The sequence below is a fragment of the Macaca mulatta genome, chromosome 12 (assembly GCF_049350105.2).
Source record: "Macaca mulatta isolate MMU2019108-1 chromosome 12, T2T-MMU8v2.0, whole genome shotgun sequence".
Taxonomy (NCBI): Eukaryota; Metazoa; Chordata; class Mammalia; order Primates; family Cercopithecidae; genus Macaca; species Macaca mulatta.
Window position 1 is genome coordinate 17,843,476 of NC_133417.1, and position 142,906 is coordinate 17,986,381.

The window sequence follows — 142,906 nt, forward strand, 5'->3', positions numbered from 1 at the left end:
AAAGCACAGGTGATACTCTGTTAAACATTATTTGGAAGTCGATTTGGTGGGACACAGGTTACAACTTGGGAGGCAGGAGAGGCCTTTCTTGTGGCATCCACCAGGTGGCACCAGATCCCCAACACAGTCAATACAATCTTTCCACGGGGCCACAACCTTTTCAACGTGTGTAGAGCAGAGAACTAAGAGAAACCGACTGTTGCATTTATAGGTGGGGAAACTGAAATGGACATACGAGAAACCTGGCAGACACCACTTTAGCCAAGCAACCAAGGTAAACCTCACCAGTAAGAAGACATGGGAACAGGCTCAAAGTCTGGAGCCAGAAAGTTCACACCAAGCCTGGAGCCAGAAAGTTCACACCAACAATGCAATGTGGGGCAAGAAAGGGAGACTGGGTAGGTGGAATTAGCCAGGGATTCATTAGCTGTTGGTTGGGTGTTGATGAACGAAGCAATGTATACAGCGTGGTGTTAAACATGGATGCTGAGGGAAGCAATTCCTTGAACAAACTGCCTGGGCCCTTCCTCTCCACAGATGCAGGGACTAAGTAGGCCTTGCCTCAGAGGTCAGTACAGGGGCCAAGGGGCAGGGGCGTGGGGAAACCTTAGGTGAGAAGGACACTAAGCAAGAAGGTGGTGGGGTCATAGGGAATAGCATGTGCGGAGGCCCGGGGGTGCGGATGAGTGGGTTATGCTTCAGAAGCTGCTGGTAGGTCAGGTCAGTGACTGGTTCCTGTGGAGGAGGAATGCAGAGGAGCACATGGGAGCCCTCAGGAGCCTTAAAAATTACCCACAAGAAGGATAAACCAGAAACTAAAGAGATGGTTGCCCACAGGAGGAGGGGTGGGTACCCATGGGGCAGCAAGATGGCGGAATGGAGACGGATTGGGAATGGGAAGGAATGATACTTCTCTGAGTATCTTTGTATTTAGAGCCATTGTAATGTTCCACATACCCTGAAATACATAATTAAACCCAACGAGGGTGCAGGGGAACCCAAGATGGAGTACAAACAGTAATACATGAACCTAACCCATATGAAAACACAACCACACTGATGGGAGTAGGAGACAAAGCAAGCAACGGAAACAGCCCAGGCAACTTGGGAACCAGTATTTTAACTGGACTCTATAAAGCTAAAGTAAAAATGACACTAATACTGTAATGCAGTTAGTAAATGTGTTTCTCGCAAGGAGATGTGTTAGCAAATGGGATGTTACTTTCTGGATACACCAATATTGAACACATAAGGTAATACATTGTAGATGATGGGAGCTAAGCTGCTCACTGAAGGGGAAAGAAGTTATAAGTAAGGAAAGCAGGAAGGCCAAAACAAACCCCAGGTGTTGGACTGGAATCAGAAGCATTGGTATCAATTTTTTTTTTTTGAGACAGGGTCTCATTCTGTCACCTGGACCAGAGTGCAGTGGCGTGATCATGGCTCACTGCAGCCTCGACTTCCTGGGCTCAGGTGATCTTTCCACCTCAGCCTCCCATGTAGCTGGGACTACATGTGTTTGCCACCATGCCTGGCTATATTTTTTGTATTTTTGTGTTTTTAGTAGAGATGAGGTTTTGCCATGTTGCCCAGGCTGGTCTCAAACTCCCAGGCTCAAGCGATCTGCTCACCTTGGCCTCCCAAAGTGCTGGCATTACAGGTGTGAGCCACCACTCCTGGCCATAATTCATGTTTTTTGATATATATACAAGACATAAAGATAGAGAGACGAAAATGTGTGTGTGTGTGTGCGTGTTGAGGGGGACTCAGTATAAATACTTGTATTTTCTAGCTGTGGCCACTGAGAGGGCTCAGAAGCAATTGGATTACAGTAGCAACAAGTACCAGTTTCTGTAGCAGGTCTTGATTTCTAAATGCCATTCTCCAGTGAAAGGAACTAGGGCTACTTGGAGAAATGGTTGATTCCAGGACTGACGTGGGAAAGATACAGATGAGTCTGGAATATCCTGTGATGCTGGAAAGTAAAGATGTGCTTAGCAAAGGTCGAGGACGCACTGAAAGGTCAGCGGCATAACCTGAGGGGCTCCCAATGGCCAGAGCTGGAACAATTTGAGTAACAAAATAAACAACGGTAGTGCTGGATTATAACCTGTATAATAAAATAAATGTCCATGATTCCATGCTGATATAAAAATCTACTGAATAAAGAAGTAACTAAATGAGGGTGAGGGACAGCTCATGGACATTATCATTAAGCAGACATCATGGTAATGGCTGTGGCAGACCAAACCCACTCACTGATGGATGCTAAAGTGGGAATTCATATACACATAGGTAGATACAGAGTGGGAAAAAAGCTGAGGAGAAACAGGATGTTTGCATAATCTCAAAGTCTCTCCCCATGATTATATTAATGTTCCAGTGGAGAAACCTGGCAGACACCACTTTAGCCAAGCAACCAAGGTAAACATCACCAGTAAGAAGACATATCGACGTCACAAGCCCCTTGGTAAGATGCACCAAGAAGAACATATGGCTTCTGCGGAATTCTTGCAAAAATGCATAATCTCACCCTAGTCTTGGGAAAGCATTAGACACACATACACTCTAAGGGCCAGTCTACAAAACAACTGTCAAAGGTGTCAAGGTCACAAATGATGAGAAAAGACTGAGGAACTGTCACAGATGAGGAGAAGAAGGGGACACGTTGACCAACTGCAGTGTGGACTCCCGGAACACTGAAGGGACATTACTCAGTAAAGGTGTATCAATTGTAATTTCCTGTTTCTGGTCATTTGTCGTGCAGGAGATGTTAATGTTAGAGGAATCTGAGTAAAATATAGATGGCAACTTTCTGTATCATTTTTGCAGGTTTTCCTTTAGTTTAAAATTATTCCTAAATAAAAAGTTTTTTAAAAATGACTGCTGCTTAGGTCCTGCCCTGTGAGCGAAGGGAAACTCACGTGTTTGAGCTCTTGTTTTATGCCAGGTATGCTCTGCACATTTCCTGATTGAATCCTCACAACCCCATGTGAGGTGAGCACTTGTCTTTGCGCGAGGGGAAAGTGAAGTTCGGAAATGTTAAGAAGGCTACATAGTGAGCAAGAGCAGGACTGGGATTCAGAGGCAACCAGTCGGGCTCCAAAGTCAGGCGCTCACCAGTTTCCTACACGGACAGAAGAGGTTGCAGATGAAAAGTGGAGGGGAACATGGAGAAGCAAGGGCCCGCAGGGCCACGGAAGGAATCTGGACTTTACCTTAGAGGCCATGGCCCAACCCTGGCTGCACATCAGATCCATGTGCGGGGCCTTGAACACCATTATTGCCTGGGCCCCACCCCAGCAGGCCTGATCCAGGTGGTCTGGGGCACAGCTTGGGCGGGGTATACCTACGAAGCTGTGCAGAGTGGCTCCAATGTGCCGCTGGGTTGAGGCTTCTCATGGCCAAGCCCTAGAGCATGGCCCTTCCCTGTAGACGCCTGGTGCAGGGGAGTGGAAGGGCCTCTTCTCTTCACCCTGTCCCACGGTTCCAGCCTGGAGCACCCACTTTTATTTTCTTCCATGGGTGTGACAAGATGTCCGACCTTGAGGTGAGCCTGTCCAGTTTATCCTCGGAAAAAGCCTTGGTGCCAGACAGCAGGAGCTGTGATGAGCATTCCAGAGCCAGACCCCTGCCGCGGCCCCTAGACGGCCTCCTTTATTGCACCCCTACTCCCCGCAGTCAATTCTGCACACAAACTTGAAAAATCTGCTTAAAACAGAAAACAGCTCATGTTACTCCCCTGCTCAGTCCCTGTAAAAGCTCCCCCTCTCACTGAGCATGAAATCCCAAATCCAAAGTCTGTTCTCTGGCTGCAAGAGGCCACGCGGCCTGGCCCCTGGCTACCTCTGTGTCCGTTCCCGGCCATGCTTCCCTCAGCTCCCCAGGCCTTCTTCCCACTCCCTCAGCACGCCAGGCACAGCTCCTTGGAGGGCCTTTGCAGGTGCTGTCCCTGGGCTTGAAAGCTCCATTCCCAAATGACCGCATGGCTTTCTCCTTCACTTCAGTCACACATCCACTCAATGACAGCTCCTCTGAGGGGCCTCTGGTGGCCACTCCCTATTCCTTGCCATACTCCAGCATTCTCCAGCAGCAGTGCTCACAACCCGACATTACACTACACGCGCGTAAGTCTGTTTCCTGTTGATGGTGTGTCTGCTGTGCCATGAGGCCGACTTGGGGTAGTGGCCCCTCTGAGACTTGGATCTGTGCCTGGCTCCTGGATGGTACTCAGCAACTCTTATGAATTTCTCTTATGAATTTTGTGTGCATGTGTGTGCATATGTGTGTGTGTGCATGTGTGGGTGTATGCACATATGCCACCTCCTAGGCCTGCATCAGCATGGAGTGGTGGCTCCTCCCCTCTGCACCACCGTCCAGCCAGCCATGGTGGCATGAGCCTCAATCCCCACAGCGAGCAGATGCCCATCAGGTGCCGGCCTGCAGGGACACTACTGTGCCGGGGCAGCAACTGCAGCCAAAGGCCCAGGGCTCCTTCGTGGTCAACGGAACCAGCCTCTTGGGACAAGTGAGACAAGTAAGTGCCTGGACTTATCCCAGAAGGAAAAGCAACTTCTGGAAGGTAAGCATGCTATTTTTGTCAAAAGTGGGATGAGAAACAGAAATTGTGAACTTTGAGTAGTAAAGTTAATGCAACCTCATTTTATCCCCAAAGCTGATGACATGGGCAAATTGGTAGTTCAGAAAAGAAAGACAAGGGGAAGGAGAAGGAGGAGCAGGAAGAGGAGGGAAGGAGGAGGAAGGTGGGAAGCAGAGAAAGAAAGCACAGAGGCCATTGTGGATGACTCTGGAATGAGCACTCTGCTGTCCTCAGGCTGTAGCAGGCAGTGTCCCTGTCACCAGCCCAGGTCCATTTGCCCATCACGGTCAACCAGCTCTGTGTCCCGGGAGTCCAGAGTCCCTCTGATTCTTCCCAGGCCTTGAAGTCACACAAGCGATAGGGTCTTCGCCCGCTCCGGGAGTCACATAACTTCTATCCCTGGGGTGTCTGCTGTGGAGCAGGACCCACAGTGTTTCTTTCAGGGGAGGGCAAGAAGACTGGAGGAGCGGCCCCCACTCTAGTCCGCAGAGGGTCTGCTACACGGTAGACTCCAGGGAAAACAAACCATGCTCCCAGTGGTCAGCAAGCCTGCCCCATGCCTCACCCACAAATCTTGTGTTAACTGCGACCTTATTCCAGCATTCCAGCATCCCATCATTCATTCACACGTTGTCTCTCAAACACCACTGAGTGTCAAGCAGGGTTACCAGATTCAGCCAATGAAGATATAGGATGCCCAGTCCAATGTGAATTTCAGAGAAGCAATGACTAAGTTTTTAGTGGCATATGTTCCAAGTAGTACATATACTATTGGGACATACAGGAACACGTTATTTGCTGCGTATCTGAAATTCCTCTTTAACTGGGCATCCTGTGCTTTATTTGGCGACCCAGTGGCCACCAGGCTCTGCTCCTGCTGTTGGTGTCCCCCTTCCCCCACCCCAGGACATTTCCCAGAGACTCGGTGCATAACTGAGTCATGAAAACTTCTCTTCTGCACCTAGACTAGGAGCTGTTCAAGACAAACACTGTAAAAACGGGTTTCACAGACCCAGGCTCACTTCTTTACCTATTGTGTTGCATGACAAGGAAACCGTCTTTAACATTTACTTGTTTAAAGTATGTGAAGACCTATCTCAAATAGGCTTTCTTGTCCCTAAAGAGTTTAGATTTTATGATGAAATAACGAATTCTAGAAAAATGTCAGAATCAATAAGTCAATGAAGACTACACACATACAGTCTGATACCAGCCATTTAAATGTATTCATAGAAAAATCAGTGGAGGGAATACATGCAAATATATCTGGATAATTATGGGTTATTATAACACAACCCACATGTCATCAGCCTTCCCGGCCTGTGCATGTGAAGACAGTCATGTTCACAAACACAATACTGAGGCCTGGTTTTTACTGACACGTGTTCACTGGAACTCCTGGCTCCTCCTGCTCCAGGTGCTTCCGTGAGTTCCCAGGAGGATGCTTTCCTCCTGGGAAACTGGTCTGCAAGCTCTAGTCACCTCACAGTGTCCTCTCCAGGTCCAGGCCCCCTGCCAGTGTCTGCCACCTGTACAGCTACATGGGGAGCCAACATTCATACCAGTATTGCTCTTTCAAAGCCAAATCTAGTGATGCCCAGGGGATGGAGGGGGCTATTTCGCAGAGATGGGAGAGTATCCCCTCCTCAAAGCCACTCTCCCACCACCGCACACCTCCAAAAGACCCTCAGAAACAGCTGCCAGTGCCCGGCTCTTAGCCTCTCATCACCCGTTGCTCAGAAGCATTCCAGCACTAAACCCCAAACCAAGAAGCTAACAATGCTGTCATCATCCTAACGCCATTTTATTTTTAAATATAAGATTTATAATTATCACTTAAAAGATATATACATCCTCTACATTTCATTGTTTTCTCCAGAAACTTTAATTGCAGAGATGGCTGGCATGTAAATGGATGCAAGGGGCCACAGTGGCCTGCAGAAAGCAAATGGAAGGGACTGACCTACTGGCGACTTTCATTCTAGAATCAGGTATGTGTTGAGAGCTTTGCCCCGCAGGTTCCTCATCTCCTCGAGTAGCTTCTCTCCCGCCTTCTCTGCTGGCTGTGCTTGATCTTTCACTTCTCTGAGAATCAAAAAACCCAACAAGGAAACATGAGGACACTTAATAATACCGTGCAAGTCGCCCCACCCCCAGCACTGCTGGTGAAGGTTGGAGGAGCATTTCATTTAATATACAAAGAAGGTTTTCACCATAGTTAGTGATAGTTTAGTTACCAGTGAAAACACTCAGCTTATGAATGGTTCACACCTGGCTTCTGGTCTCAGCTGCATCAGTTTCTGAGCATGGGCAAGTTACCTAAGCATCCAGAGCCCCTGTTTCCTGCTGTACGAATGGTGTAATTCCCATCTCCCAGCACGGTAGCGAAGGTAAAATGAGATCTTAGTCACAGAGATCCTGGTGTGAGGTCTTCTGAGTGCTCAGTCAACGCTGGCTGCTTTTCCATCTTTATGAATGAGGTAGACACACACTATTTCTGATTCTGGCAATGGCTCCAGAAGAGTGAGCACCTCAGGGAGGGTTGTGCACCTGGACCAAGTAGTGACTGACGTGGAGCCAAGGCTGATGCTGGTGTGGCGAGGGTTGCAGGATAGAACTTTGACTGGACGTAGTGTAAAATGAGGCCATCAATTGAGGGATGCAGTGGGAGTAGACAAAGTGCTGAGAGATGGGGAGGACCTGGGCTTCTTACAAGCCAACTTGCCTCTTGGTGGGCTGGGGCCAAGGGTTAAGATGGAGACTCCGCTCAGAGACTGTCATGGTGCTCACCAGCATCCAGATATGCGGGAGGAAATGATGAGGGTTTCGGTTAAAAGGACCTATGTCTTGTTCAAAGACTGTGAACTCAGCTATATAATCTGCTTGGGCAATATAAATCCAATATAAAATAAAGTGCTTCCGAGACATTTCTAAAGAGGGTGACATGTTTGGCAAATGGCTGACAGTTCTGGAAAACCAGAAATACCTGAAAAATGGAGAATTAATATATTCCCTAATGCACATAATTAAAGAAATTCATTGGTATCATTTTATGGAATCATGTCTAAAAATATAAAGATCCTGTCTCCCCTGAGAGATAATAACGATTGAGTAATACTGTGTTGATCTAAGGAGTGCTGAAAGATGTGTCAGCAACTAAAGTCACAGTCTCCCAGTTCTTTGAACATTTTATGCGGAATATGATGCTCCCGTGGGTCTTGAAAGGGCCAAGACCGCTGTCCAGGCAGCAAAGCATCTTTCTGGTTAATTTCAGCCATTGAGGGAGAGCAGATGATTCGTTGCATCCATGAAAATAAATGTTTGCCAGAAACCAAATAAAGAACAGTCCTCAGGGGGAAATGGGACGCTGCTGATGTGTTTTTTTTTGTTCCATCCCTGTCTGCCCAGGCTCTGGGTATCTGGCAGGGAGGACTCTGTTGACTTCTGGCTGAGAGAAGGAGGTGAGGAGGAGGAAAAAGTAAGAACAGAGAGGAAAAAACAGAGCACAGGATTAGGCTTGATGTGAGCTGAGGAGAGTTTCTGAACCAAATCACTTTTGAAAATGGTCCGCGGGATAGCAACTTGCTGAAATACTATGCAGCCAATAAAATGATAATTATGTTGACAATTTTGATGCACAAAAAATGTACATAAAATAATTTTACCTACCAAAGAGGTAAATTAAAAATGTCATGGAAATGTTTATTGCAAATGTGTCAAATGTATATATATATTTTGAAAAAATTAGAAGTTGACTTGGTGTGCAGAAAATGTTTACAGATCATTGTTAGTTTTTATTTTTTTTGTAAAGTACTAAAAGTATGTAAAAAATGATAAACCACTTTGGGTGAATATGTAAAGTAATAAATTCTATTTCGTTTAATAATTTGATAACCAATAACCAAACGCCATTCAACGTTAGCTCCATGGTATAAAGAGTGAAGACTCATGCAAAAGAGCAAGTGAGGCCGGGCGCAGTGGCTCACGCCTGTAATCCCAGCACTTTGGGAGGCCGAGACGGGCAGATCACGAGGTCAGCAGATCGAGACCACCCTGGCTAACACGGTGAAACCCCGTCTCTACTAAAAAATACAAAAAACTAGCCGGGCGAGGTGGCGGCGCCTGTAATCCCAGCTACTCGGGAGGCTGAGGCAGGAGAATGGCGTGAACCCGGGAGGCGGAGCTTGCAGTGAGTTGAGATCCGGCCACTGCACTCCAGCCTGGGTGACAGAGCGAGACTCCGTCTCCAAAAAAAAAAAAAACAAAAAAAAAAAAAACAAAAAAACAAAAAAACAAAAAACTAGCCGGGCGAGGTGGCGGGCGCCTGTAGTCCCAGCTACTCGGGAGACTGAGGCAGGAGAATGGCGTGAACCTGGGAGGCGGAGCTTGCAGTGAGCGGAGATCCGGCCACTGCACTCCAGCCTGGGCGACACAGCGAGACTCTGCCTCAAAAAAAAAAAAAAAAAAAAAAAAAAAAAAAAAAAAAAAAGAGCAAGTGAATAGATAGGTATTGAATATTACCCTGCTCCTGGGGCAAGTCATTCTATGTCCAGAGGTAATATTTGAAATAGAAAAAAAAAGGTTTTCATTTAAAACCCTTTGTCAGTTTTTTGAAACTTGAAGCAAAACACAAAGTGCATCTGTGTGTTGAGGTGCAAGAGGTTTTATGTGCTGGGTTGGAGAACACAATAGTCTATTAATTAACTAATTAATTAACTGATCAAAACAGATGCTTACTGAAATTCTATTTAAAATGTTGTTTCCTACATTTTCTTTTACCAGAAACTGCCAATCTATTTTCTGAGCAGTGTTGGCTGCCGCAGGTCTCTGAAACTATCACAAAAAAAAGAGAGACCTCATACTGCTCTAAGAAATGTAAGCATTCCTTTCAGAAAAGGCAGGCCCCGCACAACAAAGTAGAAGACAAACTGAGAAAACAAATTTGCAGCATATATAAGAAAGGGTAATAATCCTTAATAAATGACGGACTCTTGCAAATAAGGCAGAAATATAGGCAAAATAGGCAAAACAAGTCTCTCATAAAAGAAGAGAAATGGTTGAAAGGCACAGACACATTTTTAGTTAACTTGTAAACAAAGAAATTAAAATTAAAATGAGATGGTCTTTAAAAAAGTTCTGTCTCATTGATAAAGATGAAAAAAAAAAAAAAGATGACACTATTCCTCATCATCCAGGGCATTCGAATGCAGGCAGTTCTAACCTCTGCCAGTAGGAGAGATGGTAACACATTGTCTGGATGGTCATTAAGCAATATCTATTAAAACCTTAAAATACGCATTGTTCTGGAATTTACCCTAAGAAAACAGTCTGATAAGTTTGAAAGGAATTATGGCACAGGATGTTTGTGGCAGCACTACTGATAACAGAAAACACTGCAAAGAGTTTACACATTCATTGGCAGATTGTTGGTTAAATAAATTATGGTACATCTACTTGGAAATATAATAATTCATATGGATATTTATAAATATATGCTTATGTTGTGAAATAAAAGTGCAGAAGATAAAACAATATGTATAATATGACTGAATTTTGTTAAAACCATATGTATTTATATTTTATTTATTTATTTTTTTGAGATGGAGTTTTGCTCATCTCCCAGCCAGAGTGCAATGACGTGATCTCAGCTCACCGCAACCTCTGCCTCCCAGGTTCAAGCGATTCTCCTGCCTCAGCCTCCCGAATACCTGGGATTATAGGCACCTGCCATCACACCCAGCTAATTTTTGTATTTTCAGTAGAGACGGGGTTTCACCATTTTGGCCAGGCTGTTCTCTAACTGCTGACCTCAAGTGATCCACCTGCCTCAGCCTCCTAAAGTGCTGAGATTACAAGCATGAGCCACCGCGCCCTGTATTTATATTTTAAACCATGTATGATGATTTCCATATATATGGAAAAAATATTATTAACTATATATATTTATATATATTTCACCATATATTTAAACCATATACATGGTTCAAAATATAAATACATATATAACTCTATAATATAAATATATAAATATAAATATCTATATTTTTGGAAGACCATACATCAAAATGTATGTTACTATCTTTGGGTGGTAGAATTATTGTTTCTATCATATTTACAATTTTTTATATTTTCTAATTTAAAAAATAATATAAAGGCATTTTTCAAAGAAAAAGAATAAAAATAAAGTGTACACATGGAATTTCAAACTTAAAAAGCGTATGAACTATAGGCGGTTTACATTAAAAAGTATTCTTCAAAATTTTTGTTTTAATTTGTATTTCTTTCATTACAATGAGGAGGAACACGTTTGATATGTTTATTACTGTGTTTTTGAAACCAGTTTTTCAAAGGATGATGCTTGCTTGGCTAGTTAGCTCCTGAAGGAGAGGAGGAGAGAACATTTACTGAGCTCTGGTTCACATCAGGCAACTGGCCAGGTGCTCCCATCGCTGGCATCTCATTTAATCCCTATATTTGCCCTGTGACAGGGAGATTTTATTTTCTGCACGCTACAGATGAGGAAACTGAGGCCCAGAGTTGATAAGGACAATAACTTGGTTTGAGATTTTCTATGTATAAATGGTGCAGCTCCAGATGGTCTGGCTCCAGAGCCAGTTCCTTATACAGAATGAAACTCAATCAGCTATTAATAAGAAACAAATACATCCTGAAATTGATTGATAAGCACATGGAAAATTGATTTCAGTTTTAAAAGGCTTACTTGATAACAAGATTTCAGGGAGTATAATTGTGCCTAAAATAAAGTACCCATCTAAATTCTTGAAGCACCAGAAATGTGTCTTTTTCAAAGACTGAGCTATTTAGACTCAGACAACAGGACAATATTGTACTTTATGCAGAACAAATTTCACCCAAGATTACCTTTTAATAAGGCATAAAAGCATCCACTTACTTCTCCTTCTTGATGTCCTTGTAGTTCAACATAGGGAATTCCACTTTGATCATTTCTGGAGTCAATATAACTTCTACATTCTGCTCACAGAGCTCACTGCAAAGTGATAAGATGTTTAGTGGGAACTGCTTTTCCTTCCCAATGTAAAAATAGAATGAAATATTGTGATCATTTAGGAGTTATGCAATTCTTGTGGTATTCAACTTTAGTTCCATCTACTTTTGTTGTTTACATTAAAAGAAGCATAAGGCTGATAAATTGCTTTCCACCAACAAACAATGGTAGGCATAATGGTAGTTATTTATAACCAGAGAAGAAAAAGCAATTTTAAAAAATGGGGGTTACAGAATTCATATTCTTTTCCAGTGTACATGGAGCATTTACCAAACTGACCGTATATTGGGCTATAAAGAAAGCCTGAAAGATTTCAAAAGACTAAAATTGGTCAGAATATGTTCTCTGACTACAATGGAATTAGAATAGAAATCAATAGCAAAGAAGATAACTAGAAAGTCCACAATGGCTTTAAAATTCAACAATATATTTCTAAATAGTCTAGTTCTTTTTTTTTTCAATCTTTTTGTGGTCTGCTATCCCTTACAGCAGGGGTCAGTAAACTTTTCCTCTAGAGCCTTAATGGGTCATATGGTCTTTGTTACAACTACACAACTTTTTGTTTCTTGCTGTTGTAGCAAGAGAGAAATCATAGAAAAATACATAACTGAATGGCTGTGGTTGTGTTGCAATAATACTTTATTTACAAACATAGGTGGTGGGCCACATCTGGTTCAGAGCTACAGTTTGCTGACCTCTGGCCTAGAGCTTTGTTGTTTGATGGTTCAAGCTGGGCCACTGCATGTTTGGGTTTCGGCTGAAGCAAAGCAGGGAGGGAGGGTGTGCAGGAGACACACTCACTCTGTTAAGAGTTGACCTCGGCTGGGCGCGGTGGCTCAAGCCTGTAATCCCAGCACTTTGGGAGGCCGAGACGGGCGGATCACTAGGTCAGGAGATCGAGACCATCCTGGTTAACACGGTGAAACCCCGTCTCTACTAAAAAAAAAAAAATACAAAACACTAGCCGGGCGAGGTGGCGGGCGCCTGTAGTCCCAGCTACTCAGGAGGCTGAGACAGGAGAATGGCCCGAACCCGGGAGGTGGAGCTTGCAGTGAGCTGAGATCCGGCCACTGCACTCCAGCCTGGGCGACAGAGCGAGACTCCATCTCAAAAAAAAAAAAAAAAAAAAGAGTTGACCTCAGGAGTGGACTGTATCTTGTCTGCTAACATTCCATCAGCAAACACTTAGTAAAATGGACAACTTAACTGCAAGGCAGGCTGGGAAACTTAGCCTCTAGTTTCAGTGATTCCAGGACTTTAGAAGAACAGGACAACTAATTTTTTGACAGCACCCATCTCCACCACACTCAATTAGAGAAATGCTTCCAAGATCAACAAAGGGCAACAAAGGCTTCAAAAGTCTGGAATTACAAACAGGGACACTTTACATCAGCAGTGATATATGTAAAAAGAGGCGGGCATGGCAATTTTCTATTAAGAAAAATACCCTTGAAATCTGCAAAAGTTGTTCTAGCCTCATTAGATTGAAAGTTAATATTTACTGAGTAGCTGCTATATGCAAATCACTATGCTGGTGCTTTGCAAACATTATCTTCCCTTTAGCAGTTTCTTTGTCTCAAAGGTGGGCATAATAATAAGAGCTCATCATACGGATTAAATGAGACTGTTTACAAAGCACTCCCTGTCTCACATTTAATGCTCAGTAAGTGTCAGTTATTACAATTACTATTCTCATCAGCATCAGCATCTCCTTTAATTCTGACAGCCCTCTATGAAGTAGGTACAACTATTCCCATTTCAAAGATGAGGAAACTGAGTCAAAATAGTATGCACATCAGTGCTGAATGGAGGAGGAGCTGGGTATGTTTGGATCTACTGAATATCTCCCCAGTGGGCCTGGCAGAAAGAAGCTGAAGCAAAAGTGAATCACCCCACCATGGCCGCAGCCCTCAAGAAATGCCATCATGCAGTGATTTGAGTAGATGGCACTTCAACATTCTTTTTCAGAGCTGGAGTCCAAGCTCTAGAAGCTCAGGTATTGTCAAGTATCATTGCATGTGGGCAGGTCTTATTCGCCTCACATATTTAGGATTCCACTAATTGATTACTTACTTGTAAAAATGTACTTAAACTATCACTATAGTATGTATTTATAAAAGAAAAAACAGAAATCATAATCAACAAATACTTATTTTTTAGTATATATGGTGTGAAAGACGCTGTAGTCTGGTGTGTAATAAACCACTTCCTGCAAATCACAAGCAGGCTGGCAGTGATCCTAGTCTGACCATGACAGTGATAATTTGCTATCAGTGCTTGAGTTATCAGGATTTCTTTGCTTCATCACAGCTGATGGTGTAATTTAGAATGCAAAAGTTTTTTTTTTTTTTTTTTTTTTTTTTTTGAGACAGAGTCTTGCTCTGTCACCCAGGCTGGAGTGCAGTGGCACCATCTTGGCTCACTGCACTCTCCGCCTCCCGGGTTCACGCCATTCTCCTGCCTCAGCCTCTTGAGTAGCTGGGACTACAGGCGCCCGCCACCACGCCCGGCTAATTTTTTTTGTATTTTTAGTAGAGACGGGGTTTCACCATGTTAGCCAGGATGGTCTTGATCTCCTGACCTTGTGATCTGCCCGCCTTGGCCTCCCAAAGTGCTGGGATTACAGGCGTGAGCCACTGTGCCCAGCCTAGAATGCAAAAGTGTTTATGTGTTAAGAATGAAAACATTTTTGAACAACGGAGCTAAGGAGTGCAGATCAGTAGGGTTGCTACAGGAGGCCAGGTCCTCAGATGGCCTTGGTCCACCCAGTTCTTCCCCCTCTTGCTTGCAATTCTTGGACAGGATGTACTGAGAATGCAACATCCTAAGATAAACAGCAGGGCTGTGTCCCTGTTCCTCTCAGAACAGAATGTTCTGCAATGCTTAAGCTCAGCGATCCCTGTGACACTCAGGGAATAAAACCCAAAGTAAAGTGCTTTTGGGGTCCCTCAGCTGTGATGCAATGTGGGAGACATGCAGACGAGACTGCATCTGCCCTGGGCAGCTTTACTAAGCCTTGGTGAGCTGGCTCACCCTGGATCCTAGGCTTCTGTTTATTCTTGCTGCCTATCTGTGAGTCATACATCTGCTTTGCCTGGCTTACTGTACTTGTATTCTATCTTACTAAACTAGACCTAAGAACCTTTGCAGATGTCAAAGAAACAGTCAGAAAAATATATTGATAAATATGGATACTCCTTGACTTATAATGAGGTTAGGTCCCATTAGACCCATCATGAGTTGAAAACATCGTGAGTCGAAAGTGCATTTTTGATTCATGATATTTTCAACGCACAATGGGTTTATCTGAACAGAATCCCATCATAAGTCGAGGAGTGTACTGAATGAGTCACTTTCACACCACTGTAAAGTTGAAAAATCATAAGTCAAACCAATGTAAGGCAGGAGCTGTCTGTAGTTTCTATAATGTTTTGGTAAGTGACAGGAATTAAATACTGATAGCTTCATTTGTGAAGTAAGAAAGCAAAGACTATGTATAAGCACAATTCATTCATGAGCCCCATCTCAAATAAAAATGAAGACATCCATCTCACCACAGAAATATACTTCAGAACACTTCCTGCGCTCGCTTCGAGGCAATGCAATCCCACGTAACTGCTATCGGCGCAGGAGTCAGAGCCAAAAGTGGGATGATCAGGCAGGCACAGGGCTGGGTGCTTGGCCTCAACAGTGATCAGAGCCCAGACGTTTCATGCCAGTACTTACACCCATCAAACAGAAGCACGTGGGAGCATCTGGCTTTTGGTAAAGAGCCTAAGTTGGCTGTTTGTGTTTCCAGCTTTTCACTTGTCCTCTCCTGGTGTTTTCCAGGACCTCCCCACTGGACCAGGAGTCTTCTCATTCCCATCACCTCTCCTGCCGCTGACCCTCAAGCCTGAACTCTAAAAAGGCTCTGGGGATTTTACACTGAGTTATAAGTGAGACTCAAAATATTCCCTCCCCAGAGGTAGTTTAATAGAAACGAAGCACAAAGCTAAAGGAATGGGTCTTCAGTAATAGGAGTTCAGGAAATAGTGGGTAGGGAGGAACTCTGGGACCAAGAGTCTTCCCAATGTGCCAGAGCTCTCGTCATGCAGGGCTGGTGGCCCTCTCTGTGCTGTACCCCGACTCTGCTGTCACAGATACAGCAGCAGATCCAAATGCTCCTTCATACCCCCAAAGACATGAAAAATCAAAATTTAAAAATATCAGAAACATTTATTCATCTTCCACACTTGAGATATAACACTGGAAGGAGGAAAACCTCTTGGGACATAAATACGTCTTCATCTGATGTTTTGGAAATCTAACCATGTATCTTGTCTTATTTTTATTTTCTCATAATGTTACTATTGGGTGATACAACTTCATTCTAAAGTGAGCTGTTGCTTGCCTACCAAGTGTCAGATGCTGGGCTAGGGGTTTGGAATACCAGGGTCATTAATGGTAGTATAGCTAATTATCAAAACCTTACTATGTGTGAGGCACTGAACTAAACATTGGACATGTATTAATTCATCTGCTTTTCATAGCAACCCATGAGATGGGTCCTGGGATCATTCCATTTGAAGATGAGGACACTGGGGCACTGAGAGGTGAAGTCAGTTGCCCAAGGTGTACTGTGAGTGAGTGGCGGTGGTGAGGGGGGTGGTGTTGAACCCACAGCCTACCCCTTCATCACACTATTCTATACAACATTTTGGGTGCTCTATAATCTTCTAATGGAATCTAATTTTAATGAGAGATGAGTTTGTATACAAATTTATGCTATGTTGGTTAACTAAACTAGAAATCTTAAATGAATTTTACTTTTGCCTGGTAGAAAGTATCTGCTTTAAAACATATGGAACTACTAATTTTCTCCCTAAAATTATGTGGTGATATAATAAGTAGCTAAGTATATTTTTAAAAAAGAGGAAGTAATGACTCAGATCTAGAGGCATTTGCAAATGGGGCAATGCCAGGTGAGCCAGCTGGACACACGTGTGAGCTGGACGTGCAAATGTTGCATGCTGTGGCGCTCATGATGGAAAAGCTGCCCTGGGACAAGGGCATGGGCTCTGCTTGGCTCAGGTTTCCCATTCTCAGCTCTGCTGCTGTCTGTAGACATCAGGTGTAAATGAGCATATGGATAGGAGATTCAAGACCATTTCTACTGGCTGTTGGGTGCTGATCAGTAAAATCAAATGTAAGTGCCTTGCTTCTGGACTTGTATTTCTTTATGCCCATCCAAGTCCTACCTATCTTTCACATACTAACCCAAGTCCATGTGACCACTGAAGCCTTCCAAGGCCATTTGGCACCACCTCAGATCTCCTCTCCCTTGAACTCCTGGAACTGCTAAAGATCAGGAAGTTGTAGAGCTTAAAGACTGTCGATTCTCCACCATGAATTTAACATCTTATCTAGGTGGTGGTGTGGATGGGTGTTAGCCTTATCTTCTCATTTGAGTTGCAAGCTCAGGCACTGTGGGGTCTTCTGAAGTTCCTCACAGCACCTCACATATTTTTGGAAAACAGACCACATTAGGGGCTGAAGGTTAAAAAAAAAAATACCGTTCAACTGTTTCTAGTCTGTCTTCTTCTGGTAAGGCATCAAGGATGGCAGGGACGTCTATCGGAAGCATAAATGAATTGAAGGAATCGCAGCTGTGGAGAAACCACACAAGCAGTCAAGGATAAAGACTCATACTAGAAGTCTTGGGGTCTTTACATAATTTTCTAAAGCATTTTTATTTTACCACTGGCGAGGCCTCTACTACTCTGTCCTCCCTCACTCTTGAAAAGCCATTTATGGTTCCCAGAGGCAAAGGCAGGGGATGCAGGCCCCAGGCAAACCAGGGAGAATATTGCCAAGTAAGACACTTCCTGGAGTTCAAAAAGAGAATAATATAATTTTTCAGTTTGTAGTGTCTGAAATTGTATTATCTCCTGGGGTGAGTGTAGTTAGATACTGATACGGTTTGGACCTGTGTCCCCACCAAATCTCATGTTGAATAGTAATCCCCAGTGTTGGAGGTGGAGCCTGGTGGGAGGTGATTGGATCATGGGGGTGGAGTTCTCAGGAATGGGTTAGCACCATCCCCTTGGTGCTGTTCTCACGATGGTGAGTGAGTGCGTTACAGTGAGATCTGGTGGTTTAAAAGTGTGTGTCACCTCCCCTCACGCTTCCTCCTGCTCTGGCCACGTGAGGTGCTGGCTTCCCCTTTGCCTTCCGCCATGATTGTAAGTTTCCTGCGGCCTCCCCAGAAGCCGAGCAGAAGCCGTCCTGCTTCCTGTACAGCTTATGGAACCCGGAGCCAATGAAACCTCTTTTCTTTATAAATTACTCAGTTTCAGGTATTTCTTTATAGCAATGAGAAAACAGGCTAATACAGGTAGTTTACTTTTGGTCCTAGTATTTTCCCTCCACCTTTATACTCCTTCTTAGACATTCTATTCCATTTCATATCTTCCTCTCCTCCTCCTTGTGTATTATTTAGTATTATAACTTTAGAGCTTTATATAAAAATTCCTGGGTATTGAGAATGTTAAAGGAATTGAGATAGGGTGGAAAATACATTGTTCTTTTAAACTTGGCAGCAGCCCTTTGTTTCAAGATGGAATGAGCACTTTTTGGGGATCTCGACTCCTTCCATACACACACTTCAGATGATATAGAAGGAATAAAAACCGAACACACAACTGCCAAGAGAACAGGAGAAAAGACATCAATGGATACAAGTTTTCAATCATTTTCTGGAATAAATTTCTAGAAGCCTGGAGAATGCTGTCTCATGAAAAACAGCAAAGAATGACAGAGCCTGGAGCCCGCTCGGAAGGAAACAGACCTCCTCACAGATGCTGGAAAGGCTGAAGCTGAAGGTAGGGCAGGAGGCAGGAATGGAAAGCAGGGATTCACTGATGGCTCCTTTGTGTGAGCACATATGTCTTTGAAATAATATTCTTATCTTTGTTTTGTTATTGTGCAAAAATGCACCCGCTTGCCAAGTATGAAGACGGACTGAAAAAAAAATTATAGCACCATGGTTTTGACTAATGGGAAAAGAATGAAGAAAGCATCTGTGAGCTGATATAGAGTGACTTTCTGGAGATATTAAGTGAAAAAAAAACAAATGCAGAAAAGCATATCTAGAATGCCACTTTTTGTGTAAGACAGAAGGGAAAATAAGAAAAATATATATATTCTGCTTACCAGTATAAAGAGAAACACAGGAAGGATACGTTAGAAGAACACGCTGGCTACCTGCCAGGGGCTGGAGGGAGATTCGAGGGAGTGACACTTCCCTGAATATGCCTTTAGTGTAGTTTTGAGTTTGGAAAACATGTTAATGTTCAACATATTGAAAAAACAAAATTAAATCAGTAAGAAAGCGAAATAAAAGACAAAGACTGAAAGCAAACTGAAACAAATCACAGTATTTCACAGAAATTCCATAACCACGTTGGAAGGAAAGAAAGACAGACAGAGAGACAGAGACAGAGACAGAGAGAGAGAGAGACAGAGAGAGAGAGAGAGAGAGAGAGAGAGAGCTAAAGGAATGAGAAAAGAAACAGAAAAGAAAAAGAAATCACCCAAGTAACTTACTACAAGTGATTTGATTACATACCCATAGACTTGGGTGGGAGGGGGCCGGGGGGATCTGGAAACAAATCTGAACTTATTTTGCGTGTTTATTAAGGTGGTTATGGATCAAGCAATTCTGAAATGATTTTTGATGTATTATAAAATTAGTCAATGTATTAGAAGCCAGGGTTCTCACAGCGGAAGAAGGGAGATACAAATATGGAATGGTGGAAAGCAAGCAATAACTCTATGGATACAGACTGGAACTGTAGGCATTGGTGTGAATTCATGATTTCTAAAATATGGATATGTATGAATATATGTGTGTTTATATGCACACACATTACATATATATGTATGCTGCATGTATCTTTGTGTGTACATTGTGTGTGTGTGTTTGTGTGTATCTCTGACTTTGTCTGCTGAACAGGCCAAGAAGCAAACCCCACCCCACCCCAGAAGCGATGTGTATACATAGCACCCAGATTTTGGTCTTTAATTCCATTTCCCACCAAAAGGAATCTGGGCCCGGAGACACAGAGGTTAGCCCTGGTAGTAACTGACTTCATGATAAAGAATCCAGGTTCTATTAGAAAATTCTACCAAAACTTTACTTTAGAACATGTATAGTCAGAGAGAATTCCCACTAAGAAGAGGGACTGAGAAGTTCAGGGTCTGGGCCACTCGCCAGGGACCAGGTTGGTCTAGGACAATGGAATGGCAACAACCAACGGCTTTTCATGAAGCAAAACTTACCCAATTTGTAAATTCTGAGACCATGTTCCTCTCACTTTTTTGTGTGTGTGAAATATATTCATTTAAAATTGAAATGGTGATGACAGTAGATGGTGGTTGGGCCTTTTTAAAATTTGTTTTGCTTTGTTTTATTTATTTTTTTAATTTTTGTTTATTTTCTTTTAAGATAAGAGTCTCGCTCTGTTGCCTAGGCTGGAGTGCAGTGGCATAATATTGGTTAACTGCAACCTCTGCCTCCTGGGTTGAAGCGATTCTCCTGCCTTAGCCTCCTGAGTAGCTGGGATTACAGGTGCCCACCACCACACCTAGCTCATTTTTGTATTTTTAGTAGAGACGAGGTTTCACCATGTTGCCCAGGCTGGTCTTGAACTCCTGACCTCAAGTGATCCTCCTGCCTTGGCCTCCCAAAGTGCCGGGATTATAGGCATAAGCCAATGTGTCTGGCTGTTGCTTTGTTTAATTTTAATGTCCTGGCCGGGCACGGTGGCTCATGCCTGTAACCCCAGCACTTTGGGAGGCCGAGGTGGGTGGATTGCTTGAGGTCAGGAGTTCGAGACAAACCTGGCCAACATGGTGAAACCCTGTCTCTACTAAAAACACAAAAACTTAGCTGGGTGTGGTGGCCCACGCCTGTAGTCCTAGCTACTCAGGAGGCTGAAGCAGAGAATCACTTGAACCCAGGAGGCAAAGGTTGCAGTGAGCTGAGATCATGCCACTGCACTCCAGGCTGGGTGACAGAGTGAGACTCTATTAAAAAAAAAAAAATTAATGTCCTTACTTGACAAAGTAAAACCCTGACATTGCCAAGACAGTTCCCAAAGTTCTTCTGGACATTTCGCTCATCTATGAAATCAGAAAGTCTGGGAACTATTGGATTAGATAATTTCTTCAGTTGTCACTGACTCTCAGATTTTATGGAAGTCCAAAGAGACTTAACAAGTTATCTCTGAATTTACTGAAGAGTAAAGAAATAAATGAGCTGCTTCAATTATTACAAATACAACAATAACTTGGAATAAATAAACACTAAATAACTATATTGCATGGTTTAACAACAAACAGTTGTCAGGGGCAAAAGATACAAGGCAAACCTCATAAGTAATAGGAGTTAATTTATTCAAGTAAAATGGTTGCAAAGTTGGAATATCATTAATGGATAAGTAGGAAGTTGCAATGGACTGAATTTTGTGTTGTCCCCAAATTCATGTTGAAGGTAACTCCCAGACCAGGTACAGTGGCTCACACCTGTAATCCCAACACTTTGGGAGGCCGGGGTGGGAGGATCACTTGAGGCCAGGAGTAACAGCCCAGGCAACATAGCAAGACCCTATCCCTATTTACCTTAAAAATAATAAGAACTTAACCCCCAGTGTGATGGTATTTGGAGATGGAGCCTTTGGGAGGTGGGTTAGGTCATAAGAATGGAGCCCTCATGAATAGGATTAGTGCCTATAAAAGAGGCCTGAGACGCTGGGTGTAGTGGCTCCACTTCTGTAATCCCAGCACTTTGGGAGGCTGAGGTGGGAGGATTGCTTGAGGCCAGGAGTTCAACACCAGCCTGGGCAATGTAGCAAAACTCTGTCTCTACAATAAATAAATAAAATTGACTGAGCATGGTGATGCACACCTATAATCCCAGCTACTTGGGAGGATGAGGGAGGAGAATCACTTGAGCCCAGGAGTTTGAAGCTGCAGCGAGCTATGATCACGCCACTGCGCTCCAGCATGGAAGAGAGTGATATCTCATCTTTAAAAAAAAAAAAAAGGCACTGAGAGCTCCCTTCCCCTTTCTGCCATGTTTGGACACAGTGAGAAGACAACAATGTCTGAACCAGGAAGCTGGCCCTCACCAGACACCAAGTCTACTGGCGCCTTGATCTTGGACTTCCCAGTCTCCAGAAATAAATTTCAGTTGTTCATAAATTACATCTATGGTATTTTATTGTAGCTGCCCAAACAAACTAAGACAGAACTTAAAAAAGGAATTACACTTCTTATTTTGTATCTGTTTTCAGAAATAAAACATGACCTAGAGTCTTACATCCTGTGGAAATCCACGCTAAGGAGATACAGAATCCTCTCTTGATTTTATGAGCTGTTATGCAACTGCAGTTTATTTTGAAACAAACTGGCCCAACAGAGCACTCAGGCACATAAGCTGAAAGTAACAACTCATGGTTCGAGAGTTTTCTTTAATTCATGGAGAGTTCATGTTTAATTCATGGTTATTCAAGCCCAAGGTAACTGCATTCTCACTGCTTGTTGAAAGAACGGCCTTGGGAGATTTTTTTCCAAGGACACTGCTTTGGAAAGAAAATAGGATGCTTTTTCTTGATTCTTAAGAACCGCACATGCTGACAACGGGTGGACACGGTCAGCGGGTCGCTACTTCTCACCATTCTTCATTTTTGTTATTCAGTCTCCTCACAGCACCCCAAACCCTGTTTACTGACTGCAGCGGTCAGATCTGAAGCATCCTCACCCGCAGCAAAATGAGGCAGTCTGTCAATGTGGTGACGGACCATCGCCATCTGGTGGCGATGGAGTGACTGCGACACTTAGTGGGCGGGGAAGGAGGGTAGAAGCGAGAGAAGAGTTACTAAGAATGTACCAGGCATGATGCTAGATGCTTCACAAGATCATTGCACTTTTATCCTCACACACACAAATGTGAGGATGCCGTCACTGCCTCTGTCTCAGAGAGGAGGAGATTATTGCTCCAAGGGCTTCATTAATACGTAGCTCGCCCAAGGACAGAGCTGGTGATACATCCAGCGTACAATGGAGGCAGGTCTCTCCCATGCCAAAGCTTTCCTTCTCTCTTCGATGCCATTGTTCCCACCAGCTCTGGAGATCTGACATTCTAGAAATATGCTAAAAACATAGAACAAGGATGCTGATTTTGAGATGGCAATAGGGTGGATGAGGAATGGATGAAGTATAATAATTGGAAAGAAACATAGTTTTTAGTTCCTGCCATGTCCCAAATCCTATGCTGGGTGCTTTTTGTTTACCGCCTGCTAATCTTCAGGCAAAGGAGAGGAGTAGAGAAGCCCTAAGGAAGTAACCCTTAGGGGACAGCACATGGGAAAGCCCTGACGTACATGACCTATGGCTGCATTTGGCTTAGTTCAGGAAGAGCTTACCAATGAAGCCCTTCAATGAAGACGATGAAGAAGGAAGTCAAATTCAGTGTTCTGGGGTCACAACCCAGATTCCGACTATCTCCTCAAATACCTGGGGAGGCGTGGGTGGATGTGTAGTGTACATGGACGGCTGCACATTGGGTGAGCTCTGGCACTCTTACTGAAATTAAAATGTCAATGCTGAGAAGGGCCTTTGCAACAAGACCAATCCCCTTGTCTTACTGACAAGAGGACTGGGCCCAGAGAGTTGGCCAAGGGGTGTGGCTGAGGTCACATGGCTCCTGGGGCTCATGTAGCTCCCTGGTGAGCTTCTGAGTCAGAGGATCCAGGTGACCTGAGTGGGAGCTGGGGTGTGTGTAAAGATCACCTACTGATCTTGGCTGGTGGCAGAGCTCAGGTTTCTTGGCCACTCTCGGGGCCATGCCGGGGCTCTGCCACCTTGGGGTGGGCCTCATTTTGGATCAGAAGATTGGGACTTTGACAGCTGATGATAATCATTTTGGGACACTAGTCACGTCTGTTCATCAATTACTCATTTAGCCGTATTTATAAGGACAGTGGACTAAAGAAGCAAATCCAAAGGCTCAGGAGTGAGCGATTGGCCAGGCAGAGAGAGTCTAACGAAAAGGCACGAGGCTACTTGTTTGATATCTTACGGTTTTGAAGAGCTATTAAATAAGCAAATTAGCAAAAATGTAGTCACTCTAAGTTTCTTCTTTCATCATTCAACAATATTCTGATCTACGCATTGTAGGCTGTTTTCTGTGTGGGGATTGCCATGGTCTCACAGTGAATGCCAGCCTGTGGCACAAGAGGGCTGTGGATTCTTTGAAACTGGATACAGGGAGTGAGGAAGGCTAATCTTGGCAATTTATGATTTTTCCCCCTTTTTTTGTTTTGAGATGGAGTCTCTCTCTGTTGCCCAGGCAGCAATTTATGAATTTTAAAAAGATTGACCATGAATATGTCAGTTAAATTATATGGAATGGTTGTCTACTTGTACTCAAGCATTGCCAATTTGTCACCTAGGGCATTACTTTTCAAAAAAGTGTATCTTGATTAAGATAAATTCAAAATATGAAAATCAATTACACATCATCAAATTTCTCTGACTAGCAAACTTCTCTCATGCTTTAAAAGTATGGTTTGGCCTATTATTGGCATTTAACTCTTGGGGATCATTGCCTCTGTAATCCGTGGGGCACACATGCTTGTGAACAAACAGATGAGAAGTGCTTACCTCTTTGTGGTCTCCACCTTGGAGGGGTCCGGCAGGCAGGAGAGAACCAGGGACTGGAAGCTTTTCCAGTGCATTATTCCAGGAATAATGTCCTGTAAGGAAAGTCAGCACACGGGTGCTACATGGGAAGCAACTGTTTGGTGAGGTAACGTTTCGGAAGGACTTTTGTTTTATTCAACTCTTTTTTCAGTCTTAAAAGGCTAAGCAGCAAAATCTGTAATTTCATTCAGTTTGGATTTTTCTGAAGCAAAAAGGCAATTGCTTCAGCAAAGCACATTAAACAATGCAACACAGAATTAGAGACAAAGGTGAGGTTTGCTTCCCATTAGGCACTTGTACAAGCAACATGTCCTCGGGATGGAGGGCAGCTGCGGCCTTAGAATCTGTTTTGTTTGTTGTGAATGTGATGCTAATGCAACACTCGGAGAGGAAGGCAGTTCATCCAGTGGCACTCCAGGCGGGAGAGCTGCACATGCGCACCACGTGGGAGGAGAGCGCTGCAAGGAGACCCCGGCTGGGCTGAGTGCAGGGTGCATGATAGAGACAGAAGGGAATCTGGCTGGAGAGCCAGGCAGGTCACAGGGGCACTGTGGGCCAAGCTAATGAGCTTGGAGCTCCTCCTGCAGGCAGTGGGGCCCACGGAAGGCTTTTGAGCAGGAAATGACAGGATCAACTTGTGCCTAGAAAAGTTCCTTGGGAGAAAGAAAGATTTCTGCGAAGGGAAGGCGGACTGCAGCAGCAGTGGGCCACAGGCTAGACTAGAGGGAGGTCTGCAAATCTGTTTGCTGTGTCAGTGGCACACTGGTGGCCCCCCGGGGTGGTGAGATGAGGGGAATGTGGGAGGAGGGAAAGAATCTCATAGGTAACTGCACAAAGTCCATAAAACAGAAAGGCAAGTAGGTGACACAGGAAGAGGAGGCAGTTTAGGGTGTGGCTTGGCTGGTAGAAGTGGGGAGAGAGATCATAATCTGAGTTAAGGGTTGATTGAGTTTGAAGGGCCTGTGGATTACCCTTAAGGGGTGTCGGGGGATATTCAGGTCAGGGTGGTTCCCTGTGGGGGAAGTAATTCCTTGGGGCCACTTCTTTGCATGTGTCACACCACCACCTTGTCCATTCTGGTTTCTATACTTGGGGTCAAAGAGAGAGGAGGTCAGACCAAGGGTTTGCGCATACTATATGGCCGTTTTTACATGATTGAAATACGAACACATGAACGTTAGGTACAGCCTTCCAAAGGAATGTTGACAAAGGGCAGCAGGCAGCCCGAGAGGCAGGTGTGGTCAGGACAAGGCGGTGCAGGGTCACCACCTGTACCCCTTTAGGGTTGGCGGTATGGGGGCGGTGTTACCATTCTTGCTCTGCAGCTGTGGCAGCAAACCTTCTTTGTCTCAATTCCAGCTGTGACCCTGTCCTCGTCCCCTGCCCCTCCCTGCAGCCCAGGGCCACTCTGCCAGTGAGCCTGGTGACGACATTACCGTGTGATGGAGAAACTGCTTTTGGGTGACAGGAATGCTGGACCCGTGGTGGGACTCTTTGGTGATTTTGTACTTCGGGTGAGAGCATAGATGGTAATCTATTGACGTTTCTGCGTAGGTCAGAGGATGCATTACAGCAAATAATCCTGGGTTGGGATTCTGCCAAAGACAGGGAAAAAATATTCTTTTTTGTTTATCAGTTTCTTTTTTTTTTCTTTTTCTTTTCTTTTATTTTTTTATTATCATTATACTTTAAGTTCCAGGATACATGTGCATAACGTGCAGGTTTGTTACATATGTATACTTGTGCCATGTTGATGTGCTGCACCCATCAACTCGTCCTTTACATCAGGTATAACTCCCAATGCAATCCCTCCCCCCTCCCCCCTCCCCACAATAGGCCCCGGTGTGTGATGTTCCCCTTCCCGAGTCCAAGTGATCTCATTGTTCAGTTCCCACCTATGAGTGAGAACATGCGGTGTTTGGTTTTCTGTTCTTGCGATAGTTTGCTGAGAATGATGGTTTCCAGCTGCATCCATGTCCCTACAAAGGACACAAACTCATCCTTTTTTATGGCTGCATAGTATTCCATGGTGTATATGTGCCACATTGTCTTAATCCAGTCTGTCACTGATGGACATTTGGGTTGATTCCAAGTCTTTGCTATTGTGAATAGTGCCACAATGAACATACGTGTGCATGTGTCTTTATAGCAGCATGATTTATAATCCTTTGGGTATATACCCAGTAATGGGATGGCTGGGTCATATGGTACTTCTAGTTCTAGATCCTTGAGGAATCGCCATACTGTTTTCCATAATGGTTGAACTAGTTTACAGTCCCACCAACAGTGTAGAAGTGTTCCTATTTCTCCACATCCTCTCCAGCACCTGTTGTTTCCTGACTTTTGAATGATCGCCATTCTAACTGGTGTGAGATGGTATCTCATTGTGGTTTTGATTTGCATTTCTCTGATGGCCAGTGATGATGAGCATTAAGCCAGGGATAGGACAGGCATCAGCTAATGCTGTCTGTGGCTCCCACTAGCACTAGCACTCTGTGACTCCACGTCAGCTTCTCTGGAAAAGAAGCAGGAGAGCAGAGGTGTCTTCAAGCCAGCAGCGTTTAAAAAATCATAGTCATTCATAAACGTCACTTTTAAGGCTTAAGAGCTTCATTACATACCATATGGGTTTACTAAACTCACATGAAATCACAGCTTAAAACAGCTTTGAATATTTGTTTCTAATGCTGATGAATTAGGGAGTTATTAAATGAGCAAACTGGTTTAAAAAAGCAAATGAGCTCTGGTTTTGAAAACAAAAATAGGCTTTTAAAAGCTACTTTAAAGAGATGACAAAAAAGAGGATGACATTTGATGTATCAGGAAATGTCAACATTTAACATTGTTTTGGTAATGTGTTTAATTCAGGAAGGCTCCATTTGGAAGTAGTATCTGGTTTTAAGGGAGATCCTGTTTTTTATTAATTTTCCAGCAGAACTAATGGAGGCACAGAGCAATTATATCAAAATACTAAAATACAGAGCCTTTTACTGTTCTCTCAGAGGCTCGTGCAACAAGAACCCTATTCTTGTTCCAAACAGCAACATAGCACCCCCGCCAGCTGTCTAATTTCAGATGTTTGATGTTTAAGAACCACTACACTGAGATTCTGTTGTTTGTCTGACTTTTTTAAACAAGTTAAAAAACCCCACAAAACCACTTAGCCTATGGAAATTCAATCTCACTGCCAAGAAACAAATGTCCCCCCAAACTTAAATGACATGCAGCTAGACCTGAACGCATTCCAGCATCCAGAGGCAAGGTGGGGGAGGGCCCAGCGGTGGTGAGTCAAGAAGGCTGGAAAGGCGGTAAGCGTTAGTGCAGAGGCTGCCGAGCCACTTGAGGGCCAGGATGAGGGCCTGGGGCAAAGGTAGGGAGAGGGCTCTGGACTGAACTCCTGCATATAAAGGAGTGGGGAGGGCAGGGAGGCAACGATGGCCACTGAGGGGGTCTGAGATGCCCACAGTAATGTGGAAAAAAGCATACACCTTGGTAAGCACTTGTGGTTGAGGTGGGATTTAGGGAGGCAGTGTGATGGGGAGTGGGGCTGGGCCCACCCTATGGGGATAGTGTGAGGGTAAAGGTTTACAACACCAGGGGAGGGGAAATGCCCTGTGTGGCCTTCAGGAGTGTCTTCTACCCTGGTTGACTGAGGACATGTGAAGCTGCCATGTGGCTGGCTCTCTCTGCCTTGGGCCAAGCGTCATGAACGCAGTCTTTTTGGAAATGGCAATGGCACTGTCTCCCGTAGTTGTCATCCTTCAGATCCCCATTGCTACCAGCGTAACTGGTCTGAGTGGTCACCCCATGATGCCTTTAATTTTAATTTTCCTAAACTAACGCATGCATATGGTAGCAACTCACCTCGGCTGCAAGGATTTGTGAGGAAAAGCAGTGGTCTTCCGCTGGCCCTTCTTGTTACCAGGCCCACATCCCAGAGGCTGCTTCTTTCCCGTGTTTCTGGCTTTTGTGACTCTAGTGGTCACCACCCTAACTCTAAACATCATGCTTATTCTTCCATTTCTTGATTGTCAACCTCAGGCAGTATCTACTGACTCATTACTATGCAAGACAAGGACTTTGCTTATGTACACAAATGCCCCTTCCAAACTTCTCCTTTCCTGTTTTGAAGGTTGCCTTATTCTGCCGTTGGTCACCATTGTGACTTGAAATGATACACACATACCCCTATTTCTTGTTCATCATCTTTAGTTGAGTATTTCAACTCCCCTTCAGGTGAAATGAAAACATCATTCTTCTGCTTTCCTGTACCTTATTTTCTTGCTTTCGCAATTTTCCTTTGATATTGTTGAGATCCTTAACATTTGCCTTCCAGAACTACAGCCAGACCCTCATGCTTTGCTCATAGGCTGTCTCTAAAAGTTGAAAACTAATAAGTAGTATTTACTTTCTCTCAACTATGTAAATATGTTTCTCTGCCAGGCCAAGTCGAGGCTTGGATTACGGGTTTGGCTTATTTACTTATTTATATTTTGGCTAAAGGTTCAATATCATGACCTGCGGGCCACCATTAAAGAAGAGTTCTGATATCATGGCCAAATGTATTATATTTTTAGATTTTCCATCAGCTCTTAAAAATCATGTCAAATTTTAGTTTGGTTTCCTATTTTGAGCACATACTGATATTCAGTTGATTTCCCCTCTTGTAGATTATAATTGCTTCTTCTTTTCTTGATGTGCCTTTATACAATCCTTGAGTGTTCCAGACACTCAATTGCACTGTTAGTGCTTGGAGCCTACCCTTTCCTAGACACCTCTTTCTCAGAGCCCTTTACCCTCCCTCCTCCAGGCTGAATGCCCAGAGATCAGCCCAAGACTTCACTATAATGCTTCACCAGTTGTAACCACTACAGTGTTTCCTTTCTTTCCTTAGGGTCTCCTAATTCTTACTTTTACTGCTGTACTGATATATAGTTGATGTACAATAAATGACACATATTTAAATTACATAGTTTGATATGTTTTAACACTTGTTACACCTGCAAAACCATTGCCGTCATAAACATAATGAACATTTCCATCACCCCCAAGAGTTATTTCATGCCCCTCATCATTCCCCCATCCTCACTTCCTGCCCCTCCACACCTATGCACCCAACCCATCTACAGGCAGCCACCAATCTTTCTGTCTCTGTAGATTACTTTAGATATTCTAGACTTTTATCTAAATTGAACAAAACAGCATGTAATCTTTTTTGTCTGATTTCTTTTACCCAAGATAATTACTTTGAGAATCATTCACATTTTTATATACATGAAGAGCTCATTCATTTCTATTACTGAGGAGTATTCAACTGTATGGTTATGCCACAATTTGTTTATCTGTTAACCTGCTAATGGACACTTATTTTCCAGTTTGGGGAGCACTGGAAATCTGCTATGAATATTCTTGCACAAGTTTAATGCTTCCATTTATCTCGGGTGAATAGCTAGGAATGGAATAGTTGGACATATGGTGGGTGTATGTTAACTACTAACTTTGTAAGAAACTGCCAAACAGTTTTCCAAAGTACTTGTACCATTTTACATTCCCACCAGCAGTTTTTCAAATTGTAGGTGTTCTAACAGAGAGAGCTCATTGCCATTTTAATTTGCGTTGTTAATGATGCATTATTCTGTGCATCTTTTTGTGTGCGTATTTGCCATCTGTATATCTTCTTTGGTGAAGAATCTGTTCAAATCTTTTGCCCATTTAAAAATTGGATTGTTTGCTTGCTTATTATTGAGTTCTGATAATTTTTTAAAAAATTATTTATTGTATTGTGGTAACAACACTTAGCATGAGAACTACCCTTTTAACAAATTTTTAAATGTGCATTATTGGCTCTAAGTGCGATGTTGTACTGCAGATTGTGAGAGCGGATTTATCTTTCTTGACTGCAACTTTATGCTGTTGCCTGGTAACTCCCCATTTTCCCCTCTCTTGGCCTCTGATAACCACCATTCACTCTTTGATTCTGTCAATCTGGCTATTATCAACATCTCATATTTGTCTTTCTGTGACTGGCTTATTTAGCTTGGCATAATGTCCTCAAGGTTTATCAATGCTGTTTTGCGTATTACAGAATTTCTTTCTTTTTTAAAGGCTGAATAGTATTCCACTGTCTGAATATGCCACTTTTTTTATTCCATTCATCTGTTGATAGATTTTTAGATTGTTTTCATATCTTAGCTATTGTGAATAGTGCTGCAATGAACACAGGAGTGTTAGTATCTCTTTGATATTCTGATTTCTTTCTCTCTATTTTTTGAAACAGGGTCTTGTTCTGTCACCCAGGCTGGAGTGCAGTGGCACCATCATGGCTCACTGCAACCTTGACCTCCTGGGCTCGAACGATCCTCTCGCCTCAGCCTCCCAAATAGCTGGGACTACAGGCTTCTGCCATCACGCCTCACTAATTTTTTTGTAGAAATAGGGTGTTGTTATGTTGCCTAGGCTGGTCTCAAACTCCTGGGCTCAAGTGATCCTCCTGCCTTATCCTCCCAAGTGTTGAGAGTACAGGCATGAACCACCATGCCTAGCCCTGATTTTAATACTTCTGGAAACATATCCAGAAGTGGGATTGTTGGTTCACATTATTATTATTACTGTTATTATTATTATTATTTGAGACAGGGTCTCACTCTGTTGCCCAGGCAGGAGTGCAGTGGTGAAATCACAGTTCACTGCAGGCTTGAACTCCTGGGCTCAAGGGGTCCTCCTGCCTCAGCCTCCCAAGTAGCTAGGACTATAGGCATGTGCCACCACACCCAGCTGATTGCTGGATCATATGGCAGTTCTATATTTAATTTTTTGAGGAACCTCCATACTATTTTCTACAGTGGATGTACCATTTTGGATTTCTACCAACAGTGTGTAAGGATTCCACTTTCTCTACAACTTCCTTAACACTTACTGTGTTTTATTTTTTTGGCAATAGCCTTCTTAACAGATGTTAGGTAATATCTCATTATGGTTTTGATTTTTTTTCTGATGATTAGTGGTGAGCAGTTTTTTCATATAGCTGTTGGCCATTTATAAGTCTTCTTTGGAGAAATGTCTATTCAAGTTTTAACCCACTATTTAAAATGAGTTATTAGTTTTTTTTTGTTTTTTTTTGTTTTTTTTTTTGAGACGGAGTCTTGCTCTGTCACCCAGGCTGGAGTGCAGTGGCGTGATCTCGGCTCACTGCAAGCTCCACCTCCAGGATTCACGCCATTCTCCTGCCTCAGCCTCCTGAGTAGCTGGGACTATAGGCGCCCGCCACCATGCCCAGTTAATTTTGTATTTTTAGTAGAGATGGGGTTTCACCGTGTTAGCCAGGATGGTCTCAATCTCCTAACCTTGTAATCCACCCGCCTTGGCCTCCCAAAGTGCTGGGATTACAGGCATTGAGCCACTGCACCCAGCCAGGTTTTTTTTTTTTTTTTTTTTGTTTTTTTTTTTTTAACTATTGAGTTGTAGAAGTTTCTTATATATTTTGGGTATTAACTCCTTATCAAATATATAGTTTGCCGACTATATTCTGTAGGTCACTTTTTCATTCTGTTGACTGTTTCCTTTGTGAATTTTGACAGTTCTTTATATATTCTGGATATAAGTTCTTAACAGATATGTGATTTCCAAATATTTTCTCCAAGTCTGTGATTTATATTTTTATTTTCTTAACATTAACAGAAATTCTTAATTTGGACAAAGTCCAATTAATCCATTTTTTTCCATTTATGGATTGTGTTTTTTTGGTGTTTTATCTAAGAAATCTTTGTCTAATTGGAAGATCACAAAGATTTTCTGTGTGTTTTCTAGTAGTTTTACAGTTTCAGGTTTTCTATTTAGGTCTATGATCCATGTTGTATTAATTTACATAGATGGTGTGAGATACTAATTGAAATTCTTGTTTTTATTTTTGGTAAATAGATATCCAAATGTTCTAGCACAATTTGTTGAAAGGTTATCTTTTCTCTGATGAATTATCTCTGACCTTTGTCAAAAATCAATTGATGATAATGTATGAATGAATATATTTCTGGATCCTCTATTCTGTTCCATTAATCTGTTTATTTCTCCATTTATTTAGGTTTTCTTTGAATTCTCTCAGTAATGTTTTATAATTTTCAGTGTACTGATCTTATACATGTTTGTCATATTTATCTCTAATTATTTCACATGTTTTGATGCTATTGTTAAATGATATGGCTTTTGAAACTTAAGTTTCATAATGTTTATTGCTAGTATACAGAAATATGATTGATTTTTATATGGTGATTCTACATCCTGCAATCTTGTTAAATTCCCTTATTAGTTTAAGTAGTTTTTTTGTAGATTTCATTGTATTTTCTTGATAGACAATCTTTTTTTTTTTTTTTGTAAATAAAGATGGGTTTATATCTTCTTTTCAAATCTGGCTGCCTTTTATTTATTTTTCTTGTCTTGTTACATTGGCTACACTTATAATCCTGAATAGAATTAGTGAGAGCAGACATCCCTTGCCTTGTTCTTGACCTTAGGAGGAAGGCATTCAGTCATTTACTACTCAGTTTGATGTTGGCTCTAGGTTTTAAATAGATGACTATTATTTGGTTGAGAAAGTTCCCTTCTATCCCGCACTTGCTGATAGCGTTCATCAGGAATGGATGTTTGATAATTTTTCTGTTACTATTGAGATGTTTTTCCTTTTTAGAGTGTTACATGTAAACTACAGTGAGTTTTTAATGTTAAATTAATCTTGTATTCCTGATTCAAGCCCCTATTTGGTTATGATACATTATCCATTTTATAAAGCAATTAACTTGATTTATTAAAATTTTGTTAAAAATATTTTCATCTATGTTCATGAAGGATATTGATCTTTTCTTTTTTTTCCTGTAATATCTCTGTCTGGCTTTGGTATCGGAGTAATACTAGCCTCTGGAATGATTTGGGAATTAGTCTCTTCTCTTCCATTTTCTGGAAGAATTTGTGTAGATTTTGTATTATTCCTTCCTTAAATATTTGGCAGAATTCCATAGTGAAGGCATCTGGGCCTGGAGGTTTCTTTGTGGGAAAGTTTTCAACCAAAAATTCAATTTCTTTAACAGATATAAAGCTACTTTGCCGAGCGTGGTGGGTCACGCCTGTAACCCCAGCACTTTGGGAGGCCGAGGCAGGTGGATCACAAGGTCAGGAGATCAAGACCATCCTGGCCAACATGGTGAAACCCCGTCTCTACTAAAAATACAGAAAATTAGCCGGGCATGGTGGGGGGGCACCAAGTAGTAGTCCCAGCTACTTGGGAGGCTGAGGCAGGAGAATGGTGTGAACCCGGGAGGAGATGCTTGCCAAAATTACATCATTGCACTCCAGCCTAGGGGACACAGCGAGACTCATCTCGGAAAAAAAAAGCTATTTTGGCTATTTATCTCCTCTTAAATAAGATTTTACAGTTTGTGCCTTTTAATGAATTTGCACATTTAAGTCATCAAATTTACTGGCATCAAGTTTTTCATAATATTAACTTCTTATCTTTTTAAAATCTGTAGAATATGTAGTGATGTCACCTTTCTCATTCCTGACATTGGTAATTTGTGCCTTTTGCCTTTTTTCCTGATCAGTCAAGTTACAGGTTTATCAATTTTATTGATCTTCTCAAAGAACCAGTTTTTCTCTATTGTTTTTCTGCTTTCTATTTCATTTTATTTTCTTTTGAGATGGAGTCTTGCTCTGTTGCCCAGGCTGGAGTGCAGTGGCATGATCTCAACTCACTGCAACTTCCTCCTCCTGGGTTCAAGCAATTCTCCTGCCTCAGCCTCCTGAGTAGCTGGGATTATAGGCAGGGGCCACCACGTTTGGCTAATTTCTTTGTACTTTTAGTAGAGACAGGGTTTCGCCATGTTGGCCAGGCTGGTCTCAAACTCCTGACCTCAAGTGATCTGCTGGCTTGGCCTCCTAAAGTGTTGGGATTATAGGCATGAATCACTGTGCCCGGCCTATTTCATTAATTGTCAATTTGACCTTTATTATTTCTTTTTTCTGCTTAGTTTGGTTTCATCTGCCCTCTTTTTTCTAGTTTCTTAAAGGGGTAGCTTAGGACATTAACTTGAAACTTTTCTTCTTTTCCAATGTAGGTGTGTAGTGCTATAAATTTCCCACAGATTTTTTGTTTGTTTTCATTTTCATTCACTTAAAAATACTTTCTAATTTCTTTTTTAATTTCTTCTTTGGCCTATATTTACATATTATAGATTTTTAGAAAAGATCATAAAATTATTTTCATTAAAAATGAAGGAATTGCTAAAAGATGGAATCATTGATATTCTCCAAAAAACAAAGGCTGGCAAACAATTTTAAAGGTCAGATATTGTTTAACACTTGAAATTCCAAAGGGAAAAAATATTCCCAAAGAATGCTCTTTTTCCTGTAGAGTAATTGCTGAAATAAAGGAACACAGAAAACAAGGCTTCTGCCAGTTGCCACTTACAAAAATATACAGAGGATCATAATCCAGAGACATGGCTAAGGCCTCAGGTGGTTTCATGCTCAAAACTGATGTCTTGCCAGAGAGCTGAGTTGTGGAGTCTTGTTTTGGAAGGGCTACGATGGTGGTGACTTCATCCTAACAAGGACCAAGGGCAGCACGTTAGTTTTGATGCCAGGATAGGAGGGAAAAGATGAGGGAGATTCTGGAAGGTGGGGGTGTGTTACCTCAGCTCCTTGCTTTAGGGCTCGGGCAAGCTTTTGAGGTCTGTAACTTGTTGAAGACTTGTGGACAGAGAATGGCTGATATCTCTTAATTTTGTACAGTTGAGGAACCTGAAGGTGAAAGAAGACTGAAAATCCTTAAAAACCTGTTACCATTTGGTGGGATCTACTTCTCAACAACAGCATTTCCGAGCTTCCTGGTGGTAAAAGTAAGACAAGAACCATGTTGCAGTCATCGGATTGTGGCTATTGTTAGTTTGGACCAGGCTGGACAGACTTTAGTGAAAGTCCTGAGCCCTGCTCTGGGTTTCGGCACACATGAGTGTTCATGATTACTCAACCATACTACATGGCTTAAGTGTAGAAGGACACCAAAATATTTTCATTTTCAAAAACAGAAGTGGTCATATGTCTCAAGAAAGGCTGACTAATTTTTTCTCACTTATCTTATATTTTTTCTCGAAGTTTCTAATATATGTAGTTCAGATAGCTTCATATATGCATGATATAGATATATCCACAGAGTAGAAATCCTGGTTTGCATAAACCACACTATGAGAAAAGAATCTGGTGTACCTCCCATATGTTATCCAATAGCAGCAGAGTGTGCCACACAGTGTAATCTGCCATAAAGCAAAACTATATAAAACACTGCAATTCAAATTCAAGAATATCTTGTTTACTTAATAAGAAACTCAATTAATTAATTCTATGTGACAGGTCTGACCTGCAGATTGAAGAAGGAATAACTCTGCTTGATTTGAACTTCTGAAGACTTAATTGGGACCAGTCCAAGGCCATCAGGAGCCTAAAATGTAAAGGAAAAAAAGAAAAAGAACAGAGAATCACCACTGAGCAAGAGTGGCTATGCTTCTGTTTCCATTACATTTTGAAACATTAATGACCAGTTCTACTCTCAGAGCAACTCCTCCTGCAACCACAGTTGCCACTTGATCTATAAGGCAGGAAGGCGGCCCTGATCACCCCCTCCTCCATGTCTCCTAGCGGATGTGAGTCTCTTTTATTTTCTGCGGTTGTGGAGGCTGCAGTGTGTCACTCAGAAACTCCTTCAGGTTTGAAGGACTCAGCCAGGAGTGTAGGGATAGAAACGTCTCTTGGGGGCAGGGGAGCCCTCTTCAGGGGCTGCCTCATCTGAAGGGCACTGCCTCCATCAGGGTCAAGCGCTCCTCCCAGGCAGCTCACCTCCATGGCTGGTTGAAGCCACGGGAATCATGCTGCGTCCTCTCACCCTGTGCCAGCCTCAGAGTTCTCACAGGCCCACCTAAGGCCTTTGTTGAGGTGGACCCCGGTCCTACTTCTCTCTCCACCCAATCCTGTCCCCTCTGCCTGCCTTCCACAGGTGCGAACCCCCGAAGCACTACCTAATACACTTCCTGCATACTAGTCTGTCTCAGACATCCCGAGGATCTGGATGGTGCCTGAATATGACGGGCACTCAAAAAACAGCATACATCTCCTAATCTAATATGCCATCACTAAACTAATATGATGAAACGTTAATATGCCACAATGATACCATTTCCCAATTTCTAGATGCTAAGTGTAAGAAAAAGGCATCTTAGAATTGATGAAATACAGTATTTATGAAATAAATTAATAGTTTTTTTTTTTATAGACAGGAATGCTGAGCACTCTATTTTTCAACAACGCTGAGCAGCAGGGAAGTCTTTGTAGCACTAAAAGATCAAATGAAACATGTCAGCTTCAAACTATTCAAAAATAATGAGGGGGCTCCACTGCACAGTGACGATCTCTTTCCACCCCATCAACCTCTTCACCCCATTAATTATCGAGTGTCAGACATTTATTGTTGCTTGAAAATCACAGGATTTTTATTTCTTAGGAACTAATTATTCTGCTCTTTTAAGTCATACAATTATCAAAAGCAGAAAACGTATGGAATTTCTAAATTCAGTCCCGTAATTCTTGAGTAGATTACCTGCAATGCTTAACAAATATTTTAGAATGTGAATGATGTTTATTCTTTGAAATTAACAAAATATTTTGCACATGCACTTGCAATATTGATTTAAGTATACTTTTTATTACTAACGATGTGAACACGAGCAACATTTTATTACTGGCTATGTGAATGTGTGCTTCAGTTTCCTCATTTGAAAAATGGTAAACCTATCATGTAGATTTGTTGAAGATTAAATGAGGTGATATACTGGAAGGACTTAAGACACTGCCTGAAGTATAGTAAATACAACATAAGGGTTAACTCTTACTTTTTCAATAATGCACCATTGTGCCCATAAGGGAAGAAGGATGAGCCATTACACCGCCTGCTACCCCAAGAGAGAAAGATACACACACACACACACACGCACACACACAAATGCACACGCACACCCCAGAGAGAGAGAGAGAGAAGTGGATTGTGAGTCTGATGGGTTAGATTGTCAGTTTCTGGGACCACATTCCCTTCTTATGAGGTCAGGCCCAGACTTGAGGGCTGCCCTTCCCTGACTTCTACAATTTGCCCAGGCAGCAGAAGGGCCCAGCTGAGCAGAGCCTGCCTCCCTGGGCCAGGTGGGGCCCTCTGGGTTCCTCTCTCTTCCCTTCTGCACTCAGGCCCAGTTCCAGGACAGTTGGGCGGGGGTCAGTGCTCATGCTGCATTTCAGGCTGGGAAGGACCAGCCCAGGTTACCAGGGAGCTCTGTGCAGGTGTATTAGGAGCAAGGCAGATGGCAGGAGATGATCCCTGGTTTTCCACTGGTAGTACTCTCCTGGTCTTCCTTTGGAGCCTCTGGGAGGAGGTGAAGGGACTAAGACGGAAGGGCTTGCCTTGTATCTGCCCAACACGATCATGATCATGTCCAGTCCCTGCCACCAAGTCTGACAGCACCTACCAACTCGTTAGAGTCCTGGGGCGAGCTGCAGTCTGGGAAAGCGAAGGGCAGCACCTCATTGGGCGACACAGAGAATCGGCTGGTATAATCATCCTGACTGCTCCGCTTCAGGAAGAATTTGAAGAAATTCACCTCTATGGGTGAAAAAAAACAGCACTTTTAGGGGGTACTAAAGGTATTTTCATGGGAAACCACCACATATATTTGCATATTTTCCATGTACCAATTAGTGGGTGTGTGCGTGTTTATATATATATATATATTTCCACTTTTAGTGTCCCATTGGTTCCTTACCTCAACCTCCTTTCCGGTTAAAAAATTTTATCTTTATTTCCAGAAAATTATAATTCACAATTAAAATATCTCTGATGAATTAAGGAAAGAAAATGATTAAAGAAGTAAATGAAGACATTTTCTATACATCCCCACACAATTCACAAGTAAATTTTATAATTTTTCAGGAAAAAGAGTTTCTTTATTAATAAACTTCAACACCAGAGATAAAAAATAATATAGGAGGAAAAAAGAGAATCATTAAAATGTTATACAATGTTTTGAAAAACAAAATACACATTTGGGTCTCAGTGGAGTGGCAGATGGGAGTGTGGTTGTGCCTAGGGAGGACGGGGAAGCCTGAGCCAGGCTCAGAGGCTCAGGCCGGGAAGGGAGGAAGAGTCTGGAAAGATCCGGGCCTGCTAGTGGGCTGGCATACAAACTGTGGATTGGGAATATATGTATTGGGAGAATATGGTGATATGGTGTTAGGGCTCCCAGAAGCTACTGAGAGTGGGCCTCCAACAGTCCCAGCCAAGCTGGGCATCAGAGGATTGGAATTTCTTTCTTTTTTTGTTTTTTTTAGAGACAGGGTCTTGCTCTATCACCTGGGCTTGAGTGCAGTGGTGCGATCACAGCTTACTATAACCTTGAGCTCCAGGGCTTAGCTTATCCTCCCACCTCAGCTTCCTGAGTAGCTGGGACTACAGGCATATGCCACCAGTCCTGGATAATTTTTAATTATGCAGGGGTCTCAGTATGTTGCCCAGGCTTGTCTTGAACTCCTGGGCTCAAGTGATCCTCCCACCTTGGACTCTAAAAGAGTTGGGATTATAGGTATGAGCTACAGTGGTCATGGTGGCCAGGATGGAAATTTCCTTAACTTAAGGAAATACAATACAAGATTAAAAGGCTTAATGTGCAAATGGTAGGTTGAGAAAATACCAAATTCAGCCAGTCAATCAGCAAGTATAAATGATGACTACCCTAGTCTCTGGTGACAAGAGGAAGCAGAGGGCACAAAACAGGAGGTCGAGCCACAGCCACACTTCACAGACATTACAACTTGGTTTGGGATTGGGTGACCTTGTTCATTACCAAGTGGGTAGGAATTTCAGCCAAACCTGGCATGGAGATCCACTTTATATCATGAGATAGGCTGAATAATGGCACTTAGAGGTATCCACATCCTATTCCCAGGGGCCTGTGAATGTGTTATCTTCCATGGTAAAAGACACTCTGCAGATGGGGCTCTGTGATGGGGATTATTCTGCACTAGACAGGTAGGCCTTACGTAATCAGAGTCTCCATAGGAAGGAAACGGGGGATCAGACTCACACAAGGAGATGCGAGGACAGAAGCAAGAGGTTAGGGTTATGCGGGGAAGGGGCCATGAGCCAAGGAATACAGGTGGACTCCAGGAGCTGGAAAAGGCAAGGACTTGCAAGCCCCCGGGCGGACTGCAGCCCTATCAACACCTTGGTTTTAGACTTCTGACCTCCAGAACTGTGAGATGATAAATTTGCCTTGTTTTAAGCCATTAAGTTTAAAAGGCTTAATGTGTAAGTGCTGGGTTGAGAAAATACCAGATTCAGCCAGTCAATCAGCAAGTATAAATGATGACTACCCTAGTCTCTGGTGACAAGAGGAAGCAGAGGGCACAAGCGATTTGTTACAGCAGGGATAGGAAACTAATATGTGTGACTGGTGAAAATTTTTTATTTGCATAGGGCTAACTTCATTCCAAGGAAAATTCGCACTCAGAGGCATGATCAGTCTTGGCATCTCTGTGCTTTGCAGCCATACTTCACCTTGTGCCATCGATTGTTTTGCTTGGCCGATCTTTCTCAGTACACTCTCTTTGTCCATTTCACGAACAGCACTCAGCATATTGAATAATCGTCCCTGAATCATGACCTGAAATTGGAGTGGATCATGATTTCAAATTATTAATCAACACATGCTCATTTTGGCATTCAACCTAATTCACTTTCCCCAATCACACTAAGAGCTGAGACTGCCACTGTAAGTCAGAGTTCACAGGGAGTGAGTGTGGCATGTTACTCTCCCTAGACTGCAGTTACAGAGACTTCAAAGTCCGGGCAATACTGAATTGCCTGAATACAAAAAAGACCAAGTTGTCATCTGGCCTTGTCTCACCCAATTTATGAGCCTTGATTTTCTCATATTTCCAGTGTGGAAAGAATGACTAGTTCTTTGTTGTTTCTTCTGGATATATCTGAATAGTAATGCTAGCACTGTGCTATTTTCAGAGTTGGAGGACAAATGGCACAGGTGATTCTGCAGTAATAGCACTGGGGGTTACGGGCAATGGTAACTGCATACCAATGAGCTTTGCCTTCAGAGCAGATGCTACTGCAGGTGAGTGGTACCTGAGCCCAGAGCTGTGGTTGAGGGGATTGTTCATTCTATAATTTACATCACTTTCCATTCTGTAAGCAGCTCTTTTTGTTGTTGTTGTTGTTGTTTTTTAAATATATACTGTAAGTTCTGGGATACATGTGCAGAACATGCAGGTTTGTTACATAAATATACACGGCCATGGTATTTTGCTACACCCATCAACCCGCCATCTATACTAGGTATTTCTCCTAATGATATCCTGCCCCTAGTCCCCCACCCTCCAACAGGTCCTGGTGTGTGATATTCCCCCTCCCTGTGTCCATGTGTTCTCATTGTTCAACTCCCACTTATGAGGGAGAACATGTGGTGTTCGGTTTTCTGTTCTTGTGATAGTTTGCTGAGAATGATGATTTCCAGCTTCATCCATGTCCCTGCAAAGGACATGAACTCATCCTTTTTTATGACTGCATAGTATTCCATGGTGTATATGTGCCACATTTTCTTTATCCAGTCTGTCACTGATGGACATTTGGGTTGGTTCCAAGTCATTGCTATTGTGAACAGTGCTGCAATAAACTTACATGTGCATGTGTCTTTATAGTAGAATGATTTATAATCCTTTGGGTATATACCCAGTAATGGGATTGCTGAGTCAAATGGTATTTCTGGTTCTAGATCCCTGAGGAATCGCTACACTGTCTTCCACAATGGTTGAACTAATTTACACTCCCACCAGCAGTGTAAAAGGATCCCTATTTCTCCACATCCTCTCCAGCATCTGTTGTTTCCTGACTTTTTAATGACCACCATTCTAACTGGTGTGAGAGGGTATCTCACTGTGGTTTTGATTTGCATTTCCCTAATGACCACTGATGATGAGCTGTTTTTCATGTTTGTTGGCCACATAAATGTCTTCTTTTGAGAAGTGTCCGTTCATATACTTCACCCATTTTTTGATGGAGTTGTTTGTTTTGTTCTTATAAATTTGTTTGAGTTCCTTGTAGATTCTGGATATTAACCTTTTGTGAGATGGATAGATTGCAAAAATCTTCTCCCATTCTGTAGGTTGCCTGTTCACTCCGATGATAGTTTCTTTTGCTGTGCAGAAGCTCTTTAGTTTAATTAGATCCCATTTGTCAATTTTGTCTTTTGTTGCCATTGCTTTTGGTGTTTTAGTCATGAAGTCTTTGCCCATGCCTCGGTCCTGAATGGTACTGCCTGGGTTTTCCTCTAGGGTTTTTGTGGTTCTAGGTCTTATGTTTAAGTCTTTAATCCATCTTGAATTAATTTTTGTATAAGGTGTTAAGGAAGGGGTCCAGTTTCAGTTTTCTGCATATGGCTAGCCAGTTTTCCCAACACCATTTATTAAACAGAGAATCCTTTCCCCATTGCTTGTTTTTGTCAGGTTTGTCAAAGATCAGATGGTGGTAGATGTGTGGCATAATTTCCGAGGACTCTGTTCTGTTCCATTGGTTTATATATGTGTTTTGGTACCAGTACCACGCTATTTTGGTTACTGTAGCCTTGTAGTATAGTTTGAAGTCAGGTAGTGTGATGCCTCCAGCTTTGTTCTTTTTGCTTAGGATTGTCTTGGCTATACAGGCTCTTTTTTGGTTCCATATGAAATTTAAAGTAGTTTTTTTTCTAATTCTGGGAAGAAAGTCAATGGTAGCTTGATGGAAATAACACTGAATCTATAAATTACTTTGGGCAGTATGGCCATTTTCACAATATTGACTTTTCCTATCCATGAGCATGGAATGTTTTTCCATTTGTTTGTGTCCTCTCTTATTTCCTTGAACAGCAGTTTGTAGTTCTCCTTGAAGAGGTCCTTCACATCCCTTGTAAGTCATATTCCTAGGTATTTTATTCTCTTTGTAGCAATTGTGAATGGGAGTTCACTCGTGATTTGGTTCTCTGTTTGTCTATTATTGGTGTATAGGAATGCTTGTGATTTTTGCACATTGATTTTGTATCCTGAGACTTTGCTGAAGTTGCTTATCAGCTTAAGGAGATTTGGGGCTGAGACAATGGGGTTTTCTAAATATAAAATCATGTCATCTGCAAAGAGACAATTTGACTTCCTCTCTTCCTATTTGAATACCCTTTACTTCTTTCTCTTGCATGATTTTCCTGGCCAGAACTTCCAATGCTATGTTGAATAGGAGTGGTGAGAGAGGGCATCCTTCTCTTGTGCCAGTTTTCAAAGAGAATGCTTCCAGGTTTTGCCCGTTCCATATGATATTGGCTGTGGGTTTGTGTTGGGAGCAAGTCCCCCAAAATCTGGCCATAAACTGGCCCCAAAACTGGCCATAAACAAAATCTCTGCAGCACTGTGACATGTTCATAATGGCCCTAATGCCCAAGCTTGAAGGTTGTGGGTTTACGGGAATGAGGGCAAGGAACACCTGGCCTGCCCAGAGTGGAAAACCGCTTAAAGGCATTCTTAAGCCACAAACAACAGCATGAGCGATTTATGCCTTAAGGGTATGTTCCTGCTGCAGTTAACTAGCCCAATCTATTCCTTTAATTTGGCCCATCCCTTCATTTCCCATAAGGGATACTTTTAGTTAATTTAATATCTATAGAGACAATGCTAATGACTGGTTTGCTCTTAATAAATATGTGGGTAAATCTCTGTTCGGGGCTCTCAGCTCTGAAGGCTGTGAGACCACTGATTTCCCACTTCACACCTCTATATTTCTGTGTATGTGTCTTTAATTCCTCTAGTGCCGCTGGGTTAGAGTCTCCCTGACTGAGCTGGTCTTGGCAGGTTTGTCATAAATAGCTCTTATTATTTTGAGATATGTTCCATCAATACCTAGTTTATTGAGAGTTTTTAGCATGAAGGGGTGTTGAATTTTATCAAAGGCCTTTTCTGCATCTATTAAGATAATCATGTGGTTTTTGTCATTGGTTCTGTTTATGTGATGGATTATGTTTATTGACTTGAGTATGTTGAACCAGCCTTGCATCCCAGGGATGAAGCTGACTTGATCGTGATGGATAACCTTTTTGATGTGCTCCTTGATTCGGCTTGCCAGTATTTTATTGAGAATTTTTGAATCAATATTCATTAGGGATATTGGCCTGAAATTTTCTTTTTTTGTTGTGTCTCTGTCAGGTTTTGGGTATCAGGATGATGCTGTCCTTATAAAATGAGTTAGGGAGGATTCCTTCTTTTTCTATGATTTGGAATAGCTTCAGAAGGAATGATACCAGCTCCTCTGTGTAACTCTGGTAAAGTGTGACTGTGAATCTGTCTGGTCCTGGGCTTTTTTTGGTTGGTAGGCTATTACTGTCTTGATTTCAGAACTTGTTATTGGTCTATTCAGGGATTCGGCTTCCTCCAGATTTAGTCTTGGGAGGGTGTATGTGTCCAGGAATTTATCCATTTCTTCTAGATTTTCTAGTTTATTTGAATAGGGTTGTTTATAGTATTTTCTGGTGGTAGTTTGTATTTCTGTGGGATCAGTGGTAATATTCCCTTTATCATTTTTTATTGTGTCTATTTGATTCTTCTCTCTTTTCTTCTTTATTACTTTGGCTAGCAGTCTATCTATTTTGTTAACCTTTTCAAAACACCAGTTTCTGGATTCATTGATTTTTTGAAGGGTTTTTTGTGTCTCTATCTCCTTCAGTTCTGCTCTAATCTTAGTTGTTTGTTTGTCTTCTGCTAGCTTCTCTAGTTCTTCTAATTGTGATGTTAGGGTGTCGATTTCAGTTTTTTCCTGCTTTCTCCTGTGGGCATTTAGTGCTATAAATTTCCCTCTAAACACCACTTCAGTTGTGTCCCAGAGATTTTGGTATGTTGTGTCTTTGTTCTCTTTGGTTTCAAATAACTTATTTATTTCTGCCTTAATTTCGTTATTTACCTAGTAGTCATTCAGGAGTAGGTTGTTCAGTTTCCATGTAGTTGTGCAGTTTTCAGTGAGTTTCTTAATCCTGAGTTCTAATTTGATTGCACTGTGGTCTGAGAGACTATCATGATTTCCACTCTTTTGCATTTGCTGAGGAGTGTTTTATTCCCAATTATGTGGCCAATTTTAGAATAAGTGTGATGTAGTGCTGAGAAGAACGTGTATTCTGTTGATTTGGGGTGGAGAGTTCTGTTTATTAGGTCCACATGGTCCAGAGCTGAGGTCAAGTCCTGAATATCCTTGCTAATTTTCTGTCCCGTTGATCTTTCTAATATTGAAAGTGGGGCGTTAAAGTCTCCCACTATTATTGTGTGGGAGTCTGAGTCACTTTGTAGGTCTCTGAGAATATGAATCTGGGTGCTCCTGTATTGAGTGCATATATATTTAAGACAGTTAACTCTTCTTGTTGTGTTGATCGCTTTACCATGCCCTTCTTTGTCTTTTTTGATCTTTGTTGGTTTAAAGTCTGTTTTATCAGAGCCTAGGATTGCAACCCTTGCCTTTTTTTTTTTTTTTTTTTTTTTTTTTTTTTTTTTTTTTTATATGACAGAGTTTCACTCTTCTTGCCCAGGCTGGAGTGCAATGGCATGATCTCGGCTCACCACAATCTCTGCCTCCCGGGTTCAAGCGATTTTCTTGCCTCAGCCTCCTGAGTAGCTGGGATTACAGGCATGCACAAGCACACCCAGCTAATTTTTGAATTTTTAAGAGATGGGGTTTCTTCATGCTGGTCAGGCTGGTCTCGAACTCCCGACCTCAGGTAATCCACCTGCCTTGACCTCCCAATGTGCTGGGATTACAGGCATGAGCCACCGTGCCACCATGCCCAGCCAACCCCTGCTTTTTTTTTTTTTTTTTACTTTCTATTTGCTTCGTAAATATTCCTCCATCCCTTTATTTTGAGCCTATGTGTGTCATTGCATGTGAGATGGGTCTCCTGAATACAGCACACTGATGGATCTTGACTCTCTATCCAATTTGCCAGTCTCTATCTTTTGATTGGGGCACTTAGCCCATTTAGATTTAAGGTTAATATTGTTATGTGTGAATTGGATCTTGTCATTATGATGCTAGCTGGTTGCAGTTTCTTCATAGTGTTGATGGTCTTTACAATTTGGTATGTTTTTGCAGTGGCTGTTACCAGTTTTTCCTTTCCAAATTTAGTGCTTCCTTCAGGAGCTCTTGTAAGGCTGGCCTGGTGGTGACAAAATCTCTCAGCATTTGCTTGTCTGTAAAGGATTTTATTTCTCCTTCACTTATGAAGCTTAGTTTGGCTGGATATGAAATTGTGGGTTAAAAATGCTTTTCTTTTAGAATGTTGAATATTGGCCCCCACTCTCTTCTGTCTTGTGGGGTTTCTGCCGAGAGATCCACTGTTAGTCTGATGGGTTTCCCTTTGTGGGTAACCTGACCTTTCTCTCTGGCTGCCCTTAACATTTTTTCCTTCATTTCAACTTTGGTGAATCTGATGATTATGTGTCTTGGGGTTGCTTTTCTCGAGGAGTATCTTTGTGGTGTTCTCTGTATTTCCTGAATTTGAATATTGGCCTGTCTTGCTAGGTGGGGAAAGTCTCCTGGATAATATCCTGAAAAGTGTTTTCCAACTTGGTGCCATTCTCCCTGTCACTTTCAGGTACACCAATCAAACATAGGTTTACTCTTTTCATGTAGTCCCACATTTCTTGGGGGCTTTGTTCATTCCTTTTCATTCTTTTTTCTGTAATCTTGTCTTCACGTGTTATTTTATTAAGTTGATCTTCAATCTCTGATATCCTTTCTTCTGTTTGATTGATTCAGCTCTTGATGCTTGTGTATGCTTCACGAAGTTCTCGTGCCATGTTTTTCAGCTCTATTAGGTTATTTATGTTCTTTTCTAAACTGGTTATTCTAATTAGCAATTCCTCTAACCTTTTTTCAAGGTTCTTAAGCTTTCTTTCATTGGGTTGGTACATGCTCCTTTAGCTTGGAGGAGTTTGTTATTACCCACCTTCTAGGCCTAATTCTGTCAATTTGTCAAACTCATTCTCCACCCTGTTTTGTTCCCTTGCTGTCGAGGAGTTGTGATCCTTTGGAGAAGAGGCATTCTGGTTTTTGGAATTTTCAGCCTTGTTGCGCTGGTTTTTCCTCATTTTCGTGGATTTATCTATCTTTGGTCTTGGATGCTGGTGACCTTTGGATGGGGTTATTGTTTGGACATCCTTTTGGTTGATGTTGACGCTATTCCTTTCTGTTCGTTAGTTTTCCTTCTAACAGTCAGGCCCCTCTGCTGCAGGTCTGCTGGAGTTTGCTGCAGGTCCACTCCAGACCCTGTTTGCCTGGGTATCACCAGCAGAGGCTGCAGAACAGCAAAGATTGCTGCCTGTTCCTTCCTCTGGAAGCTTCATCCCACAGGGGCACCCGCCAGATGCCAGCTGGAGCTCTCCCGTATGAGGTGTCTGTCAACCCCTGCTGGGAGGTGTCTCCCAGTCAGGAGGCACAGGGGTCAGGGATCCACTTGAGGAGGCAGTCTGTCCCTTAGTAGAGCTTGAGCACTGTGCTGGGAGATTTGCTGCTCTCTTCAGAGTCAGCAAGCAGGAATGTTTAAGTCCGCTGAAGCTGCGCCAAAGCCACCCCTTTCCCCAGGTGCTCTGTCCCAGGGAAATGGGAGTTTTATCTATAAGCCCCTGACTGGGGCTGCTGCCTTTCTTTCAAAGATGCCCTGCCCAGAGAGGAGGAATCTAGAGAGGCAGTCTGGCTACTGTGGTTTTGCCGAGCTACAGTGGGCTCTGCCCATTTTGAACTTCCTGGCACCTTTGTTTACACTGTGAGGGGAAAACCGCCTACTCAAGCCTCAGTAATGGCAGAGGCCCCTCCCCCCACCAAACTCGAGAATCCCAGGTCGACTTCAGACTGCTGTGCTGGCAGCGAGAATTTCAAGCCAGTGGATTAGCTTGCTGGGCTCCATGGGGGTGGGATTCACTGAGCTAGACCACTTGGCTCCCTGGCTTCAGCCCCGTTTCCAGTGGAGTGAATGGTTCTGTCTCACTGTGGTTCTCACAGTGGTTCTAGGCGCCACTGGGGTATGAGAAAAAACTCCTGCGGCTGGATTAGTGTCTGCCCAAACGGCACCCAGTTTTGTGCTTGAAACCCAGGGCTCTGGTGGTATAGGCACCCGAGAGAATCTCCTGGTCTGTGCGTTGCGAAGACCATGGGAAAAGTGCAGTATCTGGACTGGAGTGCACCGTTCCTCATGGCACAGTCCCTCACGGCTTCCCTTGGCTAGAGGAAGGAGTTCCCCAACCCCTTGCATTTCCTGGGTGAGGTGATGCCCCACCCTGCTTTGGCTTGCCCTCCATGGGCTGCACCTACTGTCTAAACAGTCCCAATGAGATGGGCCGGGTACCTCAGTTGGAAATGCAGAAATCACCTGTCTTCTGCATTGGTCTCACTGGGAACTGCAGATAGGAGCTGTTCCTATTTGGCCATATTGCCAGCCAAAATGGTTCTTTTATTTAACAAATATTATAAAGTGGATACTCAGTGCCCTGTCCTGTGCAAGGCACTGGAGATACAGTGAGGAGCCAATAAATGTACTACCCACAAGGAGCTGATATTCCAAGTGTATGTAGGAGGCAAAGTGGGATGACAATAAATACTAAGAGAAAAAAACAAGATAAATACCCTGGAGAAAATAAGAAGGTAATGTCTGAAGCCACGACTAGAGGGGCTGGAGGGGGGATGCCTGCCCACTTATGCAAGGATAATGAGGGAAGGCCTCTGCAGAGGTGAGATTTGCTGCAAGGCTTGAATGGTGAGAGGACAACAATGGAAAGATGTTGGCAAGAGAGTTCTGAGCAGAGGAGACAGCCAGTGTAGAGGTCCTGATGCCGGAACAAAGGAGACATGTGTAAAAGACAGAGAAATCCAGTGTGACCTGGTAGCCTTGATAAAAATTGTGTATTTTATTTCAACTGTTACAGAACATCTTTGGAGGGTTTCAGCACGGGAGAGACACTGTCATCTTTTAGCTTTGCAAACACAACTCTGGCTGCCATGTGGCACTGGATGTAGGGGAACCTGTGGCCATGGTCTAGGCGAGAGATGCTGGGAGCCTGGTCTGTGGCTGTAGTTGAGGAAATGAGGCAAGGCGTCAGGCTGCGGACACATTGGCACACAGAACTGACAGGGCTTGCGGTGGCATTTGAGGAACAGGCTGAGCCATCACTCAGAACAAAGCCCATCATTGCTGATACCCTTTTTCAGGCTGGAGAGCTTGATGCAGAAGGACCAAGGTGGTCCCATTAGCAACACGCCAGCCTGGCCAGTCTCTTGCTGTTGTTTTCCTATTGTTAATGGCTGTGCTTTCTTCCCTGGGAGCACAGCTTTGTGCTGCCTCTTCTTACCAGTGTGTTCCCTGCCCTGAGCATGTTGTGGCGGCCTCTGCTTGCACATATGCAGAGACCACCCACGGAAAGCCTCACCAGGGACACAGGCTCTTGGGCCTTGGAGGCTAGTAAATAGGTGAGGGTCATGGAGCCTTGGAGGCTTGTGAGTAGGTCCCCAAGGCAGTGAGCTCTGCCTCCCTCTACCTAGACTGTCACCAGTCCAAGCTGAGAAGACTGCCTGAAAGACAAGCTGTAACAAACATTTGAAGTCCCTTATACATATTCATTCATTTGATCCTCACAACAACCCTTTGAGACAGGTCTCATTATTCTCCTCAGTGTTCAGGTGAGGAAACTAAGGCACAGTGGTTATGTAACTTGTCCAGGATCAGAAGGTGCAAGGAAGCAGCACCAGGAGTTAGTGCAGGCAGTCTGCTCCATAGCCTGGGCTTTATCCACTGCTCTGTCTGGCTTCAAGTGTGGCCCTGCCCACCAGGGAAGCCACACACAAGTGACAGAGATGAGAGATTTACAGCAGCACAAGAAGCACACAGCACTGAGGAGACCCCTAAATATTAAAGTGGACAAGGACAGCCTCTTGTAGGAAAAGTGGACTCAGCCTGGCCCAAAGGACAGGTGCAGTCCCGTGGAGCAGAGCTGGGGAGGCACTACAGTCAGAACTGAGAGCAGATTCACAGGTTGGTAGCAGGGAATGAGTACCGTGTGTGGCAGACCAGACTGGGACAATGAGAGGACAGCGGCTGCTAGAGGGGTGTGGCTGTGGGCAGGCCAGGGTCACATGATACTCTTTACTAGCATGTGAGGCTCAGAAGTCTTCGTTTTATCCTGATAACAGGAAGCCACTGGAGGACCAGCATGAAGGTTAGGAAGCCACAGAAGGGAGATGAAACCTCTGAAAGGCACATATTAAGCCTGGATGCTAGAGGCACGATCCCTCAGACATTCTCTATTGTTCTCCCTAGAAGTAACTAATCAATATCCCATTGTTACTCATAATAGCCAAAAGGTGAAAACAACTGAAACTTTCATCAACTGATGAATGGATAAAGAAAATGTGGTCTATTCATACAATGGAATATTATTCAGCCATAGAAAGAATGAAGTATTGATACATGCTAAAACATGTACAAGCCTAGGAAATAAGTTATATGAAAGAAGCAGTTACCAAAAGCCATGTATTGAATGTTTAAAGTTATGGATACGGTAATTATCTTGATTTGATCCTTATACAATGTATACATGCATTGAAACATTACACTGTGTCCCATATATATGTACAACTATTAGTGTCAATTATAAATTTGTAAGGTGATTTTTTAAAAAGGCTGCATATTGTATGATTCCATTTATACGAAATGTCCAGAAAAGGCAAATCCGTAGAGACAGAAAGTAGATTACTGGTTGCCAGGGGCTGTGGGGAGCAGGGAGTGAAGAGTGACTGAAAATGGGCACAAAGTTTCCTTTTGAGGTGATAAAAATGTTCTAAAATTAGATAGGGGTGATGGCTGCCCAGCTCTATAAATATACTAAAAATGACTAACTTATACATTTTACAAGGGTGAATTTTACGGTATGTAAATTATATCTCAATAAAGATGTTATCAAACCACGATTGCTTGATTTCCTTATGCTGATGAAGAAACAAATCAACATTTCCAGCTGATGCTGAGACTTACCTTGCGTGCTACTTGTTGAAACCGTTTTTGTGCCCTGGACCTGCTGAGCCAAGTGTTATTAATGAGTGGATCAAAAGTAGGATGAAATTCCTTGATTTTCTGTGAATATAAAATACAGGCACATCTTACATTTAACTTTTAACTCCTGTCATAAACATTTAATAGAAACATTTTAGAGTTTGATCCCAAATCAAGTTGTTATTTGTTGTATTGCTTAGTGAGCATTTATTTATTAAGCACTTTCAGTGTACACACCATTATAAGGAATACTTCTTGAGTTGGGGGCCAAAAGTGCAAGACAAGATTAGCGTTTTAAGAAACTTACAGTCTAGTTAGGAACGCTCAAGCAAACACACGTGACTTTGAGGAAGAATAAAGTCACCAGTCCCATGTGGTGGTGCTGACAGTGCATCCAGAATTGAAAGGTGTGGGCTGTGAGATCCCCTGGCTGGGAAGAAGGACTACTTTACCCAGCCCTGCATGTCCAGCGCTGACACATGTATTGTCCCACATGTGCCTGCATGTCCTGGCACCAGTGTGTCTAAGTTACTAAATGAATAAGGAGGAAAGAGTGCCTGAGGGTGTAGTGAGGCTGGCCAGAGCCTGAGGCACTGTAGATTCTTGAATAAGGAAATGATATAAAAAGAGACGTCAGAAGGGAATCAGTCTTACTTTGGCAAATGCCATGAGCTGCAGAGGAGAGGGAAGATGATCAGTTATACAGACATAAAAGTGAATTGGATTAGTCGTGGGGGACACCCAAAGGTTGGACCTCTGGTAGGGCCCATGGAAGAGCTACTGGCAAGACTTTGTGGCCAGAATAAATCTAGTGACGAGGAGGATAGGGAGAAATGAGGTAAAAATAATTCAGATATGGCAAAACCAGCAAAGAAAAGTGAGAATGATGGAGGTGGGAGATTAGAATTTTATCCTTGTTAAAATTAGAAGTTAGACTTTTAACCAGTGATATGGTTTGGCTGTGTCCCCACCCAAATCTCATCTTGAATCGTAGTTCTCATAATCCCCATGTGTTGTGGGAGGGACCAGGTAGAGATAATTGAATCATGGGGACAGTTTTCCCCATCCTGTTCTCATGATAGTGAGTTAGTTCTCAAGAGATCTGATGGTTTTTGTAAGGGGCTTCTCCCTTTGCTTGGTTCTCATTCGTCTCACTCCTGCAGCCATGTGAAGGATGTGTTTGTGTCCCCTTCTGCTATGATTGTAAGTTTCCTGAGGCCTCCCCAGCCATGTGGAACTGTGAGTCAATTAAATGTCTTACCTTTACAATTTACCCAACCTCAGGTATTTCTTCAGAGCAGAGTGAAAACGAATTAACACAGTAAATTGGTACCAGGAGTGGTGTGCTACTACAAAGATACTCGAAAATGTGGAAGCAACTTTGGAACCGGGTAACAGGCAGAGATTGGAACAGTTTGCAGGGCTCAGAAGAAGAAGGAAAATGTGAGAGAATTTGGAGCTTCCTAGAGACTTGTTGAATGGCTTTGACCAAAATGCTGATAGTAATGTGGACAATGAAGTCCAGGCCGAGGTGGTGTCAGGTGGAGATGAGTAACTCATTGGGAACTGGAATGAAGATGACTCTTGCTTTGTCTTAGCAAAGAGACTGGGGGCATTTTGCCCCTGCCCTAGAGATCCATGGAACTTTGAACTTGAGAGAGATGATTTAGGGTATCTGGCAGAAGTAATTTCTCAAGAGCAAAGTGTTCAAGAGGTGACTTGGGGGCTGTCAAAAGCATTCAGTTTTACGTATTCACAAAGATATGGTTTGGAATTGAACTTATGCTTAAAAGGGAAGCAGAGCATAAAAGTTTGGAAAATTTGCAGCCTGATGATGTAATAGAAAAGAAAAACCCATTTTCTGAGAAGAAATTCAAGCCAGCTGCAGAAATTTGCATATGTAACGAGGTGCCAAATGTTAATCACTAAGACAGTGGGGAAAATGTCTCCAGGACATGTCAGAGGTTTTCATGGCAGCCCCTCTCATCACAGGTCTGGAGACTAGGAGGGAAAAATGGTTTAGTGGGCTGGGCCTGGGACCTTGCTGCTTTGTGCAGTCTTGGGACTCAGTGCCCTGTGTCCCAGTCATAGCTAAAAGGGGCCAAGGTACAGCTCAGGCCATGGCTGCAGAGGGTGAAAGCCTCAAGCCTTGGCAGCTTCCACATGGCATTGAGCCTGTGGGTGCACAGAAGTCCAGAAATAAGGTTTGGGAAACTGCCTGGATTTCAGAGGATGTATGGAAACACCTGTATGTGCAGGCAGAAGTTTGTTGCAGGAGTGGAGCCCTCATGGAGAACCTCTGCTAGAGCAGTACAAAGGGAAATGTAGGGTTGGAGCCCCCACACGGAGTCCCCACCGGGGCACTGCCTAGTGGAGCTGTGAGAAGAGGGCTGCCATCCTCCAGACCCCAGAATGCTAGATCCACCGACAGTTTGCACTGTGCGCCTGGAAAAGCCACAGACACTCCATGCCAGCCTGTGAAAGCAGCTGGGAGGTAGGCTGTACCCTGCAAAGCCACAGGAGCAAAGCAGTCCAATGCTATGGGAGCCCACCTCTTGCATCAGCATGATGTGGATGTGAGACATGGAGTCAAAGGAGATCATTTTGGATCTTTAAGGTTTAATGACCGCCCTATTGAATTTCTGAATTGCATGGGGCCTGTAGCCCCTTTGTTTTGGCCAACTTCTCCCATTTGGAATGGGTATATTTACTCAATGCCTGTACTCCCATTGTATCTAGGAAGTAACTAACTTGCTTTTGATTTTACAGGCTCATAGGTGGAAGGGACTTGCCTTGTCTCAGATGGGACTTTGGACCGACACTTTTGAGTTAATGCTGGAATAAGTGAAGACTTTGTGGGACTGTTGGAAGGGCATGATTCTGTTTTAAATTGTGAGGACATGAGATTTGGGAGGGGCCAGGGGTAGAATGATATGGTTTGGCTGTGTCCCCACCTAAATCTGATCTTGAATTGTAGTTCCCATAATCCCCACGTCATAGGAGGGATCAGGTGGAGATAACTGAATCATGGGGGCAGTTTCCCCCATCCAGTTCTCATGTTAGTGACTTAGTTTTCACAGGATCTGATGGTTTTATAAGGGGCTTCCCCGTTGGCTTGGTTTTCATTCTTCTCATTCCTGCCACCATGAAAAGAAGGAAGTGTTTGCTTCGTCTTCTGCCATGATTGTAAGTTTCCTAGACCTCTCAAGCCATTCAGAACTGTGAGTCAATTAAACCTTTTTCCTTTATAAATTATCAAGCCTTGGGTATTTCTTCATAGCAATGTGAAAATGAACTAATATTACAAGACAGAGATAATCAGGTGGATGGGGCCACAGTGCTCATTTTACATTTGAGAACAGTAAGGCACCACAGCCAAGAGGCTTGCCAAGGTCCCAAATCTGTCATAGAGTTATAATTAGAACTCTGGCTTCTGACTTCCGATTCTGTATCCTTTCTACCAAGGGAAGGGGGATAATGAACAGAGGCCCAGGGATCCACCTTGACGACCTGCGGACAGGGGTTTAGAGAATGAAGGAAAACAAAAAAGGAGACCCAAAACAAGAAAGTAGAGGGATGAAAAGGAGTGGCCAAAGTATATAATGCTGTTCATTTCAAGAGAAACATGAATTACAAGTTTTGATGCTTTACTTGCAAAAATATGGGAACATTCTGAAAATTTATGCAAATTAAAAAGTATTAAATATCTCTTGGTAAAGGATTTCTATAAAATCGTTTAGCATTTTAAAAAATAAGCATTTAAAGAGCTGCCAATAATCAGATTCTAGATAAAGGAAAGTTACCCACCTCTTCTTGGTTGCGAATGACCCGTTTTTGGCTAACTTCTGTTTTAAGTCGCTGAAATTCCTCATCCAAAATAGGATCTCCTCTATCTAGCTGGGTTTTTAATCATCAAAATAATTTAAGTTGAATATAAATGCACAAAACTTTGTCTTTAAAACTTGTAGAAACCCATTAAGCAATTGACCAAATCCACCCATGACGTTCCCATTAGAAATGGTGAAACACAAGTAGGCAAAAAAGATCAGTATGACTACGCTGTTTAAACATAGGGAGCTCTGATCGAAGCACAGACTCGACACCTTCTTTTTTTTTTTTTTTTTTTTTGACAGAGTCTCACTTGGTCACCTAGGCTAGGCTGGAGTGCAGTGGTGCAAACTTGGTTCCTGCAGGCTCTGCCTCCCGGGTTCATGCCATTCTCCTGCCTCAGCCTCCCGAGTAGATACCTTCTTTTTATAACTAACAGAGAGTGTCTTTGGAAATCATTTCCAAGACGCTTAACATTCATAGAAAGAATTTTAGGAAACTGTAACTATGGGAGTATACAAATTTCATTAAAAAGACATTTAACGTCCCAGTAAAGTTTTAAGCTCAAGTTGATTATCCTGGCGTCAGGTTTTAAGGCAGGCATGTGGGGATTCCTCCCTTCTCCTGGGTGGTGGAAGCTGACAGGTCTTCCCGGGCTGGAAAGTGACCTGCGGTTCCCCGGAGGTGAGTGATCCCAGGCTGCTCTCCTTCCCTTACCTGCCTGCTTCCCTGATGGCGTCTGGGCCCTTTTTCTTATTCTCAGGAGCTAACAGTGACTCCTGGGGTAGGCTGGCTGGGCTGGGGTCAGTGTCTATATGTGTCTGCCCAGGTGGGAAAGGGGACTGCGTACTCCGCAGATGGTGTTAGTTTTTGCCTATCTGTGTGTTCTATTAATTGTTTGTTGGGTAACTTCAAAAACCAGCTTGGCTCTTAAGTACACTGTTTATAAAAATTTTAAAGGATTTATTTGGAAAAAATCTATTCTGATCATCACATTAACACCCTATTCAGAAATAAGAGAGGCATGCTATTGTCACCAGGGTGGTAAGCTGCCTAGCTCTGATTGGCACATATTAGGAAGTGAGTTTGAGACTGAGCACATTAAGTTCAAAGTACAAATTTCATGGCGAGACCCAGATCCCCACCAGCATTAAGAGTAAAATAAAATAGGCAATTTAAAGAAGGGACTGGCAAATAGATCATTAGCTAGAATAATGACAAGGGAGATTTATTATATCTTTAGTAAGACACTGCTGATTTGATGATGATGAGTAAAAGCTCATGATCCTTGAGGGCTGTGCCATCCCACTCTGAGGCCAGCTCCTTCCTTCCCCCACCATTGCTCCTCTTGGTTTCCACCATGTGCCTGGGGTGGAACTCCTCCAGGAGTTCCATGCCACTGGGTCACCTGCCAGGACTCAGCTCTCAGATGAAATCCCCTGGACACACAGAATGGGGTCCCTGAGACACTTGATCTCCCATAGTCCAAGGTGTCTGGGCTGCCTGCTCATCCTCCTTGCCCCACGAGCCATGCTTAAGATGGGACTGCTCCTTGGCTGATACTGCCCGCAGCCACAGCCTCAATGCCCACAGTGACTGATCTGGGCATGTCTGTGCCCACTTCACCTTTAAAAAGGTTAGAAAACAGCATTCCACTGTGGGGTTGAGGGAAAATACTTGATGTTTTGTTTTTAAGAGAGCATGCAAAGAATCTGAACACGTGGAACTAAATTTAAATGCACATCTTATATGTGATTTTTCTAAATGCAAAGATTTACCAATGTAATGATTTTATATTCTTTTGTCTTATGAAAAATGAAGAAAAATAAGACAAATTTATTTAAATATCTAGTTGGACTCCAACTCTAGAAAGAAAAGTACATTCTCTATGTGAAACATATTCATATCTGACAAGAAATGTTTTTCCCCAATCCCTTCCAGCCACTGCTGCCAAGTCAGTCTACCTGAATCTCGCATTCCCCGGCTCAAAAATCTGTGTTATGGGTTGAATTGTGTCCCTTCGAAATTCCTATGTTGAAGCCTTAACCCCCAGAACTCAGCATGTGATGGTATTTAGAAATGGAGTCTTTAAAGAAGTGACCGAGTTAAAATGGGGCTGTTAGAGTGGGTCTTAATCCAGTATGACTGCTGTCCTTATATGAGAGATTAGCACACAGACACAGAGGACCACACGAAGGTATGAGGAGAAGGTGGCCACCGAAAAGCCAAGGAGAGAGATCCGGAACGGATCCTTCACTCATGGCTCTCAGAAGGAATCAAACGTGCTGAGAACTTGCTTTTGGACTTCTAGCCTCCAGAACTATGAGAAAATAAATTTTTGTTGTTTTAAGCCACCCAGTCGGTGGTACTTTGTTATGTCCAACCTGAGCCAATTCATATAATATGTGATCGTTCTGCAAGTCCTACCAATTAAATTCAGACACAGAACCCCAGCGGACTCCTGTCTCCTCTGGCCCATGTGTATCTTGTGTTTTAGCCACTGTGGACTTGTCCTCAGTGTTCTCTGCAGCTGCTGTGTAGGTAATAACCATCTTCAAAGCATGGTGAGGCCATGGGTGCTGCACAGTCCCCAGTTCCCATCCCTGAACCTACAGGTGCTACCTTGGAACCTCAGGTGTGGTGCCCTCAGACCAGTTTCCCTTTTCTGCTCGGCCCCTTTGAGGGTCTCTGACTTGGGACTATCATTTGCATCTGTCTCTGATGTGGGTCCTGGTTACCAACTTTGGGTCTCTTTTGTCTTCACGCTTTGCAGATCATGGGACAGGGGACCCCGACTCAAAACTCCCACTCGAATTTGAGTCATTTCCTTCATGTGAATGCCTTTGTCCTCTTTACTACTTTTCAAAAAATTATACAAGGTCTTCCAGGAAGCATCCCAATCAGATGGGTGTTCTCTCCTCTCTGGCTTCTGCATCCCCACAATACTTACTATAGGTCCCTGGTGACACTTATAGCCAGTCTTGATTTATGGTTGACAATTTACTTGTCATCAGCCTTTCCCACTCCCAACTTAACTGTGGGTTTTCCTACACCTGGCACCTTGCAGATAGTAGGAATTTAAAAACATCTAGTGAAACAAATGATAGCAAATTAGCAATAACTCTGACCTTATATTTGGCGCATGCTCTTTGCCACTCCTCAGTAAGCTCTTTTTTAAGTTTAAAAGACATAGGATCTTTACCAAGGTGCACCTGCCTGGGGAGAAAAAAAAAAAAAATAACAACGGTGTCCACAACCCATCAGAATACCAGAGTCAACTTTAGGATGGAATATTTCACTATATTCCAAAACTGAAAAGGAACGCTGAGATGCTGGAGGAGACACATGGGATACAGAAGTTATAGAGGCTTCAGCAGCAAAACTAAGACGAATAATGTGTTCTACAAAGTGAAGCTTATCTTAAATATTTATGAGTAGCAACATCTAGATGCTCAACCTTCTAAATCATTAGGGAAATACAAATCAAAGCCACAACAATACACCCCTTTACACCCACTGGGATGGCTATGATGATGATGATAATAATGGAAAATAACAGGTATTGGTGAGCAAGTGGAGAAACCATAACCCTCATATGTTGCTGGTGGGAATGTAAAATGGTTCAGCCACCATGAAAAACAGTTTGGTGGCGCCATAAAAAGTTAAACATAGAGTTACCATATGACCTGGCAATTCCACTCCTAGGTACATACCTAAGAGAACTGAAAAGATATGGTCACATAAAAAAGTGCATATAAATGTTCACAGCAGCATTATTCATAATACTCAAAAAGTGGAAACTACTGAAATGTCCAGTAACTGATGAATGAATAAGCAAAATGTTGCATATCCATTCAATGAGATATGATTCAGCCATAAAAAGGAATGCAGTACTAACACATGCTATGATGTGGATGAATCTTAAAAACATGTTAAGTGGAAGAAGCCAGTCACAAAAGACCATGTATTATGTGATTCCCTTTATATGAAATGTCCAGAGTGGGCAAATCCATAGAGACTGAAAGCAGATTGTGGTTGCCAGCGGCTTTGGGGAGTGGGGAGTGGGGAGTGACTGATAATGGGTATGAGGTTTCTTTTTCTAGTGATGCCTATGTTCTGGAATTGGGTAGTGCTGATGGTCATGCAACATTGTGGATTTACTAAAAACCTAGGCACAATAAACTTTAAACTGATTAAAATGATGAATTTTATCACAATTTAAAGATACTAATATGCAATGTATTCATCACAAAACCTAGCACATGTCTTAAATAAATAATATTTATGATTTTTAAAGTGGAGGTAGAGAGATATTCTAGAGAACTGCTTTAGGTTAGAGGAGACTAAAGGGACATGAAAGCTAAATACAAATGGTATGATCTTTGACTGGACCCTGGATACCTCTCTCCAAAAACAAAACAAAAACAAACCAGGTATAGGCCGGGTGTGGTGGCTCACACTTGTAATCCCAGCACTTTGGAGGCCCGGGCTGGTGGAGTGCTTGAGGGCAGCAGTTCAAGACCAGCCTGGGCAACATGGCAAAACCCTGTCTCTATTTTATTTATATAAAATTTAAAATAAATATTTTTTAAAAGACTAGGTATAAAGTACATTTTGGGACAACTGGCTAAATTTGCCTATAGACTGATTATTCAATAATATTATTGTATCAGTGTGAAATCTCTTGGAAGTGATTACAATAATGTTGAAGCATGTCTGTGTTCTTAGGAGCTACATGCTGAGGTATTTTGGCGTGAAGCTTCCTGACATCTGCAATTTATTTGCAAATGGCTCGGGGGAAAATGTGCATGCAGATATGTGTGTGCATGCGTGTGGAGTGAGGGGAGTATATGTGTCCTAATGTGAAAAATTAGTGAGCCGAGGTCAAGAATATGTGGGTTTAAGATCTTTCAACATAAAAAGTTGGGAAAAATATTAAAGGAACAACACAGCATTCAGAATGGGATCTGGGATGTGACTTCAGGTCTGATACAGAGACGCATAGAAAGAACAAAAACCCCAGTATTGACAGTGGTCACTGGTCACTGCTGAGTGGTGACATCACCGTGATTTTTTTTTCTTCTCTACATGTAAAAAAACATGTTTTTAGGTTTCCTACCATGATGACCTACCTGTTTTTCATAATAGGGAAAAGGTGTTTATAAACATAAAATTTTCAGTTCCTTGGGGTACTTCCCATTAACTGAGGCAGAACCGTAACTATAGACGTAAGCCGAGGCAGAAGGGATTTCTGTTGGAAACAAGGGCCATTTCCCCAGAGACAGGGGACTAGCCCAGTGGGCACCTTCAGAGGGCTTCAGGTGAGGTCACGTTCTCATGTGTCAGGAGGGGTGGAGGCTGGGTCATGGAGAAGGCAGCCTCTCAATGACACTCTCCAAGAGTCTCTTTTTCAGCCCAGTTTACTCTAGGTCAGGCATAGTGGCTCAGACCTGTAATCTCAGCACTTTGGGAGGTCAAGCAGGAGGATACTTGAGCCCAGGGGATCGGGTCTCACCTGGGCAACATAGTGAGACCCTATCTCTAAAAAAAAAAAAAAAACAGAAAAAAAAAATTAACTGGGCGTGGTGGTGCGCATCTGTGCTCCCAGCTACTTGGGAGGCTGAAGTGGGAAGTTCACTTTAGGCTGGGAGGCTGGGGGTGCAGCCAGCCATGATGTGACACTGCACTCCAGCCAGGGTGACAGAGTGACACCCTTTCTCAAAAAAAAAAAAAAAAAAGTTTACTTTTCAGCTAAATCTGTACACATGCATATGCTTGGTCTGATCTGGTTAAAAAAAAGTCGTGAAAAAGTTTCTAATTTGGGCACAGAAGCACAAGAATTCTCACATCTCAGTTTTAAAACCTCCATTAGGAACCCCCCAGAGCCTCACCCCACTGGGCTACCCAGAAGGCATCTGGGGCACACAGCCCAAGGCACAGGGACTCCTGGTTGAGGTAGAGGATGATGGGAGTGTGATTTGGGGTGCCCAAGGCACCCAGATCTGTCCTGGGCTGAGGGGTGCCAGCAGAGTGGCCAGCAGGAGCAGGGAGCATCTCCCACAATTCACTCCGGTCCTGCCACTGGTCACATTTAGGAAACAGCATGGTCTGGTCACATATATTTATTCCTAATAGAAACTTCCTACTGAAGTGGAAGGACCACTGGCAGAGAAACAATCATTAAATTCTCCAAAGTACCTAAAATGTTATTACATTTTACTGTCTCTCATTTATAAAAGATCATCATCTAAAAACAACTGTACTGTCACTTGATACAAATAATTGCTCAATATTTACCACTTAAGATGATTTTCCATCTCATCGTGAATGTCCTGTCTGACTTTCTGTTCAAAGAGTGCCTCCTTCATCTGTCTCGTTTTTGAAATTTCAGTGCCCTGGTCCAAAACTGAAAGCAGGAGCAGACAATGTTTATACCAGTAATCAGATTAAAGTCATGTGCAGAGAGAAAAACACATTTCTAATGGCGAGGCATAACAGCAATCTAACCGAATTTTGTTTTTCATAGGTAATCAGTATGACAAGCAGTAACTCTTTCACATTCGGCTCAGGGGCTGCTTTATGGCCAATCAACTGGTTACCTTCTCTTAATTCTTTAATCTTCAATTTTCCTGGTTCTTGGTTTAAAACAGTTGCCACGGCAAATGGATTCGATAAATCTACTGGAAATCTGAGGTTCTGGTACTCAATTTCCTAAGAGACCAAATCAATAGGGAAATCAATTACTCTGCCATTCTGTCACCCTTTCATCACACTGAGGACAAGGCCCACCGTACCTTCACCTTCTGAGGCTGCAGCTTCGCTGGTGGTCGGTGAAAATTTATATGCATCATTGCTTTTTCTGGAGGAAGGTTTACTTTCTTAGAAAGAGTATTGAACCTTTCAAACTCTTCTAATCTATAGGTTTAAACAAATGTTAAATTAGTAAATAAGTCATTAACTCAAGGTTCCTAATTTTGTATGTTCCTTCTGATACCACCACAACCTGAAGTCCCTTATTATATCTAAACTGAAAATAAACGTGTGCCTCAACAGTGGTCTACTAAAATAAATGTGATGTTAGTGTATTAGAGTATAATCAGAGATATCAAAAGAGCCCACCAATGGTTGTTTTGCCTTACAATCTTTTTTTTTTTTTTTCTGAGACAGAGTCTCACTCTGTCATCAGGCTGGAGTGCAGTGGCACGATTGCGGCTCTCTGCAACCTCTCCCTCCCGAGTTCAAGCGATTCTCCTGCCTCAGCCTCTCAAGTGCCTGGGACTACAGGCGTGCACCACCACGCCCAGCTAATTTTTGTATTTTTAGTAGAGACGGGGTTTCACCATGTTGGCCAGGATGGTCTCCATCTCTTGACCTTGTGATCCGCCCACCTCTGCCTCCCAAAGTGCTGGGGTTGCATTGCCTTACATTCTTACAGAACATACTGACTGAAAATGTGACATGCTGAAAAATGCTCTCAAGGTCTAGCATAATCTATTTCCAGCCTGTTGGTTTTCAATAGCTAGATTTATTACATTAAAAAAAAAATCTTACCTTGATTTATCTTCCTAGTAAAAGAATGATTATGCAATTGTTTGTAGCAAGATATTTCAAAAAGAGATTCAGATTAATGTTTGGGTTCTTTTCTGTAATTAGAAACTGACTTTGGACATGGGTAGTTAGAGACAGTGCAGCTAATAGCCTGCAGAAGCTATTCAGGTTATCTATTATGAGATGCAGTAGAACTGTGTTCTATTCAGAAACGCTACCTATGAAGCATTTCTTTTTTTCTTTTTTTAGAAATTATTTTTATCTTAATAGTTATATTTTTCCGCAACACAAACAAAGTTATGATTTTGAAAATAATCATTTTTAAATTTATTTGTTCAGTACCAATTTGGCATAATAGTTTAGGCGAAGCATTTCTTTAAGCATCCACGTGTGAACACTTGTTTTATAGGATAAACACTTGTTTTCCGTGACCGTACAAAAATAAGATAAAAATAGGTGAACATTCACTCACTCTGACGGTTAATGTGTATTTGCTGAGCACCCACTGAACAGGCCTGGTTGCACTGTATGGAACTTATGTTAGCAACCTCAAATTTAACGTCTCTCATGTAAGAGCATGCACAACCCAGGGCATAGGAGAACCTGTTCTTGGTGAGACTCACACCCACCAACATGCTCTGATGTGCAGGGTGAGGTGCTTAGCCAGGTAGTGAACTGAGGTTCGGCATCCCCATCTCAGTGGAGCCTTGACACCACTTCTGCTGTTAAATACTGGGGAGCAACTAAATCTGGGGATGTTAAAAAGCAGCCTCCTAAACAGTATCCTCAACGTTGATGATGGAAATGAAGAGGTCTAAGAAAATGATAAATCAGTTACATGTGGAATTTGGCAGTGCCAAATTTAGACATGAGTAAGTCTATCACACACTTTATAATGAAGTGAAGAAAGCAATCTATGAAAATTTCAGAGAACACTACAGCCAGTATTTTTTCCTGTTCAGAAACTACAGCTAGTTTTTTTTCCCTTCATGGTAGAATTTATATGTTATAATATTATTTGCAGTTCGGACAGACAAGCAGATCTTAAGACATAGTCCTTGAAAATGTCAAGAGGATACTAAATAAGATACTAACATAGTAATTTAGAAATAGCATGAGCCTGCCTTTGCATGGTGCTTCTGTCATACAGTGCTGTTGTGCATGTAAAAACACAGCTATGGAAGGAAATACAAATAAAAATCGCACTCATATGATGTCTTTAAGAAAGTCATTTGAGTATTGTAGCACCTGATGTGAAGTGGCAAACACCATTTTGCTCACCTGGTTATTTGCCACCAGAAAAATCAGCAGTTTTAAAATCTTTGTTCAGTTCTACTTGTTTGTTGCCTGAGTGATTTTATTTTAATGACGGTTATTTGCAAAATTTGGGTTCAGCAGGCCACACTAATACCCTACAGTTGACTTAGGCTGCTTTGAATTTTTAGGAATTTTAGGAATTCCTAAAATTCCTAAAAATTTTTAGGAATTTTTAGGAAGACATCATGACATAAATATCTAAGATATCATGGAGTGAGTTCATATTTTGGTATAAGGTTGCTACTCCACTTGTAATATGCTTAACGATGTTAATATGTGATGAGTATCCATGTGCAAAGAAGAGGAAAAGCAAGATATTTCCCCATCATTTTCAAAATAATTGTCAGAATCTTCTAAGATTAGTATTTACACTGTGACAACTTTTTTTTTGAGACGATGTCTCACTCTGGCACATAGGCTGGAGTGCAGTGGCGTGATCTCAGCTCACTGCAATCTCTGCCTCCCGCGTTCAAGCAATTCTCCTGCTTCAGCCTCCCAAGTAGCTGGGATTACAGACACGTGGCCACGCCCAGGTAATTTTTGCATTTTTAGTAGAGACAGGGTTTCACCATGTTGGCCAGGCTGGTCTTGAAAGCCTGACCTCAGGTGATCCGCCTGCCTCAGCCTCCCAAAGTGCTGGGATTACAGGTGTGAGTCACCACGCCCAGCAACTTTTAATTTTTATAAAAATCATGGGTATAAGAAAAAATCATGATGTTAACCAGAGGTACTGAGATGTAAAAGTACAAGCTCATATTCAAATGGAAATGGAAGTTCGGAAAGGATTTGTTATGAAGTACAACTTAATCCCACTTCACATCTTCACTAGTCTGATGGTGCTTTGAAAAATCTCCTGTGTTTTTCAAACATTTCTGTTTTTCAGACATTTCTGTCTCTGCCTCATGTGAAATCACTTGTAATATGACTTATTTTGGTCTCTTGAGGTTGTGGGCCATTTCCCACTGAGCTTTGCAATAGGCACTGCAAACATCAGGGACTCAGTTAATTGAAATGCTATATGGAAACCCTAAAAACACTTATGTTGTTCCAGCCCTATTGGACAAATTTTTGAATAGGCAATAAGACATGCATATGGTAAACAATTCAAACAGTGCATCAGTAGTAATCAGTGAAAAAACGTGTCCCTCAAAAATCCCTTTTTCTTGTTTCTTCCCTTCTTGTCAGAAGCAACTCCAGGAACTAACATAGATATGTTCTACATTTGTTATGTTTTAAAGTATATTTTATGTTGGCTCATCATTTTAAATACATTTTTGAGGACATTCTTTTACAAGAAAGACAGAATGGAAGAAAGGAAGACTTGGATTTTCGAGAAAGGGTTAAGAATAAACAAAAACACTGCAAAGATGCCATACGGTAAGGCCACGTTGGGATAGCATGTTCCGGTGAAGACACATTCGTACGGTTGAGAGTTGAATTGTGAAATCCATAACTGCATTTTTATTTGTGCAGTCCCATACTGAAAGGGTGTAAACTTAATAGTCACAGTCATCTTCCCATTAGCCGGAATTATTCCTGAGAGGAAAGAAATGAGAAAATGTGATACCCTTTCTTCTTGCCAAGTCCAGTCACAGAGGCTGACACACACACGAATACAGCTGACTCTCCGACAACGCGGAGGTTGGGGCGCTGACTCCCCACACAGTTGAAAATCCACACATAACTGTTGGCTTCCCAAACACTTAACTACTAGTCTACCGTTGACCAGAAGCCTTAATGATAACATAAGCAGTCAATTAACACACATTATATATGTTATACGTATTATTTACTATAAACCAGAAAAAAGAACATGTTATTATGGAAATGATCAGGAAGAGAAAATATATTTGTTGTTCCTTAAGTGGAAGTGGATCATCACGAAGGTCTTCATTTTCTTTGTCTTCATGTTGAATAGGCTGAGGAGGAGGGAGAGGAGGGATTGATCTTGCTGTCTCAAGGGTGGTAGAGGGAGAAGAGGTGGAAGAAGAGGCAGACACACTCAGTTTAACTTTTATTGAAAAAAAATCTGAATATAAGTGGGCCCATGCAGTTCAAACCTATGCTGTTCAAGGGCCAACTGGACATTCTTCCCATGCTAAGCACAAGTACAGTATTTCCATTATCCTTATGTAGCTTTTTCATTAAATACGTGTGAATCAACTTCTGCATGTTTACATTGATCTTATTTATTAATTACTACATTCATCCTTTACAATAATTATTTGATTGCATCACTTCTACAAATATATACATATCAATCTGCATTAGTGATTCAGACATGAACTCCCAGAACTATCATCTGTCAGCAAATTACCAGATGTCAATATTAATGCTATAAGCAACAGGAAAAGCTAGGAACACACATACAAGTTTGTGTCCAAACAATTTACTTCTTTTTTTGTATAATTTGATTCTTTCTTTTCAAATCTTTAGGATGGACTGCTATTCTCCCCAGAGTCAAATATCACACCATGCCTAATCCTTCTTTTGTATCTCTGGTGCCGACAGGGCTTGGAACATAGTAAGTGCTTGGAACATAGTAAGTGCTAACAAATGTGGAGAGAAAAAGAGAAGAAAGGGAGGATCAATTTTATTTATTTATTTATTTATTTACTTATTGCTGTCCCCAACTAGAATGTAACTGGAGGACGAATGTTCTCTCTGACTTCCAATGAAGGCTCTTAGGTTTGCTCTCTAGATGAGACTACCTGCTCCTATGCATCTGGTCCTCCCACTGTCCCTGCGGAGGCCTTGCACAGTCCCCCATACGTGCCCTCCTTTACATTCATCTGCTTCCTGAATCTTGTGCGACCCTCCCTTCTCCCTGTGCCCAACCACATGGGCCTTTCCTTCACCCATTCATGTGCTTATTGAGTGCTTACTGTGTGTCAGGCACTGTTTAAGGCACTAGAGTTAGAGCAATAAACAAAACAAATCCCAGATCTCACAGTTTACATTCTAGTTGGGGACAGCAAAACATAAACAAATGAACATAAAATACAAAGTCAAGACATGAATACCAACAGGGCATGGGGAAGCAAGTGGGTGGAAAGGAAAGGCCCCCCTTGTGAGAAGAGGTGGGAGCAGGGGTATGAGAAGGAAAGAGCCTTGGCTCTAATCCCTTATCATTGGCTCCTGCTGGCTCTGCACTCTGCACTGGCTCGGCACTTGCAATTCCCTAGGCCTGAAGAGCTCTCTCCAGATTTTCTTTTAGCTTCATCCTACTCCCGGAAATTACTGCATTTACCATCTGCCTTCTCCTAGTTAGAGTGTAAATTTTAGGAAAGCAGGCACCTGCTCATTACTGCATTCCCAGCTCAATAAATTCGTGTTGAATGAGTGAATGAACCCAAACTTAAAAGCCTATATCAACCTACATATTACACCAAACTATCCATGCCTCTCCCTCCACAGGAACCTTCTGTCAGCCCTACTGAACTCGCGGACCCTTGATGTGTTACCTTTCAAAGTTTCCCTGTCTCCCAACTAGATATCAAGTTCATAAAGCAGACACCAGCCCCATAGCTTTCATATCTTCCTGGATCCCCAGCACAGTGCTTCAGAAACAGGTCTTCATCAAGTTCCTGAGAGCAGAAGTCAAACTCTTTCAGTGATACTCACTAGCGACCCTAGAATCCACTGCAGGGAGGAGGGAATCAGCAGAAGACCCTGGGTCCACCAGCCAACCTAAGACCAGCTGGAGACAAACTGTGACTCTCCATCATGTGTGGGGCTTCAATACTTTGACCACCCACTTGGTCAGAAAATAGCCCCCTTTAGCCCATAAATTGATCCGGGGCTCTAAAATAAGAACATTCTATTGCTTCTGCTCTAGCTCATTAACTTAAAAAATAAGGACAAGCTCTGGAAGCAAGGATTAATGTTTGCCTTGACCTAGCTGATTTATTTTTAAGTGCTGCCAGCTCAGACCTAATACATAAAGCACACTGTGAAGGTGTAGTCTAGGCAACCAGAGTAGGGCGCTTTTTCCATTAACAGGGAGCAGTGGATTGTCAAATGTTAGCAGCTGTAAAAGGCGTGCCAAGGAGTTACCACTTACTGCTCAGCCAAAACTAACAGTGGGACAAAGGAGAGTATGTTTCACGCTTTTAAAGTGAGAAGGGTACCCTCACCCCCAACAATGACTACCTCCTTAAGAAAAGCCCAGGCCGGGTGCGGTGGCTCAGGCCTGTAATCCCAGCACTTTGGGAGGCCGAGATGGGAGGATCACGAGGTCAGGAGATCGAGACCATCCTGGCTAACACGGTGAAACCCCGTCTCTACTAAAAAATACAAAAAACTAGCCGGGCGTGGTGGCGGGCGCCTGTAGTCCCAGCTACTCAGGAGGCTGAGGCAGCAGAATGGCATAAACCCGGGAGGCGGAGCTTGCAGTGAGCTGAGATCCGGCCACTGCACTCCAGCCTGGGCAACAGAGTGAGACTCCATCTCAAAACAAAAAAAAAAAGAAAAGACAAGCCCAAATTGCTCTTTTACACTTTGGGCCAATTTCATTGGGTCAGTTTCAGATCACCACCCTTAACATAACCAGGGGTAATGTTGAATCACAGGACATGGAGGGTGGTGAGCAGAGAGAGAGAGAAGAGGAAAAAACTCAGAAATCAACTGAAGGCTAAGAACACCCTAGTTGATGAATATGATGGGTATCATAAGAAAACGTAACAGCACTGAAAAATAATATAATGGTAAATACCACCGTGTCTTCACCTGGACTACGATTATACAAAGCATGAGCATTAACATGAAAAGTTATTGAAAGGAGACGGAAAAACAAAAGCACATTACTTGTTACGGCAGTGAGGCCCAGGATGGGGAACATTAAAAAAAATTTCTTCTTTCCCATGTCCAGACAGTGTTACTACAACATTGTACTAGCACCGTAAAATTATTTAATTTTAAAATAACTTTTTCTTCAAAGATCTCAAAAAGTACAGATCACTCTCCCTAAATTGTCGTAGAGCCATTCAATCCACACGGTGTTCCTGAGGCAGAAAAGGGTCTGGAGACACAAGGAACCTAAGGCCGATTCACGCTGACCTCCTAGAACTAAATCAGAAGGAAAACCCCAACTCTCCGCACCTAAGTAACCAAAGGACTGGAGGCTACTCCCTTTGTAATTTTTCTGCATGGCAGATGGAAAATGGAAAGCATCTCTGATTGATTGCAGAAAGCAACCAAAGCATAGGAGTCTAAGTTTGTAACTTCACTTCAGGCTCCGACTGGTGGTCACTACTTCATTTACACAGGGTGTACATCAAGTAACCAATGGGAAACCTCTAGAGGGTATTTAAACCCCAGAAAATTCTGTAACGGAGCTCTTGAGCCCCTATACTCGCTGGCTCCCATCCTGTGGAGGATACTTTTGTTTTCAGTACATTTCTGCTTTTGTTGCCTCATTCTTTCCTTGCTCTGTGCATTTTGTCCAATTCCTTGTTCAAAGCGCCAAGAACCTGGACACCCTGTACTGGTAACATCGTAAGTATTGGTTTTAATATTCCAAGATTTAGGGTTCCTCTAGCTGGGTGACTTTGGGTAAACTACTGGATCTCTCAAAGCTGATGTTGGGAAATTAATAGCTAGTTAGCTTTAAAATCATCCACATTCTAACCATGCTTTCGATTCACTGGATTATAGAAGGGAGGGCTACCATCCCACTCACAGTGGCCACACTCCCCAGCCCCTGCTGCTGCCCAGAGAGTGTGGGCGAGAGAAAGGCCCCAGCACCACACAGACCCTTACTTAGTCCTTGCTTGATTATACATGAACTGTGTAACTCAGCTTGGCTGCCTTAGCTGAGGCTCAGTTTTCTCATCTGTAAAACTGGACAAGGCTTAAAGGAGAAAATAATGTACAGGGTCTGGGATAATGCTTGGCACATAGTGTGTGTCCTATAAATGTGGCCTTCCCAATCCTTATGCTAAATAAAACAAGTAACAATTTATTGTGTATTAAATTGTCATTAAAATATCAGAAAGAAGAAATATTTCCTTGAAAAACTTACACTTGACCCGTTTGAGTTCTTACACAGGAAGAGGCAATTGCCTCGTGACGCCAAATCACTGGGATGAGCGTCCCAAAGCACCAGGTCTTCCTTTTGCTCCACAAAAGTGCCAAGTGCAGGCAATCTACAGCTCAGAAGACAAGGACTCGGCGGCCTCTACAAAGTGTAGTTTAAAACATAGGCCTGGACACTTATCGTGAAGAGGTGAAAGAGAAGCCCCGAGGGCTTTTGGATACCGGTTCATGTCTAAATTTCCCAGGAAGAACAACTCCTGCTCAGCCACAGCAGATGAAGACACGTGTGGTACACATACTGAGACGCTAACAATCCCCGGAACTTATTTTAATCTTTTATTCCTTTCTCCCTCCAGCAAGCTTTTTTGACTGGAACTAGACATAAGTGGTAAAATTAAGTCTTTCGGAATCTACTGACTTTCTATTTCATCCCTGTACATCAAATATCCAAAATGCAGACCTTGGCAGCAAGACCAGACAACCTGAGGGCTATGCCTGTGCTGATGCGGGGATGTGGAGGAGGAGTCAGAGTAGAGGATGCTGGGGGGGTTAAGCCAGGCCAGGAATTCCCTTTCCATCAAGTATATAAGCTGCTGGCCAGGAGCAATGCGTGCAGCACAGAGGCACTGGTGTCTGACATCACAGAGACAGCACCCGTGGAGGGCAAGACAACTGGAGGGGCTTCGGAACCTGCTCCAGGAGCTGGAGGAAGTGCAGCGCACCCCCAACCACCCACTGCTGGAGCCCATTCACTCACCATCTGTCCCTTACCATCTCCAAGGTCACCACCCATCTGAGCCAACCTCAGCTCCTTCCTGAAGGGGGGGCCTGCGCCCACCTTGTGCTACTCCAACCCTCCTTCCCCTCAGGAGCCAAAGAGACCTTTTAAAATACGTGTCAGCAGGCCATGCCACCCTCCGCTTCAAATTCTCCAGGAGACTCCCACCCCGTTCAGAAGCCAATCCTAACACCCACCCTCCTTGAACTCCTTCCGGCCTCTCCAATAGGCCTTGCACACTCCTCCCCTTGCTCACACACCCTGTACACAATGGGCTCTCGTCTTTCCCTTGAATGTAGCCATTGCCGAGCCTGTTCCAGCCTTGCAGCCCTGTGTGGGCTGCTTCCTCTGCTTGAAACTCTCTTCCTAAGTCTGGTGCCGTTTTTTAACTGGGTCTAAGCCGACATGACTTTTCGTCCAAGAGGCTCTTCCCGATCACCCAGACGAGAGCAGTCGTCTGGTCACATCATCGTGTCTTATTTTTCTCACCACCATTTTTACTCGGGACAACGTCTTTTGTTTGCAGGCCTGCGTCTCTGCCCCCATTGGCATCTCTGCTCCAACACAGCAGGGACCAGGTCTTTCTTGCTCTCTGCAGTACCCACGCCTATACCAGTGTCTGATGCCCAGCAGGCGCTTGGTAGTTACTTATGGAATGAACGGACGGATGAAGAATGTAAGACCACGGGGAGCGGGGGAGCCCTGCAGAAACCAAGCGCAGAGCATTTCCGGCAAAAGACGGTGAAGAAAAGCTTCAGCTCAACTACCCTTCTTTGAAATCACAAAACAATAAGGAAAAGGAGGATAAAAATGGTAAGGAAAAAAATATATTAAATAGGGAAGTGGCTATAATCCTGAAGCACAACAGAAAGCACGACTACCACCTCCTGTAAACTGAAACACAGGAGCATGCTGAGAACCAAGAGGTGTAGATTTCCCCTAAAGTAAGAGTCACAGCCCTGGAAAAGTCTCCAACTACTCTTTGGTTAAAGTGACAAAATGTAGGAGTACGGCTGGGCCTTGAACAGGGACAGAGGTAAAGGAGACCAAACCCCGGCATCACAGACCAGCAGGGGAAGGGGCTGAAGAAGCAGCTATTTTGCCACGCCATGCCCACTGTCCGTGACCTTGGACCCAGTTCAGAAGGTGCTGAAAGTGACCCGGTAGGGAGAAAGGAGAGTCATGACCACTGCACAGCAGTACACAGCACAGGTGACTCTCCTGGGAGCCACCAGCCCTCATGACCACTGAGCAGAGATGGGAGACATTCTCTCAGAGGGCTTGAACACACAGACTGTGGGGCTGGGTTCCCTGCATTGCAACCCCAGCTCTGCTGCTTCCCAACTCTGTGCCCTTATGCAACCTGCATAACACTCCGTGCCTCACCTTCCTCATCAGCGAAGTGGACGGAATAATAGAATCCACTTCATAAGAGTTGTTGGGGTATTAAATGAGTTTATGCACCCAGAGTAGTGTCTGGCACATGGTAAGCATGATGTAAGCATTAGCTCTTCAAATTATTATCCCTTTGTCCGCATTATTCTTTTGCTGGTGGCAGGCTCTACTCAACATTAAGCAGAGTGCTGAACAGAACACCACAGGTGCTGTACATGTAAACTGCAAAATTAAAAATTAATACTTTTTGAAGGAGGAGAGGAACAGAAACAAAATCACATAAAGAATACACATGATGACTGGGTGCGGTGGCTCACGCCTGTAATCCCAACACTTTGGGAGGCCGAGGAGGGTGGATCACGAGGTCAGGAGTTCAAGACTAGCCTGAACAATATGGTGAAACCCCATCTCTACTAAAAATACAACAACAACAACAACAACAAAATTAGCCGGGCGTGGTGGGGGGTGCCTATAGTCCCAGCTACTCAGGAGGCTGAGGCAGGAGGATCACTTGAACCCGGGAGGCAGAGGTTGCAGTGAGCCAAGATCACGCCACTGCACTCCAGCCTGGTGACAGAGTGAGACTCTGTTTCAAAAAAAAAAAAAAAAAATACACATGATAAGAGGACAACCTCAGGACACAGGTAGTTCACCAGAGTCTTAAAGAAAACAGACAGTATGGCCTTGTCACAGGAACAGTCAACAGAATTCAAGGAAGCAATGTAAGAACACACTCGAAGGAGACGAAAAGAGAACTGGTAGAGCTCAGGAAATGCGTGGAAAAAGGAACCGTATGATATGGTTTGGATGTTTGTCCCCTGCAAATCTCATGTTGAAATGTGATTCCCATTGTTGGAGGTGGGGCCTGGTGGAAGGTGTTGGGTCATGTGGGTGGATCCCTTATGAATGGCTGAGCACCATCTCTTGCTGATGAGTGAGTTCTTGCCCTGAGTTCACATGAGAGCTGGTGTTTAAAGAACCTGCACCTCCCCACCTCTCTCTTGCTCCCTCTCTCACCATCTGATACTGTCTGCTCTCCTTTTGCCTTCTGCCATAGTTAGAAGCTTCCTGAGGCCTCACTGGGAGCAGATGCCAGCACCATGCTTCCTGTACATCCTGCAGACCCAATTAAACCTCTTTTTTAAAAAATCAATTACCAAGCTTCAGATACTCCTTTATAGCAACACACAGACTAACACAGGCACTGAGGTGGAAGCTTCAGCAAGAGAACAACAATAAACACGCACTCATATATATACATCACAGTCATGCAAACACCACATACATGCACACACACACACACGCACCCTGAAAACACAGGTAAGGATGTGGCAGGTAGGAATGGGAAATCCACACAAAATGAAATTATTTTAAAGCAGATAATAGATACTGAAGGCAAAGGAGAACCAATATACACACATAATTGGTATTCCTGAGGAAGAGAACAAAGCAAATAGAACATGAAAACATTCAAGGTTTTACGAGTTGAAACATTTCCCAAAATAACAAAAGTCATTTTTCTCCAGATCAAAAAGGACATGCCACGTTCCAGGGGACAAAAATGATGCAGAAAAATACCAATACATATCCTGGTGAATTGCTTAACCTCAAGACTAAAAATAAAATTTCTGAGGGCATCCAGAATTCACCTTCGATGGGGAACAACTCAGCCCAGCCTCCAAATTCCTAGCAAAGCCAAAGCCAGGGACAATCAGCAAGGTCTGCCAAGTTCTGAGACAGACCAGGTTGGAAACCAAGACTATTATACCTCACCAGGTTGTCTTTCAAGATTGCAGACAGCAGAGAGACACTGTCAAACATGCGGGCACTCAGGCATGCGGCCCCAGGAGCCTCTGGTTAACACGCCACTAGGTGACAGCATCCAGACAGCCAGAAAAACCCAAGTGAAGAATTTGGGAATGTAGAGAACATGGAATGAAGAATAGAGGTGAAATCTGTGGCTCCATTTCAATAGAAACTAAAGAGCTACGGCATTCATGGTCACAAAAGAGAATATAAATGCTATAGACAACATAGAAGGGTACGACAAAGCCGGGAGTTCCAAGAGGGAAGGGAGAGAGTGCACGCATGCGGTTTCCCGTTTTCCATGGCCAAGATTCCAGCTGAAGATGAGGCACACAGATGAAGAAGACAGTGGCTCTGACCTCTTAACGCTCTCATGATCTCTTTTCTTAATTTCAGCAACAAATTTTAGGAATGAATATTGCATATACCCAGGAAGTCCACCAATTCCTTTTAGCTTCACTTGTTTTTCTTCAGTCAATATCAAGTAACAGCATTTTTACAAATCATATGACCCAAGTTTTCTTGTAGTGTTCTGTTGTCTCTGCATCAGTGTATGCCTCCAGCATTCCTCTTTCTCCTCTTTGTACATAAGCACAGAGAGGTATCTGCAGGGATAGTTAAATGTTCATGATAGTTATTTCTGGAGTGGTGAGATTCTCGGTAATGTTTTTTCAACTAGGATTTGGTACTTTTCTTCAGTGTTTTAATTTTTTTTTTTTTTTTTTTTTTGAGATGGAGTCTCGCTCTATCGTCTAGGCTGGAGTGCAGTGGTGCGATCTTGGCTCACTGCAAGCTGCGCCTCCCGGGTTCACGCCCTTCTCCTGCCTCAGCCTCCTGAGTAGCTGGGACTACAGGCGCCGCCACCACGCCCGGCTAATTTTTTGTATTTTTTAATAGAGACGGGGTTTCACCGTGGTCTCGATCTCCTGACCTTGTGATCCACCCGCCTCGGCCTCCCAAAATGCTGGGATTACAGGCGTGAGCCACCGTGCCTGGCTCAGTGTTTTAATTTTTAAAAAATAAACACATTTCATTTTCTATAAAGACATTTTTAAAGAAATATTTATATTTGCTGAACCTAATTTCTTCTATACTTATTTACACCTGGAGTGGCTCTTTTTTTCCTGTTGCTGTGGCCTGTTTTCTGGCATGGCACCTACCCCAGACCAGCGTTGTGGGACCCGCAGAAGTGCCTGCTGTCTATCATGAAAGCTGCATTCTCTTCCAGCCTCCTGGAAGACTGGCTTTCCCAGCAGGGTGAGAGGCTGGGCCAAACCATCTCTGACTTCTTCCTGGCTTTGCTGGAACAAGCACTTCTGTATGCGCAGTAGAGGTGTGAGGTAAGAGTTTCGTTAAGGCACAGGCATTGTCCTCTGGGTCAAGTTCACTGACTGCGGCTGTGGTCAACTGAGCTCAACTAGCCCAGAATGACAGCCCGTCAAACGGTCCTCTTGGACAGGGTTATGGAATTCAATGAGATAGTGCATGTGATGTGCTTAGCACAGCACCTGGCATGTGGCTAACAATCAGTAAATAGAAACAATTATGAACATCACGCCAGCCATGCTGTGTGCAACCAGACACCCATCAAGGGTATATTGAGCACCAGGTAAAACTGACCATTGCTACCAATGTGATAGAAAATTGCCACCTGTCTGTCCAGCTTTTCCTGACTTCTTCAGTGTGTCATTAATTACCTACATCCTCTAAAAGCTAGGGAACTCATTTGTATCTCATATATTAACTATCCCTAATTATTCTCCCCTTCCTCACTATTGGGTTTGGTGCTTTGGAAAATCTTTTAGAGGTTTGATCTCTCGATTTTACCTCTCATGAGGACTCTTTTCCAACCCTGCATATGGCCCCCGGCTGTTCCTCCACTTGCTGACCCGGAAGGCTATCATTATCAGAGGCCCTTTGCTGGTTATCTCACTAATTTCCATTACTTGTTGGAAGTGAACCTTGCCAAAGACCTGCATGTTGTCATTTCTGTAAGCAGTCATATGGCCAGTATATGTTTTCTGAGATGAGGCTGTTTATCATGGTCCTAACTACCAGCAAGAAGCATTTTATGGGGGCCTGCGCTGTGTGCGGGAGATCCAGTCTTACCCTCCCCGTGACAATCCTGATCTGTCCCCTGCACAGTTTGTGCTGGGGTTTGGGGGCCTTCTGTCTCACCTGTCCGCAGGAGTACAGTGAGGCAGGGAGGAGAAGTAGGGGAAACCTCCCCTCATCATTTTCCCCCGTGGATGTAATGGCTCTGCCCTGGATTCACAAAGGCTGCTGGACCCCGCAGGTAGGGCTTATTATGTGATAAACTACCTCAGCCAGGGGCCAACGGGCCTTTGGAGAAAAAAGAGGCAAAAAGGAACCAGCACATGCTCCCTTTTGAAATATAAGTGGGTAAATGCTGGTGTGTGGACAGCACAGTGGCAGGTACAGCCAGGAGTATGGCTGAGCCCAGCTGAGATGGCATGATTGGACTATGGGCAAGTCCAGACAGGCTGCCCAGAGCAGGTGCTGCATGAGAGTGCCTTGAACCTCGACAGGCAGGTTACCCTGCTCTTGGTGTCTTTGTGCTCATGCTGGAGGATGGGAATTGGTTCTTTGCTAGAAGGTGCTTCCTGCTGGATTGGTGGCCCCCAGGTAATGTCTAGAACCAAAAAGTGGTTTGAGGCCAAAGCAAGGGCAGAGTGTCTGGCTTTATTCCCAAACTGATATAAAGTTGTAAAAAAATGTGCATTTCAGAAGAAAATGCAAAATATAAAATTATTTGTAAGTGGCTTATATATTTCTTATAATTAAAAAAAGAGAGAATGAACTTATTGAAACTTTATATAAGAACTCTAAGCAACAGCCCCCAAGGAAGTCTTGCTTAGCCAGTCATTTAATGCTATAATTTACCATTTATATGAGTTAGATGAATTCTTCCTTAGCACATGTGACAACAAGGGAATGTCCAGGATCACAAAATAGTGATAAGTAGACAAGTTCAACAATTTTTTTGTGCCATTTGCCTGATCTCCGATGCTAATAAGATCTTGGTCAATACTTCTCTTCAGAGTTCACGGGAAAAAAAATCTTGGCCAAAGTCATGTATTGCTGGCTCTTCCAAAATTATCAACAGAGTGTTCTTGAAGTTTTGGTTGCACATGATTTCTTGTCAGCAGTACAGGAAGGCCATAAAATCTTTTATTCATTTTCTCCAGTCTCAGGAATATCTTGGCCCCAACAACAGCAGGTCGAGCTTTTGACAACTACAGGGCACACCGGCATCTTAACGATGGCCCGTTGAGTTAAAGTTGAGGGCATACCTTATAAATAGAATTATTAATAGCTTGATTCAAATTGTGTTTTCATTTGCCAAACTTGAGCATAACATGCCTGGAAGGTATGCATAGATGATGCTTCTAGTTCCTAGAGAAGATACGGCTTCATAACCTAGCAGACGACGGATGTCCCAAGTCTTTTAGAAATCAGTTACCAAACATGTGCTTGAAACAGTGTCTACAAATACACATGCTAACTGTGTAAAATTAGCCCAGTTTCTTAGTCTATCTGAACCCAGTTTGTAAAACGGAGGCCATAATGCCTTGTGGCCACAAAGCCATCCATGACTGTCCAGCTATATGGCCTCTGAGTCAAGCCAAATACCTGGCAAGTCAGGAGCCCAGTGAGCACAAAGATCGTCAGAGCTGCACTCACTCTCCATGCAGCCAAGGCTTTCTTCACTGCAGGTGAAATTCTGGAACCTCAAAAGTGTAACAGCCAAAGATGTACTGATACATCATCAAAGTGGGAACCAAAACAAGAACGTTCCTGAGACTGGTGGAGCAACGATGGCCTGAGATTCATAAAATAGCTACCGAGGAGGCTGAAGGGCAGAGCCCATGAGACCAGTATGGAATGCCACATCAGCAGCACCATCCACACAATGCAGGTCATTCAAACCAGCAAAAGACGGATCCCAAAGATCAAGAGCCCTGGCTGGCTGGGCTTCTCTCCTTCTTTCCTTCATTCTCTTCTTTTGCACTGCACTTTCCTGATTTTCTTCCTTGGTCTTTCTTTGTTCCTGGATCCACTTCCCCTTGCTGTCCTCTGAGTGTCTGAGTGGTCCTTGGTCCACTTCTCTATTCACATTCACTCCCAAGGTGACCTCACGTCCAGTCCCACGGCTGTACAAATAAATGTACAACACCCAGTGACACCCAAGTGTATGTCCCTAGCACTCCTCTCTCTCTCAACTCCAAACTGGTATATTCAATTTAATTTCACTTAAAGGACAAATTTAAAATATTAAGTAATAAATAAAGTACCAAACAACCACAAACTCTTATCTGATGAATCAGACAAAGTATTTCATGTATCATGCATTTGTCTGAATTATGTGGCTCCACATTTTATAATCCGAGCACTGGGGGAAAGGACTGCATGATTTTTTTAAGTGTGTCATACATAGTTGTCAGTCAATTCTGCTTAATGCTGTATTTTATGATCTACGTACTACACTGATTTTGAATAGGTTGTGTTTCAAAACCCTCTGGGTAAATTAATATTCTGAGTCTTAGGTCACTGTTTTTCAGAGAAGTATGGCTAGGCCATAAGCTGTTAAGTTTTTCTTCCTTTTCCTGGTTACTGATGTTAGCTCACTTCAAGATCTCAAATGCTACGTGAGTTCATTCCAACACCACGAATTCCTGGACTCCTGTCTGTACCCACCTCAGTCATACCTGTAAACCTGCACGCTGACCTGTCTAAAACAGCTCCCATCATGACTGCTCAGAAATTGTAGTGGTCCCTTCTGCCCATGGAACTTAACAGAATTATGGACCATCAGAGGGGCAGGGACCCACAGGAAACCTACTGTGAGAATATCAACTATACTTAACATCTGAAATATTATCTTGTTTAGTATAATTTTAGTGACCACTTATTTTCCCTTCTTTTTCAGGCCCACACAGCTGAAAATAATAAGCCTCTTCTCTCTGAAAAGAGAATCAAGTCCTGTTTTTTTGCAATGTAAACAGTGGTTACCTTATATTTTTAAAAAATCTCAGAATGGCTCCTGGTCCTCTAGAAAATAATCTATGTACATTTCATAATTTAGAATTAATTCACAGTTTCTGCTTTAAACACTCATTTGTCGGACACAATATGTACTTGCAGTACTGAAAGAGTTGTAAACAAATGAATACGTAGACTTAAAACCATTTTAGCAATTGTTAAATTGTTTAAATTTAACGATTTTAAATATCTGTCCACAGTAGACCACAGTAGACCACTGTGGACAGATACTTGAATCCCAAACCTAAATATCAAGAGACAGGAACTGGGAAGCAGAGATTACTTTAGGTGTAAAATCTCACTTTCAAATGTCCTTAGCAGCCTAGCGATCTATGTCCTCTGGGGCATGCAAAAACATACTGTCCACACCACAGATGAGACAAATTCATCAGACCCTTCACTAAGATTCTAAAAGCTCTGGAAGAAAGAAGATTCCTATTTTATCTGAAATTGAATTATAAGGTGGATACAAAACCAAGGATGCACCAGGAGCCAAACGTAGAATGGAAATGGATCAATTTCTGATTTTAAGTTTCGATCTTGGAAGAAACTTACCTGAACATTATTAAAAATTATCTGCATGATACAAATGATCCCAAAGTGTCATTTTTCTGATGTGTCTAATTCCATTTTACATCATGTCTGTTATGCGTAAAATTCATCACTGTTATGTGTTTGAAAATATAACTTTTGAGTGCAGCTTATTCTTGTTTTTAGAACTTGACACCTACTTTTCAAATCCTCTCCTTGACCTGAGAACTCAAAAGAAATTGGAAACTTGAAATTTTTTTTTTTTGAGACGGAGTCTCGCTCTGTCGCCCAGGCTGGAGTGCAGTGGCGTGATCTCAGCTCACTGCAAGCTCTGACTCCTGGGTTCACACCATTCTCCTGCCTCAGCCTCCAGAGCAGCTGGGATTACAGGCACCCGCCACCACACCCGGCTAATTTTTTGTATTTTTAGGAGAGACGGGGTTTCACCGTTCTAGCCAGGATGGTCTCGATCTCCTGATCTCGTGATCCGCCCGCCTCGGCCTCCCAAAGTGCTGGGATTACAGGCGTGAGCCAGGAAACCTGAAATCTTCACACTCCTTACCTGATGTTGGCTCAATAGCAAAGGCTTGATGAGACTGAATCAAAGTGATATAGAACTCAAAATCTACAGGGCAGCTGCACTGCAAAGGAATAACATAACTTTTGCTGCAAAACAAAAAAGAAAATAAAAATATTATTTTTCTGTATTACTGGTTCTTTTGGTAGCAAGGAATGGAGACTTAAGTTATGTAATAAACGATGATGACTGCCAATGCTGATCTGGCACTTCCTGTGTGCCAGGAGTAATCCCATGCATTTTCCATGTAGTAACTATTTTAATCCTATGAGATGGTGCCGTGATTATCCCCACTTACAGAAGAGGAAACTGAGGCACAAGAGAGGGTAAGTGTTCCACACGAGGTGATGTAGTTAGTGGCAGAACCGGATTTTACACAGTCGATTGTGCTGGGTGTCCATACTCCTCACACCACTGTCCTTGCTACCCCTCGAGTACTGTTAGGTTTATCTTCCAGAGTTGCAGTGATAGGAAAAGGCAGTCTCTACCACACAGCTCGGCCTCACCGAACCAAGGAAAGGCCAAACAGATGGGCTTATAGAAAGCCTGGGAGACCCCTGGCCTTTCATAGAGCCTGGATGGGACAGCATGGAAGAAATCACACCTTGGGCTGTGCTTGATTGAAATAGGCTAGGTACTCTTTATTTGGTCAGAAGTCCAGCAACCATTAGAGAACGTGGAGGAGGTCTATGTACTCAGAAATGGTCTGTCACCCCAAGACAAGGCAGACTTCTAAGCTAGCTTGAAGCTGTTGCTTACAGCACCCCAGGAGCTGTAGCAGCGGTAGCATTTCTTGGAGTGCCCCATGCTTCCCATAAAGTCCTGTCCTTCCATCAGGGCAATCCAAGTCAGTCAGAGTTGACTGCCTGGGGGAGCAGAGTCTCCAGGGTAATTCTACGTCCTATGCAGTGCTGGGGGCAGGTTGTCGGGTCCCCTTGCAGCAGTAGGAAGTCAAGTGCCTCCTTTCAAGTGACCCATCCACTCCCTGCATTCCTGATTTGTTTGCACACCCTCCCTTCTCCTTCAGCCACCAGCTAGCTTCATCTTTGACTCTGTACATCTCTTCTCTACCCCACGCCTTCTGAGCCCTCACCCCATCACAGCCCTCCTGCCTCGAGGCTGACCCTGCCTCTTATCCTTTTAGCTTCTGGCTTCCCTGCCAACTGCCCATCCCCTCTCATTTTCCAGTTCATATTCCCAGGAGAACACAGTTGTAATCTGGTTTGAGCAGAGCTGCCAGGCCAGCTGGGCTCTACTTTCTGGGCAGGACCCATCCGAACCCATCTGTCTGTGGACGTCTCCAATAATGACAGGCTTCCCTGCCTGCCCAGAGTCTGTCTTCCCTGGAGATTCAGAGTCCTATGAAGGCAGAGACCAAGTCCATTTGGGTCTCCAGTGTATCCCAGAGTGTCGCATGGACCAAAGGCTCAACAAATACTTGTTGGTGTGAAGCAAAATAACCCTTTTTTTCAGTAGCAATTTTGGGGATATGATATAACTCACATGTGGCTTTTAAAATTATGCCAAAACATTTTTATTTGGCTTTAAAATTCACTATCTTTAAAAAATCTGTGAAATATTTCAAATATAAAGAAAAATGTAAAGAACAATAAAATAACAACCCCTTTATCTACTACTGAGCTCTAACAAATCTTTTGCTTTGGGCATATCAGCATTATGTTTTTAAAGAAATAAAACATTACAAAAGAGTTGAAGCTCCCTGTAGCTCCTTCCCCAATTCTCTCTCTTCCTCCCTTCTTTAAGATAGTCAGTTTTATCAATCTTTATTTTGGAGAAAATTAAAATCTGTTCCAAACTATGAACACGGCATGTCTCTAATTTATTCAGGTTTAATTTTATGTCCTCAATCAAATTTTATAAGTGACCCCTACCCCGTATTCACTGTTCTACCATTCTCATGCATTCTAGTAATTACTACTTACATATGTATGCATACAATATGTGGTATGCATAAAATATATAGTATATTGTTTGTTTTTAACAATATTGCTCTGAAACTTGTTATTTTTGCTCAACACTACGTGAGACTTATCCATGGACATATGTAAAGGTCTGTTCATTCATTTTAACTAGTGAAGAGTATTCCATTATATAATCATACCACACTTTATTCAGCCACTCTCCTGTTGATGGGCATTTAGGTTGTCTGCATTTTTTCAGTATTGCAGTGTGGCAGTGAAGATCCTACTGTATGACTCCATGTGCACCTGCAGTAGAGCTACTTTAGGAATAACCCCAAATGGGATTTCTGGTTAGTAGCAAAGTAAAAATATTAAATTCACTAGATACGACTAAAATATTTTTCAAAGCCCTTTACCAATTTACACTTTTACTAGCAGAATAGGAGAGTTTCTGTTGCTTACATTTAGGATTCTCAGGCATTTTAACGTCTGTCAACCTGTTGGAGGTGAAATGGCATCTCATTTCACTTTCATTCTCATTCTTTTGAGGTTAAGTTTCTGTTCCTGTTTATTCATTTGGGTTCCCTCTCCTGTGAATTGCCTGTGCATATCCTTTGCCCATTTCTCTATTCAGTTGTTTTGTTCTCTTATTCATTTGTAAATTTTTTTTTTTTTTTTTTTTTTTTGAGACAGAGTCTCACTTTGTCACCCAGTCTGGAGTGCAGTGGCATAATCATAGCTCACTGCAGCCTTGATGTTCTGGGCTCAAGTGATCCTCCCACCTCAGTCTCCTGAGTAGCTGGGACCACAGGTATGCACCACCATGCCTAACTGGTTTTTAAATTTTTTGTAGAAATGAGTTCCCACTATGTTCCCAGGCTTGTCTCAAACTCCTGGACTCAAGTGATCCTCTTGCCTTGGCCTCCCAAAATGCTAGGATTACATGCATGAGCCACCATGCCTGGCCTCATTTGTAAATTCTAATATTAATTTAGTTAATTATATGCATTACAAGTATCTTTTCCAAACCATAGTTTATTTTTTGATTTATTTGTGGTGTTTTTTGTTGGACATAAAGTTCTAATTTTAAGGTAGTCAGTTTTATCAATCATTGTTTTAGAGAAAATTGAAATCTGTTCTAAACTATAAACACGGTATGTCTCTAATTTATTAAGGTTTAATTTTATGTCCTCAATCAAATTTTATAAGTGTCTCCATAGTGAGCTTACACATTTTGGTTAAGTTTTTCCCTAGGTGTTTTGGTATGTTTGGGTTGCTATCACAGAATACCATAGACTGGGTAGCTTATGAACAACAGAAATTTATTCCTCACGGTTCTGGAGGCTGGGAAGTCTAAGATCAAGGTGCTGGCAGATTTGGTGTCTGGTGCAGGCCCACTTCCTGGTTCATAGATGACCATCTTTTCACTGTGTGTTTGCATAATGGAAGGGGCTATGGAGCTCTCCAGATCTCTTTTATAAGGACACTAATCCTGTTCATGAGGGCTTTGCCCTCATGGCTTCATCACCTCCCAAAGGCCCCACTTCCTAATATATCACCTTGGGGGTTAGATTTAAACACATGCATTTTGAGGGGGAAACAAATATTCAGACCATAGCACCAGGTATCTTATAGCTTCTGTGACATAGTGAATGGAATGTTTGTCTTTTATAATTCATTATTGCTAGTGTATTGCAATGCTACTTTTGGATTTTGATCTAAAACCCTGCTAAAGTCTTTCATGGGCTGTAAAAGTTTATCTGTAGATTTCTTCAGATTTTCTATGTAAAAAAGTATACAGTCTAGGCCAGGCACAGTGGCTTGCACCTATAATCCCAGTGTAAGTCATAAAATCTAAAAAAAAAAGAGAGACTCTTTCCTATTTACTTTTCCAACTCTTATAACTCATATTTTTTTTCTGATCATTGCATTGATGACTTCCAGTATAATACTGAATTGAAGTGAAGAGCATCTTTTTCTTATTTTGACTTTATTGGAAATACTTTAATTTTTACCACTAAGAATGATGTTTCTAGAAAGTTTGTGACAGCCTTTATCAGGTCAAGGAAATTTTCTTCTATCTATTTCTAAGCTTTTTTTCCACTTATTCATGAAGGAGTTTTCTTTTTGTTAAAATTTGCTTGGTATACATATTTCTTCCATTCCTTCATTTTCAAACTTCCTGAAAAGTTTTATTTTAGGTGTGTCTCCAGAAAGTAGGATATAGCTGGATTAAAAAATGTTTAGCAGGTGGGATAATCTTTTCATTTTAATAGGTGAATTTAATCAGTTTTCATTTGTTACAATTAATAATAGATATATTTGAACTTATTTCTACCACCTTGTTTTGTGTTTTCTAAAAAACATCTTTGCTTCATTTTTGTTCTTTTGCCTCTTGCTGGACTGATTGCTTTTATATTTCTACTTTTTTTCCTCCTATGACTTGGCAGCTATAGATTGCATTTCTATGATTTTAATTATTACTCTAAATTTTTAAAAGATATGTCTTATTGACAGCTGGGTGCTGTGGCTCATGCCTGCAATCCAAGCACTTTGGGAGGCTGAGGCGGGGAGACCACGTGAACTCAGGACTTCAAGACCAGCCTGGGCAATGTAGCAAAACCCCATCTCTACAAAAAATACAAAAATTAGCTGGGTGCAGTTGTGTGTGCCTGTAGTCCCAGCTGCTTCGGAGGCTGAGATGGGCAAATGGCTGGATCCTGGAAAGCAGAGGTTCCAGTGAGCCGAGATCGCATCACTGCACTCCAGCCTGGTTGACAGAGCACAGGCCCTGTCCAAAAAAAAAAGATATGTCTTACTTATTGAAAATTCCCAACAAAGTCTACACATACCTAGTATTTCTATCCTCCCAAATACAGTGCGGTCAGCCCTACCTGCCTATTGAAGACTCTTTCTTACCCCTCCATCTTGTATATGCTATGTTGAGTTGTAGCTTTAGCTTAAACAACAAAAAATACTGACTTTTAAAAATGGTTACTTAATTAAATTTACCAATATATGTAATTAATTTTGGTGTTTGCCATTCTCTTTCGATTCCCATGGCTACTTTCTGAATATGTTTTTCTTCTTGCTGGCATATGCCTTTAAAATTTTCTTTTAGTGAGGACTGTGTGTGGGAAATTCTTATGTAAATACACTTATTTTTTATTTTCTTCCTTGGGAAAAATTTTAGGTTGACTGTTTATTTTCCCTTGGCATTTTGAAAATATTTACTCCACATCTTTCTTTAATTGTTTGTTGCTGATGAAGAATAGCTGTCATTTTCTTTGTAGATTATCACTCTTTTCTCTCTGGCAGCTTTTTAAGGTTTCTCTTTTTTTTCTTACTTATTTGTTTGTTTGTTTGTTTGTTTATTTATTTATAGAGATGGGATCTCACTTTGTTGCCCAGGTTGGCCTCAAACTCCTGGGTTCAAGTGATTCTCCTGCCTTGGCCTCCCAGAGTGCTGGAATTACAGGCAAGATTTCTCTTTATTCTTGATGCTCTGCAGCTTGACTCTTATGTGTCTAGGTAGAAATTTATCTTTATCCTGCTAGATATTAATATTTGAATGCACTGATCAAATCTTCACAGTTATCTTTAATTCTGAAAAGCTTGGTATTATTCTGTACCATTCTCTCCACTCTCACCTGACAGAACTCTAATTTACTAGACACATATGTCTTGGAGCTTTTCAGTCTAGCTTCCATACGCACTAATTTCCCTTCATGTAAAATGTAATCTCTATATACTCTATTCTGGGTGAATTCCTGTATTATTACTATCTTCCAATCTATTAGTCTTTTCTTCAGCTGTGTCCAGTGTAGAGTTTATTCAGTTTATTGAGATTTAAGTTTTCAGTGTCTATAATTTGAATTTTTAAGATTTCTAATTGGTTGTTTTTATCTATCTGATCTTTAAGAAAATGTCCACCTATTTTTGTTTCATAATTTCTTGATATTTTCTTTTTTTTTTTAATTTATTTATTATTATTATACTTTAAGTTGTAGGGTACATGTGCATAACGTGCAGGTTTGTTACATATGTATACTTGTGCCATGTTGGTGTGCTGCACCCATCAACTCATCATTTACATCAGGTATAACTCCCAATGCAATCCCTCCCCCCACCCCCATGATAGGCCCCTGTGTGTCATGATAGGCCCCTGTGTGTGATATTTTCAAATGAAAGTTTGTCTCAATCATCTCATTGAGAATCCTAAGTATATCTATGTTAAAGTTTTATTAAACTGTTTTTAATAATTCATTTCATTCCATTATATTCTGATTGTTGGCTTTTGGCTTTCTTAGCACAAGATTTATTCATGTGTTTTGGAATTTGGATTTGCAGGCTCACTTTGAGTAAAAGGATTTAATCTATATTCAATTTTATAACTGTGTATTGGGGCTCCTGCCAGCCAGCTATTTTAGTGCTACAGTGAACTCAGTCACTGGGCCAGCAGGTAACGTGGCTCACCTCTGCACCACAAGCTGGTTAGTACTGTCGTTTACACTTTCCTCTGTCCACAACCAGGGACAAGGCCCCAGGTCTAGGCAACAGGTCAGCAGAAGGTTTCCAGCTTCCTTTCACGGGGAGTGCAAAGGTGGGGCAGCTCACCTCTTCTCCTGGCTGCAGGCCAGGTGCGGATCCCCTGAATCAGGGAGACACTTGTGGTCTCCTTTACCCCACGGGGTGGTCTCCAACACTGCCTGACTGCTTCAAAACCTGGAGCCTGCTAGCCTGTGGCTCCACCCTGCAACCCACTCGGCATTTCTATGCTGTTCCTCCTCTGTGGAGTTGTTCAGCTTGTTTCTGAGCCTGAGTGTGCCTTTCTGGAGGTCTCTTTTTATATTTTGTTTGTCACTAACTAGTAATTTCACACAAAAAAGGTTCATTGCAGTGTGAGCACCCTGCTTCATCCTGACCAGATGTCTCTAAATGTGCTTTTGAGAGATCTACAGTCTGAATGCAGAGTTCCTAATGTCAGGCAGTGCCCTGTTTCTAATTAATTTGCACTGGTATTTGTTTTTAAACCACTGTTCCTTAGCGATGACGTCTCTTTGAGAGGAGCATAGCTGTACTGTGAGCACACGAGATCCCCAACAGGGTACAGGCCTGCATCAGACTTTATATACTCATGTTCAGGGGCCCTAGGTTTCTGATAAAAATTCTGAATAAGGGTCACCGCACAGGGTATGGTCTTCAGTCAACAGTAAAATGAAAACTTCATAGGATTTTCTACCAAACTCACAAATCTTATCTTAAATCAGGCTCTGTTAGAGATATGCAGTCAATCTTCACTCTCTGAGATGTTTCCTAATTCTGAAAAACAGAATATATGAAGGTAAGGCAATTCATCCTAATAGGTGCTCAGGTCCCACTGAGTGTCAGCTACTCTACCAGCGCTGGGTAGAAACACTAACATTACAAGTTAGTTACACGTGCCTGTGAGGTATTTATGCCCCTCAGAACCTAAGTAGGCCTTGGGTAATGTGCAATCTGAAGTGTTAAACTGCCCAAATACAGTCTTTGAAGATGAGGCCAGTGGACTCACATAGCCACACAGGCTGTGTTGCCCTAGGTCAGTAACCCAGGGGTGTGCTCAAGGCTGTCCCAGCAAAGCAAAGTCTGACACTCACGGCTCCTCTGCTAAAAGCTGCATGTTTGCATTTTCCTGAATTGAAACAAACAAAAACTCCTGGGGCTTTTCCCATTTGTCACATATACTCAATCTTCAATTAATTTCACAGCTCTGATAAATCCCATAGACAAGGTGTCAGGGTATTTGCTTAATAATAATTCTTTGAAGCCAAGTTCCTGATGCATTAGCCAGTCTGGAAAAACAAACAGTTCCTTAAGGGCACAAAATTCCAAGTACCATAATTCAGAAGCAGATATAGCAGTGCAAGTACAATTTCCAGTGGAATTGCTGAACTTCTGCTTTCACTACTGCCGTGCATATTATGCATGTCAAATTAGTTTGCATGGCCACCATAATCATAAATCAGAGACAGTTCAGATGAATTTGAGTCAAAAGGAATTTTGGCTAATACGAAATTTATTTAGAAGTTTTTCATATTTAAAGAGACAGAATCCTATTCTGGGTGGAATTTTATATTTTAAACTAAATTCTCATTGTTAAATACCATTAATCTGATATATAATGAAGAAACATAAATACATATATATATATAAATACATATATATATATTTCTCAGAGGTAAATAGGATACTGAATTAGAGTTCTTCTGTAACTTATAGGAATCAGGCAACTAAAATATTAAGGCAAGCAGATGTTAGTGCTTTTGGAAGTAATTACAACTTTTATCCCTGTTACCTTATTATTTAAACATATTATCAATTATGCTAAGGCTATACATAAAAATATATTAAATACTTTAAAATAATTATCCCCTATTTGAATAAAATTGAACTCAAACCTTTTAAATAGTAGACTTTTATATTACGATCATGTGGAAATTGTATGCCTAGTAGAAGAGAGCACAAATTTGCCTTACAGAAAGTAAATATAATAAAATGACTTAACAGAAATTCAAATTTTTTTCTTGTCCTTTCTCTAGAACAAGTGATCTTGAACTTACTTTAACATAAAATCAAATATACTCTCTAATTTAAAATATACTCTCTAACTAAAAAATCCCAATATCTAGAGAGGAGAGTGAACACTTTACCATAATAGGATTTGGCTTCTTTTCTGGAAAAAGAAGGTTAACTGACAACAAGCATGACAAATGCTAACTTTGTCCATGATGACTAGATGCAGAAGGCACAATAAATTAACCATTAGTTATTTCACTTGTATGAAATTTGAGGGAAACATCAAGATAAAAGAAAGCCTTTCCATAGAGATGTATGGATAAGGTAAACTATAACATAGACAATAACATGTGGTGGTATCAATACCAAGTGAAGCTTGGAGTTAATAGACCCAGTGATCTCATTTTAGGGTTAAGTCAATTTAGTAGGACTTTTCCATTGTTAACTGCTCATTGATATGAGAATCGTTCACAGATCAAAGGATGTGGACAACAATGATATATCATGTGCCATTCTTTCCCCTCTGGAGGTACAGAAGACTCACGAAATAATCCAGAGCCTGGGCAAGCTTTGGGGTTACACGTTGTGGCAGGTTTAAAATAAGTCTACAAACTCTTCAACACTCTTTCCACTTAGAGATGGAGTCTATGTGTTCTTCCTTGATTCTGGGCTCTAGGACTACTTAACTAATAGAATACAGTGGAAATAATGCTGTACCTGTTTCTTAAGGCTAAGGCCTAAGCAACTGGTATCTTCCATTTCTCTTGAGATGGTCATTCTAGAGCCTTGTCACCATGTTGTAAGGAAGCCCACATAGCCTGTGGAGAGACCTACCAGGACAGAACCAGACTCCCAGCCCTCAGGCCATCTGAGTTCCCAGGCAGTAGCCAGTATTTGAGTGGGGCATCTTGAGAGTGGGTCTTTCAGCTCCCAGCTGACCAGCCCTAGCTGACTGTGCATGGAGCAGAGAGGAGCACTCCCCATTAGGCCATGCCCAAGTTGTAGATCCATGAGCAAAATAAATGACTGTTGTTATAATATATTAAGCTACTACCTTCAGGGTGGTTTTTATACAGAAAAAGGAAACCAGAGAACATTCTCTTTCCTGCTTCATTTGTTCTTCAGCGAATGATTATCTTACCCCATTTCTGGATGCAATCTTAATTTGGCAATTTTAAAGTCTTTGTTTTGGTATTCTCTCTTAATATGTACCAGCTGTTGTGCTTATATGTTATCTAACTCTCTTAACAACCCTTTGAGGTAAGTACTATTATTATCCTCATTTTATAGATGCATAAACTGATCTAAAGAGAGGTCCAAAGTCACATGGTTAAAAAATGGTGAAGTGGAGTTTTCAAGCCAGGTCTCTAGAACCTAAGCTCTTACCTGCTGTACTATAGCCCCTCTCATAGGTCTCTAATATTACAGAAAAGCTCCTGGCATTGCATTGTTTGCATTGCAGTCCCCTTCCCTCCTGCTGCTCTCTTTGAAACTGATCCCTCTGTGCCTCGTTTGTTAAGCTTTTTAGAGGGCATTTCCTCTAATAAGCAACCATCAAAAAAGGACTATAACATCCCGCTATGGACTGTTTGTGTCTCCTCAAAATTCACATGTGGAAGCCCCAGTTCCCATGATGGAGGTGGGGACTTAGGAAGGTGATTTGGTTTAGATGAGGTCATGAGGGTGGTGCCCCCTGATGGGATTAGTGTCCTTTTAGGAAGAGGAAGGGACTGGAGCCCCTCCCCACCACCCCACGTGAGGAAAGCCGGAAGAGGGGCCCCACCAGAGCTCAGCCATGCTGGTCCCTGATCTCACAATTCTCAGTCTAGATATGTGAGAAATGTCTGTGCTTTAAGCCTCCCAGTCTATGGGAATTTGCTATAGCAGCTGGAGCTGAGGCAAATGCCAAGACCTTTTATAAAATGTTACCAACTTCCTCTCAAGGACCGGCATACACATAGAGAGAAGGAAGAAAGTCAGGGAACTTGCCAGTTATTTTCATTTAAGCTTTAGATATAAATTGCTATATTCAGAATGTGATCAACAAAAACTGAAGGAAATAAGGCACAATATTAGCTGTCTGATTAAACCCTAATCCCCAAAGAAACAGGCAACAATTTGAAGAGCTATAAAGAGCTGAGGGTAAAATAGGTTTCAAAATAGGTTCAATAATGCTCTTTATCTAAGATAATTTATGTTCGTTTGAACTTTCCTGTGTTGCTTATCTTATTTTCAAAGACACAATCAATCTCACGGGGATTGGGGCCTCAGACCAGAAGTATGGTAGACCCATAAACTTTATTGATATAGTCAAATAAAGATAAACACAAATTTACATAAAGAAACGTTCACGTAACAGGCATTTACTAATTTTTTCCACCTAGAGAATTAAATAACACCCTCATTTTAGATTAAGCTTAGACCAATATTAGAGATAAAGGGAATCAAATGGCAAGCTAATGCAGGAACAGAAAATCAAATACCGCATGTTCTCACTTATAAGTGAGAGCTGAATGATGAGAACACATGGACACATAGAGGTGAACACCACACACTGGGCCTACTGGAGTGTGGAGGGTGAGAGGAGGGAGAGGGGCAGAAAAAATAACTACTGGGTATAAGGTACTAGGCACAGTACCTGGGTAATGAAATGATCTGTACAATAAACCCCTGTGAAATGGGTTTACCTATGTAACAAATATGTGCATGTATCCCCAAACCTAAAATAAAAGTTGAAGAAAAAGAAATGAAGTTAAAATTCCCAAATAAAACTTTAGTTTAAGGTTAAAAAAAAAAATAGTAGGTGGAATGAAAGAGTCAAGGGGGCTTGATGGTTTCTCTCCTGGCCTGACCTTTGACTTCCTAGCCCTTAGTTCAGTTCCCTCTTCAACCTGACTTAGTCCCACCTAGTGGTAAAGCTGCTCCCACCCCTCCACTTTCACCTCTGTCCCAGCAGTTTAAGAAAAGGAAGAATTCTGAAGACACTAGGGAACAACCTGAATTAAATAAGGCCACCTCTTCATACTTGGCAAAGGAAGTGAAGGCATTTCTCTGGAAGCTGGACAGGAACTGAATTCAGAACAAGTTAGAGGTGACCAGATGACATGATATCTGTCATCTGTAGAGATCATATGTACACTATTCATATTTCCAAAACACAGGTTTTTAAAACAATTGTGGTAAAATATACATAATATAAAATGTACTATTTTAACCATTCTAAGTGTACCATTCAGTGGCATTAAGTACAACCATGCTATTGTGAAACTATTACCACCATCTGCCCTCAAAACTTTTTCATCTTGCAAAACTGAAATGCTATATTCATTAAACACCAACTCCCTATTCTGCTTCCCCACAGCCCCGGGCAACCACCATTTTATTTTCTGTCTCTATGAATTTGATTATTCTAAGTACTTCATATGAGTGAAATCATACAGTATAAAATGCCTATTAAAAAATTAAATATAATTAACACATTTGACAATAGTTCTTTACACCTCACCAGAGTTGCAGATAACATGGAGGAAGGTGGGGTGAGGAAGGAGATTCAGGAGGGCCAACTGGAGGTGGGAGCAGGGCCTGTGGCTGGGGCCCGAGGACAGGGCGAGCTGGCAGAAGGAATGAAAGCCATGGTCGAGGGGAGGGAGGCAGCGAAGGTGGACGTGAAGGGATATGAAAAGCATCCTGCAGACTAATTTCTTTTTTTGTTGAGAAAACTATAGCATTTACTGGGGAAAGGTAAGAGGGCACACTAAAAACTGCTGCTAGTCTTTTCTCTTAGAGTAGGCAGCAGAAGAAACCACACACTAACTATCTTCAAACCCCACTTCCTCAGAGCTAAATGACCCGTAATAGCGTGTGGCCTGAAACAGCCAGCAGGATCCCCAGCTGCCAGTTTGCTGGTCCCAATACCTTACCCACCAGCAGTAATTAAAACAAGAAGCTCACTTGGTGCTGGAGTAAGATATCCATTTTTTAAAAATAAAGCAACTTAAATTCAAATACTTGTGGTTTTGAAATTGCAGCATATAAGAATCTGGGGTGAGAAATTTGGGGCAGATTTAATTTAAAAAATTATTTGAGAAATTATAGTCACAGTTCAGTGAAAGAGTTGGTAGTTACTCTATTCTAAATATTTTGACAAGCATTACATAATTACATGGTAGAAACTACATTAAAAGTTGCATGTATGTGAGTGTGTGTGTGTGTGTGTGTGCATGCATGTGTGTGCAGATACTACAAACCTGGGCTGCTGCTGCAGCAGTGACCAAAGGTGGCTACTTGTGCAGTGTTTAGGTGTCAGATTTGACAGGTGTATTAACCAGGCAAGGAGGAAGAGAACCCAGAAAGCATTCTCAATGTAGGGGTGCCTCTCCAGGGCCAAAAACCATCCACAACTGTCATCTTTGCTCCTTCCAGGAATGTACTGTGGGCAGACTCTGAAATTCCCTATGTTATATTCTCAAATATTCATGGGAATTCATCCATGAACACTTTTTCTAATAGTAGTTTACAGTTTCTTCTTAGTACTGATACTAGCTTGGTAGTTTCACAGAAGCCACAATGTGTACATGCTGTTGAATGTAATGAATCATTCCAAGAATTTATACAGACTAGATAGTAAACCCTAAACAAGAAAAAGGTTCCACCTGTAACCACTGCCCCTGGTACATACAATCATCTGCTCTAGACGTTGTTTCCAAATTTGTACCACTCCACCCCTTGGCCTCATGCAAACCAAATGACCCATTTGCACAAAATCTAGGGGAGGAGAGCAGAGTATTACCACTTTCAAGGTAGGCTTTTATAAGGTCAACACTGGCTTTCTTCACCTTAGGTTTTTCAGTCTATCCCTTGCTTTCTCTAGGAACCACAAGAAAGAATTTAACATTTTGTGAGAAAATTTTGAAAAGAATAACCCAAGTCTTCCACTGAAAGTTCCCCCTTCATTGACTATCTTAAGGTGGCGCCCACTTCGGTAAATGAAAGGAAGAAATATGTATGCCCTTTTATTATTGCATGACAGATCCCTATAGTTTAGAGGTTGGATGATTTTCTTTTCCTGCTAAAATTCATAAAAGAGACTGGGTCAAGATGAGTAACTAGATTGATATTAGGTCAGCAAAGGTATATTAAATTAAAGAAGTTTTACACAACAATGTATGGAAAAATTTTTCCTATAATAAACATTAGGCTCTTTAAAAATTCTTTACTTCTTAGTGATTAGGTCTCGCTCTGTTGCCCAGGCTGGAGTGCAGTGGCACCATCAGAGCTCACTACATCCTCGAACTCCTGGGCTCAAGTGATCCTCCTGCCTCAGCCTCCTGAGTAGCTGAGACTATGGGTGTACCCACCTAGGCTGTTGTTAAATGACAAGAATTGTTTTATCCAAATATCAATGTGAAATAGAAGCTCACTGTGGATTCCTCCACCCAAGTAGGAGTAAAAGTAAGGAACAACTGTGTCGCAAGCTCAAGTCACCCTGGTCAGATGCTTTCATAAAATGCTGCTGCTCCTTTCCATCAATTTCAAACTTGAGGCACATAAAATGAGTCCCTCATATGAGTAAGCAGTGTTTCCCTTGACAAGCAGAAACAAGTGAATTTTTTCTTTTCGAGTAGGAAGGGTTTCAAAAAACACTTGTGAATATCAATTTGATCGTCTTCTCCTGACATCTGCATTCTAGCATTCTAACCCAGTTACAGCTGGTTCTCAGTCCCCTCTCCTAGAGACTCTTTATTGGCACAATTCAAGACTGGTGGTTGTCTATGTGGGGGCAAACTCTTACCATCAGTCTTCCTTCTTAGCACTAGCTTAAGAATGCACATTCCCATGTGGCCCAGATGCTTTAAGCTCCAGGGGCAGTAGGAGAATTTGGTTACACTCATGCATCATATTCTGACCTTGGTTGTTCCCATGCTTTCTAAAAGGAGCCATAAGATTCACTAAGTAAGGAAACGCATCCTTCGGTAAATTTCTGAACTTATGATGTAAAAGTTCAAGAAGCTAAAGTATCCTGGCTTTGGAATGGAGTCGCCAGGAGCCTCTTCTGTGAATGCTGTTAATGTGGCCCTGCAGGCTGCAGAGCCTCTATAGCCCTGAGATGAGTACATGGGCCACTTGCTGCGGGAGCCTATGGTGGCCTTGTCCATGGCATCATTTTACCAGATCTTCAGCCACCAGATCCACAGTGGATCCTCTCCTGGATTTGTTATCACTTCCCCAGGTGAGTTTCAATCAGGTTTGTTGGAGCATGCTAACCAATTGGTTAAAGTCAGCTTGGTGCAAGAAAAATGAGTTGATGGGAGAGCAACTGGTCAACCGACTGGACCTGCTCCAAGTTTCAACTAGTTATCTGGTACCAGGAAGATGCTGTTGGGTAAACTACAGACCATGATGAATTAACATGAACCTTTTTAGAACCATGGGATTGGAAAAATATAAAATTTCTGTATCCAATATAAGCATATCCATATTTACTTATTATGGGAAGATTGAGATTGTATTTTATCTACAATACTCTTTAAGATATTGAGTGATTACCAATTTTAACCAGCTATAATGGTTAGGATATCTAGTTATAAAGCACAGTTTCAACCTACAGAAGGGAAGGAGAACTAAAAGCCCTCTGTACCCCACAGATGCTGTGTTTGACTTGGAAATGTTGGACAGAAACTGGAATGCAACTTTCTGTTATTTACAGAGGCTGTCAAAATACATTTTACCAGATCTTAAGCCACCAGAGTTGTTTATAGGTAGTCGGCAAGTGCCCACGTGGAATTTAATCTCAGTAAGGAAAATTTACAACCATCAAATCCAGCCACTGAAAATGTGTCTGATGAATATATACCAGCCCACTTCAGGACCTTGGGGAAAATGTGCTGAGGTCTCATCCTGCCCTAAGAGAGGCTATCCTCGGACTGCAAAAGCAGCCCCAAAGTAAGGGGCAACCGCAAAGTAAGAAAGCAGAATTAGTGGTATTAAACACAAATCCTACAACCTCTGACAATTCTGTCCCAATTGATTCTATGTGAAAGGGAAAATATACCCTTCTGAATTCACCTTTTGCTGAATTTATGGTCTCCCATCAGCTTTGTGCTTTCTCATCATGTATGGTATTTCTTTTTTAGCTGTAAAAGTAGTAGTTAGGCTGGGTGTGGTGGCTCACGCCTGTAATCCCAGAACTTTGGGAGGCTGAGACAGGTGGATCTCTTGAGCTCAGGAGTTCAAGAACAGCCTGGCCAACATGGTGAAATCCTATCTCCAGCAAAAAATTCAAAGTTAGCCAGGTGTGGTGGTGCATGCCTGCGGTCCAAGCTACTCAGGAGGCTGAGGTGGGAGGATTGTTTGAGCCTGGGAGGCAGAGGTTGCAGTGAGCCAAGATCCTGACACTGCACTCTAACCTGGGTGACAGAGTCAAACTCTGTCTCAAAAAAAAAGCTTGGAAAAAAAAGTGGTTGTTGGCCAGGTGCGGTGGCTGGCGCCTGTAATCCCAGCACTCTAGGAGGCCGAGGTGGGTGGATCACCTGAGGTCAGGAATTCGAGACCAGCCTGACCAACATGGTGAAACCCCGTCTCTACTAAAAACACAAAAATTAGTTGAGTGTGGTGTCGCGCGCCTGTAGTCCCAGTCACTCGGGAGGCTGAGGCAAGAGAATTACTTGAACCTGGGAGATGGAGGTTGAGTGAGCCGAAATTGTACCACTGCACTCCAGCCTGGGCGAGAAGCGTGAAACTCCAGCTCAAAAAAAACAAGGCGGGGGGTGGTTGTTATACTAATTTAATAGTGTAAGTGCTACTGGAACTTCATACATTGCTGGTGGGAATGGAAATGGTACAGCCACTTTGTGAAACAGTCTGGCAGTCATTCAAAATATTAAACATAGATTTACCATATGACCTAACAATTCCACCTCTAGGTGTTTACCAAGAGAAATGAAAATATGTATCCTCATAAAAATGGATACACAAATGTTCATAGCACCATTATTCATAATTGCCCCAAAGTAGAAGCAACCCATATATCTATCAACTGATGAATAGATAAATAAAATGTGTTATATCCATTAAATGAAATGTTATTCAGCAATGAAAAAGAATGAAATAGTGATTTGAGTTGTGTAAACTACAAGTTGATGGCCTTTGAAAACATGATTGCTAAGTGAAAGAAGTCAGTCACACTAGACCACATGTTGTATGGTTCCATTTATATAAAATGTCCAGAACAGGCAAATTTATAGAGATGGAAAGTAAATTCGGGTTTGGCTGAGGCTGGAAAGTTTGAGGGTGGGATATGGGTAGTTGGTATGGGTTTTTGGGGGGGGGTTATAAAAATGTTCTAAACTTGCATGTGGTGATAGTTGCATATACTAAGAAAGAGTGAATCGTACATTTTAAATTAGCAAATTTTATAATATGTGAATTATACCTGAATAAGACTTTTTTTTGGAAAGTATAAGTGTGTCTTTGTTCGTGCTGTGAAATCAGAAAGAGAAATACCCAGTTCTAGCTAGCTCTAGTCTTCACATGGGAGAATGGAAAGACTCAGCTCCAGCCCACTAGCCATTCTGTCTCACCTAAGCGGGTGGGGGACAACTAAGAAGTACTTGTGAAGTTCACAGTCCAGAGGCACAGGCTCACTAAAAGACTGAGCCTTAATCATAGGACTGTAGAATACCCTCCTGCTGTGACTTTACCAACACATTACAAAAGTGTGTTTACAGCAGTTTCTTTTACCCAGTACATGATGTCTGGCTATCAAGGAAAAATTACAAGACATACTAAAAGGCAAAAAACAGTTTGAAGAGACAAAGGAAGCATCAGAACCAGACATGGCAGAAATGCTAAAATTATCAGACAGGGAATTTAAAACAACTATAATTAATATGCTGAGGGCTCTATGGACAAGTAGACAGCATGCAAGAACAAATGGGAAGTGTATGCAGAGAGATGGAAATCCTAAAGAAGAACCAAAAAGAAATTCTAGTGGTCAAAAACATAATAACAGAAATGAAGAATGCCTTTGATAGACTTACTAGCAGATTGGACACAGCTAAGGAAAGAATCTGTGAGTCTGAGGACATATCAATAGAGACTTCTAAAACAGAAAAATAAAGAGGAAAAAAGACTGAAAAACAAAAACAGGATATCCAAAACGATGGGACAACTACAAAAGGTATAATATACAGGTAATGGGAGTGCCAGATGGAGAAGAAAGGAATAGAAGAAATATTTAAAATAATGACTAATAATTTCCATAAATGAATGTCAGACATCAAACCACAAAGGATGAATGCAAAAGAAAAGAAAAAAAAAGGCAAAGAACCCTGCACTTAGGCATATTGTCTTCAAACTACAGAGAACCAGAGAGAGAAAAAAATATTGAAAGAAGCCAGAAGGAAAAAAACCTTCCCTACAGAGAAACAAAGATAAGAACTACATCTGACTTATACTCAGAAACCATGGAAGCAAGAAGAGAGTGGAGTGAAATATTTAAAGTGTTGAGAGAAAAAAACCACCGACTCAGAATTCTGTGCCCTGTGAATTTATCCTTCAAAAGTGAAGGGGAAATAAAAACTTTCTCAGACAAAAATGACAAAGGGATTGGTTGCCAGTGGACCTGCCTTGAAAGAAATGTTAAAAGAAGTTCTTTAGAGAAAATTAATATAATATGGGTCAAAACTTGGACTTACATAAAGAAAGAAAGAACAATAATTGCAGCACTATTCACAGTAACAAAGACATGGAATCAACCCAAATGCCCATCAATGACAGGCTGGATAAAGATAATGTGGTACATATACACCATGGAATACTATGCAGCCATAAAAAGGAATGAAATAATGTCCTTTGCAGAAACACAGATGGATCTGGAAGCCATTATCCTCAGCAAACTAACACAGGAACACAAAATCAAACACCACATGTTCTCACGTATAAGTGGGAACTGAACAATGAGAACATATGGACACAGGGAGGGGAACAACACACACTGGGGCCTATTGGGAGATGGGGGGCAAGGGGAGAGAGAGCATTAGGAAAAATAGCTAATGCATGCTGGGCTTAATACCTAGGTGGTAGGTTGATAGTACAGCAAACCACCATGGCACACGTTTACCTATGTAACAAACTTGTACATCCTGCACATGTATCCCAGAACTTAAAAATAAAAATAAAGGAAGAGCATTGAAGAAGGAATAAATGAAGGCAAAATTAAAACTTTTTAACAAATTTTTAATTGATCTAACAGCTAACAGTTTGTTCAGGATAATAGCAATAATGATTTCAATTGTGTGTTCTTATGTATATATCTTATATGTACAAATATTCATATATATGTATATATAATGTTTATGTATGCTTATATATATAAGTGAAATGAGTGACAGCAATTATACATGAAAGGAGAAGGAGAAATTAGGATTATTTTGCTATGTTAAGGTACTCAAACTATCTGTGAAGCAGTACAGCGTTATTTGAAAGTGGCTTGGATTAGTTGTAAATACATATTGCAAACTCTAGGGCAACCACTAAAAAAAGTAAACAAAGAAATATAACTGATGTGCTAAAAGAAAAGAGAAAAAATTGAATCATATAAATACACGGTTAAAACCACAGGAAGATAAATAGTGGAAGACAAAAAGAACCAAAGTACAAGGGCAACAAATACAAAACTAACAAATATGGTAGATATTAATAGAACTGTATCAATAATCACTATGAACATCAGTAGTCTAACTGAACTAGTTAAAAGAAATCATCAGAGTAGATCACTATAGACACTTTGGAAGACAGTTTGGTAGTTTCTTTTAAAACTAAACATACTTTTACCATACAATCCAATAATCATGTTCTTTGGTATCTACCCAAAGGAACTGAAAACTTACATCCACACAAAAACCTGCACATGGACGTTTAATGCAGTTTTATTCATAATTACCAAAACTTAGACACTGCCAAAATGCCATTCAGTAGGTGGATGAATAAATAAACTGTAGTACATCTAGACTGTGGAATATTACACAGCACTGAAAAGAAATCAGCTACCAAGCCCTAGAAAGATATGGAGGAACCTTAAATGTATATTTTAAGTGAAAGCATTCAATCAGAAAAAGACTAAATACTATATGATTCCAACTATATGATATTCTGAGAAACTATGGTGACGGTAAAAAAAAAAAAAAAAAAAAAGTCATTGCCAGGGGTTGTGGGGGTTGAGGGAGGAATGAATAGGAGAAGCATGGGATTTTTAGAGCAGTGAAAATACTCTGCATGATACCACAATGGTGGATACATGCCACACATTTGTCCAGACCCATAGGCTATACAGCACCAAGAGTGAACCCTAAACTATGGACTTTGGGTGATAATGATCTGTCAATGTAGGTTCATTGATTGTAACAAATATGGCACTTGGGTGGGGGTTGTTGATAAGGAGAAGCTCTGCATGCATGGGGCAGGGAGATATGGGAAATCTCTGTACATTCATTTCAATTTTGCTTTGAATGAAACTGCTATAAGAATATAAAGTCTTCAAAAAAACTCCAGGCCCTATTATGGTATAAATAGTCATAAAAATGGTTAAGATGGTAAATTCTATGCTACATATATTTTGATACAATACAATAAAAATAAAATCTAAAACTTAGAAGGAAAAAAAAAAAACCACCCTGCAAGCACAGTCAGAGGTCCCATTGCTGAAAGACATCATGACAAGTAGATGGTGAAGCCAAAAGAGGCACTGACCCAGGAGTTGCCTCTGAGTGGGGTGTGCGGGATGGAAAGACCAGTGTGGTAGGGCTCAGCACCGCCAGGTAGCTGGGACACGTGCCAAGAGGCAGCACTCAGAGGTGCACATTTCTAGGCCCATCATCCGATGACAAGCTGCCCCTGCAGACAGGAATGGAGCCCCGTTGAGGGTGCTCATGTCGGTAAGGGCTGGGGGCGGTGCTCATGCTAAGGCAGAGAAGGAGCAAGGCTGGACCGCAGTCGGCACAGAGTAGGATGGCTCGATGGGTCTCACAGGAAACAAAGTGCTGTGACACCAACAAAAATGAGAGTGGCAAGCTTGGAGACCACAGGCGAGACTGGCATTTAAGCTGATAGCTTCTCATGCATCAGAGGCAGTGGCTAGGAGCAAGTCCACCCTTGCAGGGAGGAGTATTTTATCATTGGCAATATTAAGAATTGTCAGTGCATGGTAATATACAAAAGCGGACTCACTTTTAGTAGACTTGATTGTTTTAAAATTTTCTACAGATGATGATTCCTGGAACACCCCCTCTTCTTTTCTACTCCACACCCTCCTTTTGCTGGCTCATTTCTAGTCAAATTTCCAAACTCAGCTCAGACATGTTCTCCCCCTGGAAGTGCTGCCTGAGCTCCTCATCCTGCCTGCCCTCAACTCACCTCAATGAAGCCGGGTCATCCCTTCTCAGTATACACTGAATTAGGCATGGAAACTCTCTATTTGGTCATGGTACCAGGTCTTGATCATCTCTGCATCCTCAGAACCTAACACTGTGCCTGGCACATGGCGGGCATTCAATAAAGGTTTGTTAACTGACTGACTGAATGAATACTGCATAAAGAACCCACCCAAATGATACCTTCAACCCCAAGGTAGCCTAGGATTAATAGAAAACACTTTAGCTGAAAGCCTTTTCCAGTAGTCACCTCCCATCCTGTTACCACACATTTTGGACCGAATGTAGGATAGCACAGTTTGAGCAGTTAAAAGTTGATTACAAGCCATTACATGAAGGGCATGAAGTCTTGGAAGGCTATGCCTACTGCCGGAATGTTTGGAAGAAAAGAGTAGCGTGCTTATCTTTTGAAAGATTTTTTTAAAATATCACATCATTATATACAATAACTCCGTTAAATAAACCGTTCAGCTGAAATTTTCATTCTGGTTACAAATGAAGGGTATTATACACAAAGTAGCTTGGGAACAGCCTCTAGGGAGGTTGGTAGATTTTTGGTTTAAGAACCCAAGGCTGATGTCTGCGTTATTAGGCATATTATTTTCACCAGTTTTATAATTCATTGTTTTCAACTCATAAGTCTGGCTTATGATCCAAACAAAAAGTAATTTATGGAAGGGAAAAAAGAAGAAAATAAAAAAAGAATTAGTGAACTACGGAGTTAGTTGTTTCCTGCCACTTCAACTTTGATAAAAATCGCTGTATTTGCCCACTCAAAGGAAATAGCTGTTCTCAAAATTCAGAGAGTGAGAGGACCCTGCAAGGAAGGATTCACTTATTTAAACTCTTGGCGTCCCTGTACAGACCTACTGAGGAGGAGTGAGCGAACACAGGAAGGGTTGGTGAGCAGGAAAGAGGAAGTACTGCGGTGGAGTTCTTGCAGAATTTTTTGGGGAAAAGAAATAGAGAATGGAAGAGCATGGGGCTAAGAATGTAAAAGTCACCAAAAATGCAGAAGTCTGATAATTCTCATTGTTAGCAGCAATGTAGGAGAAACAGAAATCCTCACACACTGTTGGGATTACAGGCGTGAGCCACCAAGCCCAGCCTATGCCATTTGATGTAAAGGACTAGAGCATCCATGGACCCTGTGGGGGGTCCTGGAACCAATCAATCCTCTATGGATATTGAAGGGCAACTATATATCAATATCTCACAGCTCAATATCCATCTAGGGACAGACAGCACTATGCCTGGTAGTAGACATTTAGTATTTACTGAAAGAACAAGACATTCCTTAAGTTATATTGGAATCATTCACCATTTTCCCAAAAAAAGGAGAGAATCTGAGCCTTGGCTTCTGTAGTGAAATTCTGTTGTCTTTGCCTTCATCTCAAAAACAGATTGGTTAATGGATGGGGATATGATCCAGGTTGGTCCCATAAGCCTCAGTCCTGGGGTTTTGCTTGAATGTCACCAACCTCTCCACCCTCTCCAATCACCCCATCCCCAGGCTAATGTCTGGAGCTCCTGGAGGCTGTCTTGCTCCCATGAAGGGGACCTGTTGAGAATGAAGTGCAAGACAGTGGAACTAAGATATGGGGAGAGTCAGGCTCCTGCAGTGGTGCAACCTCAGCTCACCGCAACTTCCACCTCCTGGGTTCAAGTGATTCTCCTGCCTCAGCCTCCGGAGTAGCTGGGACTACAGGTGTGCACCACAAGGCCTGGCTAATTTTTGGTACTTTTAGTAGAGATGGGATTTCACCATGTTGGCCAGGCTGGTCTCGAACTCCTGACCTCCGGTGATCCACCTGCCTCAGCCTCCCAAAGTGTAGGGATTACAGGCATGAGCCACTGTGCCCGGCCATTTTTATTTTTTTTTTAATTGAAACTCCAAAAAAATAAAAATGGTCTACCACATTCTTAAGGAAATGCGCTTCTTGATCTAAAATATTACTGTGGGTATGTTGGGTCTAAGGTTCGTTCCCTCCCCCTGTGAAAATGCATCTCTAATATGATGATGTGAGTCAGAGACAACACTATCAATTTACAATCCCTAGACCCAGAGGCACTTGAAGATCCACCTGGCCTGCACCTTTCTGTTAATTGACCCAGTAAATTCGCCTTCTTGCTTATGATCTTTTGACTCATGTTTGGTTTTTGTTTTTGCTTTTTTTTTCTTGGTTTTTTTTTTTTGGCCTTTTACAATGACAAGTCTAGTCTATTTCAGGTAGAAGGATGAACTTCCATTAGGAAAAACAAAAGTCTAAGGTTTCGTATGAATATCTCTTAGTTTTTCACGTCCTATACATTTTGTTGACATTTTGGTAACTCACCTTTCACCAAGCAGAACATTTGACAGATTTATAAATGAAGGAAAGTCCAGTGAGTTCATTACTGGATAGGCATGAATAGGAACAAGCAAAGTGTCGTCTCCCTAAAATTAATCAGAAAAAGTCAAGTTTAACATTTTGAAGACTACGACTTTTAGACAAACTTGTAGATGCTTTATTTCTTATCTTGTTTTCTATCATTAAAAAATATTTCCTTAAGAAACTTCGGCACTTAACTACAACATTAGAAATACTGAGTTTTCTTAGCCATAAACAAAGCGTAGAAAAGTTTAAGTACCCTTTACTGAAATGATGTTCACTATTATCCAAGGACGCTAAAGATAATGACGCCTCATAGAGATATGACGACAGTAATCTATCTGCTTCTATTTCAGAAAATTATGAAGAAATACAATCTTTAGTGGCCCAAGAAAAAGAGAACCAACACAGAGTCATCTGATCCAGACAGCACAGAATAGAAAACAATGTATTGGCAAGAGGGCAGAGAAACCTGCTTCTTGTCTCATAGGACGTTAACCTTCAGAAGGACTGTTAGCCTCTCCAGGCATAGTTTCTTTCTTTGCAAAGTGGAGATAATCACATCTTTCCTTAAAGGTATTTTTAGAATTAAAGCAGATGATGGTATTAAAAAGTCAAAAGTACTGCATAAAAGTGAGGTATTATTATTAGCATTATTTGGTAGTAACAGAAAATGTGTCCTGGCATTATATACAATGCCTGTTCTAGGGATTCTTCTTCTGCTCAGCACAGAATATTCCATCTGAAAGCAATATTCTGGTTTTGTTTTTATTTTTTATTTTATTTTGAGATGGAGTCTCACTCTGTTGCCCAGGCTGGAGTGCAGTGGTGCAACCTCAGCTCACCGCAACTTCCACCTCCTGGGTTCAAGTGATTCTCCTGCCTCAGCCTCCGGAGTAGCTGGGACTACAGGTGTGCACCACAAGGCCTGGCTAATTTTTGGTACTTTTAGTAGAGATGGGATTTCACCATGTTGGCCAGGCTGGTCTCGAACTCCTGACCTCCGGTGATCCACCTGCCTCAGCCTCCCAAAGTGCAGGGATTACAGGCATGAGCCACTGTGCCCGGCCATTTTTATTTTTTTTTTAATTGAAACTCCAAAAAAATAAAAATGGTCTACCACATTCTTAAGGAAATGCGCTTCTTGATCTAAAATATTACTGTGGGTATGTTGGGTCTAAGGTTCGTTCCCTCCCCCTGTGGAAATGCATCTCTAATATGATGATGTGAGTCAGAGACAACACTATCAATTTACAAAAGTTAACTTTGCAAATTTTTGTAACTTTTTTGGAAAGAAAAAGTGAAATGCTTTCAAGGCAAGTCACCTTATTGTACAGATTGTAAGAAATAAAAGCATTGCTTAAAAAGAAAAACAGTAGAAACTCCTTTGTTACTAATGTATACTCTTCTGTTTTGGTTTTGAAACATAACTAAACATAATTTAGTTAACCTAAAGGCTTCTCAAGCTGAAGACTAGGTCTGGACTATCGAGCAAAGGGAGGGGCAGAGGGGACAGTGTTAAGAGAAGGAATGACAGCAGCTCTGGCTGGAGGCCAAAGGATGAATTAGGTGACCTAGGAAAGGCTCAGAAGAACTCAAACAGCTCCCACCTCCCGGAACCACCCCCATCCCCGCACCAGGGCTGCCTCTGTGGGCAATCCCAGGCATAGGCCAGTGGCTGGTGTTTATAATCATAACTTGGATGGTTGTTAGTTTTTCAACCTAGCATTTAAGGGAGTATGTTAAAGTTATTTGAAAAGGCTTCAGCAACTGCCAGCACCACATGATAGATGAAGCTTTAGGCACAGGGCAGTGGGAAGCCTGCAGCAAACAGCATCTCCTGACTCTGTCCAGGTCCTTTGCAGCTTAATACTTTCCCATCTTGGGCCATGTCACTGGGCAACAAGCCTCGCACACCAGTCACACTGGTCACCCGGGGAACACCCGGTACTGGGCCAAGAAAGCTCTCAGTGGTCATTCCACCTCTCTTCCTGCCACCCTTGAGAATGTAAGTTTTAACCCACCATCAAAAAAAAAGAGCAATGTTAAGAGACCCACCTTACAGTGAATGCGGATGCAGTCATAATAGTATCGCCACTCATCTGGAGAAAATGTAACGGTGACCGTGAGGGACAAGCCAGGGACCAGGTGGTGTTCCTGGAAGACAGGTGGGCTCTTGTCAGGACAAGCCCCGGACTGCACAGACAGCAGCACCAGGGGGGACAATACACCACATACCCACCCTCCACAGGCCTGAGATGCAGACAACCACACCGTGGGAGAACAGGGAAACCAATGACACTTACCTTTCTTACATAATTGATCTCAAAGTATTTGGTTTGCGGGGGTAAAATATGAACACTTGTGTCTTCGTTGGAAACATTGACCAGATGCTGGGAGAGAAAAAGAAGTATTTAGAGGAAATACACGGCTTTATTTATTTGCATATTCATCTCATTTATGTAGACTTCATCTGTTCCTGAAAGAACTTGAGGAGATATCCTGTATTTTTTAACTTTTTAAAAGATTTGAAATACATCATACACCATTTGAAGAATAATAAACACAACACACACCATTTCAAGAATTATAAAACGTTCCCCTTGTCCCCACTTTCCCCCTTAGGAACAATAGCAAAGCCTGCAGTACTGCCCCACACCCCAGCCCGAGACTTAGTGTCCTTTAGAGGCCCCTCTCCACAGTCCTGAACGTTACTGCAAGTGCTTTCTGTTGAACTCAATTTAGTCCTGTGATTCAATGGAGCTAAGAAGTCAGGCACCAACTCCTACAGGTTCTCTAATTACATGCCACTGGTTTAGGGGCCAGAGGACACTGAAACTATCAGAAAGTCAGGAAAAGGAACATGGCTAAGACAGCCTCCAATCCATGCCTGGGCAGATGAAAAGGAAGTCGAGGGTGGGAATTCTCTGAAAGTGACAGGAGAAGGCCATCCCTGTGAGGCAGGATCATCTGGTGGGTCTCTGAGGAAAGAGGTATTTTTCCTTCCTTTGTTTGAAAGGGACACAAGAACTTTGAATTCTGGGGATCTGGGCTTTGCCTGGGCCAGGGGAAGGTTAAGAGACCTTTGGTTTCTGAAGTCTAGGCCAGAGGCTGGGCCTGTGCCAGGGGCTTGGAAGGCCCATTGCTTGAGGCCTGACATTCTTCAATGTTCTAAGTAAGACTTTAGACATTCCCTCCTGACGAGGGCACACTGTGTTTGCCTGTGGTTCTTTTGTTGTTGCTTTTTTATTTTTTTATCTTTGAGATAGGGTCTTTCTGTGGCTCGGGTTACAGTGTAGTAGCACAATCATAGCTCACTGAAGCCTTGAACTCCTGGGTTCAAGCAAACCTCCTGCTTTTGCTCCTGAGTAGCTGGGATTACAGGCACGCCCCATCATGCCCAGCTAATGTTTATTTTTTGTAGAGATGGGGTCTCACCATGTTATCCAGGCTGGTCTGGAACTCCTGGGCTCAAGGATCTTCTCACGCTGGCCTCTGAAAGTGCTGGGATTACAGGTATAAGCCACTGTGTCTGGTCATGCATGTGTTTAAAACGTTCTTATTTGTTACATGCGAACATTCTTAAAGCACTACAATTTTTGTGACCCTGTTTTGGTGTATCTTCCTTTTCTTACAAAACTTGTTAAAAGCCCAAACAAAAAGTTTCCCAGGCCTCTCTTGGCCTCCAAGGGGACCTGCACATGGGCAGTCTTGGTGAAGGGATGAGTTCCCAGGGGCCAGACCCATGAGAGCAGCCCTTGTGAGAGAGGCTAGGAGGAGAGGTGTGCTGTGAGTCCTGGGGTGACAGGACCCGCCTGAGGATGGAGAGGGGCCACTCAGCTCCAGGCCTGGAACCTTAACAAAGAGCTCTGTCCCCATGCTTCTCACTGGGGGAGGGCTGTGAAGTTCTCAAGCTGGAGTCCAGGAAGAACTGGAAGCAAAAGTGGTTCTATCATCTGTTATTACTTAAAAATAATTCACTAAGAACACTGCAACAAACAAGGGTGTATAAACTGGTTTTAATATGTACCCTGGGAGTGGTTAAACTCAGAGGAAATCAGCAATCTGCACTCTAGGAGGGCTTTTTTTTTTTTTTTTTTTTTTTTTTTGAGACGGAGTCTTGCTCTGTTGTGCAGGCTGGAGTGCAGTGGCACGATCTCGGCTCACTGCAGTCTCTGCCTCCCTGGTTCAAGTGATTTTCCTGCCTCAGCCTCCTGAGTAGCTGGGATTACAGGTGCGCACCACCAGGCCCGGCTAATTTTTGTATTTTTAGTAGAGACAGACGGGTTTCACCATGTTGGTCAGGCTGGTCTCGAACTCCTGACCTCATGATCCACCTGCCTCAGACTCCCAAAGTGCTAGGATTACAGGCATGAGCCACCACGACCGGCCTCTAGGAGTGCTTTGTGAGCACCGAAGGATCCTAACCCAGCATCTACACTCCAGAGGCAGCCCCCAGAGTGTTTCAATTATGCCACCTAAGTTCATTCTGGAGAGTCTTCTATATTAGTGGTAAGGATACTCAGAATCTATGGATTAACTAGAAATATTATCCAGGCATTTCCACTCTCAAACAAAAGGGGTATGAGAATCTGGTGAGTGCAAAAGACCAATATCCTTTAGAATTACATTCAAGGGCCCCAGACTCCCTCTCAGGCCCCATGCTCTGTACTTTACTAAAGTATTCGGTCAGCCAGTTGTCACATCTGCTGCCATTAAAGCCTCCCCACCAGGAGCTATAGCTGGGACTTTGTGAGATTACAAACACAGTGATCTTTCTGCCTGCTTGCTAGTAAGTGTTCATATGTATTGTAGAGTGTCTTCTCAGACCTGTTCGCTGCAGCAGACCCCCTGTAGCAAGGCTGCTGAGGAGTGGACCTGTGACTCCCACATGCTGTCAGGGTCAGACTCTCAATATCTGCCTGACAATTAGAAATAAGCTCACTGGCTTAGGTCAGTTTCCAACAAGCAACAATATGGGCAGAAGACCAGAACAGAGATCTGTCCTCCAAGCTGCTGGGTTGGCTCCATTTTTCCAGTATTCCTGAATGGTCCCAAGGAAGACAGGAACCTAAACGCCCAAGACTGGAGATCCAGCCAGCACCTACGGACAAATAAAGAGACCTGACCTCTCCTCCAACCTGAGTGTGTCAGAGCAAATCCAAATCTAACCACTACCCATTTGAACATGAAGGTGGCATGCCAGAATTCATGACATAATATCTATATTGTCAAGTGAGTAAAAAATTTGCAATAGGAGGGTCAGGCATAGTGGCTCACACCTGTAATCCCAGCACTCTGGGAGGTCAAGGCAGGTGGATCACCTGAGGTCGGGAGTTTTGAGACCAGTCTGGCCAACATGATGAAACCCCATAATACAAAAATTAGCTGGGCGTGGTGGTGGGAGTCTGTAATCCCAGCTACTAGGGAGGCTGAGGCAGGAGAATCGCTTGAACCCAGGAGGTGCAGGTTTCAGTGAACCGAGATCACGCCATTGCACTCCAGGCTGGACGACAAGAGCGAAACTCCGTCTCAAAAAAAAAAAAAAAGGAAAAAGAAAAAAATTAGCAATAAGAAAATAGTAGATGATTTTCTTAAAGAATAACATAGATTCAATTTGTGATAGTAAAAGATACATTATTTGACTATAGTTTCCCATGTCTACCTTTAAAAGATTCTTGATCTGGAATTGGTCATTTGGATCAACAGAGAAATAAGAAACAACAAACTCAAACAAAAGTGTAGATATTTAGTTAATAAGAGCTCAGAAACAGGAAGAAAATATTCAGCTTCTGTTTGAGATCTGAAGTGAAATGGAGACTAGTGGAGAATGAAGGCCTGGGTAGCTGGGTGCAGTGGCTCACGCCTGTAATCCCAGCTACTCAGGAGGCGGAGGTGGGAGGATCACTTGAGCTCAGGAGTTTGAGGCTGCAGTGAGCTGTGACCCACATGGCAGATGGCAGAGAAGGCAGTCAGCAGACACAGTGATGGTGCGGGCAGGGATATTTCCACCAAATAATGCCCAAGACAATTCCAGGGGACATTGTGCCAATGAGCTTTTTCAATGAACTTAACAACAAAACATGACAAATTATAGCAAAAAATGAACAGCTTATTCTCCACGCTTTAGTAAACAAAGTCAACATCCAAAAGACTGACTTCCAAAACAGGAAGATTTTATTAATTTTGCAGTTCTCAATTTTTGGTTGCAAGTACTCATTGTTTCCTATAATCATCCATGTTTTTTGTCCTATCAAAGATTTGTCTGAGCCCAGGAAGACTGCAGAGCCAATTTTGTGCAATGTCCTTATTTCATGAAGACACAATGACCTGGAACTGTCCATGCCACAGGGTGAGTGGAAGACCTGGGCCTAGAACCCGGTCTCCAGCTCTGGGCTAGGGCTCTTTCCACTACATCCTACTGTCTGATGGATCAGCGCATCTCAGTGCCCAGCCTGCATTTCCTATCTTTCTTTTTATACTTTATCAGCAGATCAGCTTTATTTTTAGATCATTATAAATAATATCCCTTCAGAGATAAAATGCCAGTCCTGCCTTTCCATTTATAACTAAAACTGGGAAAAATAATTATCATTCAAAGGAAAAACAAACCTTGGGAAAACGAATCAAGTACTTAGAAAGTGTACGTTAAATTAATACGAAGAGTTTATTTGAAAACGTAACAAAACACAAGCAATCCAACGTTACCCTTAGGCAAGATAAAATTGCCTGAAATCCTACCCTGTGTTTCAATTTTGGGTCAGTAGACCTCCCAGTCCCTCTGGGATCTCTGTTCCCCTGGGAGCTGACCTTCTGCTGGCCTGGGGCTCCCTGTTTCCTTGGTGCTGTCTCCGCAGGGCGCCATATTTACTCCAAAGTGAAATTCAGCCCCTTCTAGAGTTTTTCAGAACCGCTTCCCACTCCACAAAAACCCCACAAAAACCATCAACCACACATCAAGTAGTCATAAGTTTAACAGCTGTTACTCAGGATTTATAGGAATTTCCTCAAGAGGGCTCCCAGCTCTCTTCACCCCCAATCCCATGCTGCTTCAGGCTCCCTTCTGTGTTTCCTCAGGAGAGTCTATTCTCCTCCTTCTAGAGGGAACGGCAGAACCTGCCCTCCAGTGAAGTCTTGGCTTGGAGTCGGTCAGGGCTAACCTTCAAACACAATACTTCAGCCTGCAAGTTGCAAGCTCAGTAGCACAGCTTCTCAAAGAAGGTCCATACTTAACTTGAGGGATCTGGGGACAAAATTCAAGCAGCCTTATACGTTCTTTAAAGTGTTTTATTTTAAAATGCATCTTCGTCATGCATTTGCTCTAAAATTTTGCTCTATATTGCATTTCTCCAAAATGTAAGAGTGAAATTGATGCTCTAGAAAGATGTGCTGTGTTTATACTGTGGCTTCAATTCTCCCATCCCCACACTCTGAGCAGCTACTGGGATTCATGGCCCTGATTTTGAGATGCAAGATCTTGGGGGTCTCTAAGGCTGTAATAGAACAGGTCTCTAATGTAAATTAATATAAAAACAAATATTACTATTTGACAAAGCCAGAAGAAACTGTTCATTTATTTAAGATAAGACTTTTTAGGCTAACAATTTTGTTTTGGGCTGGCAACAGCAACACTGGTTATCTTGAAGGAAAACTGATGGATTATTTACTTAATCATTTCCAGGACCAAATCACTCCACAAAGGTAAAAACAAATTTAAGGGGTCTTGGCTTTGAGAAAACCAGGGACCACTATTTGAAATTTTAAAGTACATTGAAACACTGATCTCAATATGAATGCGAGCAAAATGTTTCAGATCCTTCAGCCAGGGCTGGATTGATCTGAAATGTTAATGAACAATTTATTTGTGGTTTTAAATACACATTCAGTCATTCCATTCTTGGGCAATTTGCATAGTTTGCTGTAGCCAAACCAAGATAAAAGCAGTTGTTGGATTTTCCACCTTGTTTGGCAAGAATTTCAAGGCAACTGCCTTAAGCTTCCGCTTCAATTTGCCAGTGGAAACTGGGGGCTGGCTCTCCCAAGATTTCCGAGAATGTCATGAAGATGAAATCACTTGACTTTTATCTATTTCTGTTTGATTTAATGTCTGATAGAAGCAATATGACCACCTAGACTTTACATTGTATTTCCTTGGGATTAGTGAGCCTCTGCCACTCTTCTAATAACCTCACAACTCTCACAAGTGCTTGTTGGGTGCCTTCACTCAGGCACTGCATGAGGTGCCAGGGAAGCAGCAATATGAAAGACAGACATGGCCTCCATTCGCAGCACAATGAAGCCGAGTTGAGGCTTCATACCTTTTTCAATAACTAAACCATACTCCCTTGCTCCCCACGAATTCTAAGTGGGGATGAAATCACCCACAAAGGAAGGAAGTCAAAATTGATTCTTGGGAGGACAAAGGAATCTTAGACACTGTGATGGCTGCAATCTTCCAAAGCTCAATCCTACCTGACAAAATCTTATTCCTTAGTATTTCGTTTCTCTCATTCATGTTTCCCTAGGGGATGCTAATGAAAGAAAAGAACCACATCATCCTCTAAAATTCCACTAAGTTGATCTTCCTCAAATGCATCATAACCCTCTCAAAAATACTTCCTTAACTTCCTGCTGCTTTCTGAATCACACGCACACTCCTTACATTGATATTCTTGTCCCAACCCACATGTCCCACCTTCTCCATTACCTACTCCAAAGCCCTACCCTCCAGGCAAACCAGCCTCCAAATAGGCCATTTGTTGGCTCAACTCGAGCCCCTGCATGTCTTCCTCTGCGCCCCGAATGCCTTCTCCCCACTTCCTACTTAGCTTCTGGGCTATCCCCAATGGCCTCTCCTCCACATGCCTCTAACACCCTCCTACAGAGGTGAAATGGTGCCTTTTCTCTACAGAACATTTTCTTCTGACTTCCTCATGCCACCTTCCTTGCCTAGTCTCATGTTTGAGCTATTTGGTGGTTTTGAAACACTTTCTGCTACTTGGAAAATTCCTTGATTTTATTCACCTTAGCATTTCCCATGATGCTTCAACACTTTGTTTGGCATGTAATGGGGACTCTCACCAACTGTGTGTGGAATTAAACAGAAGAAAACCCTTAACTCTATTAGAAACAAGGTAACATCAACCAGACAGTACAACTTCGTTAGAGATAACAAAGTAATATGCAAAAAAAGAGACCAATTAAAGAAATAAATAGTAAAGTGTACAATAATATGATTAAAATTATGAGGAGGTTAAAATAATTTTAAGTTTAGTAACACTATTGGAATCACTAACATTATACTAAGCAAAAAAAAAAGAGGCCAGTTTTAAAAAGCTATGTTGTGATCCAAAAGTGTTATGTTGTTAATTTTTTTGATATAGCAACTTTTTAACTTATCGGTTCATTATTAACTCTAATAGTTGCCATCATTTAAAAAATGTCAATATTTCTTGAAACTACAGGACTCTTAGCAAGCTAATTATGCCTATGTAATTCTGAGGAAAGTCTATTTTAAGGAAGGTGAGCCCTCATCTTCCGAACCCACACAGGTGGAAAATATCCTAAGGCTAGTGACAAAAGTTATAAAACATTTATTATAAAAAAGAATTGTGACTTAATATTCTTAAGGTTGCCACATTCCCCAAATTGATCTACAGATTCAATGCAATTCCCATCAAAATCCCAAAAGTATTCTTGCAGAAATTGAAAAGCTGATCCTAAAATTCATTTGGAATTACAAGGAACCCAAAATAACCAACATGGTCTTGAAAAAGAACAAAACTGGAGGACTCGCACTTCCTGATTTCAGAATTTACCATAAGCTACAGGAATGAAGTGTGGTACTTCCATAAGTGCAGACGTATAGATCAATGGAGTACAACTGAGGGTTCAGAAATAAACCCTTACATTTACAGTAAATTGATTTTCAGCAAGAGAGTCAAGACCATTGAATAGGGGAAAGAACAGTCCTTTCAACAAATAATGGTAGAACACGCAAAAGATTGTAGTTGAACCCTTACCTCACACAATACATAAAAATTAACTCAAAATAAACCATAGGTCTAAATACGAAAGCTAAAACTATAAAACTCTTAGAAGAAAACACAGGAGTAAGTCTTTATGACTTTATTAGTTGTTTGTTTAATACCCTAAATTTGTGGTATGGCAGCCACAGGAAGCTAACAAACCATATAACCCAACAATGCTCCTCCTATGTATATCTCCAAGAGAATGCTAAATGTGTGCACAAAAGCAAGCCCATGAATGTTCATAGCAGCATCATTCATGATAGCCCCAGTGTGGAAACAACCCAACATCCATCAGCTGATGAGTGGATAAACCAAATGTGCTCTATCCACACAATGGAATGCTGTTCAGTCATAGAAGGGGATGAAGTACTGCTACATGCTATGACTTGGATGAGCCTGGAAAACACTATGCTAAGTGAAAGAAGTCAGTCACAAGAGACCATGTATTGCATGATTGCATTCACAAGAAATGTCCAGGAAGAGGCAACTCTATAGACACAAACTGGATGAGTGATTGCCTAGGGTGGGAGTGGGATGGGAATAGGGGATGAGGAGGGACTGAAAGTGGGTGTGGGGTTTCTTCTTCGAGTGATAAAAATATTCTCAATTTAGATTGTGGCAATGGTTGCACAACTCTGAGAATATACTAAAAATTATTGAATTGTATGTATACTGTAAATGGGTAAATTTATGATAATAAATGATCACTCAATAAAGCAGTAAGAAAAGAAAGAAAAGATAAGGAGCAAGTAATAAAATTTTATCTTAGCCTTTGGCATATATTTGATTTATAAACAATGAGTAATTATGAATCATAATTATTTTAGATCTATCCTACCACAGCATAGACAGCAAACCTTATAACCAGCATCAGTAGGCTTCAAAATGAATCATTAACTTTGGTCTTTGATGCTGTGTTGTAAGAAATGTGACCTTGGAGGTTGATAGGTGAAGTTCCTAATAACAGGTTCAAATCCTAACCCTTTTCCTAAGAGGAAATACTTGGCACCTAACAGGTTCCCCTTCTCACCTATTCTCGCTACTCACTTCATTGTATAAGGATTCATGGAAACTGTGTTCTCCTCTGTTCTTTGGGGTCTTCCTGAGAGAAATTTCCTTCCTGATAACTTTACTATTTGTCAGTTTCCTCCAGTGTTTTGCCTCACTCTAAACAACTGAACGTGATGATTAGAACTTTCTTAAAATGATCTACCTTAAGATACGGCTTCTAAGAATGTTGTACATCTAAAAGTGGAGTCTTGCGGTGGCTGGAGACAGGGCCAGAGGAGGGCCATCGCACACAAAGGCAGAGTCTCAGAGGGCACATGTAAAAAGAGCCCACCTCCGCCCCTCCCCAACAATACATGGGGACAGTTTGGCCTGGATCTAGGGCCAAACTGGAGTAGTTCTGAGAAGTCCTGCCAGGCATGACTAGGGGATCATGGTGAGGTTGTTCAGGTCCATTTGTGCACAGGATGCTTAGGTGGGACCCTGAAATAAGGCAAAGCCCACCCCAGTCAATATCCAGGTCAGTGAAGGGGACCCAGGAAGGGCTGGGCCTCAGTGTGGCTCTGTGCTAAACTGCAGTTGCTATAGGCTTTGGCTCCTTTGCAGTCCAGCCCTGCAGCTATCTCTTCAGAAGCCTGTTCAGTGGGGCTGAGCCCTGCCTCCCTGGACCTAGACAAATTCTCTCTGGCCAGAGTGACTGATTAGGCATGGCCGTCCGACCCAAGCAGGTAAAAGGAAGCCCTGCTTGGAGCTTCGTAGGAAAGGGACACGCCTCTTCCTGGTGCTACAGGCCTGGAGCAAGAGTGATGCGGAGAAAGGCAGCCCAGGAGCTAAATTCTGCCTCTGACACTTAGCAGCTTTGTGTCCTTGAATAAATTATTTCACCTTTAGGAATCTCTGTTTCCTCACCTATATATATAATGAGAGGAATAATGTAGCCTCCACAGAGCTAGCATAAGGATTAAATTAAATCATGTAAATCACGAAGCACAGCACCTGGCCCCTAAGAGTCACTCAGCAATGACACATATTTGGAAAGAGTGCAAGCAGAGCCTTTAGCAGGAGGAAAGTAACTTGTCCAAGACACTGATGCAACCTTAAAGTTTCTCATCATAGAACTACCTTTCTGGCCCAATTTACACTTGCACTACGGCTGATTATGCTGTTCTTTAGATAAGTGAATAATATAAATTCAGAACATTCGTGTCACTTCATTATGGGGATTAATTATCCCATTTTAAAAGTACCTACCAGAATCTGTTGGTGCTGTTTTTCTACTTGATAGCCTCCAAAATGTATTATGCCAGGTCTGGCCTGTATGACCTTATTATTCACAAGTTTTGCATAAACCTCTATAAAAACAATGTAGATAAGCACATCATGAGACATCAAAGAAAATATTAAAGTTGATCCTTATTAACATAGCTTTCTTTAATTTAGGGCATTTTAAGCATATGAAAGTTGTAGACATTGGATCCAGCTGTCAACAAGATTAATTATCTGTTCTAAATAAACTGAACTCCTTCTCCCTCTCTATTTTTAAACATCACTTGGGAGATACTATCATTACAACACAAAATCAGGCAGATTGTTACCTAGTGAAAGAATTTGCTCTTCACACATTTTGTACACGTCTTTGTCATAAAACACCAGCTTATAAAGAGCATATGGCCTGTCTTTGCTCTGCCTAGCACTGAGATTACTCATTACGTAATGAATACCCAGCTCAAAGTATTCAAATACCACACACTTAATTTTATTACTGTGTATTTAACTTTTATTTGATTTCCTCTGGTTAGAATTACAATGTGATATAGAGTAATATTAAAACTTAAAGCTCTGAAAAGTTATCACTCAGAATGGTAAGTCTTAAACTGCTTTTGGTGTCATGTGAATGTCTCTTTTAAATGGCTGAGCTCACAGAAGTGTTCAGGTCTACAAAAATTTTCCCAGCTCTTTATTTAGGCAGCAGCAAACGTATGGAGAAGGTACTGAGAACCCACTCTATGTACACGCTTTGTGCCAGGCAGTGGTATGCATACATTTGTTTATAATCCTCACTCCAGCCCTTTGAGGTAGGTATTATTTCTACTTTACAGATGAAGGAGGTAAGACTTAACAAGGTTAAGAAACTTGCCTACAGCTGGTAATCAAAAATCAAAGCTAGGCATGGTGGCTCACACCTGTAATCCCAGCATTTTGGGAGGCTGAGACAGGAAGAGCGCTTGAGCCCAGGAGTTTGGGACCAGCCTGGGCAACACAGTGAGACCATGTTTCTATAAAAAAATTTAAAATTAGCTGGGCATAGTAGTGTGCGCTTGTGATCCCAGCTACATGGGAGGCTGAGGTGCGAGGATCACTTGAGCCCAGAAGATAGAGGCTGCAGTGAGCTGTGATTGTACCATTGCTCTCCAGCCTGGACAACAGAACAATACCCTGTCTCAAAAGAACATAAAACAAACAAACAAACAAAACAAAAATCAAGCCCAGGTCTGTCGGATTCCAACCAGTAATCTGCCTTCCTCATGAATGTACTGTCCACCTTCTTACAAATGATAGCATTTGACTTTGACTGCATCCAAATCTTGTGAAGCACAGACATCCTCACCCCATCCCTTTGATCATCATAATTCTGGGGTACATCTGAAGTGGGTGTAAAATATTTGGTGTTTTTTTTCTTCTCACCAGGTGAGCTGTCACTGTCATCCACTTGGGTCAAACTGAACAGCTAGAATGGGTTAAGGCTGGTGTGGTAGGGGAACTGATGATCTCTGTAGGTTATTATTTGGTCATTTTTAAGCACTGAAATTACCATATTCTGTAATTTAAAAAATTTATTTATTTTTATTGATTGATTATCTTTTTTTGAGAGGGAGGGAGTCTCGCTCTGTCACCCAGACTGGAGGGCAGTGGCGCAATCTTGGCTCACTGCAACCTCTGCCTCCTGGGTTCAAGTGACTGTCCTGCCTCAGCCTACCAAGTAGCTGAGATGACAGGCGCCTGCCACCACACCCAGCTAATTTTTGTATTTTAGTAGAGTTGGGGTTTCAACATGTCGTTCATTCAGGTTGGTCTCAAACTCCTAACCTCAAATAATCCGACCACCTTGGCCTCCCAAAGTGCTGGGATTACAGGAGTGAGCCACCGCACCTAGCTTATTCTATAATGTTTTTAATGTTGAAAGATTTTATTTTAGAGCCACAAAGTAGATATAAAACTGGCATTTTTCTTCTAATGCCCAGAAATGGTCACATATATCAATTTTCACTTGACAAGTTCTACAGTGACAACAGAACCATATCCAAATACAGTATTATGTCCCCACATTTGACATGGGCTTTGAAAGACGAGTGGTGGGTAACCAAGCATGTTAAGAGCTAGACCCAGGGCTCTGGTGGCTGAACACCAGCTCTCTACTTACTAGGTGTGCCATGTTGGGGAAATCATGTGGTCTCTTTGAGTTTCACCTTCTCCAAGAGTAAAATGTAAATAGATCCTACCTCATGATGTATTGTTGTGTGGATTGAATGGAAAGAATGTAGGCAAAATGATTATCCTTTTCCATAATAGCTATAGGATTTCTCAGGCTTTCTAGACTACAGGATAGGTACATGAAAAGGCAAAAAGGTCTAAAATGTTTGTGGTCCGAAGGGCAGGAAGGAACCTCATGTAGCCAGAGCTAGAAATGAGTGGGGCATGGCGATGGGGATGGTGCTGGGTGGACAGGTTCAGATTAGACAGTGAAGGGGGCCAAGCAAAGGAATTGTGACTTTATTCTGTATGCAAAGGGTGACTGTTGGGAGTTTGAGCAGATTAGGGATAAGAGCCAGCCAGGATTTTAGAAAGCAAACTGACAGGAGAAGAACGTGGTGGGGGAGGAGTCCCAGTGGCCCACTGAATGTGAGACCCCAGATAGGGGGAGCAGATAGGAAAGACATTAGAAGAAGTGGAAGCAACAGAGCTTGATTAATTTACATACTCCACAAAAATCTATTAGTCAAGCAGATGGATATAAATAGAATGACTGTTCTTAGTAATAAAAATTCGTATAAGCCTATAAAATGATATAGATAAATCTGCACTAAAAAATCCCATTATGCTTTCTGGACTTTGGCTCGCCTGTGAAGATGTGAGTTGTAAAGCAAATCTGTCTTCTAGCCACCTACTTGATTCGAGGAGGTGATTAGGTACTTCTTTTCTTTGCTTCGGCTCCTCCACTAGGTCCTTCAAGAGCTGGGGCGATGCATTATTAAGGGGTTCTTTAGCATTCTTTAGTCCTCTGCTGGGGGTTTTCACCACTGCCATTTTATCATGAAAAATGGAGTCTTCTTTTTAGAGCCAAAGGTCATGTCCTGGGGAGGAAAGAGCAGCAGTATAATCATCCATGAGAAACCATGCACATTTTTTTCTCTTTCTTTGATAAATGTACCTCTTCTCTGTGTGGTTTACTGTGGTTCATGCCCTCCCTGGCTCTCCTCTCTGCGGGCCATTCCATTCCCACACACGGCTGTCCCATTAATCTTCTTACATAACCCATCGCAACCCAATGTCATGCCATTGCTCCAAACCCTCCTGCGGTCCTTGATTCTCCCCAGGAGCTTTTCTTGAAATGTACTTCTGAGATGCTTCTTGAGCTCATTGCAGGGGCCCGAGAAGGGAAAAATACAGGCTCTAGGTCAAACAAATTTGGAAAATATTGATGTAGACAGTTAAATAAGACTTTTCTTTCAGAGATTTCTCCAAATGAGTTTCTTAGAGTATGTGACTATGGAAGTCTTTAACACTTGAAGACACTGTTTACAGGACACTGGCATTTCAGAGTTACCCTCCTCCATCCCTCTGCTAACAGGGTGAGGAGGAGGGGGGTGAGGAGGAGGCGGTGAGGAGGAGGGGGTGATGAGGAGGGGGTGAGGAGGAGGGGTGATGAGGAGGGGGTAAGGAGGAGGGGGTGATGAGAAGGGGGTAAGGAGGAGGGGGTGATGAGGAGGGAGTAAGGAGGAGGGGTGATGAGGAGGGGGTAAGGAGGAGGGGGCGATGAGGAGGGGATGAGGAGGAGGGGGGTGATGAGGAGGGGGTAAGGAGGAGGGGGTGATGAGGAGGGGATGAGGAGGAGGGGGGTGATGAGGAGGGGGTAAGGAGGAGGGGGTGATGAGGAGGGGGTGAGGAGGAGGGGGGTGATGAGGAGGGGGTAAGGAGGAGGGGTGATGAGGAGGGGGTAAGGAGGAGGGGGCGATGAGGAGGGGGTGAGGAGGAGGGGGGTGATGAGGAGGGGGTAAGGAGGAGGGGGTGAGGAGGAGGGGGGTGATGAGGAGGGGGTAAGGAGGAGGGGTGATGAGGAGGGGGTAAGGAGGAGGGGTGATGAGGAGGGGGTAAGGAGGAGGGGGTGATGAGGAACGGGTAAGGAGCAGGGGGTGATGAGGAGGGGGCAAGGAGGAGGGGTGATGAGGAGGGGGTGAAACCTACGGCCAGCCAGGTGCCAGACATGGGTGCATTCCAGCTCTGTGGATCTCAGTTCATGCCAAACCCTGTGTCCGACTTGCCTTCCCTTATCACACTCATTTTAAGTTCCATTTTCTTCATGAAGTTCACAGTGATCCCAACACACTTTAACATTCTTTAGCAATCACTGCTTCTACTACTAATTTGGTGTTAATAATTTATAGCCCTTTAAGAACATTTTACAAATCTCACATTCCCTTATATATTCCACAACTAAATCTCTGAACTTGGCGCCCTTGTGCAAGCCGTGGGGCTGGCCGGTGAAGCCTCTGAGATGGAATGTTAAATAGTGTGGATCTTTATGTGTTTTTTTGGTTTTGTTTTTTCTGGAGAAGACTCATAGCTTCAGACTCCCGAGACGGACAGCATCAAGCGACATGCAGTGAATCTATGGAAGGAGGCGCTTAACAATCACTTTCAGAGAGAAGTTCTCCCCTTCCCTCGCACCACCTCTCATAGCATCGCTGACGGCTGCATGGCCCTCTCCTCACCTGCTTCCCCTCCCTCCAGCCCTTCAACGCCCGCCCTAGGCTCACCCTGCAGCCCGTTTCCTCCCGGAGCCTCACATCCCCTGTGCTTCAGGCAGGCCCAGAAGCCAGGCGGTCTCCACGCCGCCCACACGCCGGCTAGCCTACCGCCCCAGTAGGCCTGGCTCCGGGTTTCACCGCCGCACCCTAGGCCCCTCGCCCCATCCTCTTCCAGGCAGGCCCTCTCACCCCCGCCAAGTGCCTCCTCCCCGTCGCGACCTTTCATTCCACTCCTGCTAAGGGTCAGGGTCGCCCCAGGCCCGTGCACCGCCCCGCTACCATCCTCCTGTCACCCTCTGGGCCCGACCTCTCCTCGGACCCAAGCTACGGCCGACTTGAGGATGGACACCGCCCGGGGCTCGGTCGCCTCAGCAGCTAGGCTGCGGCGCCCCAGCGGCTGACCCTGGGCCACCCCGGCCCCAGGTCCCAGGCCGCTCACCCTGGAGGTGGTTCCCGGGCCGGATTCGGCCGGCGCCGGCGCCGGCTCGGAGCGTCGCCATGACGACGCGGACGCGCTCCCAGGGCTGGCGGTCGGGCGCGACCAAACGCCCCAGGGCGGGGGAGCAGGGCGGCTGCGGGCCAGGACCAGAGGCGGCGGGTGACTCCTGGGAGCTCGGAGCAGTTTGCCGGGCCTGGCCAAGAATTGACAGCGCGACTTATGGCATGGGATGCGAATGGATTCCCGAGGGGACATGAGAAAGTTGGAAACACCACACACTGGAACCCTGCAAGAGCGGAGCGCGGGAGAGAAGCCGGACGGGGCGGAGCCGCCGGAGCCAGTGGGCGGGGCTTCACCTGACAGGCATCGCTCTTGACGCCCACTTTCTTGTAGTTTGTTTTACATTTTGTGTTGCAGTAAATTTCAAACATACACGAAGGCAGACCGACTGGTAAAATAGACCTTCAACACCCAGCTGCAACGATGATCAAGCCCTAGCCAATCCTGTTTCATCCGTATCTTTCCCTGACTCCGAGTATTATTTTGAAGAAAATCCCAGACATCATTTCATCAATAAACATTTCAAAATATACCTCCAAAAGATAAGCGTTCTTTAAAAAAACATAACCACAATACCTTAGAAATTATAATTTATTAACATCTTCAAATTATCTCGTGCCATATTTATTTTTAGAGTTTGAATCAGAATTCAAATACATTTTGCACATTGGGATAGATTGATGTGTCTTTTAGGTCTGTTTTCATCAACAGATTCCTCTTTCATCTCTTTTTTAGTTGTTGCAATTTATTCACTGAAGAAACTGTTTCTGTCCTTGATACTGATATTTAAGAATTCAAATAAAATTTGTATATCAAAACAGATTGATGTGTCTTTTAGGCCTCTTTTCATCAACAGATTCCTCTTGCATCTCTTTTTTTAGTTGTTGCGATTTATTCATTGAAGAAACTGTTTCTGTCCTTGATACTGATATTTAGGGGTTGTAAACATGAAACCGCGCCCGCTCCTCTGACCTCCTGCCCTGTCCATTCCACCCTGCTCATCCATGAACATTATTTTTTTCAAAGACAACTGAAGCTTCTCTTTTCCCAGGAATTGTCCTTGTCTCACTCCCTGCTTGTATGGCTTTGATACTTGCTTGATGTTACTTACGGCTTCATGTTGATGAGAGGGTATAGTAAGAGTCCAGTGAGGGTACCTGTCTTGTTACATTGCCTCTTGTGCTGGATGCATATATTCCCTCCCTGCTCTTTCCCAATGAGAAATGTTCATTTTTTCCATCTTCCCATTCTCCAATTCTTCTCTGTCCCCCACCATTATTACTTACTAAAAATCTCCCCATCTTTCAAGGCTAGCTCTGGATAAGGTCTCCTCTCCTCCCCACCCTCCTCCTAACCCACCAGTCCGGAAGGACTCCTTCCCTCCTCTGGACTTCCATAACCCCTTGTTCCGCCATCTTTATCTCTATATTGCACCCAACATGATTCATGTCTGTGACTTAAACTGCAGAATTCCTAAGGGAGGGAACTGTACCTTGTCTTAGGATCTCCCAAAGTCCTTGACACAGTGTTTTGTTTTTGTTTTTGTTTTTGAGACACAGTTTTGCTCTTGTTGCCCAGACTGGAGTGCAATGACACAATCTCGGCTCACTGCAACCTCTGCCTCCCAGGTTCAAGGGACTCTCCTGCCTCAGCCTCCCGAGTAGCTGGGATTACAAGTGCCTGCCACCATGCCCGGCTAATTGTTTGTATTTTTAGTAGAGACAGGGTTTTGCCATGTTGGCCAGGCTGGTCTCAAACTCCTGACCTCAGGTGATCCGGCTGCCTCGGCCTCCCAAAGTGCTGGGATTACAGGCATGAGCCACCGCACCCAGCCACTTTGACACAGTTCTTTGTCCATATTGATTACTCAGTACCTGTTGGCCAAGGGGGTGAAACAATTCATTTGTTTATAGAGTAGGTTGCTTTAGTTCCTTCTGTTTTCTTGGCCCAAAACTGTAGATTTCAGAACAGGTACTATGCTTCCCACAGTCCCAGACCTCTCCATCCAGCACAGATCATGAGATATTTGTTTTCATACACTTCTTTATTTTTAATTTTTTATAGAGGTGGGCGTCTTGCTGTGTTACCAAGACTGGGTTTGAACTCCTGGCCTCAAGCAATTTTTCTGCCTTAAACTTCATATGCTTCTTAATGGATATTGGGTAACACTTTTTCATTTGTACTTAACTTTCTTGAGAAAATCACCAAAGTTCCTATTATATATAGATAACCCATAGGTCTCTATATAAGCAGTAAATCCAATTGAATATTATAATGTAGTGGACACTGCTGGTTGCCTACTTTCACTTTCTTTCTAATGGAACCACAGCTTTACTCAAGTTTCTCCCCAGTTCCCAGTTCTAACAGTAGACCCTGATTGATCTAGGTCAGGCCAGGTGTGGTGGCTCTTGCCTGTAATCCCCAGCACTTTGGAATACTGAGATGGGAGGATCACTTCAGCCCAGGAGTTTGAGAGAAGGCAGGGCAACATAGTGAAACCTCATCTCTACAAAAAATTTTTAAAATTACCCCAGTGTGGTGGCTCACACCTGTAGTTTCAGCTCACAGGAGGCTGAGGCGGGAGGATTGCTTGAGCACAGGAGTTGGAGGCTGCAGTGAGCTATGATCGTGACACTGCACTCTGGCCTGGGTGACAGAGACCCTATCTCAAAACAAAACAAAACAAAACAAAACAAAACAATGCAATCTAGGCCAAGTATGGAATTCCCAATCCCCTTGCCGACACTGCCCGTGATTTAGTTAGGGTTGGATACGTAGCCCCATTCTGGTCACAGGGACAGGAAAAGGGTTCTGGGGGTCTAGAAAAGACTTTCTTTCTCCCAAGAAAGATATACATAGATACAGTATTTTTCTTCTTCCGGACTTCTGAGTGTCAGGAAGTGATTCTGGAACTGCAGCTGCCATCAGAGGTCATGAGGGGCCCGAGTGTTAAAGAGGTGACAAGGTCAGGAGAACAAGGAGACAGAGAGACCCTGGGCCTGGATGATATCATTTCACTTCTATTTGTTTGGTCCTTGCATTCCATTTTCTCTTTCTTCCAGCTGAAAACAACTGACATATACTGACTTCTGGACACTTACTTCTCAAGGTGTAAACTGTGGCACAGGAGCTTGTTAGGAATGCAGAGTTTTGGGCTCTCCCAGAATTTGGTTCAGGCTACTGGAACAAAGCCTGCATTTTAATAAGATTCCCCAGGAGATTCATAGGCACATTAAAGTTTGAGAATCATTAAACTGATGGAGCCTTACAATTATAGCTGTATTAGATAATCAATTATGTAATCAATTTATTTATGTGGTCCACATTTATTTCACTTAGAGTTTACAATGAGCAGAACACAAAGGTGTCACAGCATCTGCCGTATGAGTGCAATGAGACAAGTGTGATAAAAGGCATGGAAGCTATAAGCCTCAGTAGTATAGGGAGAGTCATTAATTTCCTTGCCTAAAACTCTTTGGTGGTTTCAAATTGTACAGAAGATAAAATTCAACTTCCTTAACACTCTTATTTTTTCCCCCACAGAAACAGGGTCTTGCTCTGTTGCCCAGGCTGGAGTGCAGTGGCACCATCATAGCTCACTGCAGCCTTGAACTCCTGGGCTCAGGTGAGCCTCCCAGAATAGCTAGGACTATAGGTGCATGACACCATGCCTGGCTAATTTTTTTTAACTTTTTGTACAGACAGGGTCTCACTATGTTACCCAGGCTGGTCTTGAACTCCTGGACTCAAGTGATCCTCCTGCCTTAGCTTCCCAGTATGCTAGGAATATAAGTGCAAGCCACCGTGGCTGGCAAAAAAATCCTTTACACTCTTTTAGGTCTTTGTAGGACCTAGCTGCTGGCCCCTTGCTTCATCTCCTCCTCACCCTGCTTCATTATGTTCCCCCACCTCCCCTTTGCCTGGTATAGAGAGTGAAAGCTGGCTGCAAATTCTTTGGCACTGCTCCCAAGAAGAGGCGGGGTCTCTGTCGCCTCCTCTTGAGTCCAGGTGGTTCTATGACTGCTTTAACTGCCCAGTGGCATCCTACCTGAATTCTTGACACCAGAATTTGTGAGATATAATAAAATGATGTTGTTTCATTCCTTTGAGTTTTGGGATAGTAGGTTATTCTGTAGCAATAAATAACGAGAAACTTGGCTGATTCCTACTCAGCCTAAGGGTTTCTTCCTCAGAGGGGGCTTTCCTGCCCTTCTTTCTATATCGGGTCCTGCACCTTGGTGCTGTTTCCAGTACTGTGTTCTTTCCCTTCATAGCTGTCTTAGTCTATTCTGGCTACTATAGGAAAATCCTTTAGACGGGGTTCCTTACAAACAACAGAAATGTATTTCTCATGGTTCTGCAGGCTGGGAAGTCCAAGATCAAGGCACCAGCACTTTTAGTGTCTGCTGAGGGACCACTTTCTGGTTCATAGATGGAGACTTCTGGCTGTGTCCTCACGTGGTGAAAGGGGTAAATGAGCTCTTAGGCCTGTTTCATAAGCCCAGTTCACTTAGGCCTGTTTCACTCAGCCTATTCACGAGGGCTTCGCCTTCATAATCTAACATGTTCCAAAAGGCTCAACTTCTGAATGCCATCACGTTGCGGGTTAGGTTTCAACAAAGGAATTTTGGGGGACACATTCAGGCCATAGCTGCTGGGTTTACCTCTTTGACATCTGTCTTCTTGGACTGTAAGTTCAGTGAAGGCTGACTAGTTCACCACAGTGTATGCAGTGCCTTGCACACTACCTGGCACATCCTGGGACCTCAAAAATATTTGTAAAATTAACTCATTAATGAGTTATACCAAGTGATTTCTAAAGTTTAAATTATATATATCTTTGGAATATGGGTAATATAGTCATGTGGTTCAAAATTCAAGAAGTAAAAAATCTCTCTCCTTCCTCTGCCTTTTGCCATCAAGTTCTCTTTCCCGGAGGTAACTCATGTTACCAGATTTGAATTTATCTTTATAGGAATATATTATACATATCAAAGCAATTGTGTGTATGCTTGTATTTGTAAGAAGTTTATCCCTTGTTTATTTTATTTGTATATTTTTGAGACAGAGTCTTCTTTATTACCCAGGCTGGAGTGCAATGGTGCGATCATGGCTCACTGCAGCCTTGACTTCCCAGGCTCAGGTGATTCTCTGGCTTCAGCCTTTTGAGTAGCTGGAACCACAGGCATGCACCACCATGCCTGCCTAATTTTTTATACTTTTTGTAGAGATGAGGTTTGGCTATGTTGCCCAGGCTGGTCTGGAACTCCTGGGCTCAAGTGTTGAGGGAAGCCCACCTCGGCCTCCCAAAGTGCTGGGATTACAGGTGTGAGCCACTGTGCCTGGCTTACCCATTGTTTAAAAAACCCAAATTGCTTACTTTTGTGACTCCCTTTTCTTCACTTAAAAATATATCCAAATGATTATACCATACCTGTACATGAAGTACCTCCTCATTCTTTTTTATGACCACATAATATTCTATATTTCTTTAACTAGTCCCCCATTGTTGGATATTAGGTTGTTCCTGAACTTTTGCTTTTATAAGCAACATTTTACTTATTTTTATAGATGTGCACATCACTTCTACAGACACATATATACATCCATTCATATACATATGAGTATATCTGAAGCAAAAGTTTCCAAAGTTGAATTGCTAAGTCGAAAAATCTGTGCATTTGTAATATTGATAACTATTGCTAAATTGTCTTCCATGGGTGTTGTATTAATTTCTACTCCTATTTGTAATGCATAGGAGTGTTTGTTTCTTTACAGCCTCACTGAGTATATTATAAAACCTTTATATTTTTCTCAATCTGATGGTAAAAAATAGTATTTCAGCGAGGTTTTATTTTGCATTTCTCTAATGATGAGTGAAGGTGAGCATATTTTCATATGTTTAGGAGACATTTGTGTTTTCTTTTCTGTAAAGCCATGTCCCTTACTCATTTTTCCATTTGGCTGTTGGTCTTTTTCTTATTGAGTTGTTGGAGCTCTTTATATATTGGAAACATTCATCTTTTGTTTTGTGATAACTGTTGCAAAATTTTTTCCCAGTTTGTCATTTGACTGTGCTGTTCATAGGTTTTACTTTGCAGAATTAAAAATTATGTTGTGTTTATTATCTATTGCTCCATAACATATTACTCCAAAACTTAGTGATTTGAAACAACTATAATTCTTTATTTTTTCTTATTTTTTTTCTGGGATAGAAATTTAGACAAGACACAGCAGAGATGGTTTGTTTCTGCTCCATGGATGTTTGGGGCGCCAGGTGGAAGACATGAAGGCTGGAAGATAGAATCATCTAAAGTCATCATAGGGGCAAAGGAAATTTTTCCCTCGCCCCTCTGAAGGTTTGGGTCTGAAATAAACAGGAAATAAATTAAGGGGAGAAAAAGCATGCCCATTTATTTACATGCACAGAGGTATCACAAGAAGGTGAGTATCCAATAACCCAATGAAGTCTAGAAGCTTATATAGTATTTTGAGTTATAAAAAGAGAATTAAATGTTCCTGGGAGATGCTGGTGACAAACTATGGGAGGGTGAGAGGAGGAAATGCACTGTGAGCAAAGGTTATCTTATTGTGCAGATAAGGTCTCTCAGGTAACAGCCATCAAAAGAATAGGTGATTGCCAGTGGTAATCTCTGTCTTGGGAAGATATCAGACCTTCATCCATCTTTGGGCACGTAAAGAGGCTTCAGAGAAAAACCTTTGCTTGTATCTGCTATTTACTTTACTATCGTAGATAGATATAAATTTCCTTTACAAAAGGACAGCTTTCAAAACTATTCCTTTCTGCAGTTCTCTAAATAATCAACTTGAAATATGCCAAAAAGGGTATTCTGGGGTGGCGTATTCTGACTACCCACAGCTTCATCTGGTGGTTGATCCTAAAGCTGTCAGCTGGGAGCCTGATGAGGCTCTTGGCCAACATAGTCATATGTGGCCAGACTTCCTCACAACCTGACCACAGGTCCCAAAGAAAAGTGTCCCAGGAGAAAGCCAGGCTTAAGCTGTATTTCCTTTTATGACCTAGCCTTGGAAGTCAGTCATGGAGCATCACATCCACCACATCCATTAGTTGAGGCAGTTATGAATGCCCACCTAGGTCTAAGAAGAGGAAACATGGACTCTACCTTTGGATGGAGGAGTGTCAACATCTTTTATTTATTTTTTTATTTATTTTGGAGACAGAGTCTCTGTTGCCCAGGCTGGAGTGCAGTGGCACGATCTTGGCTCATTGCAACCTCTGTCTCCCTGGTTCAAATGATTTTCCTACCTCAGCTTCCCAAGTAGCTGGGACTATAGGTGTGTGCTGCCACACCAGCTAATTTTTATATTTTGGGTAGAGATGGGGTTTCACCATGTTGGCCAGGCGGATCTCGAACTCCTGACCTCAGGTGATCAGCCCGCCTTGGCCTCTCAAAGTGCTGAGATTACAGGTGTGAGCCACACTGCACCCAACCAAGTGTCAACATTTTGAGCGAATACCACAGTCTCTGTTCTTCTGGGGGTAATTGTGGATGCGAGGCTGCAGAACTGCTGTAGCCACCTGGCCACCATCTTGATGTTATCCAACTCCAAGGAGGGCAGAGCCAAGAGAACCATAGGCAAACAGAGGCTGGTCCATGCATGAGTCCACCCTGAAAACAGGCCCTGTGTCTGCACTCTCGTTATGTGAGTCAAGAAACAACTTAATTGCTGTTTAAGCCAGTGTGAGTCAGTGCTACTGAAACTAGATTTGTCTGATGTCAACATTCTTGTCTTTATTTCAAAGGCCTTATCAGGCAGAAATGTGGGGAGTCTCTGGGAGGTGGGGGTGCACCTGACCTTTCTTTGCTCCAACCAGTGAAGATAAGGCCTTGGGAAGACTAGTAACCATGTCTTTCAGGCATGGTTCTTATTTGCTCTCTTTTATTCGATCTGTGTTATAGTAATTCATATAAATATTCAAAAGGATGCTGACAAATGGAGGAGACAACTAAGAAAAGTAAAGAAAAGCCTGCTTTCCTGAGAAAGCCAGTCCACCTTTCCAGAGTGTAAACAGTGAGCCTGGGCCATAGTAACCTCATTAAAATGTTAGTGTTATACCTTTGTACTTCAGAATAGGAAATCATGCTTGTCCCATTATTTACGGCTCATCAATAATACATTAGCTCAGCTCCCAGTAAAGCTGACATTCAGGAGAGGACAGATCGTTTTGTTTGGTTTATGCAAAACCCCAAAGGGGCAGAGCAAGTTCATTGTACTTGTGCAGTCATGTGGTGAAGACCTTAGACCCAGACACACAGGGGTAGCCAATTTCTCACTTCCTTCCCAGAGCTCTCCTTCCCCCTCACCACCCCCTACCCTCACTCCTGGCCCCAAATCAGCTGCTTCAGCTCAAAGATCACTTCACTAGAAAGTCTTCCCTAAGTATAAGTCAGGGCTCTTTCAGTTACAAGTTATGGAAATTGATTTAAACAGTCAAAACATATGGGAAGGGGGTGAGGGTGTGGGTGGGAAGAGAGAGAGAAGTGTCGGTCACAGCTGCATCTAGGTGCCACATGATGGTATCAGGATTTTGTCCCACACCATCTCTTGGTTCTCCCCAGCCAAGTTGGCTTCATTCTCAGCCAGGATCTCCTCATGCTGTGGAAAAGGCTACCATCTTCCTTTTAGCTTGATCATAATACCAACACATAGGTTTTGTTGATGCCACTCCTATTGGTCCACGTTGAGTCCTGTGCCCATCTCTGAAGAAATCACTGTGGTTAGTTGGTTGAGGGATGGGGTAAAGCTCTTTATTCAGGGTCATGTGCTGACTCTTGGGGTTGCTCATGGAGACAGCCCCACCCAAGTTACATGGTCTGAGATTGGGGGAAAGGATGTTCTTATCCCAGAAGAAGGGGGAATGAAGTCTGGACAGCAAAACCAACAGATGTCCATTAACTTGGATCTTACAACATTGTTGATATTCAAATGTATTTGACCTGCAAAAATGACAGCGGATACGACTCAAGCTAATGCATTAATCCTCCCGGCTTGGCCTGGTCCCTTATTATATGCTATCATAGAATTTATCACAATTTGCAATATCATCCACCATACATTCTGCAGTTGCTAGTGTCAGTCATCCAATAGGTTTGCTAAATACGTGATTACGCAAGTCTCTTAATTCTTTAATACCAGCCTCAGTCATCTTTCTGGGCCTCCTGGGAGGGGTGCTATCATAGCATCCTGGCTTTATGTGGGTCCGGGGCTGGCAAAGGCAATTTCCTCAGGTCTCTATCGTCTTAGCATAGCACCTGGGACAGGCGTTCAGTAAATACTCATCCACTGAAAGTTAGTTCTCCAACAAGTGTTTATTGCTGTTGGAAAAATGCAAAGAAACATAAGTCATAATTGGAAAAGTAATTAAAAGTAAGATCTTCTGTCAACCTGGTGAATCTGCTCCACAAAATGAGGAAAACAATGAAACTATTTTATGATGGAAGAAGCATCAAGCCAGACTGTGATGTGCATCACTGGCAATCCACAGGAGTTTGTCAAGACAGACAGAAACCTCACCCTTTTATATGGCCAGGCAGATATAACCTTTTATAAACATGTAATTGTCTTTATCAAATAGAAAAAGAAAATATTTCAGATTTCCTAATTGTAGGAAGCAGGAAATCACAACGAGGAGCCAAATGCCTAGGCTAAACCCCCACAGAGACAGGAAGACAGGCGATCATCTCCTGGGTGTTCACATTTCAGTGAGATGGATCTAAGGCCTCCAAGAAAGACATTCCTGGGATGCAAACTGGCAAGAGGCTTGTTTAGGTTTTAAAAAGATTTGCATATATCTCAAAGACGCAGAGAAAGGATTCCTTATTCTGTTTTGTTCTGATTTTGTTTTTATTGATACATAATATTTGTACATATTTATGGAGTACGGGTGACATTTTGTGACATACTTAGACCACGTAATGATCAAGTCAGGGTCTTTGGGGTGTCCATTACCTTGAGTATTTACCATTTCTGTGTGTTGGGAACATTTCAGTTCCTCTTTTATGGCTATTTTGGAATATACATGATTTTGAGACTCAGAAAACAATAGCCCAAAATGAAGGCCTCAGAAGCAAAAGTTTTTCTCTGACCTTCTCTTGCCCACCTTTCTCTCAGTCCTGTTCTCTCCAAAGGCCAGCCACTGAAACTGGTCCTTTTCCCTAGCGCAGATCATAGAAACCAGAACCCCTTTTCCCCAAAGCCAACCACAAAACCAAAAAATATTACTCTAACTTTTCCTCTGCCTTTCTGTATAAAAACTGGCCATAAAGAAATCATCTGACTTCGGCTGGGCGCGGTGGCTCACCCCTGTAATCCCAGCACTTTGGGAGGCCGAGGCGGATGGTTCACGAGGTCAGGAGATTGAGACCATCCTGGCCAACATGGTGAAACCCCGTCTCTACTAAAATACAGAAAAAAAAAAAAAATTAGCTGGGCGTGATGGCAGGTGCCTGCAATCCCAGGTATGGGAGGCTGAGGCTGGGGAATCGCTTGAACCTGGGAGGTGGAGGTTGCAGTGAGCCGAGATCGTGCCGTTGCACTCCAGCCTGGTGACAGAGCAAGACTCCGTCTCAAAAAAAAAAAAGAAACCATCTGACCTCGTATGACTGTAGGTCATAGGACCTCCATTCTGGAGAGGACTCTCTGCCCTGTACCCAGGAGGAAGGAATGCTGCTCAGAGAGGCCCAGAAGAATCTATGTAGATAGGCCTTGCTGGGCATTTCCACTCAGTCTGTTAACGTGAGTTCAGACCCTTTTTGTCCAATCATATTTCTACACGGCTGTCCATACTGAACCTGAGCATAAAAGTGGACAATTTCCCTGGTAGCTTGGGTCTTCATTCTAAAGGTTCCTATGTATACTCACTAAATAAATTTGTATGTGTTTTCTCCAATTAATCTGTTTTTTTGTGAGTTGATTTTTCAGTGATCCTTCTGAGGGTAAAGGGGAATGTTTCCCTTGGCCCCAACAGTCTGGCTCTGTGAGGAGAATCATCAAAGTCGCTTTGCTCTTCTGGAAGCCATAGTGAAGGGAATCCAGAACCTGATCAGCAGGTGTAAGGATCAGAATTTCTTACCAGTCTGGCTCCCAGCTTCTCTCTCTGTGCAATTAGGTCAAGCAGACAGTAAAAATCGTTGTTTCCTCTGCAAAATTTTTATTGGAGAGAGAAAAGTCTTTGTGTGACTAGTCTTGGTCTAGTGTACTTTTTGGTACTTTGTGGTATGAATATTCATATCATTTGATCCCTTTTCCCCAGAAAGAGTCTTTGTTTTTGTCTTTCTGTGTTGTCATAAAGAGGACTACCAGATAAAGTCCCCTCTCATCTTGTTTATATCCTTGAAAGCTTGACTTGTGGCCACGTGGGAGCACTCTCTCTTGGTCTCTGCCACCCCGGGGGGCATAATTTTTGGGTCCTCTCAGGGGGCCAGCCTGAAAATGGCTGAGAACCTGAGACTTTTTTTTTTTTTTTTTTTTTTTTTTTGAGGCGGAGTTGCCCAGGCTGGAGTGTAGTGGTGCGATCTCGGCTTACTGCAACCTCTGCCTCCCGGGTTCAAGCGATTCTCCTTCCTCAGCCTCCTGAATAGCTGGGATTACAGGTGCCCGCCACCACGCCTGGCTAACTTTTTTGTATTTTTAGTAGAGATGGAGTTTTGCCATATTGGCCAGGCTGGTCTCAAACTCCTGACCTCAGGTGATCTGCTTGCCTTGGCCTCCCAGAGTGCTGGGAGTACAAGTGTGAGCCACCGTGCCCGGCCGGACCTGAGACTTTTTGCTGTGAGTATGTCAAGCTCTTGGGAGAATTTGTCTTAAGTCCCACCCATAAGTGGCTTTTGTTGTCTCAACCAACCCTTATTGTGGGGAAAGTCCAGTCCCAGGAGGACCTACACAGTGTCACAGAGTCTGTGACTGGTGAACCCTCCACAAATTTGTGGGTTACTGGAGGCAAACACTATTCTTAACCATCTGTGGCAGCAAGAGTTTTTTGCTATCTCAGCCTATTCATGGGACTGAATTTTTTGGGGAGCAGGAGGATTGCTTCCTCTCTGAAAAGCGTATTGGATTGAGTTGCTTTTGGAATAAATACACCGTTGAAAATTAATCAGTGCCCAAAAGATGGATCTTTTAATTAGAAAGACTCTTAAGTTTAAAAAGAAATTTTAGAGATCTTTTATTCTAAACAATTGATAAGATCCAAACAAGGGAAAGACGCAAAATGGGGTCATGGCTAGCCTTAAAAATTCTCTTTACTAAATGAGACAGCAAAAATCTGACCAAAAACAAAGTTAAAAATCCTTTGGATCCTCAAACTTCCTGCTTTGGATTCCCTATGGTATCAACATTAAATGCCATTCCAGCTTGTGATCTAGTGACTAGGGATCAGCACTTTCACTGCTGCAGCCTGGGTTTAATTCCCAGCCAGAGCACCAGTCCCTGCAAATTTAAGTTCTTTAGCCCAGGAGAAGAAACATTTATAAAATTTGGTTTGGGGTACTCATTTGTTATTGATCCTTTCCCTTTCCTTGGACAGCTTTTGATCTCCTGTCTTCTGTCTGTAAAGGAATACAGGGATTTGGGGCCTTGGTCTGTAGACACTCAGCTGAGACCCTAAAAAATATGGTCAGAAAGAAATATGGGTTGTACTAACAAAATTTTCCTTTTTTTTTTTTTTTTGAGTTGTCTTTAGGGTGGTTCTGGATCTTGTAAGGACTGCTTCGCACTTCTTTAGATACACCTTGTGTATCATTGGTTAAGTCATAACCTTCATTAAGGTTTACTGGCTTTGGGAAGTCACTTAGGTAACTTTGTTTTTAAAAAAGTTCAAAAGCTATTAACATCAGCTGTATGTCCCAGCTAAAATCTCATAATAAAATATTAAAAAGGATTTTTTAAAAGAGCTCAATAATAAAAAGTTTATGTAATTAAAACTGGTATTTAGGCTGCATATGTATACATACATATTGTTTAAAGGCTTCTGTTCTCTCTCTGTAGAAACTTCTTAGTTGACTGAATTCTTTTCTTCTTAAATCCCTGTTAACTCTATGTACTGCCCATGTCTGTTTTTCTATTTACTTCTGTCTGTCCCTCCCTCTTGCCACCTTTGATGCCACATGAGGGGACACAAAACAGTTTCTAATAGCTTGAGGTTCCTGAAGGAAAACAGAAAAGGTGACATAGACTCCTCTTTTTGGAAGGAATCTCTGTTTTATCTCATGAAACTTCATATGTTATAAATGGACAAATTTCTCTCAAGCCTAAAGCACTACTCTCTTTTACATTAAACTCCTTTATCTCTTTGGTTTTAAAATACATACATGTGTGCATGTGTATGTTACATGTTGTGTCTACATACATGTATATGTCTATACATATGTTTATATATTATCTACACATGATACCAAATTAACTTAAAGATGAGTGAGCACTCATAAATTAAATAACTAGCACAAATACTTTTCAAGTTCATGTGACTGTAGTAACCTGTGGTAAATAGAGTTTTCAAATTTTTGGTAAAATAAAATAAAAATATCTTTACAATTTAATTTAGACATTCTTTGCCTGGGTGTATTGGTCAGACAGGTTTAGACTAGAAATGTGGAGGTCTCTGAGACTAGAGACCTTCAACTTGGAGATCATAAAACTGCTGCTTCTATGATATTTTTGATACTTGCTAAATTTCTTGGTGAGCTTATTAAAGCATGAAAGTGTGGTTTTTTGTTGAAGGGAAAGTAATTTTATCTAATTAGAGCACTTTAAAAGTTGTTTTCAATTGAAGGAAAAATGATAGATAAAACTATAGACTATAGTTTGTTCTAACCATTAACCTTTGTTTTTCTTTTGTTTCCATAGAAATTCCTGTGAGGTTTCATCCACATAACATGACCACTTTGCTAGCCAAGCCTCCTCTTCTCTCCCTCTTACATCCTGTCTTGCCACTATCATCTGATTTACCACCAAAACCTGGTTTTGGCTATGTTCTGAGTCCCCACTCTTTCTGTAACCTCAAGATGATATATAAGCCTCTGTACTCTCTTGGGGAGTAGGCAATCACTCTGTGGTTCTCTGTAAATATGTTAATAAATTTTGCATGCCTTTCTGCAATTAACTTGTACTTTGTGAGTTGATTGTTCAGTGAACTTCCAGAGGGCTACTCAGGCCTTGGATTCCCTTAACTGTGGCTTCCAGAAGAGCAGAGCTTTGGTCCTACTAGCTGTGCCTAACTGTAGGGGTCAAGGGAAATTTTCCCTTTTGCCCTTTGAAGGTAAACTTTTAAGTAAACTTTTGACTAATGAGCTATTTTAAAAAATTCCTTTTAAATATTTTATTATCAGATTTTAGCTGGGACACACAGCTGATATTTGTGACTTTTGGACTTTTTTTGTTTTAAACAAAAGTTACCTTTTAAGTGACTTACCAAAGCCAGTAAGCTGTAATGAAGGTTATGACTTAACCAAGGACACATAAGGGGAGACAGCTCAAAAAAAAAAAAAAGGAAAGTTTTGTTAGTACAACCCACATTTTTGTCTGGCCTTATTTTCTAGGGTCTCAGCTGAGTGTCTATGGGCAAAGGTCCCAAATCCATGTGTCCCCTTATAGACAGAAGACAGAAGATCAAAAGCAGTTCCTGGTAAACCCAGGGGATTGAAAAAAACATCTAGCAGAGATATGATAAACCTTCTGGAAAGTTTATAATAGAAACCCAGGCAAAAATGTCTAAATTAATATCTGAAGGCATTTCTATTTTATTTTACCAACAGTATTGAAACTCTTTATTTGCTGAAGATTATTAAAGTCATGTGGACTTGAAAAGCATTTGAGCTTATTTACTTATGAGTACTCATTTATTTATAAGTAAATTTGATACTCATGTAGACAGTCTATGGACAGACATATACACATACATGTAAAGATACAGATAGACACAAAATCTTTATAGTATTGATTTTATAATTTTGGCCACAAGACAAGTAAAATTCACCAGTTTAAAAGGATGGCTGGATTCAAACTATGCCTTTGTAAATGGAACAAGTTAAAGGTTATTTGTCCCACATGGTCCAAGCACTCACTGAATTTTAGAGAAAGCAAGGTAGCAATTTACATTCCAAACACACACACACAAAAAAACACACACAGAGAGAATTTAAGCTTTTCAAGGAGTTTGGGTGTGTTAGAGGAAGGTTAAAAATGGATGTCAAAGTAATACAAAATCATAGGAATTTACCATAGAATTTTATAAAGAGATCAAGTTTATTTAGATAGGTAGCTTTTAATCTAGTGTCTGTTTTCCAGCTGGACCACTGGGATCAGGGTGGAGTCCATTAAGAAACAGGACCAATGAAGCATTTACAGTTTTTAGCGCCTAATGATTTAAATATGTGCAAAGCAGGCACAACTGAAGGCAGAACATTTAGACCCTTAAAGATCGAGGATCTCACTTTTATATTGATTTCCAGGTCCCCAAAAGGAGGGAAGCACATGCAACACTTTCAGAGTGCACTTTGCTACAAAACATTATAAGTGTTTAAACTATGCATTTCTTATCTAAACACAAAGAAATGAGTAGCCTCCTGTAGTAATAACCATTTACTATAAACGAGTGCTCTCGGCCACCTCCAGAACTGCAGCTGTTGCCAGTCATCACACACACCAAGGTCAAGTTCTCTCTCACACTACAAAGCAATCTCTGGTATCCCCAAAAGCCAAAGAGATCAGGTAACACAACACAAAAGAGAGTAGAGTTTTGGACATGAGAAAAATCTGTTTACAACTCTTTAGACTCTACAGGAAGACAGAAGACCACCAAAAGGGGGCAGTGGTACTTTTCCTGTGTTCCTTAAAGTGTTAGATGTCAACCCTAAATTCTTTCTGACATCATTAGATGTCAACCCTAGATTCTTCCTGTGGTACTGAAGGCAGCAAAGAGAAAGAAAGAATAGGGAGGAGTAGAAGCAAATAAAAGAACAATCCTTAAGAAGGGAAGTAAACACAAGGACCAAGCACATAATTTCGGTCCACTGGAAAAAAAAATCCAAAAAACAAGATCCAAAGAGAAAAAGCAAATTTTTTTTTCTGCTGTGTGTGTGTGTGTGTTTAACAGTTTGGCCATAGAGCTCCTTTTATAAAAATTCCTTTCAAATCTCTTATGATTAGATTTTAGCCAGGACAAAAGGCTGATATTTCTGACTTTTGAATCTTTTTTTCCCAAAGACACCCTCCCAAGTGGCAAAGCAATATCGCTAAAAGTCAAAAGTCGTGCAAACATCAAACCAAAAGGAACTGGTTCCCCGACCAGGATTGAACATCGGCCATAGCAGGGACAGCTCCAGATTCCAGATCCTTGCTCCTAGACCACAGGATGGAGTGCTTTTATTTACTTCGTTTCCTTTTTCTTTTGGCAAATCTTCCAGATGATACAAAGCAGGTAGTTTGAGCATTTAAAGGATTGTTTTAATTTTTAATTTAATTAATTTATTGATTTTTAGACTTTTTTTTTTAGATGGAGTTTCACTCTTGTTGTCCAGGATGGAGTGCAATGGCATGATCTCGGCTCACTGCAACCTCTGCCTCCTGGGTTCAAGCAATTCTCCTGCCTCAGCTTCCCAAGTAGCTGGGATTACGGGCATGTGCCACCCGCGTGGCTAATTTTGTATTTTTAGTAGAGATGGGGTTTCTCCATGTTTTGGTCAGGCTAGTCTTGAACTCCTGACCTCAGGTGATCCACCCGCCTGGATCTCCCAAAGTGCTGGGATTACAGGCGTGAGCCACCATGCCTGGCCGCATTTAAAGGATTTTTAACTTGTTTCAGATCTGATCTTGCATAGCACATTCCCTGGATATTAGCATTTCAACATCAATGTCAGTGATTACTTCTGGTGCAGGGAAGATTCATTGGAACCTCATTTTTATAAGCTCAGCACTTTTATTTTCATCCATTTCCCCCTTTAAAAGACTATTAATCTTTTAATTACCTGTTTTATTACCCTAAGCAATTGTCAGCTAGGCAACAAAGTTGTGTTTTGGAGACTCATCTTGTTCATTGAGTGGTCTTTTTAATTGGGCACAGAACGGTTCAGAACCAGATGCGGTTCATAGTGACTCTGGAACTGCCACAGTAGGAATTTCAGGAAAGGGCTCAAAGACCTGGGGAACTTCTTCAGGTGTTGATGATGGACATCTTTGGTTTGCCTCCTGAATGAAAGGCAATTTTTCTCAGAATTTGTTTTAGAAGGCTTTTGGGTGCCACTGGGGGCAAGTCCCCCATTTAAGTGGTCTGGTTCTACAGACCGTTTTTTCCGATTGTGTGTGCAAATAAATTACTTTAGGTATTTCAAGAGATTCCCCCTCCACTTTTTCTTGTGGTCACAGTTGCTTATGACCATCCTGGATTAGGCGGGTCCCCTTTCCTAGACATCCACAAGACAGTGCCCCATGAGTGTTGTACACAAAGCCAGCTGCTGGTTAACTCAAAGGAGTTGGTCACAAATGCAAAATCAAACCCGAATTTCAAAAACAGGGAAGCAGCTACAATGTTTAAAGTATGCTAGGTAAAGCAAGACCGCAGGTGCCTAATGCCAATCCTTTGACCCAAACCTCCGCTGTGAGACACAGGCAGAAAAACTTTGACCCCAGTCCTGAGACAGAGGCAGAAAAAAAGCCATTCTCTGCAGTGCTCTTCACCTAAACCTCCTGTCCAAAGACGGACTGAAGCCCTCACTCTTAAAGGAAAGAGAGGGTCTGAAAAACAGCCCCCAAAAAGTCTAATCACCAACCAAAGAGTAGGAGGTCCGAATGTAGGAGAACATCTGAAACACCCAGTGGGGCTTCTGAAGAGGGAACGTTTGTGCTGGTACCAAGTACCGCTTTCGGAGAGAGACACCAGCTGGTCTGGGGGAGTCACGCTGAATCCTGCCGACATATGCCAGATATGTCAACCTAAAAGGAAGAAGCTGAGGCAAAGTTAATACAAGTAGAGCATTTATTTGGGCCAAGCTTGAGGACTGCAATCCAGGAGCGCAGAATCAAATTGCTCTGAATTAGCATTACAGGTGAATTTTTAAAGGCAGAAAAGAGGGACAGGGAATGGGCTGATGCAAAGTTGTTTGTTAGGAATTCTCATTGGTTTAACATTGATTAGTTAAACATTGATTAGGAATAACATTGATTAGTGTTTGGTTATACATGGTAAGCTATAGTGTATGGGTTATAGTGTCCAGTGTGGCATTATTAGGTTAATTTGTAGCTATTTGTGGTAATAGCAAGTGATTTCAAGAGATTAATACATAGGCCGGGCATGGTGGCGCACACCTGTAATCCCAGCACTTTGGGAGGCCAAGGTGGGAGGATTACTCGAGGCCAGGAATTCGAGAGCATCCTGGTCAACATGGTGAAACCCCATCACTACTAAAAATATGAAAATTAGCCAAGTGTGGTGGCACATACCTGTAATCCCTGCTACTTAGGAGGCTGAGGCAAGATAAGTGCTTGAACCTGGGAGAAGGAGGTTGCAGTGAGCTGAGATGGCACCACTGCACTTCAGCCTGGGCGACAGAGACAGACTTTATCTCAAAAAACAAAAAAAGAAAGAAAGAAAAGAAAAAAAGATAAAGATAAATACATAGGTCAAAGTGGGGAGGAAGATGTGAATATGGTCTCATTTTAATGTCTTTCTGGGCCTGATGATTAAAAGGATTTGCATTCCTCAAATAACAGTTTTCTCAATACCATCTTGAGGTTACAGAAAGAATGGGGGGCTTAGATTGCGGCAATACAGGTTATGGAGTGGGCTAGAAGGGTCATTCTGTTGAGGGGCAACATGACTTCTAAGAAGAATGAATGGATGGGGAACAGAGATTAACTGGTAAATAGCTTCCTTTGGAATTGAATGTGTCTGAGACACAAACATCTTGTAAAAGGGTCTCTTCAGGTGTGGTTACATTCTTGGTCTTCTTTTCTGCAATAGATGATGAGACACCAGGGAGGAGAAGAAAAACAATGGTTCTTGGTGGGCCCTGACTTTAGGCAGATGAAGGAACTTGAGGGAAAAACTTCATCCTATGCTTTGGGAGAGACAGGGGTTAGCAGGGTGGGGGCGGGGGTGTAGAGGGGAAGGTCAGAGAGACCTGAAGCCTTCTTCAGTTCAGCATGTCCAAACGCCATATTTTGGGGTAAGAGTTTCTGAGCCCCAACAGCTCCTACAGGTGACCCCTCTCCCAAGAACAACTCTTTCCAGCTTTTAGAAGCACTGCTTTCGCTCTTTGTCCCTTGTTAAAGAAAAAGTTACTCCGACACTTGCTAAAATGGTAAGGATGATTTCCTTCAAGACTATAGCAACATGAGCTTTGCAGTGAGGAGGAGCAATCGCTCTACTCCAAATACAACCAGGATAAGTGAGGATTTACAGCCAAGGAGCACGGTAAGGGTCAGTGGATGGAAAATTACTAAGAGGAGATATCAAGGCTGGCAGGATTCTTGTAAACCTTCTAAATAGGATTCTTGCTAAAGGCAGACCAAGGGCTTAAATATCAAAGGTAGAAAATGAGGAACTGAAGCAGATATCAAAAGTGATGAGATATCAAGAGTGGAGTAGGAGTTCTTCCTAAACTTACTTCACAGGATCCTTACCGAGACTGGGCTAGGGAAACTGGAAACAGGATGGGGAGCCAAGGTCGAGGCTTAGTTGGGAAGAGGGCTAGAGGAGCCTGACTAAACTTTAGTCAAGGAGAGTCTTCATCACCCTTCAGACCTCCTGTTGCTGATCCCTCCACCTCACCATCCCTTGCTGGTTCCTGCCTACGCCCTGCACATAGTCCTTTCATTAAACTCCCTTTGATTAAACCATTTGAGCAACAGTTTCTCCTTCTCCTGCCAGGCCCCTGCCTGCTGGCCCCTACCTACCTCACAGAGCTCTTTTAATTAATAAGAAGATGTGCACAAAAGAGCTTGTCAAGCCCTAAGTGTAAGGAGACCATCTCCATGTTGGAGAGGAATCCTAGTACTGTGTAAAGAGCTGTAGGCACCAAGGAAAAACTTCTCCTTTGCCCTCTGAAGTTCCACTGAAAATCAACTGAAAAAAAGGGCAGATTCATAGGAAAAAAGGCATGCAAATTTCAAAATGTGCACAGGAGTCTTTCAAAATACAAGAACTCAAAGAAATGGCCAGGGGGCGGACACTTTCATATACCATCTTGAAGTTACAGGAAGAATGGGGGCTTATGGTGTGTGGCAAAATAGGTTGGGGGGTGGTGGAGAAGAGGAGGCCTGGCTGGTAAAGCTGGGCTTGTTATGCAGATGAAACCTCACAGGTAGCAGGCCTGAGAGAGGACAAATGGTGCGTGTGTGTGTGTGTGTGTGTGTGTGTGTGTCTTTCAGACCGTTAAGGTGTCTAACTCTCAGTTAACCTTTCTTAGATCTGGACACGGGGAGGTTCCACAAAGACAGCCTGGCTGCATCAGTGCAGAGTTCTGTCTCCAGATGCAATCTCCCCAATAAAAGACAGCTTTGCAGGGCCGCTTCTGTTTGGAGGCCCTCCGAACAGTCATCTCAAAGTATGTCAAATAAGTATATTTTGGGGCAAAATATTTGGTTTCCTTCACGACACAGGCTTGGGCTCAGTCCTGGATTCAAATCCTGGCTTCTCCCCTTATTAGCTGTGCTGATAGAGGCAAGCATTTATCTTTCCTAAGCCTCAAGTTCCCATCTCTTATATGGTCTTGGAGGACTGGATATGATAACACACCCGAGCTTCCTAACAGACTCCCCAGCATACGATAGGTGGTAAATATATGGTTAGTTTCCCTACCTCTTCCCTTCTACCCCTATTGTGAAACTGTTGTTTCAGGCAGGTTTTAAGGACCTTTCAAGGGGCACTTCAATCCCTTTTCTCAACTCTCCGAGAGGCAGAGCTTCCCGTTTAAGCAAGAATGGCTTGCTACAGGCCAGAAATTTATTGAATTGCCCAGAACTAATGTTGTTTTGCTTTTTCATCAGATATCATGAGGCTCTGGTATAAAGCACGGATCGCATTTTTGTGTTGTTTTCTTTTTATTTATTTCAACCCCAAACAGCCATACACAGCATTGTTACAGAAAATATTCAAACAACACAGAAGTCTGTATAGTAAAAACTGCAAATCCTTACCTCACGCCCTTTGCGATGGACATTTAGGATGCTGAGGTTCAAGGAGCCTAGGAAATAACATTTTTCTTTCCAGCCTGAATCTTGAACCAATTGAGAAATAAGATCAAGACAGATGGGGCCAAATACCACTTTATAAAGTCAGTATTGCGGAATGTGGTTTGTACTTGTGGGCAAGCGGTTTCCTAACTAAACCCCAGAATTAGAGAGACCACCACCCTGTCACTGGTGGTACTGGACCTGTTCCACTAGAGCCTCGACCACCGATCACAGCCTGGCCCAGGGAAATCCAGTTACAGGTTCTCTGTAGCGGGGCACACTGTGAAAGGAAGGAGAGAGGAGGGGACCGAACTCATGCCAGTTCCTTATTCTGAATGCATCAGTCATGTAAACTGGTCTCACCTGTGTATACATGCATGCATGTGTCTGGGTGCGCGTGACAGAGAGGGATACAGACAGAGAGAGGGTGAAGGGGTAGAAACAAGTCAGGAGCATTATAGTAATGACTGCTGCCCATGAGAAAGAAAGAAATAAGGGTGGTTCCCTCTCCCCATATATCATCTCATTTCCTGCCACTGTCACAGTGCTTCCGCAAACATCCTTGCACATTTCATTAGGCCCTTGGGTGAGTATTTATGTAGAAAGAGTTTCTAGAAGGAAGTTGGTGATTATGTATACTTTAGGTTTGATGTGTACTGAGCATTGATTTTGGACCTAGAAGCTGAATGGATTTTCCTCCCTTTTATTTCTTCTGGGATTTACCAGCCTTGATTTATTAACAGTCTCTTCTGGTAGGGAAGGCTGCTAAGGACAAGAGCACATTGTTACTTTACTAGCTGCATGGCCGTCTGAGTAGAGGCCAGTTACAGAGAGTCAGGTCAGCCATGGAAGGGTAGATCCAGGCTTTCCTGTCTGAGCCTCTGAGTTGCAGTACCCAGACATGTAATGAAACCTCCTCCACCTTCAATGCCCTCCTCTGTCAAATGGGCATCATATCACCTAGGGGTTTGAGGGAGAATTAAATGAGCTGATGTACTTCAAGTGCCTGGGAGAAAGATAAAGAAAGGGGGAGAGAGAAGAGGGAAGGGAGTAGGCACCAGTGCAGACAAAGAAAACTTGAGTTTACAAGACCCATCTAGGGCTGGACTCAGTGGCTCATGCCTATAATCCCAGCACTTTGGGAGGCCGAGGTAAGAGGATCTCTTGAGCCCAAGAGTTCAAGACCAGCCTGAGCAACATGGTGAAACCCTCTTTTTTATGTGACAGTAAAAAAAAGGCCATCTGGGGCGCCTTGTACTCCAGGATAGGGAGCACCCTTGGAGTGGGCTACTGGGACTATCTGCCTGAGGCTTAAATAGCTTCCCAGGCGGTTCATCCTCAGGACAGTCCCCAGATGCCTGAGTATACCACAGATCTTCCTTGGTCATCATCAAAGGAGGAGCTCATCG

The 142,906-nt window shown here is 42.5% G+C and overlaps 1 protein-coding gene across 5 annotated transcripts; it reads right to left on the reverse strand.

Moving 5' to 3' along the window:
• Window positions 1-6,385: 6,385 nt before the first annotated feature.
• Window positions 6,386-120,286, reverse strand: CFAP221 (cilia and flagella associated protein 221). 5 transcript variants are annotated; one of them, XM_015109923.3, is made up of 24 exons: window positions 120,228-120,286; window positions 117,929-118,114; window positions 115,014-115,114; window positions 105,030-105,116; window positions 104,782-104,880; window positions 102,688-102,788; window positions 79,429-79,532; window positions 64,633-64,792; window positions 61,186-61,306; window positions 60,991-61,102; window positions 60,689-60,797; window positions 57,520-57,607; window positions 54,371-54,460; window positions 50,546-50,644; window positions 40,012-40,117; window positions 37,928-38,061; window positions 35,779-35,859; window positions 35,055-35,162; window positions 34,831-34,965; window positions 25,811-25,969; window positions 24,336-24,427; window positions 17,183-17,275; window positions 11,514-11,609; window positions 6,386-6,685 (listed from the first exon to the last, which is right to left on the reverse strand). In XM_015109923.3, the coding sequence occupies exons 2-24, from the start codon at window positions 118,065-118,067 to the stop codon at window positions 6,577-6,579; spliced, it is 2,523 nt and encodes an 840-aa protein (XP_014965409.2). In that variant the 5' UTR covers window positions 118,068-118,114; window positions 120,228-120,286; the 3' UTR covers window positions 6,386-6,576. The 5 variants fall into 5 exon arrangements, with proteins under 5 accessions (XP_014965409.2, XP_028686474.1, XP_014965412.2 ...); XM_028830641.2 differs by having other exon boundaries at window positions 120,096-120,286; XM_015109926.3 differs by having other exon boundaries at window positions 119,798-120,286.
• Window positions 120,287-142,906: the final 22,620 nt, after the last annotated feature.

Coding starts and splice junctions, on each gene's coding strand:
- CFAP221 (XM_015109923.3), bottom strand. CDS start 118,067: ATGGCAGTGGTGAAAACCCCCAGCAGAGGACTAAAGAATGCTAAAGAA. Junction 35,860..37,927: donor CCCAGGACTCTAACGAGTTG/GTAGGTGCTGTC, acceptor TTTACATTTTAG/GCTCCTGATGGCCTTGGACT. Junction 17,276..24,335: donor AAGGTGGAGACCACAAAGAG/GTAAGCACTTCT, acceptor GTTTCTCCACAG/CTGCGATTCCTTCAATTCAT.